Source organism: Falco rusticolus, chromosome 12 (assembly GCF_015220075.1).
Source record: "Falco rusticolus isolate bFalRus1 chromosome 12, bFalRus1.pri, whole genome shotgun sequence".
Classification (NCBI taxonomy): domain Eukaryota; kingdom Metazoa; phylum Chordata; class Aves; order Falconiformes; family Falconidae; genus Falco; species Falco rusticolus.
In genome coordinates this window covers 20,890,949-21,034,595 of record NC_051198.1, presented here as the reverse complement: position 1 = coordinate 21,034,595, position 143,647 = coordinate 20,890,949, and the positions used below count along the sequence as shown (strand labels likewise).

At 39.8% G+C, this 143,647-nt stretch overlaps 4 protein-coding genes across 13 annotated transcripts; 2 read left to right on the top strand and 2 right to left on the bottom strand.

Moving 5' to 3' along the window:
- The first annotated feature begins 4,906 nt into the window (after positions 1-4,906).
- UBR2 (ubiquitin protein ligase E3 component n-recognin 2) lies at positions 4,907-64,922 on the top strand. 2 transcript variants are annotated; one of them, XM_037405295.1, is made up of 47 exons: positions 4,907-5,037; positions 10,402-10,661; positions 13,637-13,715; positions 15,217-15,330; positions 18,116-18,243; positions 19,288-19,426; positions 21,097-21,159; positions 22,433-22,553; positions 25,137-25,244; positions 26,923-27,011; positions 27,868-27,966; positions 30,335-30,498; positions 30,589-30,688; positions 31,738-31,866; positions 32,654-32,837; positions 33,859-33,920; positions 34,723-34,833; positions 36,689-36,754; positions 38,134-38,256; positions 38,636-38,699; positions 38,997-39,121; positions 40,082-40,134; positions 40,392-40,494; positions 41,056-41,104; positions 41,463-41,617; positions 43,584-43,686; positions 44,452-44,561; positions 44,772-44,852; positions 45,619-45,800; positions 46,447-46,646; positions 47,504-47,597; positions 48,357-48,518; positions 48,883-48,980; positions 49,200-49,272; positions 50,143-50,291; positions 50,509-50,564; positions 50,989-51,085; positions 53,029-53,096; positions 53,581-53,716; positions 54,354-54,444; positions 54,996-55,126; positions 56,864-56,972; positions 58,942-58,998; positions 60,534-60,611; positions 60,908-61,078; positions 61,721-61,822; positions 62,602-64,922. In XM_037405295.1, the coding sequence occupies exons 1-47, from the start codon at positions 4,960-4,962 to the stop codon at positions 62,741-62,743; spliced, it is 5,256 nt and encodes a 1,751-aa protein (XP_037261192.1). In that variant the 5' UTR covers positions 4,907-4,959; the 3' UTR covers positions 62,744-64,922. The 2 variants fall into 2 exon arrangements, with proteins under 2 accessions (XP_037261192.1, XP_037261193.1); XM_037405296.1 differs by lacking the exon at positions 27,868-27,966 and adding an exon at positions 27,695-27,793.
- An 8,417-nt stretch (positions 64,923-73,339) lies between these two features.
- PRPH2 (peripherin 2) lies at positions 73,340-86,492 on the bottom strand. The gene is made up of 3 exons (XM_037405863.1): positions 85,405-86,492; positions 82,418-82,664; positions 73,340-76,214 (listed from the first exon to the last, which is right to left on the bottom strand). Exons 1-3 carry the CDS (start codon positions 85,983-85,985, stop codon positions 75,978-75,980), a joined length of 1,065 nt encoding a protein of 354 aa, XP_037261760.1. The 5' UTR covers positions 85,986-86,492; the 3' UTR covers positions 73,340-75,977.
- A 7,353-nt stretch (positions 86,493-93,845) lies between these two features.
- On the bottom strand, positions 93,846-97,083 carry TBCC (tubulin folding cofactor C). Its single transcript, XM_037405865.1, has one exon. It carries the CDS (start codon positions 97,003-97,005, stop codon positions 95,956-95,958), a length of 1,050 nt encoding a protein of 349 aa, XP_037261762.1. The 5' UTR covers positions 97,006-97,083; the 3' UTR covers positions 93,846-95,955.
- A 47-nt stretch (positions 97,084-97,130) lies between these two features.
- Positions 97,131-143,054, top strand: BICRAL (BRD4 interacting chromatin remodeling complex associated protein like). Of its 9 annotated transcripts, XM_037405861.1 has the most exons (14): positions 106,875-107,024; positions 122,491-122,539; positions 123,512-123,936; positions 125,401-125,449; positions 125,532-125,600; positions 127,456-127,556; positions 129,636-131,336; positions 133,094-133,193; positions 134,390-134,487; positions 136,290-136,351; positions 136,476-136,621; positions 136,776-136,870; positions 138,340-138,442; positions 139,247-143,054. In XM_037405861.1, exons 6-14 carry the CDS (start codon positions 127,500-127,502, stop codon positions 140,047-140,049), a joined length of 3,165 nt encoding a protein of 1,054 aa, XP_037261758.1. In that variant the 5' UTR covers positions 106,875-107,024; positions 122,491-122,539; positions 123,512-123,936; positions 125,401-125,449; positions 125,532-125,600; positions 127,456-127,499; the 3' UTR covers positions 140,050-143,054. The 9 variants fall into 9 exon arrangements, with proteins under 9 accessions (XP_037261753.1, XP_037261758.1, XP_037261752.1 ...); XM_037405862.1 differs by lacking the exon at positions 106,875-107,024 and having other exon boundaries at positions 123,652-123,936; XM_037405860.1 differs by lacking the exon at positions 106,875-107,024 and having other exon boundaries at positions 122,692-123,936.
- The last annotated feature ends 593 nt before the right edge of the window (positions 143,055-143,647 follow it).

Below are 143,647 nucleotides of genomic sequence, written 5' to 3'. Positions count from 1 at the left end.
CGTGACTGCGCTTTCTTAGTGCTGGGGTTTTAAAAGTCCGATGCTACAGCAACGTAGCATATACAATTACACTTCATATGGGTGGCTACCTGTCTGTATACCCTCCCTCCCATCACTTTGTTGGCCACATAAACACAAGTGGCAGAAGTCTCAAGAATAATTAAGTTTGTTCAAGCATGAAAAATAGGCAACCACATGAAAGAAAGGCCCGCTAAGGGGAAAGTTGCAACACAAGCCTGTATGTTCACCGGCATCAGTGAATAGGTGGGGGGTTAGCTACAGCAAAAATTTCAAGTTGCACCTTCCTAGGTGTCAAAGCTGACCACCCATGCGCCACGAACGTAGGGTTTCTTTGTACCAGCTCACAGACCTCTTTGTATTAACTGCTATGTCTACATATACACTAGTAGTGTTCTGAATTTACAGTGAAAACAAATGAGATCAGGCGCATTTTTGCATGTGTATTTTCTTTTCCTTTGCTCCCATGTTATTCCCCCCCCTCTACAACTCATTACTATTATCTTAGCCCCTGTTAAATCGCTTTTAGAGGTTGGCATTTTAACTTACCAGCTTGAGCTCTATGCTGTTGACATGTTACATTGCAGAAAGCAACAAAATTATCACAGAGTCAGTTTGCACTGTATTTTTTCTAAGACACTGCGTGATGAGGATAATTCATGTCGTCACCCTGACATGATCCACTAATGAAGATGCACACCCTCTTGCCCTGCCCTCTTTCTGGATGTTAAATGAGAACCCTTCCTCAGTCTTTTTTCTTCATTTCCACTGTGGAAGAAGCTTTCTAATTCTGCCCATCGGTTTGCTTAGCAATATTGCTGTTGCCTAATGCAATAAAAATCAGTTATGTAACTGCCTTTGCTAGACTTGCAGAGAGCATTCACCAGACACGAAGATGGCCACAGTATCTTTATGCTTTCCATCATGTCTCCTACGTTCACTGTTATCATGCAATATGCTCTGCTTTTAGTACCTTTTTTTAAGCATTTTTCTTGACATCATGTTTAGAGTATTATACACCTATAATCTAAGATCATGCAATGACAAAGCAGGGAAAAGAAATAAGGTTATTCTGATATATTGCTAAAAGGGCTGATATTAAAGCACTAGTGCCTCCAAGGAACAAAGAATCGCCTACAGTTTGTCAGATAGTATTTTTAATACTCTAATTCTGAACCTAATTCCTAAAATAACTTGTGTTTGCAGATTACCGTGTGCTCTTTTGTTCTGAATAATGTCTTGCTTAGTGAACTATGTCTTATCAATCCACCAAGTTCTGGGTGTCATTGTTCACCTCATTCACAATTAATCTTTTAATTAACATTATCACAGGCAAAATTCTATTTTGGTCAGCATAATTTGTCACTGGAATCGGCAGTACAGAAATAAAAGAATTACCATCTGAATTTATCTGAAGACAATGCAGGAGATGGTGACTACAAACCTACCTCATCTGGCACTGAAGAGGAAGGGAAGGAGACCATGTAAATGGTAATGGCTTTAAAAATTATATTTGCTATGTAAAAATAACTGCTTTGGTCATTCAGTATCTGCTAGGCAAACTGTTTTATCAAAATTACTGTTATTGAAAATATAAACCTGAATCTTACACTTTGACACATTCTTTGTTTGGTGGAAAAGGTTGCTGACTTAGGGGAGATTGAAGAAATACAAGCGCCTTTGCAAGGAGATAATCTTAGATATAGCTACATAATATCAACTTAATGCAGAAAAATGCCGATCATTTGCTTTAATAGCTAAACTTTGAAATTAAGTTACAACTACAGCATTGTTTTAGGGAGCAAACAAGGAAACAAATGCTTTTAAAATGTTTTTTAACAGTATCAGGAGATGAACCTTTCACAGAGAACAGAAAATTTCTGAATCCTTCTCACAAGACTTGCCTTTCATAATGATTGCCAGAAAACTCCATCAATGGGGAGAAAATTAAATAGCATTTTATTTTTCTGAGTCTATAAAGAAGACATCTCTCCCTGCAGCCTAGATACACAACAGTATTCTATTTATATTCAAATTAATACAGTGATATTAAATTGACTGCATTTAAGGTACAATGAACACGCCAGCAAACCAGCCACTTAAAATTTCCCTCCATCATCCCTTTACCTTATGACTTCATCCATTCCTAGTCACAAATGCAACATGCCCTGAAGATGATCACATTCAAGCAGTACTCAGCCAAGACAACAATAATTTCTGTAAGCAGGGCACTTCTTTGGAGCATGCTTTATTGGATGCCTTTTCTCTTTCAAAACAGCTGGGCTTCAGCTTGGCTGCCACTGGTGACTTCTGTTAGACTGGGATCGAGAGGCAGTGTTCTAGTGTGAAAGATCCTGTTTCATTAGTACCTTCTAAAACAGTTTTTAGAAAGGAACCATTATCTCCACTGCCACAATTAATATTTGCTCAATTATGCCTACTCATTTGCATTTTTAATGGATGAGACATTTATTAAAAATACCGGAACATAATCAAGTTAATTGACCCTCAGTCGAAGTGCCATTTAGGGTTTTTTTGTTTGGTTTTTTTGTTTGTTTGTTTTATTGACAGAGGCAAACAGTGCTTAAACAGATGGGTCAGGAGGCGAAAGAGATATAGATGATATCTGCGTCTTTCATGACAATAGTCTGTAGTATTCTGTGGGCTATCTTGTATTTTAAAAGCAAGGTGAGACCAGAAGCATATCAGCTAGAGCAGACAAATGCTATAAAGTTTTACTGTTAACACTGTTGAAACATTAAATTCTCCAGATTTCATTTCTCCAATTTCTATCTGATAATAGACCTGGGAAGAGTTAGGTTTTTTGGCAGAAGATAAAGGCAGTCTCCTCAACCTTAATTATTGTTCCTGAATTTGAATAATATCTTTGCTTATGAAGTTAATGGCACAGGCTAAAAGTTATGGAAAGTTCTACCCAAAGTTATAAAAAATGATACCCAGGAAGTTGTCATGCTCATATTGAAATAATGTCTTTGCAGCCAGATTTCTGTTTGGGTCACTCACCTTTCTAGGTAAAAAGAGATGCCTTTCACATTACTAAACCCCAGGATTTTTCTAACATTTTCTTTGTGCAGCCCAGAAGGAGAGACAATTAAATCATACAGCTTTCTTTCACCCTCTGCCTTGTTCCAAAGAAGCATCATGTTCTTTCTGCATTTCTTAGGCATCGACAGCACATGAATGAGAAACAGCAAGGGCTTTACTGATCTTCTAAGGAATATATAATTATTTTCTGTGTTCTAAGAACAATTACTCAAAAAGTGGCTAATGATATAAAAACAAATACAATAAAAATACATAGCCTGCATATTTTAAGGGTAAAAGCAGACAAAAGGAAGTTACCCTTATTCTTAGCCTATTAGGAGGTAAAATTAATATTCTAAAGGCCATCTTTTTCCCATTCTGTGATTCCCACATAGCGCTGGCTAAACCCAATTTTCTCAGCTCTTACAATCAGTCTTTCCAGACATGTATCTTCCCTTCATCTCAAAATTCCCCAGAACTCCCAAGCACAGCGTGTAAGTAAAGGCAATGATTTATAAACCCTTGAGGTTTCAGAAACAAGTGCTGATATAGTATGACGAACGTGTGAGCGTGCGCTACTGCCCCCTGATGCAAAGAACGTTAAATCTCTTTGAGAGTAGCCAGGCAATGGCGTGCGGCCCACCTTCTTATATTAACATATGGCCATAGATGTATTTGTTACTTCTTGGACAGATATAAGATAATGTATCTCCCTTCGATAATTCGGTATTTAAAATATTAGCTGAGGGGACAATGAGGAAGGAAGAAGAGAGAAATGAGACAAGAAAAGGCAAAGCCCAACTGTGCATACCTCCTGTGAGAATGTTTAAAAATTGTTAAGGAACATAAGATGTGAACTAGAAGTTGCTTTCAAGGCACAGTTGTTCTAAGTTAGTACTGCTTGGCGAAGGTAACATTTATGGCCATCTTCGGCTCGTGCTTCAGGCGATTACAACTCAGGTTTGTCTTTCCTGCCTGTTTATTCCCCTCCCATGCACCGCCTAGACTTGGGAGTGTAAATTGTCTGGAGCAGAGACTTCTTCCTCAGCAGGATTTGCTGGGGTAGGCTCCTGTAGGGTGGGTCCTTATCTCTGTGAAGACCGACAGAGGGTGCGAGGTGGAAATAATATTTAGTTCATGCATGATGCTTGAGTCCACACAGAAATTTCCAGCAGGCAAAGGAAGGTGTGGTACAAAGCCCAGCAGGCGCTTGGGCGGCCCAGCTGTCATTGCAACGGTGCAGTGCCAACGGGCAGAGCAGCCCCTGGGTACAACAGTGGCACAACAGGTTTTTGAGAAGACACTGTAAGAAACAGAGCCTGCATGAACTAAATGGAGCAGGGTTACTGAGGATCATCGTTTGCTGGCTTTGTTGGTGGTGAGGTTCTCCTGGAGCTGCAAACCTGGAGCTCTACTGGGATAGGCCAGGCTGAGCTGCTACTGTGCTACAGCTTGAGCGGCACACGGCCCCTGTGGGAAGTGGGGGTGGAGGGCGGCAGAGCAACAGCGTTTATACCCTCTCCCCTTTGTAACATTTGCCCTAAAGCTGTAGTTGCCCGATTCACGTCGTTCAGGTTTTTTTCCTTCCCACCCACGCCGGGTGCCGGGGCCCCCCGGGCGGTCCCGGAGCCCCCCCGCCCTCACGGGCCCGGCTTTAGCGGCGAGGCCGGAGATGCCCCGGTCCCGGGCATCCCCTCACGCCGAAGGAGGCGGGAAGGGCGAAGGACGGCGAGAGGGCGGCGGCGTGCAGACCACAACTCCCAGAGTGCCCTGCGAGCGGTGACGAGACGGGCGGGGGCGGGCCGGAAGTGGGTTCCCCGGGCTGAGCGGCCGGCCGGGCCCGGTTCCGGGCGTCCTTGCCTCGGCGGCGGCGGCGGCGCGGGGGGCGGAGAGAAGATGGCGGCGGACTTGGAGGCGGAGGTGCAGGCTATTGACAAGAGCCTGCTGGAGTGCTCCGCCGAGGAGATCGCCGTGGTGAGGCGACGGGCCCGGGGCGGAAGGGCGAGAAGAGCTCGGGGCGGGGACGGAGCGGGGGCTCGCGAGGCCGGCGGGCGGCACCGGCCTCCCCGGCCGGCGGCGGGGCCGGGAGGGCCGGGGGCCGTTCCTGGGCCCGGGACCAGGCTGCGGCCGGGGCGGGGGGGCGGGCAGGCTGTCCGTGAGGGGGTGTCGCCGCCCGGGCCGGCCGCAGGGGCACCCCTGGGCGGCAGCGGGCGCCGGTGCCCGGCCGTAGCCCGCTGTTGTCGCCGGCGTCGCTGTTGCGGTAGCCGAAATGGATGGCAGCGAGCAGCCGGCTTTTCCTGTTGTTCCGGCTGGCGCAGGTGGCTCCCCGCACGCCGCCGGGACGCGGTCACCGCCTGCCCGGGGCGGCCGCGCCTCCCCGCCGCTCGGGGGCTCGGCGGGGGCAGCGGGGCCGCGGCTCGGTGTGTTCGCTCCGTCCTCTGCTGCTTCCTCGCCTCCTCCAGAGAGCCGGGCTCGGTTCTCCGGCCTCGCCTGCTGCCTTTCGCATCTCCTCGTCCAGAGAAGACCCCCCATCCCCTCGCTGGTTTAGGTGGATGCTGGTTTAGGTGGATGCGTGACCCCAAATATGCTCGGTAGTGCTGAAGTTTCATTGCAGGGTTCTTCTGTTCTTCCCAGTATTTAAGATGCAGTTCTAGCAAAAGCTTGCACTAGTTAAGCCCAGGACTATTGGAATGGGACGTTTGTAGAGGAAACATTGGTAAAATCAATGTAATATTTGGAGCAATCTACTTTTGCTTATATACTTTTCCTGCTTTTATGAAGAGTAGTTTTAAGGGAACTGAAGTCTTGAGGGTAAAGTTTTCAGATAAATTTTTATTTCTGGCATAAATGCCACATCTCATAGACGCTTGTGCCTTTAAGGAACTGGATTTATACATTAAAATACTGAGACAGCACCTGGGACTGCTTGTGTGTGTATCTGTAGGGTAAGACCTGAAAGAGCTGGCTGTGTGTGTGTTGATGAGAATTATATTGTCTGCTTTCCAAAAGAAAATAAGACAATGTTGTAATTCACATAATTCTCAGATTGTGCTGGTGTATCTACAGTGCAGTCGAAGGTATGATTAGATGGGCAAATGTGCATAGTTAGCTATGTCATAGCTAGTTTAGCTCCAGGATTAGTCTTCCCTCCCCCTCAACAGCAAACCCAGTAATTCCACCAAACACTTCATAAAGTAGTCCAAACAGCCCAGACTACCTTGTCTGCCTGAGTAACAAATGTGGGGTTTTTTTGGGGTCACACTGTAGGTAGCCCCCAGGCAAACGTGCTCCAAGTGGAACACATTTAGGAATTCACTATAGGTACAACTTTAACTTTAGTCAGTTCTTTCTCATTTTTACAATTCTGAAATCTATCACTCAAATCTACAGTGCACTATCAGCTAAATGCTGCTGGCACTGCCTGATTGTATATGTAAACAACATACTTGGGTTTTAGCGGTTTTTTTCTCCTTCCTTTGCCTATAGCATTACTTTGTTGATAGCACAATATTAACAAAACAAGTGCCAGTCCAAAGATATAGTTACAGCAATTTATGCTTCAGTTTCTCATTGCAACAACTTAACGATAAACTGCCAAAGAACAGCGATCAAAAGAATAAATTATCTGTAACAGAACATGAGCCTACGTTGCTCAAATACAAGTATCTATTTGTGTAGCTAAGAAAAACATAAATTCTACCTTTTAGCTTTTGAAACAGTAAACTGTGTTCTTTTATGGCTTATTTGTATTATATATTTTGTTCTAGTATCTCTTAGATGTGGATTTGTTAGAAACCCTGATGGCCCGTTAGATATTTACTTACATAAAATGTTGTTTGATCAATTTTCTGTTGATGTTTTTGGTTTTGTTTTGTTGGGGTTTCTTTGGTTTTTTTCCCAGGGCAGTCAAAAATTGCTGCAGGAGAGTAAGTCTGAGGGAGGAGGAAGTGAAGAGGCATACACTTCCCTTTTTAATAAAAACCTCTCCTGGGAGAGCTAAACATTAGATTTTCTTACATATGACTTCAGGTTAGATGATAGACAAATACTAATTGAAGACCTGCCTAAATACAAAATGTTTTTTTTACAGAACAAATTCCAAAGTTTTGAGTAGTTTTGCTGGAGTTCAGTGCCTCCCAGGTAGTGATTTAGAAAGGCAGCACAACATATGTTTGCATATTTATATATATCTAGTAAAAATTTGACATGCGTAACAGTACTTAGTGCTTTTCTGATAGCTCTTGGAGTGACATCTGTTTCTGTGTCCTAGTAGGTTGTACTTCCTTCTGATACTCTTTTAGCCAGGATCTGATTTTCAAAACTATATGCACAGTTTTGTGTATAGAACTGGCTCTGCAAAGAGTTGTAGGTGTGATGATGTTCAGTGTTGCCACACCTAACTTTCAGGCAAGTACTCCCAGGATTTTGGGGATGGGAAAGCCATTTACTCGAGGAACAAGAATTTTCTCTGGTTAGGTATTTGTCTGAGCTTGTAGCATAGCTAATATGCACTGTGTATTTTCTAGATAGAAATTACTAATGTATTGCTGAATCAAAAGGCTGAAATTAAAGGTATTTTGCTGAGAAAAATGCAGGCATAGTAACTAATATATGCCCTAGAAAATAATCTAAAAATTCATTTACTAATTGGAAAGGAGAGGAAAAGATTAATGAACTAGAAAGAAAAACCAAATCAAATTCTTAGTAATGAAAACTTTACTTTTTTCATTTTTGTGTGGTACTTTTTGAGTCCTGGTGGGAATGGTGAGATTATCTATATGTTTCTTGATTGTTGGATAAGGCTTTTTGGCAACCTTTTCCCATGGACTTTCTTGGAAAAAATCTGGGCTTTGACTATCAAAGCTAGATAAATACAGAAAGATTGAGTGTATTGATTATGATTTTAAGAAGTCAAATTTAGCAAAAGAGAAGTGAAGAAAGCATATTATTTACAAAGAGCTGTACTGACAAATAAGGGTTATTTAATATGAAGTTCTGCTTTAGAAAACGTAGTCTAGAAAATGAAAATACTATGATGTATTTTTAAAAAGGGCAAAAATGCAGCAGTTCTTAAATGGTACAAATACTCTGCTGACTCTATGTCTGTATCCTGAAGAACTTACTACAACTGTGTTGCCTCAAACAAGTTCTTTAGAGTAAGTCATAAATAATTCAGAGTAAATCAAGCTTTAAGATTTGGTTACCAAACGCATTTATTTTGGTATAATTAATTCTTGGTTTTCATGTACAGTTTTAGGTTGATTCTAAATTCTTTGAAGTTGCCAGAGGGTATCTGGTTGTCATACTTAGAGTGAGAAACGGCATACTAAGGCTGTTTATGTAACGCAGGATTTAATCAGTGCATGCTTGCAGTACGCGCTTGCTCCTGTTTGTTTATTATAAAAACCTTGCAGCCTTAATTTACAGTTTAAATCTTTATAAAATTGTAATCCACAAGGCAGAAATAAAACAAATGTTGTCCTAGGGGATTATTTTTTTTACTTTGTGTATGTATACAAGGGGAAAAAAAGAAACCTAGAAAGAGCTGTGAGTTTTTCAGTGGCTTATAGCAGGTACAGTGGTTTGGCTTTTAAATGCTCTGTCAACATTGTTTTTTACAACTGATTAAGAGAATTGTGGTGGGTTGACCGTGGCTGGACACCAGGTGCCCACCAAAAGCTGCTTTATTGCTCCTCACCTTAGCTGGGCAGGGGAGAGAACATATATTCAAAGGCTCGTGGGTTGAGATGAGGACAGGGAGATCATGCAGTGATTACTGTCGCAGGCAAGACAAACATGACTTGGGGAAAATTGGTTTCATTTATTACCAATCAAATCAGTGTAGGATAATAAGAAATAAAACTGAATCTTAAAAACACCTTCCCCCCACCCCTCCCTCCTTTCCATGCCCAGGTTTACTCCTGAATTCTCTACGTCCCCTCCGGCGGTGCAGAGGGATGGAGAGCAGGGGCTGCAGTCAGTTCATCACACGCTGTCTCTGCTGCACCTTCCTCCTCAGGGGGAGGGTCCTCACACTCTGCCCCTGCTCCAGCCTGGGGTCCCTCCCCCAGGAGACAGTCCTCCATGAACTTCTCCTACATGGGTCCTTCCCAGGGGCCACGGTTCTTCACAAACTGCCCCACGTGGGTCCCTCCCGCGGGGTGCCGTCCTTCAGGAGCAGACCGCTCCAGCGTGGGTCCCTGCAGGGTCACAAGCCCTGCCAGCAACCCTGCTCCAGCCTGGGCTCCTCTCTCCATGGGGCCACGGGTCCTGCCAGGAGCCTGCTCCAGCGTGGGCTTCCCACGGGGTCGCAGCCTCCTTTGGGCACCCCCTGCCCTGGCGTGGGGTCCTCCCCGGCTGCAGGTGGGGATCTGCTCCCGCTGACCTCCATGGGCTGAGGGCACAGCCTGCCCCACCGTGGGCTCCACCGCGGGCTGCCGGGGCATCTCTGCGCCGGTGCCTGGAGCCCCTCCTGCCCCCCGTCCTGCACCGACCTGGGGGGCTGCAGAGCGGTTGCTCTTGCATATTCTCAGTCCTGGCTGCAGTTGCTCAGTTGTTTGGTTTTTTTTACTCCTTAAATACGTTATCCCAGAGGTGCTACCAGCCTTGGCCAGCTGTAGGTCTGTCGGAGCTGGCTGGCGTTGGCTTTATCAGACACAGGGGAAGCAACTTCTCACAGAAGCCACCCTTGTATCCCCCTGCTACCAAAGCCCTGGCATGCAAACTTTATACAAGAATTCATGGATCTAACACCACACTTGAAATAGCAATTCAGAGAAGTTATTTTGGTGGTGGGAGATCCCCCCCCCCCCCTTTCATAAGTAATTTGTTGAAATTAAATGAGAGGAGGACTGTTACCTAATGCTGTGTTTGCCATTCTTGTACTTTTTGTCTTTGCCTGTTCCTTGCCAACTCCAGTTTTTTGGTGCTGCTCTGTGTCCCCAGCTGGCAGCATCAGCCTGCACTCCAGAGAAATGCAATCAGCACAATCTAGGGCTTATCCTAAAAGTCACAGCTAATGTTGGGATATTTCACTTGTCATGCATCCTGGAGGAAATTTTTTAAAAATATGGTCTTTCAAATCTTGTGGTTTTGAAAAGCATTTTGTGTGTCAAAAGGATAAAATTTGCAAGCAGATTATCAAATTATTCCATTCTGAATGTCTTTCTTCTGAGATTGTCTAGATTTAGCACTTAGAAGGAAGCATGGCTTTCTAGTTTTGCAATACCATTTCAGATTTTTGATTTAGCAATAAAAAAATTCATCTTGATGGTTAGAACTATGTTTGGTATTTTTATTAATGATCAATTTGTGTTCTTATTCCTTTTAATTTAAAAGAAATGGCTGCAAGCAAATGACCTTCAGAAGGAAGTATACCAGCATCTGGCCTATTATGTACCAAAAATTTACTGCAGGGGTCCTAACCCTGCCCCACAGAGAGAAGACATGCTGGCACAACACGTTTTGCTGGGACCGATGGAATGGTATCTTTGTGGCGAAGATCCTGCATTTGGTTTTCCAAAGCTTGAGCAAGCGAACAAACCTTCCCATCTTTGTGGCCGTGTTTTTAAAGTGGGAGAGCCGACATATTCTTGCAGGTAGTTCAACTTTAGCATTGTGAAGTATTTATAATCTGAAGTCATGAACAGTTTTTGATAAGAATATTCTGGCCTAATGAAAAGTTAATACCCAAATGTATTTTTAAAGTAATCTTGCAGTATTTCATGACAGGTGGGGCCAGGGCAAAATTAACGTGCTATGGATTTGTAAATGAAAAAATATTAATTACTATAATGTAGAGTGTTTTCTGCACAAAAGAAAAGATAAAGAAAATGGGGGGTGAACTGTGTGATTTAAGGGCATTAATCAGAAGTAGGTGGTCAGATGTATGCATGTGTAACGCAGGTGTTTAATACCAGCTGTTATTCCTGTATATTAGACCTCTTCCCATGACCTGATAAACCAGTCTATTGAATGCTAAAACAGGCGTACCAGCTTCTTGTTCCTTCCCTACCTTTATCTCTAGATCTCTCTGAAAATACCTTTTTACCTGAAAGAGGACAGGAAATTACTAACCAATTACAAGTATTTAAAAAATCTGCAGTTTTAAGCTAGTGTGTTAGCTAGCTGTATACTCATCATGTTCTCGTTCCTGAACCATCTGTAGTTGAGTTTGTACTCTCTCTCACACAGATTCTTCTTGTTTTGTGTGGTTCCTACCACTCTCTTGGACACTTGAACACTTGGTGGGGTGATGGGGGGAGGGAACATCTGTCTTATTCTGAGGGTTTATTTTTCTGGTTTTCCATCTCCTTCATTTACAAGGAGAGGATGATTATAGAAGAATTTACTGTCTAGATCTCTCCTTTTCTGGAAAGATGGTACTTTATTGGCCTTACTGAAGTTCTGATTCAGGGCGGACTTGAGACACTTAACTCAGCAAGCTGCCTTTTCTGCATTTCTATTTCAACGATCAGTTAGAATAGGTAGTTTTGCAAATATTTTGAGACATGTTATTTGGAGGTGGATGGGATTAAACTGATGGGTACTTTAGATACTTTCAACCACTAAGAAAACTCCATTTCCTCTCAGGTGTTCTTAGGGTCTTCCTTCATACCTGTGAAAAAGTGGAGAGATCTGTGTAGGGAGACTGAAGAATATCAGAGGCTATAAAAAGGATTTCCGTGAAATCTGGTCCTAAAAAACCAAACCGCAGAACTAGTGTTTTAAGTCAAATCGCATTGTAGCCTAGAAGTAATGTGTTAATGATCAAATACTCTTCAAATGGACTAATGAAAACTGTGGGACTTCTGTTAGTTTGTACTGAATGCTTGATTTTTCAAGAGAAACAACCCAGTATCTAAAGTATATCCTTGCAAATACTGTCAGTTATGATGAAAACATAGAAAAATGCAATCCATTGGTGTAGGATTTAGAGAATGAATGTACTGTTCATACTCAGGGTCTTTCTTTCAGTAGAAAAAATTATTTGAACGCAGCAATATAATCATAATGTCATTAAGATTAGAAAGGATGCCTTGGTAGGCCATCTTGTCCAATCTTCAGCTCAAGTCAGGATCAGCAGTGAATACAAAATATTTTTTGCTGTTGCTGCTGTGAAGATGGAGTCTCTCATCTTTTGATTAGGTATTGAACGTAGCTATAAACCCATTAATATTTCCTGTTGTGTGTTAATAATTTTTTTTGACTTATAGCTGATAATGAAGAATAATGAGAGTTTAAATTAAACTTTTGTGGGATACAGAAAGTAATTGTTTTCTGAGTCCATGACATACATTAAAAGCAGTAGCTTTTCTGTCCAGTTGTGAAACTTAAAAGGTTTGCCTCTGGTTTAGGTATAAGCACTCTTACTTCTTGGCAGATGGTACTGGGTTTGTAAGTACATTGCCACACATTTAGAGCTCTGAAGAATCGATACCCAATATTGTAGAACTGATCTACCCAATCCTGTAGGCATATTGTTGCAACATGTGGTTTTGATTTTTTTAATAATTAAAATAAAAGAAATACCATGAACATAAATTATTCTGAAACAGAAGAGCTTTGTATAAGTTTGCTTTGCCATTTTCACCTTTAATGGCTCCTGTGGAGAAAACGAATGTGAAAATGGTACTTTATGCATAGTTAGGCATGATTGCCAGATTACCTTTCAGTGATCACCTGATTTAATTTATTTGCTGAAATGAAATTAAGAGAATTCTTGGTAATAATATTTCATAAGATTGCTGGTATTTTGTTTTGGACAAAGTTCTTTCTCTGAATTCTTGTTTTAATAATAACCATCATAAGGCATTCATTCTCTTGGTAGTTATTTTTACATTGCAAAACCTGGCTCCTTTAATCTGGAGGTGCCTTGAAGTCAGTTGCATTACACAAGTTCATGTGTTTTCAGTATTTCTCAGGGAGACACTTAATGTAAATCATAATCCTCTCATTCATTTGTTTAGCCCCTTTTGAGAGAAATATTACTTCTCTCTAATATAGCAGTGCTTGTAGACAGGACCTTATTACGGTCTCTTATCTCCTGGTTGACAACATTGTGATCTTGGACCTCTTCAGTGAGCTTGTAGGGCTAAACTTAGAAGCAGAGGTTTGATCTAATCTGTTGTGTGCTGTTTTTCTTCCCAGTGTTCAGTGAAAAAGATGTCTTCTCTGATTGCTTGAGACTGTAGATTGTTAATGCTGTACTTGAGAGAACTTGCTTGAGTTTATACCGTTTACCTGTCCGTACTGTGTTCTATAATTCATCTGTTTACTTGCTTATATACTTCTCTCATCTCTTGAAGGCAATGGCTATATTGCCCAAATATACATGCTACCCAGACAATATTTTAAAGCCTCCTCTGTTATAAAATTTTTTTTCTCCTTCATTTGTTTCCCTTTCCTTGGAAGCCATCCCTTTTGTCTTTCAGAAGAATGTATATATTAGTCATAAGGTTCATATTGGTGATATTTGAAAATTACCTGCTGTAAAATGTGTAATTAAAGGAAAAACTACTTGTTTAATGCTTCCCTTTTTCTTTTTCTGTGTGTGTTTTGTTGCTGTTTTCAGAGACTGTGCGGTTGACCCAACTTGCGTGTTATGCATGGAGTGCTTTCTTGGAAGCATTCATAGAGAGCACCGATACAGGGTTAGTAATACTGCTGGAATATAGGGTGTAGTCATTTATAATTTTGTATGTGTATGAAACTCCTTGTTTAACGTTTAAGAATGTATACATAATTTTAAAATGTTGGATGAACACAAGGTTTGAATTATGTCTGAAATAATCTCACAAGTACTTGAGTGTTTTGATCTGTGTACATTCTGAAACTTAACACTTCTGAAATATTAAGCAATTAAATTCTGTGCGCAAGAGTTAAGTTTACAAATGTATGTTATTTTTAGCATGTGCCCTTTAGTGAATTTTACAGCATTAGAGCTGCTTTTTTACTTGCTTTGACCTTGATGTTTGATTTCAAAAAATATTAAAATCCTTAATTAAGAAACCATTTTTATTTACAATTTGCTTCATTTAAACAGCTGAATTATCAAATTCTGTACAATAGCAGGATTTTTGCTTGTTTTTAAACATAAAGTTAAAACAGAAAATAAAACTGTAGATGCTGGTTTTTAGTAATATACTGTTATTAGTAGTACAGATTAGTTAAAAAATCCCTGCAAACAAAACCAAGGGGGCCTTGGTGTGTTTTTAAACTAAGAAGCTAAGTGAAAATTACCAGTGCAGCCTTTCTGTAAATCTGTGTTTGACAATACTGCACTGCTGTTAATGTAAATCCGATCACTGCATGGTTATAGTGACCACTAAGATTTTTTTTTTTGGGGGGGGGGGGGGGGGGGGGGGGCGGGGAACCCCAAACACAACAACTTGCCACAAGAAAGCCAACCCAATTTGCTGATATCATTATACTTGTATGTAGGTTTTAGTTGGCAAGCTTAGTGAATTAACAAGTCTAGGTGATGTCCAGAAGTGTAATTTTGTTGATACAGGTACTTCCTACAGTATGTACAGAATGGATCTATATGCCAAAAATAGGTGAAAGAATTCTATGGATCAGCTAATAGTTGTGGTTCAAAAAGAGTATCATTACACTTGACTAAATTGGTCTTAGCTGTAGAATAAATTTTATTAAAACAGTGTAAATATAACAGTTTTCCAATACTTTTCTCTGTGATTAGTAAGACTTACGTAAACAATTTAAGTGTTGCCTGTAAATTCCTTCTACTGTAAACAAGGTATCTTTTTCTCTCTGTGTAATAGTCCTATATGAAACAGTTTAGCTTTGTTCAGATTAGAAATGTGAGAATCTGAGATAGTACAGATGGCTTTGCAAGTAATAGATTCTGAAAAACTGAAAACCAGGAAAAACCCACAGCCTTCAGGTGGGGCAGAATGTGGGTGTTTGAAGGTTGGCGGTTTTTTTCCTTTTCTTTTGGCACATGCAGGCTGATGAAGTAGATGAGCTTTCAGCTGTCATGGAAGTGCAGACATGGTTTCACTGTGCTATTTTAACAGGGTACTGGTTAGAACATGCTTTTGTAGTTCAGCTATAACGACTTATTTCTGAATTTGCATGTATGTATATGAATATTCAGATGAACTGTTGGTTCATTTTTAAAAATAATTTCAGATGACAACATCAGGTGGAGGAGGTTTCTGTGACTGTGGTGATACAGAAGCTTGGAAGGAAGGTCCTTACTGTCAAAAGCATGAACTTAACACTTCAGAGACTGCAGAAGAAGAGGTAGTAACGATTGAGGCGGCATGTTTCAAAACACTGTTATCTGTGTGTGTGTGTATATATGTATAAATCATTCATATGAGGTTATTTTTGGTCTTGTATACCATGCATGGGAGATGGGAAGAAATTTAGTAGTAATATTTGAACCACACTATGTTAGACAAAGTTAACGTCGAACTTAAGGAGTTCTTTAGAATGACATTTTCCACTTGAAGGCTATATCTCCATTTGTATGCTCTCGGTCGCCTCTGCAGCTTTAGTTCTGTTTCTTTGTTTTTCTGTCTTACTCTGAAAGGTGAAGGGAGTCTGCCATGTGAAAAAAAAATCTGTATGTAATCATGTGCATGAAGAAGCCAAATTAAGCTGTCTGTGCAACATATGTTCCGATTCTTACCAAAGTAAAGTGCACAGATTTTTTAAATCAAAATAGCTTGCTGTTACAGGAAATCCATAATGGAGATGTAATAAGATAGAGGTCTATAAAATCTTGTTTGGTATGGAGAAAGTAAATAGAGAACATATCTTCACCATTTCTCATAGCATAACTACTTGGACATGCTAAATGCAAAGAGACATACTACTTATTACAGTATGAACTCAAGCTGTTGGACTAACTGTTACAAAGCACCATTGTTAAAAGTTTATATAGTTCAAAAGGAAATTTAACATGTTTGGAGGGGAAAAAATGATCAATGGCCATTTAAAATTGCAGGTACCATCTTTGGTGTGGGAAGTATTAGCGTCTTGAGTTGCTGGAGACCTAGAGGAGCATTCTCTTTTTCTTATACTCTTCCCTTAGTATTGTTACTTCATCTCGGGGGTGTGAGTGGCTAGTTGAGCTTCTGGTTTAACCCTTTGTGTATGTTCTTATGTAATTAATTTGTGTGAGATTTTTTTGAAGGGAAAACAGGCAAATTTTTGTAGTAATTTTGCTGATGTGATGGTTTAAGTGAAGCAACTGTAACTGTATTTGCAGTCGCAGTGGTCCTTCTCTCACTATTTCAGCCCTAAGGCTAGCACTTCTGCATGGACTCACCACTTGATCTACATGCCAGTTTACCTTAGCCAGCAACCTTAGAAAACTCTTGTTCTGAAATCTTGGGTGGACTGCTACTTCTGTGTCCAAAGATACTCACACAGTGAGTGTTACTGACAGAAACATTAGGGCTTTGTGTTTCTTCCCCGTGAGCGATGGGGATTGAGATCTATTGCGGTGTTGTGTTCAGGGTAGGCCAAGGACTGTTTGAGAATTATTGGAGTTTGTTTCCTGCCTTGCCCAGATGTGTGTCTGTGTTGAAGGTGCTGGGAACAGAGGCAGTGCTGCTGCTTAAGGTTTGCCTTTGCTTTTGGTGACTGATAGTTCTCCGTACCCTAGAAAAGTTTTAAATGAAGCCAAAAAAGAGAAATGGCAGTTAGTAACATTCCTGAAAAGTTTCCAAATATTCCCAAAGAATCTTGGGGAGAAGGTGGATAAACTTAGTACAGGTGAATTGCTGACTGTCAAGGGCCTTCTGCAGGTAACACAGACTTAAGTTCTGAAAAGTTTATTGTGGCGATTTTTATACAAATAAACTGCAGTGAAACACAGAATTTGGTATTGGGTAATCCTAAAACAGAGATTGGGCTACTGTTAGGTATTTTAATTGGCAAGCAATTACACATACTTCAAAATATCAAATGACAAGTTGAGTCAGTGACCCAAGGTATAGTATATGTCTAGGTGACTGGCAGGGCACGTAGTGTTCCCTTTCCAGCTTTGTAGAACAGGGATTCTGAACACCAAAAATGTGAAATAGTAGAAGAAGAATCCTTTCAGAGAAGAAGTTTTAATATTTTCTGTTAACAAACAAATCCCTTGAAACGGATTGGAAGGAAATGGCAGTGGTACCTGTACTACCTGATTGGGAGTTGGTGGTGGTTCTCATTTACTGCTCCAAAAAGTAGTCAGTTTGACTTTGCAGGCTGAGGCAGCACTCCTCTTTCTCCCCCTCTTCATCTCAGTTCCCCCACCTGCAGCAGCAGCCATTCTGCTCTGGCAGAGAGAGGAGGATGAGTTTATAGTGGCTGTTGCAGATGTCAAATGAAGGGTACCCTGGAGAGTGCGGAATGGGCACAAGTGGGTACGTGTTCCATATAAAAAAGGGCAACAGCTGTCTGAACAAGGCTGAGACATGGGCAGATCATCATGAAATACATAGTTACATTTAGGCATTTAATTATTTATATACCACAACAATTAAGAGACATGCATCATAAATCATGATCCCAGTGTCCTGGATGTTGTATAAGCTTGGATAGGTAAGACTGTCTCTAAATGTGTGCTACATATAAAACAAGGCAGTAGATGCATAGTTATTTGTATTCTGCAGTTTACTAATACTGGTAAGTGGAACAAAAGATGCAGTGATTTCCAATTATGTTTTTGAAGGCATCGCAGAAAAAACAGATTTTAATACACCTTAGGTTAAAAGCTCTTCAGAAGAACTATCTTTGAAGGTATGCAGAAGTGGGAACAATGAAAATGGAGAAGTGTGTGAAAATTTAAGTGGGTGACCAGAGGCAAGTTAACATTTAGATATTGAATGTGAGATTACTGCTTTGATGATTGTCAGTGAAGAACTGGGAAAACAGGATGATTATTGACTCTGTTACTTTTAAATGTAAAATCATTTAATGAAAGACATCATTAAAGATGCTTACATTGTCTTTGACAGAGAGGTGCAAATTTGACGATTTCTGCTTTGAATGTCATTTAATTTCTCAATTGCTATTTATATTTATTTTCCAGGATCCTCTTGTGCACTTACCAGAAGATATGGTGGCAAGAGCTTATAATATTTTTGCCATCACATTTAAATATGCAGTAGATATATTAACTTGGGAAAAGGAAAATGAATTGCCTGGCTTAGAAATGATGTAAGTATAGTGTTTGTCTTCTACCTTTTAAAGGCCTGCAGATAATTACAATAGAAAAAGCAAATTCTGATTTTAAGTATCTTTTCTGCCTTTCCTAAAACTGTCATGATTTTTTTCTAGACAATGGACTAAAACAATTTCAGTAGATTTGGTTTTCTCATATTTTTTACATTTTTGATTATACAGCCCACTTCTCTCCATAGCAATGATGAAACAATGTCCTTATTATACCTTAATTTTCTTAGTATTGAAAAGGAAGTATTAGTAAAATACAATACTGTGAAATAAGTGGCAGGTTAATTTCTTATGGTCAAAGTTACTGAAATTCTGATGGTAAAAGTATTTTGTACTTTTAGTGATCCACTTATTACAGATCAGACAGAATGTTCAGGTGTACTGCGGCATTGTAGTTATGGACTCATTTGTGACATCTTGTTAGTATCTTACTTTATGTTGTGTAAGTAAGAATGCTGTGTAAATAAATGATGGGAATCAAAAGATTGCACTGATTCTATGTAAGCGTAGTAAGTTGTGGGTTTGAGGATTGTGAAGTTCGAATTTTTTAAGAGACTGCCAAGTCTTTGTTGTCTGATGGACCTTTAAGCAATACTGGGGAAACAGATGTGGTGAAATTATGCCAAGACCGGTGAAATCTCAAAGAAGCTGTGAGGGAATGTATTGAGCACAGCTGCACTGGAAGGAAATGTGTTTTCCATAGTAGGAAACTATTAATTCATAATCAACGAATGTTCAAAAATAATATTTAGACTTAAGTATTGTCTTAAGATTTTGGACTTAAAAATAAAAAAGACTATTGTCTTTTGTCATTTTGGACTTAATTTTGCAGGAAAGATGCACATTCCTATAAAAGTTAGGGGTGGTCAGTCCTTCTCAAATAAGTTGCTGAGATATGTTCCATATAGCAAAGGAAGCCCAGGCTTGGATTCCCTGCTTGGTGGAAAACTTGGTGAAACTACAAGTTGACTTTTATTTTTTTTTTATTACATTACTTGGAATTATATAAATTCAATTCTTGCTTTGAAGTGAGAAGAATGACACTTACTACTGCATGTTGTTTAATGATGAAGTCCATACCTATGAACAAGTTATTTATACTCTTCAGAAGGCTGTCAACTGCACGCAGAAAGAAGCTATTGGTTTTGCAACAACAGTAGACAGAGATGTAAGTACATTAATTGCTAGAACTTTTAATTATAGTTACCCTAATGTTTACTATATATGACTATACTTACTGTAGTTTGTTTTCCCAAAGGCTGTGGGTAACGTGACTAAGCCCTGTGTGTCAGGCCACTCTAAAACTTCTTAACTCATTGGCCAATCCAAACCAGATCTAATATTGAATATATGTTTCAGTGTAACCATATTCCAGTAAGTCTTGTGAGTGTAGACAGCAGGGTGTCTCTCACTCCTCTGTCAAGGACAGGCAGCAGCTTTAGCTCGTCCTTTGTTGTGCACCAGGGAGCTGACGTTGAAGGAGCCCCTATATGTGCTCCAAGCGTGCAAAATGTTTCTCAAAGAAACACCAGTCAACACCATCAACAGCCAGTGAGGGATAAAATCCCTTATTGACTGCTTTTGTTTCAGTGCTTATGGAACTATTTGTGGATTTTTTTAAATTTAATATTTTTTTTCATAATTGTCAGATGATAATTGCAGGAAGAGGTAAAGCATTTCATACAGTGTTTAGAAAGAACAATGAGTTCAGAATCACTACATGCTGAATATAATTTTAACTAATATGTCAGTCCTGTAAGCACTGTCAGCTGTGCTTGTATTGTGGCTTGTGTGCATTTTTTTAAGAAAGGGACACTTTCTAGGGACAGCTTCATTTTGTTATTGGTTCTGTGAGGCTGTTAAGCAGGTGCTGTGAAAATGAGCTTCCTTTTATATGGTTTTGTTGTCTCATGTCTTTTGGGGGGGGAGGAAGTCTCTTCCAAAATGGCAATGAGAGTTTCATTTTGGGTTGTTAAAGTACTTCAGGAAGCTCAGTGGAAACGGAAATATAACCACTGTATATTACTTAACACTGACCTAGATTTTGAGTTTGTATTATCACTACTGTACTTCTGTGATATCAGTAACCAAAAGATTCCTGTCTGATTCCTGAAGATGTGCTGACTTGAGCACATGCTGCATATTGTATCATGTGCTTTGGAGATTTTCCCTTACTGTTGATCCCTGTCCTACTTATAAATACGTATGTTAATGCATATATACATATGCATGTGTGTATGTATGTAAAAGACATGAGAAGGTTATGCCTGAAACAATGATTTGGCATCACACCAGATCTAAAATCTCAGTAAGCTATTCTGTTGATAATACACTATAAATTGAATCAACTATCTATTTTAATTTATGTATTGACAGTGCAGAAAGACTGGAAATGTTTTGAAATAAACCAAGTGCTTTAGATGTATGTTTAGAAATCCAATTACCTTTTAATATCTACTTTTTGAAAAGCATAGACATGTCTGAAATATCTTAAATTCTACCAAAATCATCAATGCATTAGTACTGAAGGTAAGTTTTCAGTATTTTAAATAAAAGAAGTGTGATGGTTACATCTTCAAAACAGTATTATACACAGAAAACTTGATATGAGGTAACTGCTTATGTGATATAATTTTACTTTCTTTTAAAAAGTACAGGGTGCATTTTGGAAATGCAAGTATGTAACTATATACGGTACTTCAAAAAGGAAACTAACATGAAAGAGTGGTCAGTGTGCATCTGAAACTTTTACTGTATTGTTTATGCTAATGTAAAACACAGCATTTGAACTTCTTGTTTAGAAGTTGGTGGTAATGTTACTCCTTTATAAATTTGAAGGGACGTAGGTCTGTTCGATATGGAGACTTTCAGTACTGTGATCAAGCAAAATCAGTAATAGTGGTAAGTAATAGTGGTAAGTAATATCATCTACATACTTGCCTCATCTTGAGCAAAAAGAGGCTTTGCTGTGAAGTTTTGTGATACTGCTACCATAATGGCTGTTTATATTTTAATAATACACAGTGTTGGAGATACTATTTACAATATGCGCAGTAGACATTTCAAAATTTCAAAATTCACCTTTATGCTGGTTTTTTTTTTGGTTGGTTTTGTTTTTTGGGTTTTTTTTCCTACTATGGACAGCCTTGCACCATTTTCTAGAAAGGAGTTCCTAGGCTACTTTTCCTTTCAGAAAACAAAAGTTTGATCAGGAACTTCAAGTGTAATATTTTAGAATTGCATGTCACTTCAGATCAGTGAAGTTAAACTATCTTTAGTTTTTCTCCTACAGTATGAAGTTGTGTCTTTCATAGTCACAACTATGGAAATTGCTACTGATTGAATCCAAGTGTGAAACTACAAATACACTTTCATTTTTCACGTGTGTATTTAGATGTGTATATATATATTAATAATATCTATATATTTCAAGATTCTTCCATGTTAAGAACATGGAAATAATATTTTCTGGTTAATTTTTCTTAACTACTGCAGTGCAGTACTTAATCACATGAAATAAATAGTTCATGTATAATGCCGCTTCGACTGAAAAACAAATACTGCAAGTAGAGTTACCAGCCTTTAATTGTTTAAGGTATTTCGAAGACATTAACACACCTTTAAAGATAAAGTTGTGCAGTATTTCTAACTTGCCACCTATGCAGGCAAAGAAGAAACGGCTGTTACATGTAATGTCTATTAAGGTTTCCATCACCGAGATAAGGGGAAATGCTTTCTTGTTTTAACTCTGTGTGTTTAATTTGTATTTTTAAAAATAGTCGGTGGACAATCAGTTTCTTCCCTTGGTGGGCTGTGTGATTTCCATGTCATGTTGTGAAGAACAAATGTGCATAGCTGTCTTAGGTTTCACGTGGGACTGCTTATCGGTAAAATGCAGCAGATCAGTGTGTACGTTGATAAGAGGCCAAAAGTGGAAAATGAAGTGGCCTAAATATGTTGATACAGCGTAATAAGGTCCTTCAAATATTAATAGGGCAAACAAAGTTTAGACTTTCTTGGGTTTTTTCCTTCCTTAAGGAGGCGTTAGCAATTAGAATATGAATTAATATTATAAATTATTGAAAACAATCATAGGAATGCTGTGTTTCTGCACAGAAATATATGCAGTCCTCACTTAAATATACATTACTTCCTTTTTCCTTTTCTTTTTAAGAGAAATACCAGTCGTCAGACAAAGCCATTGAAAGTACAAGTTATGCATTCATCTATTGTTGCCCATCAGAGCTTTGGTCTGAAGCTCCTAACTTGGCTTGGCAGTGTTATTGGATATTCAGGTGGGCAAACTTGAACTCTTTGAGATAACTTGGGGAGCATTTGTGAGGCAAACTGAATTCCTGAAGCAATTTTGTCTACTTATTTCAGATATGTTATATATATATATATATATATAAGGGAAAGCTATAAATAACTTGTCAAACTTAATGCTATTTTCTCTTGCTGGAGTGCTGTTCTGAGTTCTGACTGCCATATGAAATCTTACTTCACAGTCTCGGATGCTGTTGTCTGTTTAGTTGCTGCTGAACAGAAGCTGAGAATCGCTGTCAAATGCTGTATGCCAATAAGCTATTTTTCAGTACCTAGTCCCTAGATGCAGTAAGCTGAAAATAACCTGATTAGATAAAACAAAATTATTCAGAAGTAATTTGATCAATGATGATGAAAGTGATTGCTTCAGATTTTTTGCTAAGTAGAACGGAGGAAATGCAAGGATCTGTGGAGGTTTTTGGGTAAGTATAGAAGCCAACGAAGCATTAATCAGACATTTAGAAAGAGGTTTCTTCAAAGGAGTCAAGATGAATGGTATCATATTCATGGGAAGGCTCAGTGTTTGAGTTCTTCCTTTGTCCTGATGAATCATAAGGTTGTGAAGATGTGGCACATGAGGGGAAATACAAGGAAAATGTGTCAAACTACTGATATGTAGAAGTGTAGGTACAGTCTCCAATGCACTTTGTGTTCTGTGTATCTGTAAATGTTAACAAGAATTACTAGCAAAGCACACTCGGCTATAGTATTGCATGTATGTTTTATATAGGTGCAAGATTTCTTCAGAGATTGTATGTTTTATTAGACTGATAGTTAAAAAAGTAGCCAAGATTTCAGGCACAGGATCTCTATATCATTTTGGTTTTTTTGAAAGATAAAAATTAACTTACACAAACATAAGACTACTTAAAGTTATGTAAATCAAACTTTTGAAAAGTTATGGTAGCAGTTTGTGCAACTATTTGCCAGTGTTGCTGGCAAATAATAGGTATTAATAGAAGGGAGAGTCATGACGATCTTTAATTTCTGAGATGAATTTTCCTTTCAGTGTAACCTGTAGGCAGGTGCTGTCTTTCTCATGTTCTTTAAGCTCATTTTTGTGCCATGTCATTTGTGCCAGGTGCCAAAGTCACTAATTTTCAGCACTAAGTTACCACTGCAAAAAAAACCCCACCTGAATATGTTAGTTCGTGTGTGTGTAGTGTTTCTGAAATTCTGCAGAGTTCATTTCATTAAATGTAGTGGCCTTTATGATTCAGAAGCGCAAAAATAATGTTTGACAGGAAGCAGTATGCGTACGTTTTGTCTGTGACCTACGTGCTTGGTTATTTGAAGTGCCTTACACAGCTTGGGTTGCAGTCTTGCAGTATACTCTGCAGTCTGGTTTTGTGAAATACGCTTCTGAAAAAGTTGGTTTCCCTTAGCTTTTTGACAAACACACCCAAACATCTAGATTCTGCTCAGTCTTTTATACAGCCTGTTACCGTTCATCTGTAATGTGGGCTGATGGAGTTACGCTGGTGGTTACACTTAAATGTCCCTGACCAAAGAGCAGTTGGCAGGTGGAGGGGTTTTCTGCTGTGCCGAAAAGTTAGGTTGGAGGATTGCTGTGAAATGAGTGTCAAACCTTTGTCAGTGAATAAAGGGAAAAACCTTACTATGGAACTTTATCACAAGCTTCACTACCACATCCATTTTAGCAAATGTAATTTCTTCAGCAATAAACACGTGTTTGTCATTATTTGAACAATGCAGTAGTTCCCCTTAATTTGTTACCCTTCATAACCCTGGTTGGAATGGAACTCTGCAAGGCAAAAAAACCCAACCCCAAACTGCTATAGGAGTTCAGACTGTATAGAACTGCACCGTGCAGTGCATGGTATGATACACCTGGCGCTAATCCACTGGCAGCTCTGCCTGGGAAGCTGAGATGGCTGAGTGGCATGCAGCAATAAGGGCTCGCGTGTCACTCATGTAGTTGTGTTAGTTAATATACGTTACCTGCAGTGCAGAGCTAGGTGGAACATGGTTAATATGAGCATTCCTGTGTTGTGTTCTGTTGCAGGTGCAGGCTTTTCTGCAAGCATATCATAACTTGCATGTTCATATAATAATTACTGCTTTCCATTAGAAAAAAAATATGTAGATAGGCTTTAATAGCAACAAAGAAGTGTAAACAAAAAACTCATCTATGAGTGTATGAGTCGTTTCATGTATGAATTATATTTTCCTTCTGATAGGACTCTAAACAGGAAAAATATAACGTGGAAAAATAGCCTGCTGTATAATTATTTCTTATATTAATAAGCCAGCAGCACTTTTAAGAAACACATTTTTGTTTGATAACCTTGAAACAAATCATTGTGTTTGGCAATTTTCACAAGGTTCCTAATGTTCCATAAGGTTAGCCTGAAGCTTGCAAGGTATAAAATATTTATGTTTCTGTCAGCAAAGTATGAGCAGTGTTACTCATTTGTCAAGGAAAAGAGGGCCCTATGGCTTCTACTGTGTCTTATGAAAATCCCAATATGTCAAAATAATGTACAAGGTTTTCTTAAGCTATAACTAACATATAATTTCTCTTCATTAAGATGGTCTTCGTCGAATATTGTGCCAGGTTGGTTTACAGGAGGGGCCAGATGGTGAAAATTCTTCTCTTGTGGATAAGCTGATGCTATATGATTCTAAACTGTGGAAAGGTGAGTTTTCTCAAACTTCTGGAAAATACTAAAGAATGCCATGCATAAAAGTTTTCCCTTTATTGTATTTGCTAATGTTTGATCATTTTTGCTGTGGTATATTATGGATAGAATTGCTTGATTTGTTATAGTCTGTCCCTTCGTGATGCACTCCAAATATATTGAAGACATATAAGGAAGATAGAAGGAGACCATTTGGAGATGGGTTTGGGTTTAGATCTCATTTTTCAAAGTAGTCTGAAACTAAGGCTGACTTGAATATGCAGATGGCAGTGATAGTTAAGGGAAATGGAGTAAACATTGATTTGGGGGTTGTCTGCTTTATAGGATGTCAGCATCTATAGCTTACCTACCAAAATGCCTCATTTTAAGGGATAAGGCAGAGGTTTTCTGCATGGACTTGTGTTTATGTTCATGATGTATTCTGAAGTGTTCGTTCTGAGAACATTCAGGAAAAATGACTGTTCTGTTATTTTAGAACCCTTAAATTTTTTAAAGCCTAATTGACATAATGGGATTGGCTAGAAAGTTGTCATTTTGAGGAAGTGGAGGTGGCTAATTTCTTTTCTGTTATGGATTTTATGTCTGATTTGGTACTGTGAAAGGGCATGTAAGGCCAGATGTAAGAAAGAGAAGCACAAAGAAAAGGCAGAGAATGATGCAATATATATATGTCCTTTCCTTATTTAAACATGAAGATAGTATTTTGAAGATTGCTACCCTCCTCCAGTATCTTTTGTTGTTTTTCAGTTCTGAGGTACCAGTATTCTAGCGAGTAGTTACATCTCTTTGTGGTCTGTTTTGGAACTTCTTGAAGCAGCAATAAAAGAAGTAAGATGGAAAGTGGATGTCGTATGGAGAAAATTATTCTTCTAGGTTATGTTTATCTAATGCCTTTATCTTGTGTGAATGAGTTCCTGGCACTCCAAATTTATTTTTTTTTTTCCTAACAATAAATTTTATCTAAAAGGTACTGCTTTGTGGACTGTTACATTTTTAATACAGGTTTTTTTGGGATAATGTCTTTCATATAAGCAAGGAGTAACTTTTAAATTTCTATTTCAACATTGGTATTTCTCTACTTTATTATCTGTTCCATAACTACTCTGCATTAATAGCATAATGGTGTTTGACTTAAAAATGACCTATGGAAAGAAATGGTACATACATGCATATGTTTCCAAGCTACATACTGTCAATTCTCATTCGTATTGATAATATTTTCTGGGATGCTGCTCAGACAGACTAGAAATTCAGAGAGCTAAACTGATTATTTTGCAGAGTTGCTTACAGCTAGTAAAATTTATTGCAGTTCCGGCTTCTCATAATAGTATGTTTTGGGTTTTTTTTCCCTCCCTGGGCCATCCAAATGCTATGTTTACCCTGAGGAGGAATAGAGTTCTGTTCTTGTTTGCCTGACTTGCCTTATATTTGAAGGTTTATGTTCTTATTCAACAGCTCTGTGTTATCTTATGCAGGAGTAATAAATAATGCCACTTGAAGAATTTTGTTTTATGTATTCTTCTTCATCCTTTGCTACCATCTGACAGACTTAAAGCAGCTTCTGTTCCGAGATGCACACTTAGCTCATTCTGTAAAAGTTTACTTTTGTAAATGTTTCCATAATATGTTGATAGAAAATAGTGACATGCAATATTTCATTCATTTTTCTTGACAGGAGCTAGAAATGTGTATCACCAGTTATTCATGAGCAGTCTACTTATGGATTTGAAATACAAGAAACTTTTTGCTATCCGCTTTGCAAGAGTAAGTGTCTTTCTTACAAAGAGCCATATAAATGCTTGAACTGTCTAGCGAGGAGAGTTTAGTTAGCATACAGTGCTTCAAATGAACTGTTATCCAGAATTTTTTTCCTTTTTTTTTTTTTTGGAAGCGAAAAGTTGAAATGAAATGCTGACTACCTTATTTCTGTCTTCAAAATATTAGTTATAATGGTATCTCATCTCCTGGGAAGAAAATGAGCTTTCCAGGCTCCCCAGAACTAAAACAGTTCACATGTTTTTGTCTTCACCGTCAACTGTGCAGGCTATCACTTCTTAAGAGCTTATTGCCTCTCATTATTGAGGTGTAAGCTGTGACAGCACTACTCAGAAATAGTGCTGAAATTCAGTTATGCTGATTAGTATTTCTGCAGTAACTAGTATTTGAAATGCTTTAAATCAGCAGTGCAAAATTCTGCTCACTCTGCTGAAGACAATTAATTTTTTGGAGTAGAAAATAAAGTATCAGCCTTTGTTGTGAGAATGAGAGTGAGTAGATCTCACGCGTGAGCAGATTAAATTGTCATGTGCTTTGTACAAAATATCTATATAATAATCTGTAAGAGCTACTCTTCCCTTTATCGTGGCATTAAAGTTTCCCAGAGCAGACATTTAAATTAAAAAATCAGGTCAGTGTGGATTAGAGGTGAATTTCCCCTTGTTGTTTAGAATTACCGGCAGTTGCAGAGAGATTATATGGAGGATGATCACGAACGGGCAGTATCGGTGGCTGCTCTGTCTGTCCAACTCTTCACTGTACCTACTCTGGTGAGTAGTGCCTGTCTTTCTTTTAAAAACTGATAGTTGGCACTCCTTGCCTTTTTTTGCCTCCTTCTTAATAGAACTATGAGCGATTGCAGAGTGATTTTATGAAAGATGACCACGACAGAGAGTTCTCAATTGCTGACCTCTCGATACAGATATTCACAGTGCCTTCTCTTGTAAGTACTGAAAGACCAAAAAAGGAAATCTTTATTTGTTAAAAGCCACTCAAGGTTCTTGAATCGAGACTGCAGATATCTTTAATGTTACTGTGGAAATGCAGGGCGCTGCTGCTGCACAGCAGTCAGGCTGTTTACATGCATTGCTGTGGGTTTAGGAGTTAAAGCATTCGCATTGTACAGTTTGAGTATGACTTCCCAGAGTAGGCTGGGTGTTTTTGGTTTTTCTTTTTATGTTTGTCTTTTACTTTTTTTAGAAAGATACTTAAATGTTTATTTAAACACACACACGTAACATTTAAATTCCTCATCATGCTGAGCCACAGTTTCTGTTTGTAGAAATCTACGTTATGGTTTGCATATCATCGTTTCAGGGCATACCGTTTTGGTACAGTTTTATAAATAATCCACTTCATGGTAATTTTCCAGTCAATACAAGTGCAAGAAAGAATTGTCTCATGATACTCCCTACTTCCTTTGGTGCTTCTGGACTTGGACAATGCCTTCTTTCAGGTTTCCAGTTAATTTTTGTTCCAGTGCTTCAGCCACTGTTACTTCTCCCAGCTCACTGACTCTGCTGGTCTTTCACCAGATTATCCTTGTTTGGGAAACTTCTTCTTTTCCTCCGGTCTCCAAATAAGTCTTGATTTGTCTAGGTCGTAATACAAGCAAAGACAAGTTTGGAGCTGTACTGGAAATAAAAGTCTGATGTTCACAGATAGAATTGTTTAAAAAATGAATGCTTCTGTATCCTTCCAAATTTAATCAGCCGAATTCAGCTCTAAAAATCCGTAGTAGCATGGTAGTCATGATACTGAGCAAAGGTGTTTTTCACTTTTGTAGTGGTGGATGTTATTCATGGGAATTCAATAGGACCTCAGGATTTTGTTTCCATGGTTCAGGGCAGTATTGTGTTACCTTTTTTAATTTTGAAACTGTCAATAAGAATGTTGCCAATATTTAGACTTACAGTTAGACTTAACCTATTACTGTTATTCAGATGGTTGTTTTATTATTTTTTCATTTGGCAAATGGAGTGGTGGAATAAGTGCATTAATACATGAATTTTTTTTAAGATGTAATTTCAGACATTTCCTTGGAGGAGAATAATTACAGTGTCCCTTTTGTGTGTTTTCTATTTCAAAACTGCAAAAAAAGTAAAGCAAATTGGTTTTGGCTGTTTTGTAGAAGGATGGAATAGACTGATAATGTGCAAGTAATTATAATAAGATCCTACCATATAAATTAAGAATTATTTTGTATATATTTAGAGCCATTCATTCTTTACTGAATGAGTAAGTGGAAGAATGTAAAACCACCCCACTGCCCCCCAGTAACATTTTCAAACTGATCTTAGTAATTTAAGAGTTTGAGCTCTCACGTAACTGAGGTTTTTTTTTGGTTTGAGGGAGGACTGATGGTTGTGTTCATGGTGATTTTTTGGGGGAAAATGTGAACTATTAGATAATATTTTTTTCCCCTTGCAGTAGCATTTTAGAAACTGTATTTTGCAATATTATTAGCAACTGTAGAACCCAGAAGCTGTAGTCAACAACCACAGTGGTGTTAAGGTAGAGCAGAGTGGCCAGTCTTCTTGAATCTACCAGTCACACAATAAAATCCTCATGAGGCCTGAGAACTGCAAGACTCATCCCATTTTCCTTTGAGAACCAACAGAATGGGGGAGTTCTGGAAGAGCTCACAAGTAGGACGTGGAAGTAACTTCTTAGTGCCCCCTACTCTGTTGTGGGGTTGTATTAGGTTATGTTGGGCATGGAAGATGATTTTCATCAGACTTTGCAATGCCTGTTGATTTTGTTTCCTATAACACATAGATGTATGTAGTAGCCTTTGAGGAGGATCATAAGTCTTTTCACGTAATTTCCATGTGGAAATTGCACTATACCTATCCTTAGTAGTTCAGCAGACGCTATGTTCACCACAGCGCTTGACAGTTTGTAAACAGAAAACAGAAGAGCTGCCGCTCCCCTGAAGGGCTTATACTTAAATTATATGAGAAGAGACAACACATACTTAAAGGGAGGTTCAAGTTAATTATAAGACACGTAATAACATATGTCTTGTGTCATAATTATATAGGTTAGCAGGAGCCTAACCATAGTCAAACTTCTGTACGGAAGGGATCTGAAGAAAGAGATCTGGGTTATGATAATTTCTGGCTAGATTGCTTTTTTTTTTTTTCTGTGAATGTTTGGAAGATTGGCTTTCAACATGTTCTTCTGTTTTAATTATTGATGTAACTATTTTGGATAAAAGTTCATGTATTTTATAAACTTCATGGTGCAGTGTGAAACTCTTGTTAGATGTGTCTGTTAATTACAGCAAATTTCAATGTACTTTGGCATAGGCTCGAATGCTAATAACAGAAGAAAATCTCATGACCACTATCATCAAAACTTTTATGGATCACTTAAGGCACCGTGACATCCAAGGCAGGTTTCAGTTTGAACGTTACACTGCTCTGCAGGCTTTCAAATTCAGGCGTGTTCAGAGCCTTATTTTGGATCTCAAGTAAGTATATTAACTATGTGCTGATTTGATCAACTGAGGAGGGAAAAAAAGAAAATAAAATTAACACCTGCATCTTTCTAATGTACCCAGGTATGTGTTGATAAGTAAGCCAACTGAATGGTCAGATGACTTGAGACACAAGTTCCTAGAGGGTTTTGATGCCTTCTTAGAATTACTCAAATGTATGCAGGTATGTAAATCTGTGAATTGCATAATTTTGCAAATTTAAAGCAGGAAGTTGGCTATCATGATACTAAAATGGAATAAATTTAATGTACTCTCCTTTTTATAACTTCAGTGCAGTATAACTTTTGGAGTTCTCTTGTTTTCCTGTAACAGAACTTCTCACCTAACTTTTCTTAAGTTTAGTTTGTTGTAGAGGGCAATAAAAAGGAACAGTGGTTCAAAAAGAAGACTATAATTTTGGGCATATTTTGCAATTGTAGCGACAGGCAAGACAATTAATTGAGTGAAATCTGGTCCGGCTTAACCAACTTTCCTTCATAGTGAGAACTCCAGTTACTCCTTAAGTGTCAGCCAAGTTGCTCCTTGTATTGAGGAATATATAGTTCCTGACATACAAATAGATGTCTTCACTGTGGTGTTTTTTTCCCCCCAGCCTTTTCATGTGCTATGTTACCTTAAGAGCAGTATTTTAAAAGCAGTGCAGCTTTTACAAGGGCAAATTGACTGTACAGTCAGTAAGGTATAAGTCAATCACTCCCATTTTTCAGTACTTCGGTAGTGTACCTTTCTCCAGTACTTAGCTTTCATTAGTCTGTTTATGATAACCTCTTGAATATATATTGTAATCCTCAGATCATGCTGGTTTTTTTTTTTCTTCTTACGCCAAGAGCTGCTTAGGTATTGTAGTACCCAGTCTTTAGTTAGTACTTAACTGCATTTAATAGCACATCCCTAGAAAATAACATTCAAAAAACAAGATGTATGTGTAAGATAATGTATATATGCAAATGTTGTTGTACTGCTTATACTACTAAAATCTCTGCAGGTGTTAATAATAAACAGAGCTCATGCTCATATCCAGAACCTTTCTTGTATCAGTATTCTTCTCTTCCAGTTCCTGTTTCATTTTGTTGTTGTTATTTTGATGTGTATAATTCCTTTTCAAGTAGTCCCAAGCTTCTTTTTTCTTGTTGAAGCAACAATATATTTATAAGAACAGGTAACCACTGTCTCACACTTACGCTAATGTTGTCAATGTATTTTTTGTTCTAGGGTATGGATCCAATAACTCGTCAAGTAGGACAACACATAGAAATGGAACCAGAATGGGAAGCAGCATTTACATTGCAGATGAAATTAACGCTTGTTATATCAATGATGCAGGACTGGTGTGCATTAGATGTAAGTTCCTTCTGAATTGTTTTTCCATGTGAATATATGAAGGGGGAAAAAAACCCAAGCATTAATATGTGTAACAACTGCACTAAACATGTAACTCCACCATAAGTGAAGATCATCTTCGCTGAGCAAGCACAAATCTTTTCTGTATGTAAATACATCTTTTGTGGCTGGAACTGACCAATTCATAAGAATGTGCTTAAGCCTTTTAAAAAATACTGCAGAGAGAGTTCTGTCACACATCTGGAAGTTATGATTGTCACAACACTGTCATATTATAATTTTCAGAGAAGAGGGAGGAGAGGAGCAGGCCCTTGATCTACCAAATGCTGCCTGATCATAAATCATGTTTCCGTTCTGTGAAGTGTTTCAAGTTTTAGGAGTCCAGAACTTCAGCATGATAAAATACGGCCGTAGAGCAAGTGATCCTAGAATATTTTATATTCAAGCTGGCTTTAATCTTTTGCTGTTAATTAATGTGCAGTTTTTACTGGCCTAATATGATTGTTGCTCAGAAAGTTTCCATAATATCGGTTACAAAACAAACAAACGAACACCTCCTCCAAAAAACCCAAATAGTGGGTATTTTTCTAATCATACATACTGGTATGAGTTTTGCAATCTGTGCTGCCCTTAATTCAGCTCTTTTTGTTGGATTCCTTATCTTAATTTTGCAGGACTGTTGATAAAGTTAGAAACGGCAAACCCGTCAGACTTTTTTACATTGGCTGTATTATTTTGCAGAGCTCTATTTTTTCATAATCTCTGTAAACTGTGATCTTTCCTTTAGGAAAAAGTGTTGATTGAAGCTTACAAGAAATGCCTGACTGTGTTGATGCAGTGTCATAGTGGTTTTACTGATGGAGAACAGCCTATTGTTCTCAGTATGTGTGGACATTCAGTTGAGACCATCAGATACTGTGTTTCTCAGGAAAAAGTTAGCATTCATCTCCCAGTTTCTCGTTTACTTGCAGGTATGAACTAACTTAAAATATTTCAGGAAATGATAAATGTTGTATAAACATGATTTATATTTGTGTGTACATAAGGAACCACACAATAGCCTGAATAGGATGCATTTTGGCTGTTTTTTTGCTATTCGATAGCCTTTAGGCAAAGTGTTCCCAAGCATTGGAGAAATTGTTACTGTTTCAGGCCTGGGGGAGATTGTTTCATCCCTCTGGATTTGTGACTGGGGGTGTGTTGGCAGTTACTGCTGCTTTTGCCACTTGAGTGACGCAAAAGAAATGCAACAAAATACGGACTGTAGTTGACTTTTGAAATATGTTTAGCTGTCAGATGGAATAGACTAATAAACATTCTGTTAGACAACAGATTTATCAAACAGATGTGTCACCAGAAAATTAAGCTATAACTTTTTCTTTATATTGTGCCTATCTTGTTTAACAGTTGTGTTGAAAAAAGGTTGATGAATTTCACTAATCAGAAAGTGATATGATAAATTCACAGGTAATGAAGTGAAAGAGAGAATTCTTAGGCAAAATACTATGCAGCTCACTTTCAAATAACTTTGAATGTTTGAATATTTAAGCAAAACCCTTGTAGCTTTAAAACTAAGCAAACTAGAAAACTCTTAAATATTTTGTAGGGGCCCCATGAGGTATTCAGGAGTTCCTGAGGGATTTCATAACTAAGGGCTGATAGCAAGGATGAGGTAGCTGTTGTCTGTAATTTGTCCTGATAGACTCTTGGCTGTCACTGAGGGGACATGACAGTCAAAAGTCAAAAATCTCACTTGCACAGCAAGTTTATACAGACACAAGGGGAAGACTTTAATTCTCCTAAAATGTATGCTTTATGATATGTCTCTTCAGGAAATAGCTGTGTAGCTCCAGGGTGATAGATCTGCGGACTGACTTGTAGCTGTATCCAGAAAATGGTCCAATAGTAAATTAAATAACCTTTTCTTGTCTTATTCAAATTACATAAAATATTGTGTGTAATATTATGTATGTGTTTCATGTATTTATATAGGCTTGCATGTTTTGCTGAGTAAAACTGAAGTGGCATATAAGTTTCCAGAGCTGCTACCCCTGGTACGTAATTAAATGTAGTTTATTCATTAGATATAATTAATGCTGAACGTGAAATTGGTCATGTAAGTGTAGGATATTATGTAATAAAACAAAGGACCTTTTTGCTATGAATTCTGTTCAGAGAGACTCTCTTTAGTAGAAAAAAATTACCTCTTGAAAGATTAATACCTAGATATTCATGACCGGAGCATAAGTGATCGGTATTGCTCTCTTAAATAACAAGACTCAGGTTTAAGGCTGGTATTTTGTTCTTCATGCATTATCTTCTTTTTGTAGTAGAAACTGTTTTCAGGAACTCCTGGCAGGATCTGATTCCTTGTCCTTGGCTTGGCCTAGGTTCTAATTTTCTTCCCCAGCTATTTCTTGCTTCCTGCATGTTCTTATTGATACACTGTTTCCTTAAGGGGAAGTTTAAAAGAATAAGATAAAAAAGGAGAAAACATAACTGGGACAAGAAATCTCAGTGTCTTTTCAAAGAAGTACGTAACCTTTAAATGAAAGAAACCAAATGACAGTGCTATTAAATTGGTAGTGTTGATGTTCTAAAATACAAAATGTACTGTTTTTAAGAATAAAGTAAAGCCCTTGTGGACTGCTGCTGTGGAGCAAAGACAGAACGTGAGGTTGGTTAACAACAATTGGATAAGTTGTGAATAGGCTCATCAAACTTCTGTAATATGTGTGTTGGATTTGCTTTGTTTTCTAATGCCAAAATATTTTAATGATCATAACTATAATCCTCCATTTCAGTCCTGTTTTATTTTCTCTTTATATATCAAAATACCTCATTTTCTTAATGCAGAGTGAACTTAGCCCACCTATGTTAATAGAACATCCTCTACGATGCCTAGTCCTGTGTGCCCAAGTACATGCAGGGATGTGGAGAAGAAATGGGTTCTCTCTTGTTAATCAGGTAAGTGCATAGTAGCTGTAGAATCACTGTTTTCTGATAACTCCCCCAAGATGATTTTGGATCTCAGAACCTCCCCTTTCTGTAGTTTACAAACGTCACTTACATAAATGTTATGGAAGGCAATGTGAGGGAGGCTTATATCAGCACTCACATCGTTTGAAATTTGGGCTTTTGCACTGGTCTTTGATTTCTTAGTCAGAAGTTGCTTTTTTGTTTCAGGGCTGCTGCAGTGCTCAGTGAACTTGGTGCTCTGTGCACAAAGAAGTTTCAGTATAATACAGTTAATGACTCCTGGCCTTTTTGCTGTGGACTGTCCAATAGCCAGCAGCATGAAGTGCAGAATTAGATCTGTGCATCTTCGGTAGTGCATTCATAACCTTCACATAAAAGTGTCTCAAATATAAAAATATGCACTATTAAATATTATTACCATTTATGTTTATAAATTAGTTGAAATCCAAAGACCACACAGAAGCATTAGAAGCAGCATAGAACAGAGTGTTTCTTGGCTTTTATCTTTCATATTTCTTTCATACTCTGGAGACTAGGTCCATCCATCTCTAAACTTACATTCTCTGTGTTTGTATGAATTAGGTCTTGGGTATTTCAAGCATTAAAAACTATAAAATGGGTACTGTAGTGTCAGTGCCACCCACCACGGTGATAGTCTAAAGTAATTTTCTCAGCAAGACATAATTATAACAGAAATAGGATTTAGTTCTGTGAGGTGTTAACTTGATTTATGTGCAAGAAAATTCTTTCCCTCCCACAAGACCCCATCTTCACTAGATAATTGCAATGCATGTGTACTAGGAGGCTGAATTAAGCTGCCTAAACATATTACATTTTTCTTGCCTCTTAACCTAAAGGATCTTAATAAAGTGATGTCCTTTATTGCCATTATTAAAGGAAAAGGAGCTCTAGCTATGCACAATTATAGCAGTGTCCATAGTTTTTGGTGGAGAAATAAGTCTCTGTTAACTTCAAGATGCCGAAAACCAAGGAAAATTAAGAGCCTAGTTCAGTTTAGGTAATATGGCTCCCACAGCCTGGAAGTCCTTTCTCTTTCCTTTGGTGTTGGAGAGCTTATTTTCAGTCAGCTCCTTTTGGATACTTTCCCAGAAGACAGGAATGGGCATCTATATCTGTGAGGAAGAGAGGGAAGGCATGCCTAGCTCTCTTCCAGGTAATCCTGGTGAGAAGTGGTGTGTTTCTAAAGGAAAGTTTAGCACGCTGAAGATAGTTCCCAGTCCCAGGTAGAAACTTTACAGTCCTTTTTATTTTTGCTTAGTTGTGGTAGAATCAACCTTGCCCACATTTCAGTGCCATGCAGTGATTGCATTGTTGCTGCTGCATGGTGTGGTCCTGTGGAGCTCACTCCCAGGATGGTTTGGGTTAAGTATGATTCCGTCACAATATTAATGTTTTGCTGAAACTGGCAATTCCTGAAAGGTCCTATCTCAAATGTTTTAAGAGCAATTCGAGGAGCAAAGAAAGAACATTTCTCCAACTGCAAGGGCTTTCTCTTTTGTGAATTTCAAGTAAACAGTAGATATGTTGCAGTATATAACAGATATATAGTGGTAAACAAATAGATATATTAAAACGTAGCCCAAGATTTTTCCTTCTAAGAGTTCGCAATCTAGATGTTAGACCGATACAATCCGGCCAGCAATTGTGCTTGTTTTGTGGTATGTAAAAATGCTTTTTGCATACAAATGTATAATTTTTTTCAAAGCTCAGATACATTTTTTGTTTGGTAATACTATATAACAAAATTTATTTTTCCAGAATGAAAAGCAATTTAGGTTAAATATTATGTTTGTTAATTATTGTGGTTTGTTTTTTGTTTCAGATTTACTACTATCATAATGTGAAGTGCAGGAGGGAGATGTTTGACAAGGACATAGTAATGCTTCAGGTAACCACTTGTAGCAGTTTGCATTCTTATCGAGCATTTTCAGGATACGTGTGCATTTGGTTTTTAGCTCCATCAGAAACTTCTGATGACAAGGAAAAAAGTCAATTTTTGTGGAAGGACTTATATTTTTTTATTGCATCTGTGTCTTTATGGGGTCATTTATAAAGGAAATACCTTTGTTGTAATCCTTGTTTTTTAAATATACTGTAGGAAGTGCAGAATTTTCAGTGTAACATGTATGTAATGCTAAATCTTCAAGAATGTAACATTTTAATTACTGAGTCGTGCTGTTCTGGCAGCTGTGTGAGTCTGCAGGTCTTCAGTAATGTACTGTATGTATGTGTTGCTTCTTCTCCCTCCCTTCAAAGTTTGTGTCTAAAACGCTGGATAGAAAATGGAACCCCATTGGAAAAATAGTAGTTTATGGGTTTGGGTTTTTTTTTCTTCAGAAGAAATTTTACAAATCTGGCAGTCTACTTAGTTTTGACACAGAGAGGTCTGATGCATTACTTATCTGTTGAGGGTGATGAATGCTAAAATTTGCAGCTTCAGGTGCATAGTTCATGTAGACAGCAAAATCCTTTTTCAGGAAGTCACTCAAATCTTACCTAGAGTTAGCAATGCTCAATGTGATGCATATGTCCTGAGTTACTTCTGCTTTCAGATGTGTTTCTCTGAGGCTTGATCTGCCCCTAGTTTTTAACAATCACCTGCAGCTGCCCATTCGGCTAGATATCATTCAGTTTTGTTGAAAATTATTCTGTTTTAAAGATGGTCCCATTAGCTGTAAACTGAGAACAAATATTTGTAATGGGCTAGCTTATACACTTTCTTTAATAATCAGAAAAATCTTTGGCCAGTAGTTTTCAGAAATGGAAGTAAATGTTTGCGGCTACATTGAAACATTAGTATTCTTTCTAGGAAGGTTTGGGAAGTCTTGCTAAAGTCTTCAGCTGTTGTGTTGAGAATTGGAATTTGTTTCTAAAATCTTTGTGCTATATACGAAGTGGTATTATACCTTCTAAAAGTTGAGCCAGTGGGAACAGGATTGTAGAGAAAAATGAACCAACCAGAAGTCTTTCACTGAATTATATTTAGAGTATTTGAGACAGAAGGAATAACCCTGAATATTCTACACTTAAAAGGGTGTCAGAAATTATTGATAAAGCATTGGATCTTGCTTGTCAAACATGCAGTCACTTGTGCTATTGGAGTCCTAAGAGGTTAAACTTAAGTAACTACATCTTCATGCCCAGAATAGAGAGAGGAATGAATTTCATAAGGAATGTACTGTGAACATTGTATATAAATATATAAATATTTTATAATAATCCCCAATCTATTTTCGGTTTATAATGCTTTTTTTTTTTCTTTAATAGACAGGTGTGTCTATGATGGATCCAAATCACTTCTTAATGATAATGCTGAGTCGCTTTGAACTGTATCAGATATTTAGTACTCCAGACTATGGCAAAAGATTTAGCACAGAAAATACTAACAAGGTATTTATTGTACTACTGCAATAAAAAATCTGCAGTTTTGTTTGTGAAAGTGTATCAGATACTGTTGTACTGAGACACTGCAATTTCTTGATTAAAAAACCAAAACCTATCCTGTTTTAATTTTGTTTGATCAGTTTGAAATATGCATAAATATTTTTACCTGTCAAACTGGTAAATGTCACCGATGCATAATTTTTGCATTGTTTAAGAAGTTTAAGGCAACTGTGATTGCATGTCAGCATAGCTTAATTTGGGAGTGCTAAGGGTTGAAAACAGGCAATGATCTGAAGTGCTGAAAAAAATATTTTCAGCATATGGAATAATTCGTCTGCCCTTAATTGAAAAATGTAAATTTGTTTCTTTGTTTATTTTAATTCAGGATGTTGTTCAACAAAATAACACTCTTATAGAAGAGATGCTATACCTCATTATAATGATTGTTGGTAAGTTCAGAATACATTTAATTTTCAAAATTTAGTCTCTTGAATGGTCTGGAATAAGCATTCTTCATTGTCATCCCAAATGCAGTTGTACTTTGGACTTCATGTAGTTCTGACTCCTTTCCTAGGAGAAAAGCCATGAAACTAGCACTAGATTAATGTAATGAATTTTTGAACACTGGTAGGTGAACACGAGATACCACAGAAGACATTTATTTCCCATACTTTTCCTTGAAGTTTCAAAAGAAGATAGATAAATACTAAAAATCCTAAAAAAAAAAAAATATTTTATTTTTACAGGGGAAAGGTTCAGTCCTGGAATAGGACAAGTAAATGCAACAGATGAAATCAAACGAGAGATCATCCATCAGCTGAGCATCAGGCCAATGGCTCACAGTGAATTGGTAAAGGCATTACCTGAAGATGTAAGTAACGTGGGGTGGAAGAAACTAACTTTATAAGGGTGACTGCTGAAAAATTTTCTTACAGAAGTTTATGCTGCTTAATGTGGAATGGGAGCAGCACGATTATCCTAAGAGCAAGGTTAGCTTGAATACAGATGAATAGTTGTCATGGAGAAGGTAAGAAAGAGCTATAGAAGAAAAAACAGCATATGAAAGAGGCAGGATTCTGAGAGCTTCTTCATCTCTTTTCTCTTTTTAATATGTATCTTATCAGGCCATCTGGCCAGCAGTCTCTGCAGTCTGCTTGTAAACCCTGAATAGATGTATGGAAGTGGGTTGTGAGAGCTATCCAGAAATATAAGCTGTTATATTTTAAAGCCTAACAATAATTGAAATGGCATGGAATCAGGCACAGTATAATGATTTGTGTAACATAAATGCTTAATTTGCATGGACAGAAGCATTAATCTGAATGCTGGTATGAGCAGTTTAGTAGGATAGCAAAGCGCTGCTTTTTTTTTTCTTTTTTTTTAGAATATTTTTAAAGTAATCTTTTAAACATGATTTCCAAAGACAGTCAAAATTGAAAAGCTAATCTACTATAGTTGTAGTACTTCTAATGATAAATTCTGAAATCATGGAGTGGTATGGATTGGGAGGGACCTTAAAGATCACCTGGTTCCAACCCCATGCCATGGGCAGGGACAAATTCCACATTTTCACTGTTCTAAATACTTCAAACTTGAACAATTTGAAAATCCAAATTTTGGGGTGGCATCATGATTTTGTAAAAATATTTTTTGCAGAGGTGGTAGTCCTGAATGTATCTTTATGTTCCATTCTTTAGCGTTCTCTTGAGTGCCAGTATAATGACTTTGTACTACATTTGTTTCACATGCGTATCTAGTGTTGTATGATACTTGAATGTGTTTATTCGAAGAACTACAGTAACACAGTGTCTTGCCTTTTTACTCAATGTAGGAAAACAGAGAGACGGGAATGGAAAGTGTGATTGAAGAAGTGGCATGCTTCAAGTATGTTTCCCTTTATTCTAATATTTCAGCTTTAAAAATGGAAAATCTGTATTAGTGAAAATGAGAGAATAAAGGGGGCTGCATCATGGTGTGTTCCCATGGCTTTATTCATGTGCATCATTCTTAATACTGTCACTTATTTGATTTCTAGAATACCCATTGAATAGTTTTTTAGCTGTTCTAGTTAACCATTTATGCTTGGAATTTAATAAGCAATAAACATAAGTTTTGGGGGTTTTGCTTGTTTTTTTTGGTAGGAAACCTGGATTAACAGGCAGAGGGCTCTATGAATTGAAACCAGAGTGCACCAGGAACTTCAATCTGTATTTCTATCACTTTTCCAGGGCAGAGCAGTCAAAGGTAACTAGGAATTTAACTTCCTGGGGTTTGTTTTGTGTCTTTCTTCCAAAGTTTAATTTTGTGAAGAAGTATTATCAGCTGGTTAAGAGTTAACTTCTAAAGTCAACATATTTGAGAATGTTAACAAAATTCAGCCAAGATTTTGCAGTGACTTCTGTGCCACCAGATCCCATGTCCTATACAGAGCTGTTGAAATCAGTGGGCCTTGAAGAGCTTGTCTGCGTGTTCCCTTACATCTTATTTGACTGAAAATATTCAAACAATCTGTATTTTTGCTTACCTTTATGGAAATTGCCACTTTAGCTCAGACTTGTCTTACAGTTTTATGTTAGAAAAAGAATCCAAGGTGGCTCAAGATGAAAGATTAATTTTGAAGATGCATGCCCTACTTTACAAGTAGAATGTAAGACAAACTGAAAAGGCATGGAAGCTTTCTTGTTTTATTGAAGGCTGGGAAGAAGGGAAAAGAACAGTAACAATATAACAAAGCATCAGTGCTTTTTTATTGGGTTTATGTTTGTACAGCTTTTGGGTAACATTGGCCTCATTCTTCTATTTCAGGCAGAGGAAGCACAAAGAAAGCTGAAAAGACAGAACAGAGAAGATACAGGTATTTTTCTTTGAGAGAAGATGGGAAGCACCTATCAAACTGTGTATTGCCCTGACAGACTAATATCCTCTTTTGGGGCTAGCCAGAAATTGGTTGAAAATGTAGCAGTTTCCCTTACGTTTCCCTGGTTATAGGTAGGAATCTGATCTATTGTGGAACCAGCCTTCTGAACAGCTTATTCCTTTGGCTTTCCTGTTACATGCCAGCCATGTTGAATGTTGCAGCCTGTTACCTGTGATACTGCTCGCCAAGCAGCTGTGTACTGTCTTGGGTTAAGCTGTTTGAAAGTTGGCCATTTTATATGGGTGTTGCAAATTTTAGAGATGCTGAAATGTCAAACACATAATTTCCCTTTCAGCACTTCCACCGCCAGTTCTTCCTCCTTTCTGCCCACTTTTTGCAAGTCTGGTTAATATTTTGCAATCTGACGTCATGCTGTGCATTATGGGAACTATACTGCAGTGGGCAGTAGAACACAATGGCTATGCCTGGTCAGAGTCCATGCTGCAAAGGGTATGTCTCCTTATTTAAAATTATGCTTATGTTAAAGGAAAGAATATGTATTTTAGCATTTTAATGTGGTTTTATAGATTCGGGTTGTGTACTTGGTATCTAACGTATCCAGAATACTCTGAATAAGAAATAAATGGTGTTTTCTGTTAGACAAGGTTACGGAAACCCCTGTCTCCAATGCAATATATTTTTAAAAATCAGTGGAGGACAGAAGTGAATTTCTAATGGGATGCACACAAGAGGGAAGAATTCTGCTTGAATTGGTGGAAATAGTTTGTGTTTATTGTGGTAGAGAACCAGTTTATCTGAGTTGTTGCATGTTCAGATAAAGCATGTCAGCTTTTTTCTTGACATTGCTTACTTTCAGTTTAGACTAAGTTACTAGAAAAAATCATAAAATACAGAAAATAATTTTCTAACTTGAAAATGTATCTGTTCTGGGAAACTCAACTGAGCTGTTTGTTCCTCACTGTTTATAATGATTGTTAGAAACCTGGAGGGTTACTGTAGATTTTGTTCTCAATGAAGGTAACTTTTTGGAGTCTGCAGAAGTACGTGGTGAACTGCTGTCAAAGGGCTGCTCATACTGGTCAGGGTTGTTGGTTTAGTGTCCAAATCCAAACTTTTCGAAAATATTGATAGATTTTTAAATAACATTTTGCAGTGAAACACCAGCTTTGAAACTGAGTATTAATTTTTTTGACATTCAGTCTTACTGTTTATTACTTTTTATAGCTAAGTTTAACATTAGCAATTCTGTATAACACAAAGTTGAAAACGGAACAGTGTATCAGTATTACATATCGCCGCAAAAATTGAAGAATGTAGTTACATTTAGGTAATGTGAGAGTACTAGGCTTTGGAATAACTGGTTGAATAGAGTAAGATTTTATTTTTATTTTTCTGAAACTGAACTAAAACATGCTCAGCCAGCTGAGTGCCTTTTGTGTTGTTCTCAAACATGTGCGAGTCATTAGGAATCTATCACTTGCTCAGAAGCTCATGGCATTTTGTATTCACTGGTGCCATGCAATTGGACTGCATCTTTCCCCAGTCAACCACTCTTGTCTTGGAAGTGCCACACAAAAGTTGATACGAGACATCTGGAAGAGGTGGCCCATACCTGATGAGACCTTGTTAGATAGATATGGTAGTGTGAGGAAAAATTGACTGTTACTTATTAAAACAATTTTTAAAAGCTTCCAAGACTCAGATCAGGTTTCACCACTATTGTAGATACTTACGCTGTTGCATTCCAGTTGTGCTACAGATTTTCTGGCGATTATCTTTTCTCCTTACACAGGTTTCAGTGTTGATTCCAGGCATTCACTAATGCTTTTTGTCTAGAGCATCCTGCCAATTTGTATGAGGTGGCAAAGTGGTTGATTCAGCTTGACAGAGGTCACCACTAAGATTTAAGCATTTCAGATTTAAAATGCCATTCAGACTATTTCAGTGCCAAATAGGGTAATTTCAATTTTTAACTTCAAGGAGATTACATCTTTTTACTGACCTAAAAGCTAACACTGTTTTAAAATATGTTGCTAGAGTTTAGAGTAAGTTTAGTTTAATAATGTTAACTTTTTTTCCATTAAATTTTGTATGTAAAAAAGGATTTAAAGTGTGCATCATGCTTCTGTCCAGAGACTTGCGATATCAACGTGCATTTGCTAGGGAGAAAGCTAAGAAGCACAAACTTCTCGCTCACTAGAAAGGACAGCAAACAGAAAGATATAAGTGATATAATGTGTTTTTTATCTGGCAAAGTTTCAAGCATTTGTAAACAAACACTGTTACTCCTTTGTAATCCATCTTTGGAATTATGCATGTAGAAATAACTTCACATATATTCTTATTTTATAATTTTACTATATGACTTGCTTGTCTCTTAGTGATTTACCCAAACTGTATAAAGAAGTATATGAAGTATTTAAGGAAAGAACTAAAATTTATAACTTTTACCTAGGTTTTGCATTTGCTTGGAATGGCACTACAAGAAGAAAAACAACATCTAGAGAATCTCAGTGAGGAGAACGTTGTAACATTTACCTTCACTCAGAAAATATCAAGTATGCCTTTCTTTTCAAATGTATAGCAAATTTTAAGCAACTGAAAATGCCAGTATTTCATATTTTATTATTTTGAAACAGTCTTTACTGGAAGGTTGTATTTGTTTATCCATCAAAATTTTACCAAGTTGATTGTACTTACAAGCTTTACATATGTGTAGATTCTATGATAGTAACAATACTAAAGGCCTTTTCCAGAGGAGAAATCCAAAAGTTGAGTAATTCCTGGTAAATCTGATTCTTAGTATCTTTTAAGTAGTGTCTCAACAAAGAGTGCTGGTGATGATCACGATACATGATCAGATGCTATAGTTGCAAAATCCATAGTTGTGTTCTTAAAGGGACTTCCAATCTTGACTTTCCTTTGTATCCTCTGACTAGTGCCTCTAGTTTTGCTGAGACACGGAAGGTATGATTCTTCCGTGTCAAATAGGTTGGAAATAAAATACTGGAAGTTCTACATGGCAGCTCCCAAGATGAAAACAGCCAGGGAGCACATACAGTGCTTTTGTCTTGTAAGAAAATATAGTCAACGAGCAAGACTTTTAAGAATATTTCCTCTGACTTCCCAGGGTTTAGAGTGTACTCATGAAAATGTTTGCTGAGGAGGGAAAGTTGCATATTGTGCCTATTTGGTGAAGGAATTTTTCAGCTGCTGAACATATAAAAGTCTTATTTCTTGATTTGTGTTGGTTTTAATGTTAGTGAATGATTAGTTTGCCAGGTAACAGTATAGTCAATTGTCTACATAAATTTTTTTCTCAGGACCAGGAGAGGCACCCAATAATTCCCCTAGTATACTAGCTATGCTAGAAACACTGCAAAATGCACCTCATCTGGAAGTACACAAAGACATGATCAGATGGATATTGAAGGTAAATCTATTTAATGTAATTGTTGAAAATCATGGAATATTTTTTTTTAAACTTTAGTTATATTGTGATGATTTCCCATGTTGATTTGTGTTACCTACTTTTTTTCCCTCTTCTAGAATCCAACACTGAGTTATCTGTCCAGCATTATAGTGTACATAGTAATATTCACATGTCGCAAACAAATTAAGTGTTGGGTTTTTTTTCTTACAGACTTTTAATACTATTAAGAAACTCAGAGAAAGCTCTTCTACAAGTCCTGTGGCCGAGACAGAAGGAAATATTATGGAGGAGGTAAAAGCAAGCTGTAACAGTTAGCTGATCTGGAACAGGTCTGGGTTGTGACAAACAAAGGACTATATTTTTAATTGCAGCTTTAAATCAAAGATGGGAAACATCGGTGATTTCTGAAATGCTGTCTCACAGCTTATAGGTCATACCTATTTGTTTGAAAGACCTACTGGGAGAGTCCGTGGACTGTTTTTCTTTGCTTTGTATATTGTAGTCTCCAAATCTTTTGCAAGTTGACTCCTTAGAATGGTTCATAGTATTGATCACAGCATTTAATGATTCTGCTCTTCCCGTAATTTCAGACTCCATGGAAACTTGTTAAACAAATGGTATCTATGTATTTTGACCATGCAGGTCATTCCAGATAGGCTCTGCCAGTCTTCTTAGCTTGACATGACGTTCTAGGTACCACACAAAGACCTTGGAGCACTGGTACATTAAGGAACATGGGTAGTACAGAGGAAGAGCAGCACTAGAGATGAGACCTGTCAATCACCTTTTTTTCTTATGAATGCTCAAAGGGAAGAGAAATACAAAATACAATTAAAGGTTGAGTGGGAGAGGTACCTTTCTGGTTCTGCAGTTCTACCTGGCATTGAACAGGAGCTAAAGAGGGCACAAAAATAGCTTTTTGGTAGACTTTGCTTTTTTCTTTTTATGAGATTTTCCTTGTTTGGAGGTTAGTATCAGTTACAGATAACACTTGCTAAAATAAATTGTCTGTTGCAACAAGATTTTGATAATGACTGAGTGAACAATACAATTTCAGAGTTCACGTGATAAAGACAAAGCTGAAAGGAAGCGAAAAGCTGAGATTGCCAGATTGCGCAGGGAAAAGATCATGGCCCAGATGTCTGAGATGCAACGGCACTTCATTAACGAAAACAAAGAACTCTTTCAGCAAACTTTGGAGGAGCTAGATACTTCAACCTCCAGAGTACATGAAAATAGGTAAAGGAATCTCATTCAATTTTTTCCTTTAACTTTTACATGAGACTGTCCTATTGATACTGCTTAAAAAAGCACTTTTTTTAGTCTTGATGGAAAACTATTTGTAAGTTTTTGAGACCAAAAAAGCAGCAGTAATGGAATTCTTTCCTCCCCCTTTCTGACAAGATGGTGGGATAAATATTGATTCCTCCCTCATCGTGTTCAACATAAACAAAAAAATTATTTGCCTGTTTAAAATCATCCAGTAAATTTTTAATAACAATGAAGAGACTATGCTATTAAATGTAGTGAATTGGAACTAGTTGATTATACGTCTGTTCAGGATCTCCAAGAAAATCTGCTTGTAGGTGGAAATACGAATTGAAGCATGCTAATGATTTTGGGGAGGAAGTAGATGATGATGGAGAGTTGCAGATGTAGTTTCTGTGTTAAACTGGAGTGGGCAATACTACTGTGAGGTATGATTTTTTTCAGGAAAATACTGTCTATTTCTGGGGACACAGGGATTGTATGAATGCCAAAACTGGTTGTTGTCGAGAAAGCAATTATAATAAAGCTAGAAAGCTCATTAATCACATTTAAATCATAATCTGATTTGTAATGTTTTTCAAATAATTTGCTCACCAGTATTCTTTGAATATTCTAGCCCTGTAATTTCAGACGCAAAACTCACAGCCTTGGGACCAGAGCAAACTAGAGTAGCTGAACACAGACAGGTTGTTATGTGTATATTGTGTCAGGAGGAACAAGAAGTTAAAGTGGACAGCAGAGCTATGGTCTTGGCAGCATTTATTCAGCGATCAACTGTGTTGTCTAAAAATAGAAACAAAATTACTCCAGACCCTGGTAAGTAGTGTTCATAGTTGTCTTTAATATTAAATGAATGTTGGGAGTCACTGTAACAACTGCATGCTTTCTTTTGAAATGGTGTCACCCTCTTACGTTAATTGTATAATTGTGAATGACTTCATTGTAATCAGTGGTGAAACTCCCATACTTCTAGTGAGATAGAAATGTGTGTTCTAAATAGTGTAAAATCACTGCAAGGCATTATTTAAATGTTCTGCCAGCCATTTATGACAAATTATTTGTAACTATTAAAAAACCCTTAGCAGAGGTGTTTGTTCTTAAACTACACTCGTAACATTATAGAGAGAGGAGGTGTTGATGTAGGGCTGTAAAAGCACGAGATACACGTTTCTTTCCTCTCAGGTACATAATCTGAAATGCCTCTTAATGATAATAAAAAAAATGCTGAGATTTAGGTAGTTTTGTTAAACACATCACGGTGACCTGTAGCACTGTTACAAAGGTTTATCTTGATTCTATATATGTAAACACATAGAAAATTTCTGCACTGAATCATTTTGCACTCTCGCTCTGAAGGTTAATGCTCTTAGAGTCATTGTTTAATGGTACTGAACCTACTCCTGCGGGTAGTTCTTGGGGACTTTTGCCAGGGCCCAGTACCTCTGAAAGCTTGATTTGAAGTCTCAGTATGGTACACATGCTCAAAACAAAATTGCATGATATTTGTAAACGATCTGAACAGTTTAAGTTGTGGATTAGCAGTATACTTCATTAAATGAGTTATGCTTCTGTGATAAAGTTTAATAATTATGCAAATGCAGTAACATTGACGTGCAGTTAATTCTTTTGATAAATGTTTATTTGAAGGCTGTTTTGTTTTACTTTAAATACAGAAAAGTATGACCCGTTGTTCATGCACCCAGATCTGTCATGCGGAACACACACTGGTAGCTGTGGACATATTATGCATGCTCATTGTTGGCAAAGGTAAAAACCCATATTTAAGTTTTTAGTCCAAATAGCATGTCATGCCATCAGTTTGCTTAATTGCACTAATTTTAATGACCAAATTACTACTGTGTAGTAAACTTAAATTTTGTATGTGGTCTTTGATATCGCTGCTCACTGAAGATGTGTTATTCATCTTCTTGTGTAGCTCATGTACAGTCCCGTGTGGTTGCTGTTAACTCCTAGAAATGTCCTTAGATGCCTGTTTTCAGACCATTTTTGGGTCATCGTTGGGTGTGTGCTAAACCATCTCAGAGGCTTCTGGAATAGCAGTTACGTTTAGTAAAGCAGCGAATTCGGTTCCTTTTCATATAGGATTTGGAGATCAGCCACCAGGTTTTCCAGTTGCTGCTGTGTTGTGGCCTGTAATGGAATATGCACATGGATAACGCTTACGGCACCTCCCTTAACATTTTATGTGAAACTAAAGAATATTTTTTTTAATCCTTTAACTTCCTCTATACCTCTTTTCCTAAATGGAAGTTGCTACAGCTCAGACTTAACCACGTTTTTAATAGCTCAGTCAACTTCAGCACTTTGGGGGATTTTGGCTGCCAAAAACTGGGGATAGCCTGCAGTTAGTAATACTTTCAATCAGAGGGTAGAGCTTTTTCCTTCAGATCATTCTCTGATGTATATCCGGGAAAAGGCAAAATGGTGTTTTCAGGAGAACTGATGAATTTGTATGTTAAACAGTGCTTTAATAATTTGCTGCTAATATCTTGCTCTTTCCTAAAGGTATTTTGATGCTGTCCAAGCAAAAGAGCAGCGAAGACAACAAAGATTACGAGTACACACAAGTTACGATGTAGAAAATGGTGAATTCCTTTGCCCACTTTGTGAATGCTTAAGCAACACCGTTATTCCTCTGCTTCCTCCACCGAGAGTTTTGTTTAACAGGTCTGTTTGCTTTGTAAATGTTCTCAGTAAATGTAAAAACCAAAATCCCCAACAAACCACACCCCAAAAACCCCTTTCAAAATGTTTATTATCTTCTTTTTTGATAATCTCAAATGGATTGCCCATCTGCATATTTTCATTTGTGGACCTTCCTTGGTTATTGTATAGTACGAAATTTAGAGTGTGAAAGGGCAGTAAAGTGTAGGACCTGCAGGAAAAGAACTGAACATAGAGGAATATATGGACAGCAGAGAAAGAGCATATTGAGAAATGGAAGTACATGGAATGCCAATGAAATACGAATTCTGTATATAGTTTGTTTGTAACTAATGTATGTATTTTGTTTACATATATTTTTGGACAGGTTAGACTTTTCAGGACAACCAAACTTAACTCAGTGGATCAAAACAATATCCCAGCAAATAAAAGCGCTGTATTTACTTCGAGATGAAGACTGTGCAAGTAAGTCTGAAGAAATGTGTAAATTTGTATGTGAAAATGTTATAATATTAATAGAAAAGACCAACTGTTTTGGTTCTGCCACAGTGGAGTTGAGAGATGGTGGCAAAAGCGGTGAGAACAGCTTGGAATTTCAGTTTCTGGTGATGCGTTCCTGCACCTTTTTATAATACAAAAATTATGTATTGGTGAATAATCAGTGTTCTGTTCTTGTTTGTACAGACAATTCTGGTAATTTGGAAAAAATGGATCAGCTGCAATTACCGGAAGGATTTAGACCAGATTTCAAACCGAAGTATGTATTTACATCTTCATAAATCATTAAAAATTCATCAATAAATAATAACGTGAAAATAGAATGTGACTTCTGTGCTATAAGGTCGCAACAATTAAGACAAATACATAAATTTTCCTTTAATTAGAAAAGTTGATCCTATTTTTATGGTACCATTGAAGTCCAACCCACAAGTAGTAAATAATGCAGTAGAATTTCAGAGGTGGATGTGGTAAGTGGATGTGCAGAGTTGTATAAATTGTATAAAATTTTATAATTGTAAAATTGTATAAAGTTGTATAAATGTGCTGCAGTTGTATAAATTTTGACATCAGGATTAAGCTTTGTTTCCCTATTACTTGTAACTGTGTGAAGGGTTCATCATTGTAACTCAGCACTACAAGTAAAACATGAAGAAAGGCTATGAAATAGAGAGTATGCTGATGTGTAATTTCAGCTATTACAGCGGGCTTATATTTGAGTCTATCCTTTCTCCATTGAGGAGAAAGTAATAAAATTCATTACATGGTACAGACATTTGTCTGCCAGCTGCACACAAGAATGCAAGACGCCTGTCCCAGCTGATGACAGGTTTTTTCTGTCAGTCACACACATTTCTTTTAATTTAGCCTTAACTATATTATCTTTGAAGACTGGATATTCTTAACACTAAGAAATGTGATTGGTTCCTGTCAACTACTCAAAAAATAATTGGGAGTGTATCTGTCACAGAAAAGAGGTTACAGAATACCAGATTCAAAGAAAGATTCTGAAGTTCTCAAATTTTAAGAAACCAGGTGTTCAGCTGTTGGGGTGAATGCTCATCATTAAAAGTAGTATGCTGCCAGTGGAGAAAATAATGAATTAGTGATACTGTTTTCTTTGTTTCAGGAACCCTTATTCTGAGAGCATAAAAGAAATGTTGACAACTTTTGGTACAGCTACGTACAAAGTAGGATTGAAGGTTCATCCAAATGAAGAAGATCCACGTGTACCTATAATGTGCTGGGGAAGCTGTGCTTACACGATACAGACTATAGGTACTAATGTGTTCATTTTCATGGAGTCATAGAATTGTTTAGGTTGGAGAAGCCCTTTTAAGGTTAACTGTTAACTTAGCACTGCCAAGTCCACAACTAAACTGTGTCCCTCAGTGGCACATCTACACGTCTTTGCGCATTTGTATGTGCATTTCAGAATTCAGTTAAATTCACAGCATTGAAATATTTTGGGGGGTTTGTTTTTTTTTTTTTCCAGAACGAATTTTAGCTGATGAAGATAAACCGTTATTTGGTCATTTACCTTGTCGACAGGTAAGGATGAAGTAGCAGTTTCTCTCTGAATCAATGGAAAAAGAGGGAATTATGCTTTAATGCAGAATATCTAAATACTAAGTTATGATTATCTGATAGTTTTATTTGTTGGATCCCACAGTTTAGTCAATTAGTATCTAATTATTAACCTATTGAAAAATCAAATCTAGCAAAACTATTACTTTTTTTTTTCCTATAAATGCATATTTTAGTAAGGCCAGGGTTTCTTATGGTAACAGTCAAGAATACCAAAGGTAACTCCTATATTTGCATAAACATAAACATCTGTCATAATGTAGACACTCAAACTGCTCCCATAAACTACAGCTGAGGAGCCTAAAAAGAATGCTGTAAGTCAAAAGACCTTTTCATATTGAGGAATTTTGTTAACTGTGGCAGTGTCTCTTTTTCTTTGTTTTTAAAGGATGACTGCCTTACATCATTAACAAGATTTGCAGCAGCTCACTGGACAGTTTCATCTCTTTCAGCAGTACAGGGTCACTTTTGTACTCTCTTAGCATGTAAGTCACCACCTTATGCTGTTTTTTTTCAAAGATACAGATACAGAAAAATGCTTACAGGAAGATAGTTAGTCTTGATTACGAGAGTATTGTTTTATGTACTGGTTTTAAGTAATAGACCAAGAGCCTGTATTTTCCCATCTGTACCTATACGTATTTTGTCATAACTGTGGGGAAAAAAAGGTGTTTCTTTTGATCTGCAGTTCTAAGATACATTTCAAGAGAACCACGCATATTTTGCTCCAGAGGAGTTCTGTTGACTCTTCCCAGCATTTATATTACTGCTTTGAGAAAGATACCTAGAGCAAAGGAGAAGGAAGCATGGTCCTTCACAGAAGAAAAATGATAGGCTGGAACCTCAAAAAGGAGGAAATGTAACAATATAGTTTTGAAAGGAAATAGGGTCTTTGCAGAGGACTGTAATATATCTTCAAACTTCCCTGTCTTTGAAAACTAGGATTTGTGGTAAGACAGGACTTACTATGTAATGTCATGTATTAGTTGAGAATTTTAATGAGATCAGCCAAAATGTTCCAAGTGTAAAACATTTGTAGATATAGGTGAGAAGTCTGAAGTTCAGCGTAATACAGTAATTATCCATGAGAGGACTATTTTGAAAGGATACTATAAAATGGAATAATTTTAAATTTAGTCAGTAGAGACAGGAAACTCTCAAAGTGAATTAATATACTGAAATTACTGGTAAATCGATACTGCCTACTTCAGCAAACAGTTGGGAGCTTTATGGGGAGGAACTTGGTTGGCAGTTTGTAGCAGTAATGATTGAGCCATTCTCTGTGTGAAGCAGAAAAGCAAATGTTGCTAGCTTGTTTGACTGGAAGTTTGTAGTATATGGTGTTATGCATGGTTTGGGTTTTCTTGAAAACTTGAGTCCGTGTTTCTTTCACACTTTTGGGTTGTGTTCTGTGGCTATACGGTTACAAAAGTAAAAGCAGTTGAAATATGAGTGCTGGTGAAATGTTTGCTAATAGAAATAGCTTCAAAATGTCACAGATCTTCAGCTGTTAATTTTTGGCCAGCAAGGCAGTCTTCAGCTGAAGTATTTTTAAATTGTTATGATGAGGCTATTTTTTACTGTAGTAGTGTTTTTAAACTTGGCAGCTTAAGTGCTTGTAGCTACATTGTAAAATTATTCTTACAGCTGCAGTTGAAACTTTTATGGTAAATCAGATTTTACTGCTTGGAGTAAAGAAGTTTGCAACTGTTCATTGATTGTTATTTTAAATGTTATTAAATTTTCAAGACACTTTGTTTGCTTTAGATGGAGGTACTTGAAATTTATTAAGTGTGAACTTCTGTTGTCAGCTGGAGTGCGTTGGTTAATACTTTGTGGTTACTGTGAATATGAACACTTCAGAGATGGAGAGACCAATACTTAGTTTTTTTAGAGATCAAAAAAAATGGATTCAAGACTCTTCAGCAATGTATTTTTGAGTTTGTAAGGCAGATGACTTACATGAGGCAAATTTAGTGAACCTTCTGAAGTTAACCTCTGCAATTTGTTTTCCTCTGAACAGTTGTGCAACAGTCAACAATTAGTGTTTCTGTTTAGTCACTAGTGTTTGAGCTTTTTCTGGGTCAGAGCTTGAGATACTGTCTCATTTCATCTCCCCCTGGAAACCTAAGCAATGAAAGTCAGTCACTGTCAGGGTAGTGAATGGCAGCACTTACTCTGTTAGTGTTACTTTGAGCTTGTTTCATTTCAAAACAGTATAGTCAAGTAGGCAAGCGTCTTTTCCAATAATGTTGAACAACTGTTGAATTCACACCTTTCTGGCCAAAACAGGTACATTTGTATTTTAAGTACTTTTAAGCATATAAACCAAGGAGATGGCTCTCATTTTGTAACTGAAGTACATTTAAAATCTTTTCATATATAAATGTTCAACTAATAAATTTATTTTTCTCTCTGAAATACTCAGCACTGGTGCCTAATGAAAAAAATGGAAATCTTCCTTGCATACTTGATATTGACATGTTTCATTTATTGGTAAGTATTCCATAATATGTATTAATAATGTTTTGATCCAGTAGGCACTGTGTAAAAAACTTAATTGGAAAGTGTCTCTTTACTCTGGGTAAGGAGCCTTTCAGAATGTTTGGGTTTTTATTATTTTTTCACTACCTAATACAACTTAAAAGACTCTTTTTGTTTCAAGTGTCCTTATCTATAAATAGTTAAAATGAGGTGGAATGTATATTCTTTGGATGTTAAAAAACCCAAACTAAAACCAACCCCTCCCCAGCAAACCACAGACAAGAAATGGAAAAAATAAACCTCACCCAAACAAACAGACCCCCAAACCACCCTGATAGTTAATCATTGATCCCTTAAATAATGGCTGGCTAATTAACCTCAGAATTAGCCTTATAAGGTATGCTGCCTTAAAAGGGTATAGTTGCAGCATGAGCATAGAAAATGGAAAGATTCAAAAAGAAAGGGAATATACCAACTTTCTTATTTTCTTTTACAGGTAAGCTTGGTGCTTTCTTTCCCTGCCATACATTGTCAGGATTTTTCAGGGATTAGTCTCGGCACTGGAGATCTTCACCTGTTTCATCTTGTCACAATGGCACACATAATACAGATTTTACTTACCTCACCAACAGGTAATGCCACTTTCTTTCAACTTTTATTGAAGTAATTCCTCAAATCTGTACATGGAAAACACCAAGGTGCTATTGGTAAATGTATGCAGTTTACAGTTGTAAAATAAAATCATTGGTGCTTTCTCTTTCAGCCCGTAGAGAATACTGATAAATTGTGCTCATGAATATTCAGGTTTTAGCTTTTATTGCTTAAACACTAGAGGGTTTTTGGAGCACAGCTAGCCGTGAATCCTAGCTTTCCAGCTAATAGAGCAGTGCCTGGAAGTGTTTATTGCAGAGACTTGGCTTGGGCATTGTATGATGTGTAAGCTGCAGTTATTGAGGTTAGGAATCAACGTGTCTCTTGGCCAGAGGAACTGGATAAGGTGTAGTGTGCCAAAAGCGAAGAATTCTAAGCAAGTATTTTAAGAAAGCCAACCAATTGAACGAGTAAACCAGCACCTCACTGGAATTGACAATAGCATAAATTTACCATGTAAGATATGCAGCAGAAAACTTCTTCCCAGTATGTCATATTGTAGTACAGTGGAATGTTTCACTTAGTTTTGGCCTTTTTCTCAAAACTTAAAAAAATACATTCTTGCTGTATAAACATGTATATATGAAGTAACTTGCTTATTATTTCTTTTTTCTTCAGAAGAGAATGGCATGGATCAAGAAAACAGTAACAGTGAAGAGGAAGCAGCTGTGCTTACACTGTATAAATATCTTTGCCAGTGTACAGGAAGGTAAAAGTGCAATCTTTTGATAAAATTGCAGAGTATTTTCTCCCTTCTGGACTCAACATTAACTACTGACAGAGTTCTATATACTAATGCTATCAAAGATGAGACTTCTAACTTGGGAACCCTTGTGTCTTGTTTCTTATCCGCTAGATATCTTTATCCACTTGTCTACTAGATTCAATTTTTGAGTAACTATTCCTGTAAATTCCTTTGTGCTCATAAAGGTACCTGCTCAGGAAGATTATGCTCTGGGACTTTTTTTTTTTCATTAGTTTGTAGATATGTAGAATCTGCAATTGGCAGTGTCCGAGTACAGAAAACTTGTTAGGATCTGAAATTTCTGTGCAAAATTTTCCTTTGTTTACTGTCACCGTCCCAGTTGGTTACATTTTTATGAGTCTATTTTTTTGTTTTTCTTGGAGTTAACTTTGAAATAAACACTTTGCATAACACTAGTTTCAACTGAAGTCATAATATAATACAAAATATGACTGAAGACCTACTAAATATAGTTCTGAAACTGAAATTTTGTTTTATTGTTGTGTTCTCTTAAGTGCCTTGAAAGAAATTACCTCAGGCTGGCACCTGTGGAGGAATCTAAAAGCTGGAATCATGCCTTTCCTGCGATGTTCTGCTTTGTTTTTCCATTACTTAAATGGAGTCCCAGCACCCTCAGAAATTCAAGGTACTGGCTGCTTTGTGTTAAGTCAGCTTTTCAAGATACAAATATTTATGGACAAAATAAATCACATTTAAATATCTCCTTTGAAGAAGCTGATGCAATGAATGTGGGCTTGTTACCAGTGCAGAACCATATCTCCATAATGAAAATTTTGGGAAAAAATAATTTCACTTTTAGTAACGTGTTTTTAATATAGAGTCAAATGCCATTCTAGATTGTTTAAAACAGAAATTGATGCTCTTCTGTTAAAAAGTGAAATTTTGATTATTTCAAATCTCCTATTGATTACTGTTTTCACGTGAGACCTGCTTTTGCTCGCACTGATCTCATTCAAATCAGCATCTGCTGGGAATTAGTATCTCTCATAACTATAAATACACTGTGCTACGTTACACCCCAGTAATGGATGTCAGTAACATTTTTCTGTCCTCCTCTTATGGGATATGTAGGGATAGAACGTAAATCTGAAGATGTTGATAGTAAGTAGGTCCACACTGCTTCAGGACTCCCATGTTTAAAACGAAGTCTGATACTTGGTGCCGAGATGATATGAGAACAGTGGTTGTCTCTTGTCATGGGTGTCTTCATGGTTTGGTACTTGTAGAATGTTTCCTTGACAAATAGTGTTTAAAATGTAGATTTTTCTTTTTTCCCCCTCCCCCCCGCCTTCCATTTAACAGTCACAATACTTAAGCGTTTGGGCCAAAAGAAAAGAAACCCTTTTCCTGAACTTTGATTTTCTATAGTGAGGTTTTCCAAGTTCACGGTCTGGACCAGTAGTGACCACTTGAGTTCTTTGTTTCCAATACTCTAAAGATGAGCTACAAATGTGTACTTCCAGACAGTAGGTCCATGGGTCTTTATAGAGTCAGTTGTAGGAAAGGGGAAGAGGAAGGCTTTACTTCACCTTCTTTTACAATCCTCAAGTTCCAGGTGCATACATGGCCCTGCAGGTCCCTGCCACCGATGGATGTCCTGACAGTGGCCATGGTACTGGGTGTTCAGCTTTCCCTTCCCATTCCCTCACCACCCACTGATCCCACAACGGGCCTGTATTGCTCTTCTCTGGTGTTTTACTGGGGATTGTGAAACAGCATTCCCTTGGTCATGAGAAGGAAGTGAGCACAGGTTTTATTGTAATGCTCTTCACTCTTTATTCAGGAGCAAAAGAGGCCGTGCCATGGAAGAGGTACTGGTACTCTTTGTCCTGAAAGCTGGGAGAGCAGAGGCCCACGGAGTCAAACCAATAGACTAGTATAAATATGGTAATCTGGTGGTTGTGTCCTACATATTTTAGTAGAGTTTAAAATTGCAGGTATTTGCAATTTTTGTATTTCTGAGGCTGTGGTACGCTGCCTGTCGCTGACCACCTGTCTGGGGTTTTGGCACAGATTCCGAGGAGCACAAAGCAGCCATTTAATGGATGACATTAAAACAATCACATACCAATTTGTAAAGGCCATTGAACTCTCTGTTATGGTTCTTACACGACTAGGCTTGAACTGTGCTTGGGGGGACGTTTGAGGAAAGTTGCTTTTCATTACTGGCAGCTTTTCAACATAGCTGCCTGCTGCCTTTACTAGCACTTTCATACTTTGTACCAAATCTTCGGTGTGAGGGAATACAGTTAAAAAATAGAAGGGATAGCTTTTTATATTTAGAGCTAAATTTCATTTATTGTAGATAATATCATTTTAAAACATCTAATTATGAGAATTGCACTTTTTTTTTTTCCAACAGTAAGTGGAACAAACCAGTTTGAACATTTATGTAGCTATCTTTCCTTGCCAAACAACCTCACTTGCCTTTTTCAAGAAAATAGTGAGATTCTGAACACATTAATAGAAAGGTAAGTTGTTGTGGTTTTATGCTTCGTTTAAATATGGAATCATAGAGTGGTTTGAGTTGGAAGGGACTTTAAAGACCATCTAGTTCCAACCCCCCTGCCATGGGCAGGGACACTTTCCACTAGCCAGGTTGCTCAGAGCCCCGTCCAACCTGGCCCTGAACATTTCCAGGGATGGGGCATCCACAATTTCTCTGGACAACCTGTTACATTGCTTTACCACTCTCACAGTTCAATATCTAATCTAAATCTACTCTCTTTAAGTTTAAAGCCATCCCCCCTTGTCCTGTCGTGACATGCCCTTGTACAAAGTCCCTCTCCAGCTTTCCTGCAGGCCCCTTTAGGCACTGTCAGACTGCTGTAAGGTCTCCTCAGAGCCCTCTCTTCTCCAGGCTGAACAACCTCAACTCTCTCAGCCTGTCTTCAGAGAAGAGGTGCTCCAGCCCTCTGGTCATCTTTGTTGCCCCACTCTGGACTTGCTCTCTAACAGGTCTATGTCTTTATGTTGGGGGCTCCAGAGCTGAACACAGTATATTCCAGGTGGAGTCTTATGAGAGCAGAGTAGAGGGGGAGAATCGCATCCCTCAACCTGCTGGCCACGCTTCTTTTGATGCAGCTCACAAGCTGCACAGGCCCACCTCTCATGCCTGTCAAGGTCCCTCTCTGGATGGCATCCCTTCCCTTCAGCGTGTCGACCACACCACACAGCTTGGTGTCACTGGCAAACTTGCTGAGGGTGTGCTCAGTCCCACTGCCCATGTCGCTGACAAAGGTGTTGAACAGCACCGATCCCAGTATGGACCCCTGAGGATTGCCACTCATCAGCAGTCTCCACTTGGGCATCGAGCTGTTGACTGCAACTCTTTGACTATCCAGCCAATTCCTTATCCACTGTCTCCAGTTTAGAGACAAGGATGTTGTACGGGGCAGTGTCAGAAGCTTTGCACAAGTCCAGGTAGATGATGTCCGTTGCTCTTTCCTCACCTGTCACTGCTGTAACCCTGTCGTGGAAGGCCGCCAGATTTGTCAGACATGACTTGCCCTTAGTGAAGCCGTGCTGGCTGTCACCAATCACCTCCTTATTTTCCACGTGCTTTAGCATAGTTTCCAGGAGGGTCTACTTCATGATCTTGCCAGGCACAGAGGTGAGGCTGACTGGCCTGTGGTTTCCTGGGTCGTCTTTATATCCCTTTTCAAAAATGGGGGTTATGTTTCCCCTTTTCTAGTCGGTGCGTACTTCACTGAACTGCCACAGTTTCTCACATATGATTGATAGCGGCTTAGCCACTTCTTTCAGGGCCCATGGACGCATCTTATCAGGGCCCATGGACCTGTGCACCTTCAAGTGCCATAGATGGTCTCAGACCTGATCTTCTCCTATAGCACGTGGTTCTTTCTTCTCCCAGTCTCTGCCTTTGCCTTCTGTAACTTAGACGGTATGGCTGGAGCACTTGCCCATGAAGACTAAGGCAAAAAAGTCACTGAGTACCTCAGCCTTCTTCATGTCCCGGGTAGCCAGTCTCCCATTTCCTTCTGGAGAGAGCCCATGTTTTCCCCAGTGTTCCTTTTATTGCTGTAGAAGCTTTTCTTGTTGCCCTTGACGTCCCTGGCCAGATTTAATTCTATCAGGGCTTTAGCTTTCCTAACCTGATCCCTGGCTGCTTGGACAGTTTCTCTGTATTCCTCCCAGGCTACCTGGTCTTGCTTCCACCCTCTGTAGGCTTCCTTTTTGTGTATAAATGGAATAAAGAATCCTGCACCTAGATAGTAATACAAGTATTCTCCCAGGAGTGCATATATGGAAGTGAATCATAGACTTTTAAAAGCATTTGTGAAAGAAGTGTTTTGGAAGAAATCATTGTGGTTGTAGAGATTATTGAATAGATGTACTGTGGATTTTTTACTTATTTGCTTTTGAAAACTATCATCCATTGATGTTAAAAGCCTATTTTTTTTTTCTTCTTTCTTGTAGCTGGTGCAGTAACAATGAAGTGAAAAGATACCTGGAAGGCAAGAGAAATGCTATCAGGTAAACATGGAGAAATTTTAAGCAGAGAAAGGAGAGACACTTTAATGTTGTAGTTTTCTCCAAATACTTCTTCTAAAGGATGTTTATAATACCATAGTTTCAGTTCTGCTTTATTGAATGACAAAGATATTAGGGAACAAGCAAAGAGACCTTGGGAATTTTGTAAGAGAAGAGAAATACTGCTTAAATTGGTAGAGTTTTGAAGGCAAAGTTAAATAGTATAGTTTTATTTAGGCTGATCTGCAGAAATCAGAGGCCATAACATTTCTTCTCATGTTTCCTATAGTAGATTTGTACCTTCTGATTCAAAAGATACGCTGTTGCTAGAAGACATATATAATCTGTGTTTAAAAATGCCAGGCATTGAAGAGCTTTTTAAATTATCTTTTTAAAGAATCCAAATTCTTCAGTGAAAACAACACTCAAGTCAGTTGCTAAAAAGAAAATTTGTTTTTCATACATTTCTACTATACTAAGCAATTATTTTTAATTCAAAATGCATTTAATATGTAGTGGGCGTGGAAAAGTATTTGGGGTGTTTTTCTTTATGAAGGGTGGGTAAAAATAGTAGTTATGAATTATCCAGATAATTATAAATTAATACAAGGTTCAAAGTGCTGTTGTTAAAAACATCTCTGCATTTTAATCTCTCATGCTGAATACATAAAGTCAATCTTTCAGTGTTGTGCAGACAACAAGGCTAAGTGACAAAAATAAGAATTTGTCACTTCATCTGTTAAACAGGGTATTAACAGAATTTCATATACAGAAAGAATATTCTGATTGCATAGTTGATTTCCTGTTATATGTGATTGTTGGGTTTTTTCTATGTGTTCCTTCTGCTGATTCTTAACTGCTCTTCCCAAGATTATGTCTATTTTGACAGTGATTTTTTTTCTCTCAGTATTTTATTATACATTGCCTCTGTTACAAACTTAATATTTGCATTTCACAGTCTTAATTTGTATTATTCCTAGAGTTGAAGATTATTAAACTGTAGTGTATGTATAGCATCTGCCAAAAAAATTAATTTTTAACTGTTATTTCTAAAGATAAAAGTATTTGCTATCGAATAGGTCCTTTTCATTGCATGAGTATTTCATCCTCTTCAGGATACAAGTTCTTTGAACCTGAGAGTCAGAATATTTTCTATTAATTATTAGTGACAAAAGGAAAACACAAAGCAAACTGATAAGGTAGCAGAACAAATATCCAGTTAAATCTGAAATAACCTCATCATGAGATTTTGCTAAAAGCATGCATATGACATGAATTTTTCTGACTTTCTGCCTGTGCATTTTCTCAAATCCATAAAAATATGATTAAGAAACCTGGAGGCGGTATAGTTGAGAGGTGTGGGTTCCTTTTTCATGTGCTATCATTTTACTCTATGAATCACAGAGAAGAGGAAAACTTTTAAAAATTTAATTATTCACAGATGCTGTTTAGATGAGTAAGGAAAACATGAATGAGTTTGAAATAACTGTGTATTATTCGTTGGAATATGAGTGTCTAATTTGATTGCTTTATTCTAGCTATGCAAGAGAATCCAACAAATTAATAGACCTTCCGGACGACTACAGCTGCCTCATTAACCAAGCATCCAATTTCTCGTAAGTTGTATGCAGTTACAGTGAGGACCACTAAAGTAGTCTCTTTTTGATGACCTGGGAAACCTGTAACCTGAAAGCCTTTGGGAGTTGTTTATAGAATCATGAAGTTAATGGCACATAATTGACAGTTGTCTCTTCCAGCAAAGCTGCTGTGTATTTCAGTGAAATAGAAATTGCAAGGATCTGTATAACTGTTAACTGTATAAATGTTCCAAAGTAGTTCTGAATCTTTTTACCATCTAGAGTTGATACATACAATGGATTTATTTTTTTTTCCCCCCTCTGCCTAACAAAAGGTGTCCAAAATCAGGTGGTGATAAAAGCAGAGCCCCAACATTGTGCCTTGTGTGTGGGACCATGCTATGTTCTCAGAGCTACTGTTGTCAAACTGAATTAGAAGGAGAAGATGTTGGAGCCTGTACTGCACATACGTACACTTGTGGTTCGGGAGTGGGCATATTCCTTAGGTAAGGAACTGAACACCTGTACTTCTATCGCTAGATTAGGTGGTGTGTGTAGACATGAAATGAATGGTTATAGCAGTGAGCTTGCAGGGGTGGTTTGTTAGTAACAGGATTGCCTAGAAACTAGAGTATTCCTCTTCCTTTGGTATAAGGTTCAGAGGTTGTTTCTTTGAAGACAAAGTGTCATAGGGAATCTGAGTTTTAATTTGTTTTCTCTGTGCATTTATTTCCACTCAAATACTACAAAACAATAAAGGTAAATATCTTGACTTTGCTGCTGCTGCTGAAAACATGAGAATTCATTTTAGTAGTCTTCCTGCGTACAAGGAAAGGTTAGAATAATGTCCATTTTTCACTTTGGCAAGGATTAGTGAGAAGTGAAATTGTTTTATTTTCTTACCATGCTTGTGTGTAGTATTTTACACAGACTGCAGATAATATGACATGAAACTACATTGTTTTTAACTGCTACGAAGAAGTTATAACAGGAAGAGAATAAGATCTTCAGTTAAAAAAAAAGTCCTTTAAAAATCTGTACATGCAATTTATACAAAATGAAAGTAGGTGAGAGTTGGAAAAGCTGTGTCTATGAAACTATTCACCTAAAAAATAAAAACCTAAAATCTTCCTTGTGTTTCTCTCTAGAGTACGAGAATGTCAGGTGCTATTTTTAGCTGGGAAAACAAAGGGCTGCTTTTATCCTCCTCCTTATCTTGATGACTATGGAGAGACAGACCAGGGACTCAGGTAAATATTTAAAAATACATCTTTTAAAGACAGGAATTTGAAAACTGTCTGGTTTGTAAAATATGCTTTCTACATTATCTTTTTATTTTAATTATATAGGGAATGTTATATTTTGACATTGGTGCTGCGTCTTAATACCTTCAGACATTTTAATACTAATATGGGGGTTTACGTTAAAAATATTTAATGGAAGATCTTTCCCACGTTACAAACATTTGTCTTGAGGTGTAAAAACTTGAATTTTTTTAACATCTGAGAAGTTGCTTAGAAACTGAAGCTGAAAATTTTATTTGTATATAGTACATTTTTTTTGTATGTGTGTTAATTTAATACCAAGTGGAAATACTATGAGAGTATTTGTTTTAATATCAGTTCTTTGTGTTAACTCCTACCTCTGCTTCCCGTGAGAATAATTTGGGAACTTCATATTGTTAATGCTTGCTACTTCTGAAACTGGTCAAAACCATAGAATATGAACTTGTTCAGCATGGAAAGATTGCTGGAAACCTGCGTTCATACTTCGGTGGGGTGTCCATAAGATTCCCAAAGGCTGGAGGGAACCATTGAGCAGTAATAAGGGTGGGGAACCATGCAAGGTAGCACTCCGGTTTACTAATGCAAATTTCTGTTGATTGGTTCTGATAAGGGAATGAAGTTAAAGGGCTATCTAAATATATTACTATTTTGAAGGGTTATCTAATACTTAATATGTCATGCCTTAGTGTTTGTGTTTAGTTGCAGTGTTTTATCATTCCTGATAAGTATTATCTCCTTTTCAGACGTGGGAATCCCTTACATCTGTGCAAAGAACGATTTAAAAAGATTCAAAAACTCTGGCAGCAGCACAGTATCACGGAGGAAATTGGACATGCACAAGAAGCGAATCAAACACTAGTTGGCATTGATTGGCAGCATTTATAGTGGTTATCTGCTGAAGACTGGAACTTTATTAAGGTTTTTGTAACTCAGTAAGCTTTTCAAAAGAGGGATTAGGAAAAAAGCCTGAGGGGGGAAAAAACCCCACAAACCTAGTCCTGTTATTTAATCTTTGTTTTACAATGTATTTCATAAAGATACCAAGTTAACATTAATCAAGTAAACTTCTTTCTATGTAAGCAAGTTTGATTAGTCATATAATTTGCACTGTGCTTCCTTCACAGAAAAGTCTTGGGTTATAAACCTGGGCAAATGAACTTGAGTTTCTGATAAAAAAAAAAAAAAGAATGACTCTTTTTGGAAGTCTGACTATGATTTTTCTTATAAACTGCAAGAGAAAAAGACTGCTGAAACAGAAACTAGATAGAGCACAATTACGGATTGTGTTTTGCCCCTTGCTAGTAATCTGAGCCGTTTTATTTATTATTCTGCATTTTAATACTTAAGCTGTGTGTACATGCAATGGAATGAAGTAAGGAAGCAAATAATGTAGCAAATGGGTGTTTCTGTCTGCATCAGTGGATAATTCACTCTTTCACTTGGTGTTACCTAAAACAAGTTTGTCATTTGTACTCTTGCAGCTTTCTTGCTTCCGGTTGTTTTTTAACTAAAAAAAACCTAACACTAGCTTTACAAGTAAAATAATTTAATTTAAAGCTTTTTCCAGAGCATTGCACTTGTTTAGAATTACGTAGTTTGTAATTTGAATTTAGCTGGGAAACCCTTTCACTTTCACTTATGTGATTGGTTATTGGTATTCAAGGGTTGACATTGTGTCTTTAGAAGATATTTTAAGACAACAACAATATGTAAAATGTCACAAAAGCTAATTCTGTGTTAATTTGCAGAAGCGCAGAGGATGTTTTCTTCATTTTTGTTAACAGTCAACTTTTAAGGTGCAAATCCTATCTCCTTTTTGTTGCAGACAAAATGAATGGTTTCCTCTGGCTTTGAAGGGCCACAATCACACTGCCCACATTTTTGCATTAATTTTTAATTTTTTTTTCTGTTGTCCCATCAAGTATATTTACTTTTTGGCTTGATTTAAAGCTCTGTAAAGATGTTTGCATATAGTATATTTTATAAATATATTCTATAACTGCGCAGATTTGCACTTGATATGAGGGTGCCTGAAGGCAGTGAGTTTTCTAGTTGTATGTACTTAGACCGCCAAGGTGTCTCTAAAAAGTGACATTATGCTTACTGATTTAAAATAAAATCAATTACCTTTATCTCTTCTATCTTCTGACAAATTAGTAAAATCTTTAATTTATGTAGTTCTGTTTCCTTAATAATCTGTGGTTCTTTTGATTAAGTCTTGCTTTCTGACTACGTCTTCAGCCCAGATGAGCAATCCTTTTACTGTCTGCTGTGTCTTCAGTTACACTTGGTCTGACTGAATTGTTTCTATTTTTACAGATTTAATGCTTCAGATAAATTTTGTATATTCATGGTGTACAGGACAATTTTTCAAACATTCAGTAACAGTATTGAGTGAAGATGTGAAGTATGAAATAAAGAAACTTGGCCAATGCTGATTTCCTTTTCTTAAAAGCAGTACAGGCTACTCATGTCTGAATTACCTGTTGTAGATTGAATCATTTATAATCTTGCTGTCACTTTTTACAGAGAGACATGCAGAAGTTGCAGGAAAAAATGACATTAATGTTTCATCTCTGCCTTCCCCTACTTAGCTGGTTGATACATCAACAGTTTTCTGTGCATGGTACTTAGAAATGACACTTTTTTTGGTGACATTACTGTTCCTTTGCAGTCTTGCTTCTTAAGCTGTGTGCCATGGTTTCAAATAATGTGTAACTGCATTGAAAAACTCCTTTCCTGTAAGCATAATATTAAAAAGGTAATTGATGATACTGACAGATTTCTCTGTGCAAAGCAAAATATTGACAGCAAGAAGGATTTTTTTTTTTTCTTCCCTCTGGGGTGATTCTCAGAGACTGTGAGGTTGAATAGGTTGGTAATGTTATAACCACAAATAATTGCAAAGTACACAGTTTATCATTTTTTGCAATTTAGTCATTCTTTATTGAAGACTTCTATTTTCTGATTTGTTTTGCATGTATTTATATTAATGTAGAAATATTTATAACATTGTTTCAGTATCAGGGAAATACTATCTGTAATAAATTGGCTATAACTTTAATATTTATGGATTATGTGTGCAATCTAGAATGCGTTATATGTATGAGAAGAGAAAAAAACCCCATCAACAAAAAAAACATAAAATCCCCAAACCTGAAACCGTCATAACGGAATACAAAGGTTGAAAGTATCAGGTAAATGCTTTTGGTGTTGACATTCAAGAAGCACTTTTTAAACATTCTTAGAATTTTGCTGATCTTGTTCCTTCAAGTGTGTCACCTTGTTAATCACAAACTAACAGAAATACCTGGATGTGCAACATCTGCAGTTTCCCAGCTACAACTGTAAGATGATTATATTATTAGTGTCATTTGCTTCAGTCAGCTAAACCTTTCTTGACCTATACCAATCTTCTTGTTAAAGGATTGTAAATTTTATAAAGGGCTGAGGGCTGAGGTTCACATCAGTAATGTTTTTTACTCTGTTCTACTTCAGGATAACACTTTGTACTCCCCCCCAGTCTGCCATAAGAGGTTCTTTCTTACTGTGATGGATGAAGTACATAACAGAGATAAACAGCTGATGCCTTCTGACTTGTGCCAAGAGCCAGTGCTCCCCACAGCTCTCTACTTCATCTGAAATGTTATTGGGGATTTGTTGGCTGAGATAAAGCCCTTGTGGATTCTCAAGCTATTTGCATCTTCAGCGCTCCCCCAATTCCGTACAGCTTCCTTCTATGCCCCTCCAACTAATCTGCATGCTGATGACTGAGCAACTAAAATTTGGGCCTCATTTCCCACTCTAGCACTGGGAACAACCTGAAGTGAAGTGTTCAATATATTCCTGCACTATATGGTTAACTTCTTTTATTGGGACAGCAGACATTGCACGTGCAGCCGCACAGACCCTATTCTGTTGTTTTACATTTGACATGAAGCCATGCCAGCTCCCATGCTCCAGCCCTGGCACCTCATTTTAGGTGCATTTTATTTTATGCTATGTGACTTGGTGTTTTGTTTTAGAAGCTCCATAACTGTGATAATTTTCTTTATGACCACAACGTGTAGAGAAGCTGGATGCTTGACTTACTGTGCCAGTACCTTCAAGCACAAAATCCCAGCTGTTTTCCTTTCTGGAAGATTAAATTGCACAAAGGAAGTAGGGTCCCATTATGATCAACCAAGTATGCAATCAGCCTCCCTTCTGCCCTGGAATTTCCTTTTCTAAGAGATTTCTCTTTTCTAGGAATTGCCTTTGGCAAGTAGTAGTGGCTCTGTATTTCCATTCCACTGTTGAGGTTATGGATTATATAAGGGCAAATATGGCTGTTAATCAGTTTTGGCTTGAATATGAGCCCCTGCGGAATGCCACTTGTAACTGGTTTCCAACTGTGTGTTGCTGCCCTTTGAGCCTGAAAATGCAGCCAGATTGCTGTCCACCTTGCAGTCTGCCTAGTCTGCACCTCCCCAGATTGATTACAAGGGTGTTGTCTGAAATCATATTTAAAGATTTTCTAAAGACATCTAGTGTACAGAGAAAGTGCTTTTACAGCCAGCAATTTTAATTTGCTAAGAAGTGAAAGAGGAACAGAGGCCTTTAAACTAACCCAACGTTTAAATGATTTTGTATATGGCCAGGATCGGGAGGCTCCCTCTGATCGTAGTAAGAAATACTGCGTTGATCTTTGTGGGTCTCTGATCATATTTTCATATTGCAGTCTGCTCTGCTTTTGGTGAGCCAGGACTGTTACCTGGCTAATCCTGCATCTTAGTGGGAGTGGGATGGTGCTTTTTACATCTTAACTGGCATTAAAGGAAGACTGACTTAGGGAGGAATCCCAACTCTCTACTGTTAGCTGTTCAGTTCCTCAGCTCCTTATGGTGAGTGTCCCAGCGTCCTGCTTGACCCTGCATGGGGAGAAGGTTGGAGATCATGGGAACAATGTAATTCCATTACTATCAAGGCTTGCCTTCTGCCCGAATGCTTCTAGGTGCTCCAGGAGCGGCGACAGCCAGAGCGCCTGCCAGCCACACCTGGGTGTCCATAGCTAGCAAGTCACCATCTGACTGTCCCCTTTCCCTGGGTGACTGGTTCGGGTTGTGTGGTACTGCTGCAACAGATCTGGGACAGGCACACAGAACGGATGCTTGCCAGTGATGGGAAGTCTTACAGACAAGTTGTATCTAGGGAAATGTCTCTCCTTACCATGATTGATTTTTTTTTTTTTTTTTTTTATTTCATGGGGTTTGAATGTTTAGAAGAATGGGAAGGAGGAGAGTTGGCTTCTCCTTTTGGGCTACGTTCAAGTCAAGGTGGGAAGAGTCCCACAGTAAGAACATTGCAAACAGGTATTGCTTAGGCAGAAATTCTCCATCGTTTAGTGCCTGATGGAAGGGGTGGCGGTGTGGATAGCCCACCTTAATCTCCAGTTGCTGATAACTTCTAGTTAACAGAAGGCAGCTTCACCCTGTTGGAGTGTCATTTGTTGGTTTGGGGAACCAGCAGTGACTGATGGAGGGGCATTGCTATCGGCCTGGGATAACGTAAGTCGGGCTGCCTGCTTGGCTGCTGGGGCTGCAGCGTGAGCCCAGGCCGCGGCAGCTCCGGAGCGTGGAGGCAGAGCCCGGGAGGAGCTGGAGCCTCCTGCTGCCAGCCGGCAGGGCCCATGCAGTCTGGGGGTTTGCTGACGGGGAAGTTTGAGCCGCTGGGTAAGGGACAGTGACAAACAGCACGTCAGGGGGGCAGCTGGGTTTCCCAGGCTTGGCTGAAGCTCACGGGCAGTCAGCGCGTGCCCCCGGGCCAGGCTCTGGGAGTTCGTTCATGGCAAGCCCTCCAAGGCCTGACTGAGAGCCCCGCCGAGCTGTGCTCTTCAGGCTGTTGGACAGCTTTTTACAGTAAGGGAGAAGGGGTTTATCATTGACTATGTTATTGTGAGGCTAACAATGGTCAGGAGAAAGAGTGATTCCTGGTTCTGTTCTGGGAGAGTCGGCTGAGTGTGTGGTGGCTGACTCAGGTGTGACTTACATGCAGCAGTACTGAGCTAGTTCTGTCAATGATATTATTTTTACCTTACATTAATCAATACATACTTTGTTAAACATCTTACAGGCTGATAATACAGCAACATGAGCTGCAGTGAAATAGTTCAGAGCTTTGCAAAGCAGGGCCCTGTGAATATGGACCTTCCGAACACGTAGGGAGTGTCTCCATGCTGCTCAGTACACCTTGCCACCAGCCAACCCCGAGAAGCGGCTGTGTGTTTATGGTGACAGGTGGAAGCTCTGTGCTAAAACATCCTCTTGCTTCAGCTTGAGACCCTACGGAACGGCATGATTTTATCTTGTTTAACTTTTCAAGTTCAGTGTATCTACCCACACGCTTACACCCACAGGAGCCAAGTTGCGTGTGTCCGGATGGTCTGGTCAGAGCTACTGCTATGAAGGACAGGAGCAACGGCTGCCGAGTCCGCCCTGTGTACCACTTGGGTGGTGATGGCAGGCTGGCTTTTGGAAAGGTCTCTTGCACCTATTGGGGTTCAGCAGTAACTGTGGTGGTTTGCCTCAGTATCCTACTTGGCCTGTCTAAATCTTGAGGCTGCCTGTTGTCTTGCCTTGTTTTGGGGTGCCTTGGCTAGTGTGCAACAATGTGAGGAGGAACAGCATGCACAACATGCTATACCCTCATACCCTCCCTCTTGTTACCAAAGTGCAGGTCTGCTTCTGAGAAGTCCACAGTACTGTGGCCATTTGGAGCTCAGGCTTCCTGGGCTGGGTGCAAACAGCACGAGTCTCAGCATCTACTCACTTTATTCCATCAGTGACATCTCTGTTCATCTACACATGCTGCTCTTCAAAGGCTTGCTCAATTGTCTCTTCTGCTGTTTCATACACGTACATTTCTATTTATATTCATTCGTAGCAGTTCTAACATTTCTTCCACACATCTTTGTACCAAGTATAAAAACTGCTTTGCATGTTCTTACCTTGAGGCTGTTGCGTATTCATACTTTTTCCTCTTCCTCTGCCACTTTTCCCCCTCCCCCAGCTTGCAAGCATTAGATGCCCAAATCTTACATCTTTGTGTCTTGATGGAGAGATTTGTCAGATGGAGGAAGAAAGAAGAGGGAGGCTATGAGGAGTTCTGCAGTGCATCAGGTGTAGGAGCTAAGAAATGGCAAGTACTGATCATCTCCATGACAGCAATGATTAAATGTTACTTTTTCATCAGCTTGTAAATATGTATTTTCACAGTCTCTTCCAGACGGTGTGAGCTCGTAGGTGGTAAGTTTTCCAGCTTGTCCTTTGTGTAGGATCCTGCAAGGAAAGCCAGAGGGGCTAGTGAGCCCCAGGCAGGGTGGGACCACTCAGCTCAGGTTAGTGATGGCATCTGTGCAGACCACTGAGGGATGTTTCAGTGACTTACAAAACCAAGGTGTTGATTTGAAATCAGTCACATATTTGAGGGATAATGTGTGAAACATTTCTGTACTTACAGTACTCTAAAGAAGGAGGATGCTAAAGTGTGTTAATAAATCGGAGAAAAGGTTATATAAAAATAAGGCAAGGAGATCAGCAATATGTTCACTGACGTAATTCACTGGTGTCCTCTAACCAGAGATGCCTGCAATAGGTAATGTTTGCTTCCCATAAAGACAGCTCCAAGGAGCCTGCATTTTCTTGCAATGACTCTATCAGAGTCTGTTGGAAAAATGTGCAGTTTGGCACCAAATACACTAGAAGAAGAAAAAAAATCTGCAGTAATTTTTAGGCATCCTTTTAATGCTGTTGAAATAGTCAGGCGTCTCGTCTGTGTGTTAGAAATCTTTCCATGTCAAGCTTTGGTAATTCATGAGGTGCTCTAGTAGCTGCAATGTCAGAACATTGCGTGAACCCTGAAACCAAGTACTTTGTGTTATATTTTCTTTTTCTGTGTATTACTTCACAGTGTAGGCTTCAAGCTCCCCTCTGTCTCTACTGTCAGCTTGAACAGGATGGAGCTTGAAAATAAGGAATTTTGAGTGTTTGTTGTTTTGTTTTTTTTTTTAAAGGAGACTTAAATGTGTGATAGCAATGTGTGTGGAACTTCAAGCATGCAGAAGCATGCGGTGTTCAGCTTGGAGGCTAGGGTGTGACTACTGTTAATACCGGCATATGTGAGATATTGAAATAAAACTTTTCAGTGTGGGTAGCATTTCAAATGTTTGGGCAGATGTGGAATAAAAGTTAAGCAGGTGTTGAAAGGTGTCACGTCTGTCTAAGATGGCAAACCCAAGAATCAACACAGTTGCTTCATTGCTCTGGAGCGTGACAGATGCCAAGGGTGGGAAGCCCGGCTGCAGGCATGGCGAGCAAGGCGCGCGTGGCTTCCCAGGGCTGCAGGGGCAGTGACTGTAGTGAAAGGAGGATGGGGTTGTTTCCTGCTCTCAGAGCTTCAAGATCCACTTCTTAAGTCTTCCCCAGTGGCAGAGACCTAGTTGTGTGAAATACCTGAGGAGGGTACGTGGCGCTGGGAATGCGTACCTGCATGAGCAGCACTCCTGGTGGAGCTCCAGCTTGCAAAGAGGGAGGGGACAGAAAGTCATTTATCCCACTGGAGTCAGGGACATGCTGCAGTCATCGTGATTTGAAATCTAGACATACCAATAAGAGTCTCTTCCTGAACAGAATGCTTCCTGAAATCAATTTAATCCATTTTTAACATGACCTAATCTCAAGAATAATCTGAAGTACTCTAAAATAATAATAATTAAAAAAAACCAAGCAGACAAGTATAGAATAAATTTACATTTTAGGTCCTAATTACATTTAAAATTCAAGGGTGCAAATAAGAAACACTGACGTAATTTACTTAAAATATGCCTACGGCAGCATTAAAAATCAATCTTACTTCTGCTGTTGATTAATTTATGTAATTAATGAAAGATTCATTCATATGAACTTGTGAATTCACCTTGTCCTTGTTTGCATTTTCCACCTGTGTTGTTTAACCTTAGTCTGTTACTTGTATCAGAGGAAACGTGTGCGCAAATGGAAAAATTTGCACCCATCTGGAAAAGCATTTCCCTGAGGCAGAGCTGTGCTGCATTCTGAGCAGGCTGCTTGGGCAGCTGGGGAGGTAAAAGCAATTCCTGCAAGGAAAGCTTTGCATTTGGGGACCTCGTGTCTGCGAACGGGAGGCAGCGAGCAACCTCCTGCCAGTTTGGGTACGCTGGTGCCGCTGCCTGGCTGGAGAGCGGGCTCCCTGTGTCTCCAGCCGGGAGGGATGCACAGCTGGGAGGGTTGCACAGCTGGGAGGGATGGCAGCTCTTTGATGCTGCTAAGTTTTGTATTGTATATTTCAAAGTGTCCTCTACAGGGTAGGTTTTTTCCAAGAATTAACCTTCATTTTCACACTCTTAACAAGACTGTCAGTCCGGGGAATAGTGTGCCTCAGACTTGCTGCTTTGGTCTCCTCCTCTCATCGCCCGTCCAGCTGCAGTCGTGCCCGTGTCTCCCCATTTCTGATCAGTGATGCTTGACCCTGTTCTGCCTGTGCGTGTGATGTAGGGTGTGCGAGCTGGGTGGCCTGGCTGCAGACCTGTCCTTTCGTCCTTGTTCTGCTGAGGTTGAGTGGTACCTCTGATTCCCGCACCGCCCTTTGCTCTGGGAAAACTGGTTTGGAGAACAACACTATGGAAATGAGCCTCGTAAAGAACTGAAGAGCTGACTCATGTTCATGGACTGTTCTTTCTAGTAGAAAGAGGTTAATCAGGCAAGACTTGTTCTGCGTGTATGGCTCCGGAAGGGGCTGGTGGATGGGGGGTGGGAGCCCTGCTCAGCCCATCCTCTGGCACTGCGCTGAGGGGGTGACTGCAGAGCAGGGGGGGGACGCTCCCTGGGCAGGGGTGCTGCAGTGGTGTGCCCACATGGAGAGCCCACAAACCTGAGCTCCAGGCCAGGGTTTCCTCCAGCTCTCCTACCTCACAATTGTGCTTTGGATCAAAATTCAGGTCAGCAAACGCAGATGCTTTGAGAGAAGTGTTTTACTGCTACAGTGTTTCAGTCAGTCACTGAACGCTGTAGGGCTGATATTATAATAATAATTAAAAAAGTTTCATGTATGCATTACTTTGGATTTGAGACAGGTGCGTTGCTGTTACCAGAAATAAATTTGCCTAAGCCTTCATCTCCCCACAGGGGGCTGTTATCACATGGTTCCATTCTATTTTTCTGGCCTTATCTCTTAATTAACTAATCTCTAATAATGCTCTTTATTTTTTTTTTTTAAATAAGCATTTGGATCCGTCCCCATTTTACACTGATTATGGTAAAAGCAGTGTTTGGCTTTTTTTTACAAAACAAACAAGTCCGGTGGAAACAAGTAACTGTTTTGCCGGGATCCCTTTTTCTTTACATCAGTGTTGAAAATCTTCCCTGACCGTTAGCTGGCAAGCGCGCAATGCCTGCGAGCCCGATATAGCATTCCCATGCTCTTTGCTAAGCTGCACACATGCATTTGTCTGGTATTACAGAATGTCCGAGCTCATGTAACACATGGAGGCTAATCTTATCAATTGTATTAAGGCTACTTGGGAATTAATAGCTTTAAGGAAGCTGTTTATATTTCCTCCTTTAAAACACTTTAGTGAATGCTCTGTGCCCCTTCAAATAAATGTCACCAGTAAAATAACGCACTTTTTGTCATTTCTTTTAAAACAGAAATGATATTTCTTAAAAGTTGAAACTTCGAGGCCTTGGGCTGGCTCTCAGATCTGGGTACCGGGATTTAAGCCGGTAATCCGTATGGAGGTACCTAAAAAGAAGTGGCCTGGTTTGTATGAATTAAGCTCACATCCTTCTGAAGTTTATTAGTTTGAAAATGAGGGCACAGCTCTGGAAGTTGTTGGATTGCTGCAGGCAGATTTGACTACATGAGCTTTAGTCTTCAATTTAAAGCAACAACAATGCTTTCTTTTGGATGTCTGTTGCAAGTCAGATTTAAATGGGGGGAAAAAGAGGTTATAAACCCAGTTTAGCTGATTTTCAAGGGCCCTGAGGATGTTGGTGGTTTCACTTGTTGAGCATGCCTAGAAGTCAAGGCCTGTGAAGATGCTTTAATTCCTATGTACTACAAGAGGATACCACTAAAATGGCCCAGCAAAGTTTGTTTGTAGTAAGAGGCAAATGATGAAGGGGTCTGTGTGCACATCCTGAGCTTAGCTGGGCACATGAGAAGAGGAAAGTTTGCTTTCTTTCAGAGCTTTATATAAGGGGTGGGGAGAGGCTTCCCACCTATAGGATCACATAGAATGGGTCCAAAAAATGAATTCAGAAGCAAAAAGTCAGCAGTAACGCAAATTAAAGAAATCTGTATTAAATTGTATATATTTAAACATTTTCTTTAAAGAGATTCTTTACTTGCAATACAATTTTTAATACCTAAATTTACATTTGCAGGCAGCAGAGATATCTTTATCTAGAACAGCATTTGCAACGTCACAAGAAAGTGTATGTAAGATTGGATGAATGATATATTACATGTAATATTTTACAAAGCAGTCATATTACAATCTTGTGGTAATCATAAGATGTCATAAAGATCTTCATTAACCAGGAGGCTTTATTTTATACGGCATTAGCACATACACTATTTGTTCTTATTTGTACAAACCCCTGATTCCAAAACTATTCTTCATAAACCTGTCTCAGATGGTCTCTCTACCTGCTAAATACCATGAGACTCTTGCTCTGGGAACTGGTTTCTCCAGTGTGGCATTGAAAGAATAATTTGACGATTCGTTATGTTGCTTTAGCAATAGACTGGGGAAAAAAAAAATAAAAAAAATAAAAAGGGAGACCACAAATAATTGGAAAATCCTGTCTAAATCATTGGCCTAAACCAGATTTCTAGGGCAGCAATGAATCTAGGTCTCTGAAAAGTCTGATGTCTATTCAAGTAACCGGTATAGCTCACAGCACATGGAAGCCTCACAAGGAAAAACTGTAATTAATCCTTGTAGTGCAGCTCCTACCCATATGTGACTCCTCCAAAAAGCTCTTCTCTGATATATGTGGCCACATCGTGCGCCATCCACAATCCTGTTCTTCTGTAATGGACCAGCTGAGAGGAACAGCTGGTTGTAGTGATGTCCTCCTGAGAAGGAAGGAGTTGGTCTGGTTTGTACAGTTCTGCCATGCAGAGTGGCCCTCAGCAAAGCAGTAAATGATAGGCTGTGGTGAGTAGCAAGTTGGCTTTTACGTTAGTGCCCTTGTTCTAGTCCATCTTACACACAAAAGAAGAGAGCTGACTTTTTAGTTCAGTGTTGTAACTAAATCCATAATGGTAACTGAAGTTAAAAGCTTTGACCAGCTTTGAAAAAGTGAAAGGATGCCATGAATACCTGTCAAAATCAAACCTTGTGTGCAGATGGCCCAAGACAGCCTGGCCACGGAGGTGTAGACTATGGCTTGATGTACGGACATGTCCCTCCCTGATCTGCTGTGAACTGGCCTGTCCAGCCTAGAAGGAGTTTGAACAAAAGCCAGAGGAGCTGAGTGCTGCTGGGGCAAGTGCACAAGTTAAGAATGAAAACTAACAGGCTGTGCAATGAGTAGGCAGCTGCAAACATGGCTGCGTTTGAAGAGCCACCACCAGCCAGGTGGGAAGGACCCTCTGAGAAAGCTCTCCCGGGCACGCCGCAGAGAAGCAGAGGTTTTGCACAGCCGGGGTAGAAATAAGTGTGGTGCCGGGCTTGTAGCCGAGGGACTGGGATGTCTGCAATCGTTTGTGCAGGAGGTTGGGGCTTGCTCTCTTGGGTTTCTTTCCCTTTAGCTGAAATTACCTGGCATCTAAACTCAAGATGACACTCTGTGCCCTTACTAGAGGCCGCACACCAGAGCAAACTACTTCCATGTCTTATTCCAACTTTGTATATGAGAATAGGGTCCTCCAGCTACGATAGTATGTTTGGACAGATGGCAGCATATGCAAAGTGTGCCTTCAACGTAAAAGATAGAATGATGGGTGCCCTATCACTGATAAAGAAAAATGAAACTTGTAAAATTTTGCACACTGGGTACTGATGTAAATTTACTTTTCCCTGGCCTCAAAGTCTGAGGTTTGATGTATTTGTGGATGAATGGTACCCATTTACTAGGACCCTGAATAACAGTTGAAGTGTTATTTCTAGGAAGACTTTTTTTGTTTAGTTTTGTTTGGGTTTGGGTTTTTTTTCCTTGTCTTGCAAATAGTTGGGCTTGAATATTCTGGGGCAAATTATGAGATTACATACTTTTAAAAATGTCAAGAATAACTGGAACTGGCACATGCCCATAGCATTGATTCCACTCACTAAAAGAGGAATCTTCTAAGCTTCTGCTTGTTTAAATACAAGGTGAAGCATAAGTCTACAGCACACTCATTCAAGATACACAGACTGAAAAAAACCCTGAGAAACAAACCCCATAAATTTACCTTAATGTTGTTTTCGTGATACTTGTGCTGTTTCATTAAATTACAATTTTTGCTTAGTACGTAAATTCTCAGCATAAGTTTGCATTTTGTTCTATGTACACCTTAAGAATACAGCAGAAAATACCATTGCTTAGCACATTAACAAAAATCACAGTATATGAGAGGTTTGTCAAAATACCAGTATACTAAGTTATAAACAATTCTGGAAATCCTGCTTTCTTTGACTTCTAACACGTTATTCCCCAGAAAACCAATCTGTCTTTAAAATTTGAAGTACATAAAGTATGCTGATAAAACAACATGAGCAAAAGATGCTAACTTTTCAAATTCCACTTTCAATTTCAAAATAAGATGGAATGGATCACCTTGTGATGCCAGCAATTTATTTTTTGTGTTAAAACTAACTGTCCCTGTTAAGGGAACATGTGAATATTGCAAGTCCTAGTGAGGTCATTTCCCCAAGAAGATACGGATATGGTGTACTCACATTGTGGTAAAGGTATTATCCCAAGGTGCACTATATATGCCCATATACAAAAAAAAAGTATGCGTAGAAATGTGTATTCTGATGGTTGATACATAGCTTTTAAAATGTAGTTATTCACAATTCTCAGTTTTTTTGATTCCTCTCTGATAAAAAGTCAATCTTACATCAATTAGAAGCTCAACTGACTGTTGTGATGGCTGGTGTCTTCCCACCTTCCCCTCCTTCAGCCCCTTCAGCATCTGCTTCCACCTGATTGAACTTTCCAATCTTTTTCAAACTCTCTAGCGCAGACTTCAAAGTGTCCTTCAGGCTGTTCTCCAGGATCCACCCTTCGCTTTCACATTCAGGGTCTTCAGGATTTGCAATGCTTTCCAGAGAGGTCTGTAGGAGACGCAAGCCAACCATCACGGATATCTGCGCCGTGCAATGGAAAAGATAGAGCGTGTCAGGCAAACCTTTACACCCTTGCCCACACCTTCACCGTCCTCCGCTATGAGCAGCCTGGGCTGGCTGTGTGGACAAAATGCTAAAGGCACCACACAGGTACAGCTTAAGGGCTGCAGGAACCCTCCACATGAGAGGAGATGCTGGGCAGCCTTCCCCCTTGAGCTGGGGCCCAGAGGGCTGAAGGGGAGCTGGCAGCAGGAAAATGTCCCTTTGCAACTAGGAAAGGAGACGGTGGAGGTCTGAAATCAGTGAACACCACGTACCCCCTCACGGGGTGGCACCTCCTGGGAGATGCTGATGAAACCTCTGCTCCTGTGCACTACGTGTCCGTAAAGCTGTTTGTGTGCGCAACAATATCCACTTTGGTTTAACTCTAAATATTTCTAATTCATGTTGACTTCAATATGTGTGGCGAGTATATTAATCTGATCCAAGAGATATTAATGAATCAGCAACTGTGCAGAACACAGCAGCATTAGGGTTTGAGCCATCAGCTTGTCTACTTTGAATTCTGGTTTTGTTTTTATATAGGTATGTGCAAATAAGGAAAGCAAGGGAGCAGGTGATCTGCATCTCTCACTGGCTCTATCTAGAACAAAACAAATTTCTATTTCTGATAAAATATTCACCAGTCCCAGCAGCCCTGACTGAGACTTCTTCAACTCTGTTATGCTAGTGTAACACCCCTGACACTAGCGACACCCCAAACCTGCCTCCAGAGAGAAAGTTTTTCACCAGTGCTCTGCCTTCTAGCACCGTGCAGAACAGTCTGACTTGCACTGTTGTGGTGCTTATGAAGAGAAGTGATTGATCCGTGAAGTGGAGAAGGAAAGAAAAGGCAGGACCCAGAAGAGCCAGCTTGATGAGGTGGTGGAGCAGGTGGTTGGGATGGGGCAGCAGCAAGACTAGTTTAGTCTTTCGTGTGCTAGGTAAAGCTAGGGTTGAGACCACTCGTTGTTGTCTAAGTCCTCATAGGATTTGTTCTGTAAGGGAAATATGATGCCTCTGTTATCCTATCCAAATTCCCAAGGAAATGATTAGCTCTGGTCCTCCCAAACACTAATGGCTGAAGAGGCCAGCATCCCTCTGTGTTGCTTACCTGTTGGCACAGCTGAGGCCCCCGGGGAGCTGCCCTGGACCTGCAAGGTGCTGCTCTCTCTGGAGGCTTTTGAATTAAAGATGGAGGAAGCTTGCAAACTGTCATGCAGGATTACAGCAGCAGGTAGCTGGGCAGATTTGAAGTTGGGATTCAGCCACACAGCATGCCCAAAAGCAAAATTCACATCTGGATTTTTGGGCTCATGGGGCTGCTCAAGCATGTGCTTCTGTGGACCATTCGTTAGCCTATCTACCCTGGTCATCCTGCTTGTGTATGGTCAGTGTCTACAAACTCTTGGAAGACTAAAGCTACCACTGGTTGCTCTCAAAATTTTCAGATGTTCATGTTTCTCTGCCTTCACTCAAGATTAGAAAGGGAAAAACACTGGTCAAACAAACAAGCTTCATCAAATACATCCATATCCAAAGGCAAATTTTCATCCTGTTTAACATAGGAATGCATGACTTGCCACACCTTGGCCCTCAAAGAAGTTTCTAATGGTCGTGAATCTAGAAATGGTCTCCTTTTGTTGTGGATCTACCCAGTATGATGATGACTTAAATCAGTTGAAACACTATTCAACAAAAGCCACAAGAAGTGACAAATCGCATCACACTAGTCTTGGGATTTAAAGCCTTTGACATCTTCCCTTCAATCTGAGTCCCAGTTTTGCTGCCATCAGTCATGGGACTCATATCATTCATATTAAGGCTGCTGCAAGTAAAGATTAATGGGACTGGATGTAAAAGATGCCTCCGCATTGCTCTCTACTTGTGCCACCTCACCACGTGTCAGCAGGAGCTGGTTTTGGTGGCCAAGTTCCACTATTTGACAGCAGAATTAGCTGAGGCTTCCTAGGTGGCTCTAAGCCACTGAATATGGTCATGCTTTAAAAAAGGAAGGTGTTTCTGCAGAAGGGAGCAGCTGAACTGCCCTCAGATGAGGTTCCATGACATTTTCTCTCAGTGTAAGACTTCATTTTCTTAAAAATCTTGCTTAGAAAGATTTTGGGTCCCTGGGTTGAAATTTTCTAAAAGCAGTGCAAAACATTTGGCTCTCATCACCTCCGCTGGCCCAAGCCTGCCTTCTCTGCTGGATGAGAGTCCAGGAAGCTGGAGACAACTGTCTGGTCATTTAGTCTGTCTCCTACATGGTAGCACAGAGCCTCAGACCGTTGGCTTTGCCGAAGTCCCGCACCAGGGAAGTTACAGCACCAGGCACCAGCATGTGCTGGGGGGAGCTGGCTGAAAGCACCTTGGCAGTAAAGTGCCCTGGGGGCCTGGTGGACACCAAGCTGAACATGAGCCAGCAACGTGCCCTGGTGGCAAAGCTGGGGAAGGGTATCCTGGGCTGCATTAGGCAACGTATTGCCAGCGAGCCGAGGGAGGTGATCCTTCCCCTCTGCTCAGCGCTGGTGAGGCCGCAGCTGGAGTGCTGCATCCACTGCTGGGCTCCCCAGTTCAAGAGTGATGTGGGCATGCTGGAGGGAGCCCAACAAAGGGCCACTGAGATGGTGAAGGGACTGGAGCACCTCTGCTGTGTGAAGAGGTTGAGAGAGCTGGGAACACTCAGCCTTGAGAAGAGACGGCTTTGGAGGAGATCTCATTGATGTGTACAAGTATCTGAAGGGAGCGTGTGAAGAAGATGGAGCCAGGCTCTTCTAAGTGGTGCCCAGCGGCAGGACAAGAGGCCATGGGCACACACTGAAATGCAGGATCTTCTGAATGTCAGGAAACACTTTTTCACTGTGAGGGTGACTGAGCGCTGGCCCAGGCTGCTTAGAGAAATGTTGGAGTCTCCTTCCTTGGAGATATTCAAAAGCCACCTGGACATGGTCCTGGGCACCCAGCTCCAGGTGGCCCTGCTTGAGCAGGGGGGTTGGATGGGATAACCTCCACAGGTCCCTCCCAAACTCATCCAGTCTGTGACTCTGAGTTGCAGACCTGTGTTTAATCACAACCCAGCAGAGCAGGCCTGGGCATCAGGGTCCCAAAGCCAGCCCGGTGTCTCTGAGCGATGCTTTCCCCTGGCCAAGAGACAAACCATCATGACACTCCTGTCCTTTTACAGCAGCTTTACAGCGGCAGGAAGAACAAGGCCACGGTGTTCCTCCAGGGCTAGGCATGGACAGGCTGGGCTGGTGCATCCCCCTGCACCACAGCACGCTCAGCCCCTCGGTCTGTGCCAGCAGAGCCAACTGTCCTTCTGGGGGGTCCCTGCTGCCTGGGGGTTGGTTTTGGAGATTATAGGGAGTTCACCCCTGGTATTCAATGCAGCGGAGAGTTCACTCTCCAGTGCGTGAGGTGCAATGCACCTCCCGCTCGTGTCTCATCGCTCTCCTGGGTTCCCACCTCCTGGAGCTCAGTGCTGGGCTCCCTGTGGCACCACATGTGAGGTGAATCTCAGGGTCTCTGCTGTTGCAGTAGCTGTGACCTGTCGAGAGCCATGTGTTTGTACAGGTGAAGGACCTGGAGGATCTGAGGAAATGGCTACTGCCCTCCCTTCATTTTGAAATTCTCTCTCCAGGGCATCCTTGAACCCCTCGTTTCCTCTTTGCTGGCTGAGGCAGGTCGAGAAGACAGCCAGGCTTCCTCCGCTTGACCTTCTGTGATGAAGCCCATCTGTTTGTCAGGGTTTAGCCTGAGGCGGCTTAGCTAGAGCAGGGTGTGATCTTTTTTTGTCCCCCTCATGACCAGTTGTCACTCATGGGAAGCCTACAGCTTTTGCTAGTAAAAGCAGCATGTGGTTAATAATGTAATTACCAAAAAATACGACACACGACATTTTTTTCCAATAGAAGTTCTGATACTTCAAAATAGGTTCATTCTCCCTTGCACCTAATATAGAAACATTAAACGTAAATGGTCTTCCCTGAGGTCCCTACACCTGTTTGGCATGTTATGGTTTTCCACAGCTCGAAGTAACAGCTGTGATTAGTGTCTCCCTCCGTGCTCTGTCCCCCTTCCCACACCTCAGGACCACCAACCCGGCTGGAAGAGTCCTCTGCCGGCCCCCAGCAGGGCTTTGCTGGGGAGATGCTGTGTCCGTACCGCTTGGCTTGAGTTCAAAGCGGCTCCAGCTGCAAAGCAAACCAGGATGCTCCTCTGCTTTGGCACTTTTCTGTAACTTCTCAGCAAGCCAAAGGGAAAATGAGAAGCGCAGGGCCAGCACGTTAACCGCCTGCTGGGTTGCACCCCGGTCAGACCGGCACCTTACCTCGGCCAGGAGTCGGGACCTCTGCCGCACTCCTACACAGTGTAAAATTGTTTCCTACCTGACTGGAATTCAAAGAAAGTGGTTGTATTTCAAGGGGGACTAAATGAATGTCTGCCTCCTGCTTTGCTTCCTCCCTTCAAAGTTTGCCTTAAAAGTGGAGGGAGACCCACATCTAGACCCTTTAGGGTAGAATATCAGGCAAGTCATAAATATTCAGGAGGGCCAATTAATATAACCTCGGATTGTGATATTTCTTTAAAGCTTTGCCCTGAGAGTCCTCTGATTGCTGGAGAAAAAATCTCACCTTCTATTTGGAAAAAGATGAAGAAAAACAGAGAATATTGTATTTCTCATTATGCCACAGGTTGAAAAAAAAATACCCGGGTGTACTTTGAAGAGTTAGACATAAAATACTGTATTTTTATCGCTACTGTTAATGTTAATGTCTTTAATCTCCTACAAGTCAGAATGTTACAGGTTCCTAGTCATGATTTCTCACTGCTGGCATTAGTATTTCTGTGCCTTTTTCCCCCTGAGTTTTTGAAGTTCCTTCTGATTTTCATATACAGCAGAAATTCCCCTCTCTTCAAGAACTCTTCATTTGAATCTGAGCTGAGGCACGAGCTTCTCTTTCTTTTCTTACCAGCAGAACAGCACTCCAAGGAGGCAGTACATTTCTCTGCCGTGTGGAGCAGTTATTTTAAAAATAACACAACATGAAGTAACTTTATGATATGTTTTCCAGTTCACAGATTATTTGGGTAGGTGTTTATTTCCTAAAAAGCATCTTCATTCCTGGAAGGGTGTAGGCCAGTGCTTCTATCAAAATACGATGCATCTTTTTTTTTTTTTTGATTTGCGTTCATATAAATTTTTAAACACCCAGCTGAACCATTTAAAACAGGCAATGCCATTTGCAGCTGCCTTTTGAAGGGTTCAAAAGGGTCTGCTCCCTCCATGTCACGCAGTGAGCTGCACCCTCCCCACTCCCCACCTGGTCCTGCCCTACCTCCACATCCAGCACCTCACGCGCCAGCCCTCGTGCCGCTGCCAGCTCACGCTCCCTGCGTATTAGCATTGATTAAACACCCTGGCCAGAAAACTGGCCATCTCCCAGGGGCAGAAGGATGCATTTTCCTCACATTGGATGAACAGTATTTTAGCAGCAAAGCTGCACTTTGGGTTATGGTGCCCACAAACATCTGCACTGGGCAGTGTTGGCACCTGTTTGCATATGGACTATGGTTTCAGGAAGCAGAGTAAAATAAAATTAATCCACCTGCTTCACCTAAACCGCTTCTTGTGACCAAAAACATTGGTGGAGCTGATGAAGGACCTTAAACCAAATGCTGCCCTGAAGCTGGACACTGCACACAGCTCTAGGTCTTATTTTCATCAGCACATAAACTGCTTAATTGCACTTTCTGTCCCACGAATTACTGCCATCTCTTTCCGATGCACTGCTTTGTGTACTTTTCATTCCCCACTAATGGTGACACATGTGAAATTAATGCATCTGGACAACTGAGCCCTTGCACGCTCCACCCTGCATTTGGCAGAAAATGAGTCCTGTTTCCCCTCCCTCCCGTGGGATGCTCCAGGCTCTGGCCCCTTGCTCTGAAGGGGCAGTCCATAATTTAACAGCCCCCCCCATGCTTCCCAGCTGTGTCTCCAGCCTGGGACCTTTTAGGCTTTACGCAGATGTTCACTGTTAGATGTTTTCTCTGCCAAAGAACCATGGTGGATGATTTATTTTAAATAGATCTGATCTTTAACTTAAAAGTCCATGCTGAAAAACACTCTGCTCGTCCAGAGCTGGCGCTTCAGCAAAGCGGGGCTGGGGGGAGAGAGTTACCTCAAAAAGCCAGACGAGGATGACGACGGCGCCCATGGAGCTCATCATGCTGCTGTAGTAGTGCAGGAGGGCTTCCCGGCAGCCCCGGCGCCAGAGGTTGAGCTCCTCTGTTTGGTAGTCGTAGCTGTAGTGAGCCGAGTTGTTGGTGACGTGGTACTGGATGCAGGGTCTCGGGGAGCTGGGGTTGCAGCAGCTGAAAGGGACACCATCTACCAGGTACCGTCCGTCCACGTTGCTTTTTATCCGACTATGGGCAAGGGCAGAAGGAAGCATGAATACACACACATATGCACACATACATAAAGATATACCGGAGCAAACTTGCTCGAGAAAGGAAAGCAAAGGCAACACAGATTTTCCACCGTGCCTCCTGGCCATGCCGTTTCTCTGCATCCTCTGTTCATATAGCAGTGTTTGTCCCAGGTGTTTTCCTCTCTGAAATCGTTTTCTATGTCAAGGCTACACCAAATCTATAATTAACTCTTCATGATGGAAATGCACCCTCCAGATCACTTCTTAAAAAAAAACTTATTTTTTTGAGAAAAGTAAATGGCAGGGAGAAATTTCCGGAGGGGCAGTCAGAAAAAAGTGATCACAGCACAGTTAGGGTGGAAGGGAGATGCTGGAGGTGACCTGAGCTTGGAAAAGGACCCGCAACAGCCTTAGGACCCACCATATTCAGCCAGACCATGGATCTGGCAAACCTAATAGGTTCTGTTGGATGATAATAGCTCCAGGAAGGGGTTGTGCATTTACTCCTGGCTTGGGAAGATAGCCAGCATTTAAAACGTGAAATGTGCTTCAGCAACAGGATGCTGAAAAATCTCTGAAGTCGTTGCAGGAGCTCCCCAGCTGTTGTTCATTTAAGACTGTGGTTGCTCTCCATAAACAGCCATTTAGTCTGGTGCCTTATGAGATACTTAGATGAGAGATACTTGGAAGGCAAATAGTTCCACTGAGACTGTAAAAGACTATGATAAGAGGACTGCAACTCTAACAAATGCCATTTTGCTTAGAAAATGACAGAATGGAGAGCCCCAGTGACCCAGAAAGGTGAAAAAAACATCTGAGAGTCACTTGTAGCTTTCTATACGGATATCTTACAGCTGTGTCATAGAGAGAGAGAGGTGATTGTGACAGCCTGGTGAAGCAAAATTCCACTTTGCAGTCATGACCTAAATATACCTAAATGCCAAATGCAGTTGAGGTTTTATTTCCAGGTGCAAAGTGTGCTCTGAGTTGGGTCTAATTCCCAGTGATGTGTAAATGCTCCACCAGCTTCAGAGAGATTGTATCAGGCCTTCGTTCTACAAATAATATAAGAATCACATTGCTGGGGATAGACTCCCACCTTCCCTGGAATTAAGAACTTTGTTATTGACTTCAAAGGGGCCGGAACATCGCGCCAGGAAGGTGAGCAGACATTGTGCACCACAGCGTAGTTCAAACCTTGAATTGACTCATTAACATCCATTTGTGGATTTTTAATGGCCTATTTCCTGCCTGAGTAGTACAAAGAAATTGCCCTGAGTCTCAGTCCCAAACAAGACATCAGTTATTAAGGGCAATATAACCTTGTTTTGCCTCTGTGCTTTGCCCTTCCACTGCTGGTGGATTAAGTTACAGCTCTCAAATCTCCATATAATGCTGGCAAGGTGTTTTCAAGTAGTTATTTATACCCATGGGCATACCTTCGCAATGCAAATACTCCCTTATTAAATAGTGATGTATTTGTTATAACCCCACAGTGCAATAGGTTAAGCCTGCAACAGTTTTCACTATAAAGTCCTAGTTCAGAATTGCAAAAACAATCAGACCACCCAGCAAGTCAAAACAATATGCAGAGAGACACACACATGAAGTAACTCTTACACAGTCAGGCAGGGATCCCAAGAGATACACAAAGCTTTTTACAAAATTACTTCAGACATTTTTAACATAGGCAGTATATTTAGAAGGCAGATTGCTTCCAGTTTGCAAGACCCTTTGTGCAACCACAGAGCATGAACGCTAATGAATGATGTTCCCAAAGAACTCTGAATAACGATCTCTTCCCCTCGTACTTATTTTTTTTTAAAGTTGTGGGTATTTGTGCTCAACATTCAGTTTTTAATTTCAGAAGTTCTTTTGTTCTCGTTGTTTATTTCTTACTTGTGCTTACGGCACCTAACCTGATTTTGAGATTACTGCCTCTTTAGGCACTGACATCAGAGCCATTAAGATATTTCTGGTCAACAATCTGTCCTGGTTTGTACAGAGGAAACTAGTGCTGTTTTCTCATGAGGTTTAAAAAAAAATTAGGCACAAGTATATATATTGCACATGTTTTTACACAATGAAGAACTTAAAATGCCTTTGGCTACCGGGGACACTGTGCAAAGCCAGGAACATCAACGGGTGTTGATGCTCAGTAGTGTCACAGTGCTGAAGGAATCCATGGAGTGAATATAAAAATCAAACTCTAAATCTTAAGGATTTAAAACACAAGTTATTGGTAAAGTGTTACTGTTCCTATTTGTTTCCATGAGACTGATTAATTGCCAATACCTAATTGGAGTTTTGAAAGTGGCATTGACAGTATATATCCAGGGAAGTCTTGTTTTAGGAACTTGGTAAGTCCACATTGAAATGTGCTTTAGGATTAGTGAAGTTCTGATACTTTCCTGTAGTTTTGGGAGTAGGTATGTGTGGCTCAACAAAATGGGTTTACAAAGAGGTAAAAGAGTAAAAAATACTACTTTAAATCTGTTCACGCTGCACTGAGTAAAAGTGAGAATTGTATATGCTTTGTATTTTAGGCTCTGGATAACATTAGAGGAATTTGTCAGGGGAGGAAGCCATCTAGCTGATCGTTTGGAGTCCTTATTAAGCAAGAGCAGAACAAAACCCCCTTGTATACAAAACCCCCTCTGGCCAGTGCCTCTTGGGATGTACATTTCTTTAGTATGAACGGTACTATGCACTACAAACCCCACTACGGCACTTACTCTTTCACTTCTTTGGAGCTGAAGTCCAGATATCTGTTGCTGATCCACTGAATTTCAAACCAATCTTTGTAGCCGTTGTTCCCACAGCATTTGAACTCAATTTGGAGCATGTCAATGGTCTTCTTCATGAAGCATCTTCCAGGGGTGTCTGTGTCCCGGTAGAACTTCATGCCATTCTTGAGCCCCTGGGCCAGCGTGCTGTCCAGAGAGCCCCGCATGAGAAAGCAAACCAGAGCAATGAAGAAAACAAGTATGTTAAAGAAGAAACATAGTGCCAGGTAGGGTTTCAGCAAAGGCTTCCACCTGGCAAATTTAGCGGGATCCAGAGAATCATAACAAATTTTGCCAGCAAAACCATTGTAGCCGCAGGATAATATACCCATCAATATCAAAGAATTGGGCACAAAGTGGCTTTCAGAATTGTCCATCACTTCACTTCGCTTCCGGAGTTCAATTTTGAGGAACAATCCCATGCTAAAAACAACGATTCCAGCAAACACTGAAAACCAGTTCATGAGCCATAGTCCCTGTGCTAGTTTTACCCGTTTCTTCTGATTGAATTTGACTTTCATCAGTGCCATCTTTGCAATGTGAGATGTTGGAAGATTTCACAGCCTGGACCCCTCTTCTCGGTGTGAGCAACTGGAGGAAGAACCATTCAGGCGTTGGAGGAGACCCTGAACGGCACGGCGGGAAGCAAGCCACTGCACAGTCCTTCCATCTTGAGCTCCCCCAGTCAGGATTTGAGCAAGTAAAATATTTAAGGATCCCAATTAACAATTTCACATTAGTGAGAATAATGGGCAATTAGCACCTACAACTATTTCTGGTAGTTCCTTCCAAGCAAAGGAGAAACAGTCTCAAGGTTTCAAATGATTTGATCTGGATCTGCAAGACGTCATTCTAATACCTTTAATCATTTGATCCAATCTGGAGAAATGTCTGTCAACAGATGAGTAGAAATAATCCCTCATGTTACCATTTAGTAGATTTGTGCTTTCTTATGGTAGGCTGCTGGGCAAAATATGAAAATCCAGAGATATAAAAAGACCTTTGCTGCCAGAAGAGTATGGATCCTTTGGGGAAACAGGAAAAATATACATCGCCTGCGTGATCCTGACCTATTCATATCTACAGCCAAAACCATCTTTCTAGTCCTTACCCTTCTGTGTTGACATGAGGTGACATCCCGTGGCTTATGTGTTCTGGAAGCAGATAAGCGTGTAGTTTACAGTGACCTAAAAAACCTAAGCTTGGCATTTTCTATTAACTTCCAGGGCTCGTACTGTCTCCGGGCCTTGGCAGGAGGGAAAAAGAAAGGAAAAGTTCAGAGAAACTCAATAAATAAAGCCTGGGGTGAAATTTAGAGGTGCTTTTACAAAAAGCGAGCTGACATGAGCAGCTTATGGGCTAATCGCTGGGCTAGGGAGGAGAGCAGGGCTGGCGGGGCTGCCTGGGTGTCCCGGGAGCTTACACCAGGGAGGAATCCCACCGAGCAGCTGGGGAGGGACCCTCGGCCATTGTCACTAGCAGTGTAAGGGAAGCACCCCGGGGTCCCCGGGGTCTGGCTGAGTGACCTGCAGCCTGGTCCCGCTTCCACACTGTAGTAGGCAGAAAAGGAGGGATGCAACCCTCCTCTTCAACGGCGGCCTTCCTCCTTCTGCCGCACAGCCGTTCAGGGAGCACAGATCCTGGGCTTTTGCTATTTCCAGTGCTTTAGGAGTTTTCCTCACCTGGAAATATCACTTCCTGCCACCCCCACCCCCCTTGCCCTGCAGAGGTTCAGAGCTATTGGGAAAGTCCTTTTTCCACTCACCACCTGCCACAGCAACACAAAATTAACCTCAGGCAACCTCCAGCGATGCAAAAGTGACTGCAGGTGTGTGATGGCGTGGGTGCTAACGCCACAGGTGAGAAAGGAGCAGCCCCAGGAGAGGGACCGGGAGGCTCTGCCCAGACCCAAACCAACCTGACCCGCTGCCGCCCAAGCGCCCTGGGGGCATCCTCTAGTGGCTGCCAGCAGCATGGCTGCCTGCCCCGAGCCAAGGGTGAAGGGACCTGCCCAGGAGGAAGGCAAGTGTGAATTTTTTTAATTTTTTTTTTTAATGCACTGAAAAATAGCATTTTGGTAGTCTCCTGCGATGTGGTACCATGGATGCTGCTCAGTTACCATTTGAGATCCTGGAATGCTGGAGGTCCCTTCAGTAAGGACAAAGGCTATCAAGCTGCTACTTTTTCCTGTGCTAATAGAAGGTTCTTGTGACGGACCGTTTTTGGCCCATCCATGTGCTATCATGGTGACCTGCACAGCACCTGGTAACTGGGATTTTCTCAAAGCAGGCCTGGTTGCTCACACTGCTGCCGCCCTTGCAGGTGAAGGGCGAACACGTAAGAGGAAAGGAGGAGGGCAATTATCCACCAGGGGCTTTTCTCTCTGCTTGCTGTGAAGCTGATGAAAAGCAGCGTTTCTTGGGAGAGCCTGTTAAATATTTTTGTGCCATAAACCATAGCGCTGAAGTAACATCTCTCCTGGCTTCTCCACAAAATATCCCATAACCATGCAGCACGTGTTACTACATTTCACTGACTCCTCCAGGGCTCAGCAAGGAAACATGAGATTGCAAGGGGTATTTATCTGACAGCCTGAAGTTAATTCTAGAGAAACTAACTTGAAACTATTTCCTTTCTTGCCAGTGATGACAGAGTGAAACTCTAGTTAAAGTGAAAGAGAATTTTTTATCAGGTCTGTGGATTATGAGGATATACAGTGAGGTATGTTCTGCAGTGCAATTAATAGGACAAAAAATAGTAAACCTGCCCACAGCAGAAGTAAGCCTGGTGCTGGCTCTCAGTATGGGAGTGTTCGTGTTCAGGAGCACAGATGATAGACAGTTTGAATACCTGCTACCTTAATAATTTAACATTCAGAGATCCATGATAAATGCAGCAAAACCATGTCATCGTATACACTAGGGCATTTCTTGTTAATTTAGGCATAAAAATAGTGAAACAGAACATGCAGCATATGCTTCAGGGCTCCTTGATCCCTCCAAATTGACTTTTTCTTAAACAAAGGTAACAGGAGGGGTCCTAATAAATCACTCCTAAACAGTTAGTGTTTTCCGGGAGACAATCCGTGATTCACCTGATGCTCAGAGAGGGACACTCAGGTACTAATTAGACCTTTAGGACTTCAGGTGGTACCTTTAAAGCCATCACAGAGAGCAATCAACACGATCAAAACAACCCAGATTTGGAAATCTGCTGTTTAATTAAGTAGTTTCTGTAGTTCAATACCAGCTGGGGACCCACCTATTGAGTTAACTCACCGTGCTTGGAAGCTTTAAAGGGGATTGGTGACAGTAAATCAGTGACACATGCTATACTTTGATGCTTCCTGCAAACAATGAAGGTAATGTTTTTAAAAGTGGGGAGTTAATGCTTCCAGCTTATCCCAGACACTGGCAAGCCCAGTGCAAGCTTCAGCACAAACTGGTCAGCTGAGGGCTGTCTCAAGCTAGGGCAAGCTAAGAGGAGGGTTATGGGGGGATATCAAGAAGTGTTTTGGGGTGCAGACAGTACAAAAAAGAAAACTGGTTTTGCCTGGCATCTGCTTTTCTTACAAATCTTTACCTTGGCTGGGATTTGCCTTTACTTGGGCAAACTTACTACCACTTTCTATCTCAAGTAGAAAATATTGAACTGATCCATAGCAGATAAAAGCTAATTGCTGCAAGAACGTTTCAATTAATGGTCTCCTCAAAGGCTGCCTATTAAACTCAAATGTATAATTCATATGGCATTTTGGAGGAAAAAATGGTAGAATAAAAATTTTAAATTATTATTGATCTCACTATGAATGTATTCAGATTCAAAATACTGTTTAAAAATTGTAATTTCTATGGACAACAATACAATATTGATGTCTTTGCAAAAAGCTATGCTTGCTAATCTAAATATAAGCCACAAATTTACCAGTTAATAAGAAGGAGGAAAAAATGTTTTTAATGCAGACAATACAGTCTGGTATTTGCTATATGGTCTTCTGCTCAGTCCTGGACTAACAATGCTCTTTCTGTCTTCAGGAATACGAGATATAAAAGGCAAATTCTCTTTGTATAGGTATATCCTATGTGCCTAAACTATGGAAGTGCTCTTAATTGGTAAAAAGATTAGTTTCCTGGCCCAGTCTTTCTTTTACACTGCTATGTGATATGAAACAAGTGGCTTACATGGGTTCTTTCTTCTTTTCTTTCCTTAGAAGTGGGGTTAGATTTCACTGCAAGAATGAAGATGGCTGGTTTTACCTACGATAGGAAGTGACTTTGTAGAGATAGGTTTGTTGATGCACTGTAGCTTATGGTTTTGATGCACTTGTAGCTGTGTGGTGTGTATTGGGCCACTCCTGAGGAGCAATGTGGTAAAAAGGTGGTACCACACTGTGTGATTAACGGGGAGAAAAGTCCGATTTATTACTTCCTTCCCCTCCCCTCGTATGTACACAAGTAACTTGGTAGGCTGCTATTTTTGTGGTGTGTGAGGTGACTGCAGGTCCTGAGGCTGGAAACAGGGGCAAGTTGCTAAATTCACTGCTGGGGCTGTTGCACACCCTGGGAAGGGTGATGGGACCCGCTGGACCCTGTGGCTTCTAAACGACGCTGGCTGGGGGACACTGCAGGGTTTTGCACTGGGTAGTTCCCAGCATTTTAGCCACCCTTATCCACAGTGTGGGTAAAGTGTTCAGAAAACACAGGAGGGTTTTGACCCCCCAAGATGCTCATTATGAGTATTTATTTGTATTACTGCAATGCCTAGGGTGTAGTTCTTCACTGCTGAAAGAATAAAGAGTTATAAATAAATGTTTGTCCTTGCAGAAACGGGAAAGAAATATGTTGGGAATTGAAAGAAGATTAGGAAAGGCTCCCAACAGTCATTACTGCTGGAAAACATCTCAGCACAACAGATGGATCCTCAAGTCAGATAAATCAGGTCACGATGTGAATGGAAATGCTGAAATTCTACAAATTGCACAGATTATTTTTGTCTTGCTGTTCGTATCTTTCCTTGTGTGTCATGAAATTGGCTTTTTAGTACAGTACAGGCTATGAGCGCTCTCATGCAGATCCGATGGCTGTAACAACAGCAAAGCTGCGTAGAAAAAAGGTCTCAGTCACAAGAGGTGGGGAGAGTCTGGTGGGAAGTAGGAGGTAAGAGGGCAGAGCTGAGCAGCAAATGGGTGATGCATAAAGGAGGTAAAGAAATGTACTCGTCTGCATAGAGTTCTCAAATCCAACAAGTCTGCCCTCAGATACCACTCTTATGTGCTGGGAGAAATCCACTTGAGAAGAAGTAGGATGTGTTTGAACTGAGGTGGGGGGGAGGAGGATTGTATTTATTCACAAAAACGCCTTCAGCTAAAGAATTTCTAAGTATTTTGTAACACTGAAGCAATTCCAGGTAAAGCCACTGAGATTTGACCCTTGTCTACATACAGCTATTGCTTAAGTAGGAAGAAAGTATTGAAAAGGAAAAAAACCAAACAACTTAATTAAAAAAAAATATCGAAGCCCTCAAAAATATTATGCATAAAAAGTGTGTAAGAAATTCTTATGCATGTATTTCTTACCTGTTTTTTCACACAACAGTTTTGCTAGAGCCCACACCAGAATCTATTTAAATGAAAGCGCGCTGGAGAAAGAGAGAATGCAAACAACTCCATTTTTGTCCCTGGTATTCAGAGAAGCAGGTGCTGGGAAATGCCTGGACTCCAGCGGGAACTGAGTGGGTCAGTCCTGCTTGGGATGGACCTCCGGGTGAGATGGTGGCCTCGCTGGAGGCAGCAGCAAAGGTCTCAGATGCTTCTCTGGAGGCAAGCTTTGGTATGCGCTACGTCTCACAGCCTCAACACTGGCTTTAAAGAATTCTGTAAGGCTGTCAGCTGGAGGAGGGCTGTCCAACCAGGCTGTCTTTCAAAAATGTTTAAAATGAATTTGCTCTCCAGAGTCCCTGTGGAAAATAGTTCCACACCTCAAAGCCCTGCACTGTTTTTATAAACTTTCAGCCAGTTAGCTCTCTATTCAGGGCCAGTTTGCACCTAGTTCATGGTGCTGATGTTTCTGTTATCCTCCTGTCTTCACAACCATGTCCCTGGCAGGCATTTATTTTTCAGCCCCTTCTGATGCCTAGCATAATTAATTTTTTTAGACTATGTGGGTTTTTTTAAAGAAGCTCCTTGTTTATTCTGGTGGCAATGAGATGCAAACCAGAGCTAGAGTTTTTGAGGAGACTTTGTTTGCTTGAGCCTTGCATTGTGCAGGCTACGTGAATCCAGCCACCAGATTGCATTGACAACCACTATGGCTGGAGGCAAAGCGGTGCCGCTGCTGCTTTTAGCTGGCCTGGGGAATTACTGTCCCTGAACACGCTCCTTCAGTGGGCTCCTTTGAACAGTTTTCTCCCATGCATCATGTTTTTAGTCCTCCATCTTGCTACTAGGCAAGGCAGCTTGAAACCAGCTGGTTTTCACAGCAGTTCCGGCTGCTTCTTCCCTCCCTGTAGCACGGCTGTGAGCCTGATGTTACCCGCTGCCGCCTCAGCCACAAAACCTGCTCAGCACAGGCTGGCCCAAACAAAGCACCTCCTCCACTGCGGGTCTCTGGGGAAGGGGATATTTGCAAGCCCTACCTAGCGGGTTAGCCACAAAGCAGTCCTGGCTCCTGGCCTAGAAGAGGCTGCCTGGCATTTTCTTCATGTCAGCAGGGCTTGTCATTCCGAGGGAAGAAGTCAAGCATGGGCCGTGCTCCTTTCTCCACGCTGCTATCGGCAGAGGCTGGGACCGGGCTGGCATTGCATGTCTCCTTGACTCAGGAGAACGGAGAAAGCCTGGCACATCTCCTCAAGCCAGCTGCTTCGTGAACTCTGCCCAGCCCTCCCCATGAGTATTTCTTAGTCGCAAGCTTCAGAAGGGGAATTCAGGAGCCCGGCCACTTACCGCTTGGCAACTCAGGGCTTGTCGTGACACAGCCCTTCGTGTCTTTGAAGGTTTGCTTCAGTGTGATGTATGAGATGCTCCATCAAGTTCCCTAGAGACAAGACAGCACAAACTTCCACACTTGTTGAAACCAGACACTCTCAGTAAAACTGTTTCATTGCTTCCATACTTAATCTTTTTGACCCTTTGAACAAACAAGGCGCTACCTGCAGACAGGAAGCAGTTTTTCTGATGCCTTGTCAGTTGAGGCAAAAAGAAAAGAAACATGATGAAGCTACAAATACTGTGGACTAGACTTTTAGTCTTGGTGTTTAGCATTTACTTTGTAAGTAGTTCCAATGAAATAATCTAGACAATTCTATAGTCTAGACCTGCCAAAATATCCCCAACATCTTATTTCCAAACATTAGTTTGAGTATGTGTCAACATAGGTTTTTTCCATCTAAGAAATACTAAAAAATTAGTGCAAGAAATAGCTGTGAAGTTTTAAATACAGGTTATATACATCTAACTTAAAACAGCTATTTATATATATATACGTATATACTTCTTATCATGGTTTTAAATACTTCTGTAAAAAACTTAATGAGTATGTAATTCTCAATACATCTGAATTATCACTTTTCACTAGATTTGCCTGGAAAATGGATTCTCAAATGAGTAACTATTCTTTTGCAATATTGGCCAATAGTCTCTCACTCAGACGGCACGCAGAATGCTGGGCTGCCTGCACTGGTGCTGCCAGCAGATAATGTTCTGGGATACACAAATGAGTCTGCTAGTGCTTATACTAATTGTGACTTCCATATTTCTACTAAAAAATCATACTATAGTGTTGTTAAAGTAACTAATTAGATAGAAATGCTTAAGTGTTTCTTTCTTCCAGACCTGAAAAAGTTGCAATTTCTGTACTGATAGAACCTATGAATATACTAGCAAACCTTTTCCAGTAACTTGTGTTCACATTCTACATTACAATGAATGGAACATGCTTCTGTTCCAAAACAGTTTTGAATTTCTCCTATTATGAATATATATTAGGAAATGAACATTCAAAAAAGGTGCACGGAAACAGCAGCAGCTCTGTGTGTGTATAGATACAAAGGTATGTATTTAGAACTATAAATAACATCCAAATATTTACCTGACCAAACTCTTCCAGACTTGCTGTTCTCAGACTGAATTTTCTTGTTTCACATCATGCTTGAGCCCAAGATTCAATTACTTGTTTTGTATTACAAAGGTAATGATAAATCTTTAAGGGAAAGTAATTGTCTGGAACTTCTTTAGCAGCCTCCTCTGAAGTCATGTTCCTAACCTATCATTTTGGTTTGACAAAAGTTAAGTACTTGGAGGAAAGAAAACATTAGGGACTGGGGTATCAATAACTGATCTCTGAAAAATGTCACTAAGGAAGCATTTTCAGACTGAAATTGAAGTTTAAATGTCCTTGTTTTGATTAACACTGTTTATTCAAGCAATGCTGCGTGCTATGGACCAACAGCTAATACAGGAACGCACTTACATGCCAGTTTGAAGTGCATCAAGAAGTGCACATCTGTGAGACACAACAGCCTAGTGGTAGTCTCTCCATTTCTAGATTTGCCGATGTCCATCAACATACTTAGAAAATGACAATGTTTATAGCTTTTGGCTAGCAGAACAAAGGCATTTCTGTAGTTCTTACAGGCTGAACCATCTGCAGTCCCAGGACTAGGGGATGCTAAAGGGATTGATTCATCATTACCAGGATACGTGGAGAAGAAAGATTAACTGCAAAATCAAGTTCTGTACTAAGATGGATGTGTTAAAATTAAGATACGCGAGAGCCTCATCTGATCGCATCCCTTTAACAATAGGTATTAAAAATTATGTATGTTAAAGCAAGACTAAGGGTCTTTTCTTTAAATAATTTTATGATGCTGTCAAGGCAAAGAAGAAACAATTCAAAACAAATATATGAAATGCAAAATCCAATTCAGTCAAAAAGTATACATTAACAGAAGTAAACAAAACTGAAAGTTGTGAAGAACATACAAAAATTCCCTTTTCCCCCTCCCCTTTTAAATTAAACATGCTGAAAACAACTTGGATAAAAGGTTTCTCTGGTCAAAACCAGTCAAGACTCAAGTGAAATCTCAAGTACTTCTCGTGGCAATGATGCAGTTATTGACAGTTTAGCTAGTATGCATTTTCTGTTAGAGGCACATATATGATGGTAGGGCCATATAAATATTTTGTAGTTTTAAAATAGAACTCTAAGCTGATTCTTAGGCAAGATAAACCATGCTTTCTTACAAAATATTACAAGCTAAGGAATGGTTTTGGAAGCTTAGAACTACTATGTATACTTGATGTACAGATAGCGGTTGCTTCACCACCACTAACAGGCCATTGTAAAACTACTATTCTGTAAGGCTGCTACTTTTTTTTTCTTTTTCATTTAGCAGGACTGAAGAAATAGGGCTTAACTCACTGTGCACTTTATGCACGACAACATGCAATTTCAGAACTGGAATACAGCACCTCATCTTCCCATTTTACTGACTCCCTCTGTCAACACCGCACTTACGCAGCAGCAGGGTGCTGTAAATAAAGATCATAGAACCACAAAGTCTGTTGTTTGGTAGACAGATAAAATAGCTAGTAGGATGTAACAGAACATCTCTCCCCTGAAGTTTCAGACTGCAGTAGAGCAGTCACATTCTGTAATACTTTGAGCGCTTACTGTACACCTTCAGAAGTATACACAAAGCACTTATTTTATCCATCTCAAGTTAAAAGTGTTTACAGGAGCATCCTTTCACATCTTTTCAGATTGTGAAGGTTTAGTATTTATACAGCCTTTATAGATTTGTTAACTTCAATCAAATATATTAGGAGAGCACTAAATGTTCATTAGGAGACTCCTTTTCCTTCAGACTTCTCACTTGAAATAAAGACAACTTACAAATTTTACCCATATGAACAGAACCCAGCTCACAATTTTATCATAGCCTAGGATTCACCTCAGTCTGCTGAACTGTTCAGTTTACAAACTCCTTTAAACTAACTTTTTGTCCCCATTACCTCATGAGTCCTCTTCTCCCATGCTCCCCATAAGATATAGCGCACTGCTGTCTGCAACTAGAGAACTACAAAAAAATGAGAAGTTTGGTATTTGATCTTTCCATGCCATCTTAGCTTGTACTACTGGCAGGTAATTTCAGGTTCTGCCCAGATGACAGAAAGCAGCAAACCAGTTCTAATAGAGGCTCACTGTCGTTTGCGTATCGGTGCCCCTTCCCCCACCTTGATCTGAAAAACTCAGCAACGAGGTACTGTAGTAATTGGCAAATTCCACAGTGATACATAAAGATTATAGCAGCAACTTGTGTAAGAACAGTAAACTATTATTTGACTGGTATTCTTCAATTAAAAAAATCCAGTCATACACTGTAATTCACAATTTAAATATCGAATAGAATCATTTAATGGCATACTGGGGATGAAGTCCCACAGTTTATGAATCAATACGTTTACACCAGGATTTCTCGCTCTGCGCCGAGCTGCCTCTGCAGTCAGTCCCAGCAACTGACTCTTTCCTGCTCGGGGATCAGGCTCCAGTTGGGCGAAGGCTTGTCAGTTGCCAGCCAGTCAAAGTCATCCACCAGGTTCCAGTTGTTTCTGTTTCTGTCCAGCCCAGAAGACTCGAAATCTCTCTCGATACCAGGGTAGCTCCACGCGTAGGGGGCGAAGAAGACTTTAGTGCAGTCCTCGATTATGGCGCGGCTGGTCACCTGCACGTAGAAGCGGCTGTCGCGGGTGCGATGGGTGCGGAGCTGCTGGCAGGCCAGCACCAGGACACACTCGCTGCAGCCGTCCACCAGCACGGAGGTGGAAACGGGCCCGCAGAGCACGGTGCAGTCCCGGCAGTCCCGCACCCGCAGCGTGTTGGCGTTGCCGCGGAGCCGCACCCGGCAGCCGCGCAGCTCGGACAGCACCACGTCGCGCTGCAGCAGCTCGGTGGGGCCGAGCTCCAGCTCCTGGCCCTGGGCGCCGCTGAACCCGCACAGCGGCGGCCCGCTCGGCTCCCCTTCGGCGGTCCCGGGGCGGGGGGGCGGCGCGGCGGCGGCAGGCCAGGCGGGCTCGGCGGGGCGCGGCTCGCTGCCCGGAGCTGCTTCTTTCTTCAGGGCCCGGAAAGCGAATTTCTTCTTGGGCTGTAGCTGCTGGCGCCGGGCCGCCAGGTCCCCCTGCAGCCGCGCCACGGCCTCCTGCCCTTGCCGCACCTCGTAGGGCGCCAGGAACCGCACGCTCTCGGTCAGCAGCTTCTGCAGCCCTTGCAGGCGGGCGGCCGCCTCCTCCAGCGGCCCCGCCGCCAGCAGCGCCTCCACGGCCTCCCGCTCCCGGGCGAAGGCTGCGACGAAGAACTCGCTCCGCTCCTCCTTCACCACCTGCGCCTCCTTCTTCTGCCGCTGCCGCTCCACGCCCTGCTGCCGCTCCGCTTCCCGCCGCTGCAGCCGCTCCGGCAGCACCGCGACGGCGGCCACCTCGGGCTGCAGGGGAGCCACGAAGGCGGCCGGCGCCCGCAGCTGCTCGCCGGGCACCGCCGCCTCTCCCGCTGCCTCCATCTTGCCTCCTCGCTTCCCCTCCGGTCACTAAGCGGCCCGCTGATTGGCTGCCAGCAGCCCCGGTTGCGTCGCCGCCGCCGATTGGCGGGCTGGGGGGCTGCAGCGGGAGGGGAGGAAAGGAGGGCCGGAGGGAGGGGTCTCCTGTGGTTTTAAAGGGGCCGGCGCCTCTCCGCGGGATGGGGTGAGTGCTGGCGGCAGGTGCCGCGCGCCGCGTTAGCCCGCTTCCCAAATTAGCAGCCGCCCTGTAAATAACCCCCCGCCCTCCCCGCCGTGCGCGTCCGCGCGTAAGTCCCTGCTCCTTCTTCCCCCAGGCCGCGCCGGCAGTTGGGCCGTTGGTCCTGAGGGCGGCCCCGGCACCTCGCGGCCCGTCCTACAGGCGGCGGAGCCAGAGCCGGGCCGGGGGCGCCGTCTCCCCGCCGCGGGGCTTGGGGCAGGGCGGCTCCGCGGCGGGGCCCGGGCGGGGCGGGCGGCTACCTCAGGCGGGCTGCGGGTGGCGGTTCTCCGCCCGCCGTTAAAAATACGGGCGGGCCGCGCGGGCCCTGCCTCAGCCGGGCGTGTCTGCCGTGGGCGCCGGCTGCCCGCCCCGTGGCCCGGCGTGGTGCCCGCTGCCCCCGGGCCGGGTGGGCGCGGGGCTGCGGCCGCCTGCGGGGCCGGTGCCTTCGGCAGGCTCTGTAAGCGCGGGGCTCCCGTGAGCCTGCCCTGCCGCTGTCCTCTTCCGCGGTGGTGAAAAGGGCTGTCGGTACCCGCGGGCAGCTGCGGAGGTGCTGCCAGGCGGGCTGGGTTGAGATGACGGGTTGATTTATTGTTTCCTTCCAGAAGAGGGTTCAGTTCTTGAGGGAAGAGGCGACAGCAGTGCCAGACGGTGGCTGTGCCCGGGAGAGGTCTGTGTGGGGAATCCGCAGAGGCCCATGTGGAAGCATGACAAGGAAGGCTTGCTTTACATGTTTTAAGTTTTTTTTAATTTGAGATGTGTTCTAAGTAAATCTACAGCAGGAACTAGAAATGAAGTACACTTGGCTACAGAGCAGAAAAGTGACTGCTCTTCTGATGTATTTTTTTGTGAAGAGCTTTTCTATTCCATGGAACATTAATTTTTGCAAAGGAAGTTAACACAAAGCACTCCTTTTAGAAACACAGGAAAATAAATTTAAATTCCTGTCCAGTTCTAAGAATACCATTTCCCTTCCCTCGGCATTTCAGTTACCTATAATAAGTTAACACAGGACCTAAAACTATCCATTGAAACCAAAAGGTGGTAAACCCAAAGTAGACATTCTGAATTTACCGTTCTCTATTTGGTGATAGCGTGAGTATTCTGTGTAATGTTCCTGTCTGAAAGCATGGATTGTTACACTACTTCAGGTGAGCCTTTGAAAGTAGCCATTGTTTTCTGTTTCCTGGGAAATACGGTTTAATTTCTGTGTTAAGACATAACATCGTTCGAGGGTAGGAAGTACCTGAACCTTATATATAATCATGCCAGCCCAATTAGGATGACAGAAGAAAGGCAGTGAAATGCCTTTAATCCTTGTAACACATAAAAGACTTGCACTAAACCACATAATATTCTCTCCTTATAGCTGTTACAATATAAAATTGGGGGATTTCAAGGGATTGTTGTACAACAGTAGTATGCCAGAGTAGGTTAGGTGCAGGGCAGCAGGATGGATGGGTAACGTTACGCTCTATCTGCAATGTTAATGTATCCAGAATTTTGCTTCTACAACATCAGATTTTGAGTCTTAAAAATTAAAACCTCTTACCTTGTAGAAAGGGAGAATGCTTCATCGTGAAAAAGGAGCAATACCTTGAAATAGTCTTGCTTGATTTCTTTTTCCCTACCAATGTGTTTAAATGAGGCATTTAGTAAGTCTTAGGCAATTTTGCTAATAAATAGCCAAGTCCACTCCTGCAGTAATTGCAGTAATGGTACGTTAGGCAGGAATATGATGCAATTATTTCACTGTAAGAAATAAATAAATCCTTATTTCCTTCTTGTTTCATAGAAAGATTCATTTTATATAGCATGCTTTTTTGCCTTACGCTCCCACTATGAGTGTAGGTAATACAGATAGTAACAGTGAGTGCTTATCCCATGCATGAGAATATTGACAGAAACAGGCTTTTGCTGCTTTGCAGTATGCACAAATGTTATCAAAATATGGCTTTGGTATTGTTATACAGATGTGACCTGGCAGATGTACTGCAGTGGGTAAAACAACTTTATGTATGAAAAGATTACAAAAAAATACTAGTGTGCACAGCTCAAAATATATGTTAAATATTTTATGCTGCAGTATAATGGTAACTTTTTATTGCGTTTGGGCACTTAGAAAGCTAGGTGTTCTAAATTGTTTTTTCTAGAGGTGGTTGGAGGTTTAAGTTAGAAGCAAAGTAACCCCAGATACAAGAAGCTGAAGTGTATGACCATAATGAAAAACTAAAAAGGGAGAAGTAAAATTCTTCCAACTCTCTCATTTTGATGTTCCAAAATTGCTTTCCACACTTACAATCTGAGGTTTTGGTATAATTGATACTGGTGTGTGTATATATATATATATATTGTGATAATACAAAGACTGACAATTTTCTTCCTGAATTTGCTGGCAGCAACTTCTGTGTTTCAAAGCTGCCTAGTGTGCTCCATTATAAGCCATACAGAATGGAAGACTTAAAATATCCCAAGCAGTAACCACCTGGATAAAATGTAAGCCTTCTAGCTCAGGCTTGGACTCATTTTGGTAAGCTGCAACAAGTAGTTTAGCTGTTTGAGGATATTCGATAGAAGTAAGGTATATAGTTCTGCCCGTGCTATAATTTTTTTCTGTTCCCCGTCCCCCCTGGCCCAGACGTGCTTTAGTTCCTCTCTGGGTTTAAAGCAGATAGCAGTCATTTCAGTAAGACCTTTTGCTGGTTGCTTGGACTGTGCAGTGTCATTTGTTTTATGTGAAGTCGCAGGTTGCACTTGCTTACTTGGATCTAGTGCTGTGAAACTCCGAAACATAAGCTCTGTTTATTGCTTTTGAATGCTATCTACCTAAAACATTTTGTACTGACTTAAACTAGCTCAACAGCATTAACTCAGCTTTTTGAGGTGAGATGTATTGCATAATTCAGGTGAAGCTTCAAGATCCTGTCTCATTCCATCATTATTTTAATAAGAGTGGGCAGTAGAAGTGAGATCCACAGAAGCAACTGGCTGTCTGGCCTCGCAGTAGTGGATTGTTAAACCCGAGGTTCCTGGGCTTGTGGAAGTCAAGAACCTCATAGTTGTGGTGTGATCTCAAAATGTAGATTTGCACTCTCTAAAGCAAAGGAAGGAAGTAAATACAGTTATTCCTTATTGTTGGTACATATTCCCAACACTGACATTTTGTATTCCAAAGCGTGTAATGTATGTACATTGGACCGTTGCACACAAAAATGCTATTTTGTCTTTTAGGTGTGTCTTCAAGAAAAGCAGCAATCCATGTCTCTTGTGTGGAGCTCTTATCTGATAGATGTGATCTCTGCCAGTTAGACTGAGTTTCTCCAGGAGAGATTAGCAAATGAATGTAATTACTTCTGGCTACAAAGTAGGTACTTCAGTGGCTTGCACAAGCATTGTATTCTACAGCTGGCTTTAGTAAGCGCTCTTTGAACTCCTCTGGCACGGTGATCAGGCAGTACAGATGCAAGCTGTATTACAGTTCATTTAAGGTACTGTAGACTGTACATTTTTCACGGTGGAATGGGGTTTCAGTAAAACTGACTGTCAAGTCACTATCTCTGTTCTTTTCTTGGGAAAAAAGTAAATTCCTTTAAGTTTGGCATACTGATTGTTTTTAAAAAAGCTTTTTGGACTAAAATGTTGTGCTTTATCTATTTGGCCATATGGAAAGGCAAGACAATGTAAAATATGTGTGTTTTTTAATTACTAATTAGAGAGTTAGAGCTAAAACTATAAAACTTACTTGGTGCATCTTAATTGCTCTGAGTAATGCAAAAGCTTTGAAATGCAATCCTTGGGAATGCTTAAGTTACTAATTATATTCCAACCAGTCAAGGTTCACTTGTTTTGAAACCAGTGTGAGCTGGTCCTTTCCGAGGACCTGGTATTTCCAGTGACAAAGATGGAGAAACAAATTTATTTCTATGAAAATGAGTTACTCTCCAAAACCAAGGACAGACTTCAAAGCATAACATTTTATGACAAGAGGCGCTTCAAGATTAATAAAGCAAGGCCCACATATACCACACACAAAAGCTCAAGAGTGGAAGTGCACTTAGGTTTAGCTCAGGTCTAGCTGCTAACTGGTATTTAGAATCCTAACTTGCTAATTGACATTAAGTTAAATTCCAAAGACCAGTATGTAAGCTACAGATGCTGTCTTATGGACTCTCCCTTTGAGGTACTTATTCTATTAGTTCTAGAATTCCTAAGAGATTTTTTCAGTGCCTTTAGACTTCAGGTGCTTTTACCAATTTTAAGGCATTTCAGGAAACCATGTTTGGTTATTGGACTAGCCAGTTCAATGGATCACCTAGGTTCAACAGTATATCAAAGTTTTCAGTTTTGGAATTGTGAATCTTAATTGCAAACATATTAAATTTATTTTTCTGAATAATTTAAATATAATTAACTCGAAGTCATTGTATCCAAGTTTACTGATTCTCTGTTAGCTCTCCTGTATTATATTCATTAGTTAACAAACCATATTCTCTTTGCCTTTTACTCATCTTACGAAAAAATCTGTCAGCAATCATTTTGAAGGAGGACTGCCTCTTGTTATTATTAGCATTTGTTCTTTAGTCTAAATCCGAGAGAATAAATTCCATTCAAATTGATACACTTTCTAGCGATAATACTAAGATTTATTTTACAGCAGTCTTTATTCATATCCAGATCTTAACCAGCTGGTTTCTAGTAGGGTCCCAGGAATACCCAAGTAAAACCATTCTTTCTCAAAAGCTGTGACTTGCTGCTTTATTCAAAATGTCTCTTCTGTTCCTCCATTTTGTCTTGTCCAAGTATGGCTTAGTACGTTTGTGTTTCTTTTCTGAACATGAATGCTTTTGGTTGCAGTGGAACGCTTACCATTCCACTGTGTTTCTATTATCCCTGTAACACCTTGTTTCATGTTTCAGGCCTCCATTTTTTGCTTAGGTTCCTTCTATTAGTATTTATTTGATTTTTTTTTTAAAATACTTCACAGAACCCCAGCTGCATTTGGAACGGTCCTTTTGTTAGTTTCGTTGCCTGGCTACTGTTTTTAATTGCTACTTCTTTTAAAAAAAAAAAAACAAAAACTTTTGTCCATCTACTCATTAACATACTCCTGTATTTCTGTATCCTCACTTAGCTGATTTTTTCCCCCCATTCATCTATGCTAACCACATTAACTGTGCATATTATAGAAGCTTCTCCCAATTTCTGCCATATTTTTTTGTTTAATTTTCTTATATACATTTTGGCATTGTTAGTTGTTGAAGATGATTTTTCCAGATACCATAGTAAAGTTCTGTCTCCAGAGGTGTGTTTTTCCAATACATTTCAGTGGCTTAGTATCTTAATATTACTCTAAATTGGAAATGAGAGCTATTAATCTTTCAAACTTAATTCTCCTTTTTAAGGTACTCTAAGCTGAAGAATATGAGAGACTATTTAAACAACCTAGAGCATGATACCGTTTATCTTGGTCTGTTCCAGTAATAATTTTGCATTGTCTTTTGTTTCAATGGGAGGACCAGTCACCACATTTTCTCTGGTTTTACTTGATTGTTCTCCATGGACCAGATCCACATCTCAGAAAACCACAGTTCTCCAAAATCTGTTCTTCGGATTCATCACAGAACAGCCCTGTTGGCCTTCACACCATGTCCACTCATAGAAACCTGTCTGCCTTCTAGTATTGGTGTAAATCTCTTGTTCTGAGGTTCGCTCTTCATTACCTCCTCTTACTACCAACGTCCTAAACAATCACTCCTTAAGGTACATATTGGTTAGATAGTCCTATGTTTGGTATGATGATTGATACTGGAGTGATACAGCTTCCTAAATTACATCATGCAGTTATGACCCTGCTTCTGTAAGTACTGTTTTGTGTAAGTCAGTCATGGTATCAAGCTGAAATTTGTAACTTTTAGGAGATTTTTACAGGTGATTTATCAAAGTATTGGTGGCAACTATTCAAAATTTGCAGTTGATATGGATATTGAACTGAATTTTTAATGTGGTATGTTGCATTTATATTCCAAGTTAAAGACCTTGTCTCCTGTCATGCCACTGTATTTGAGTGCCGTACTTTTCGAGTGTTGTGACCTCTCCATCTTTCTAGTGCTTGTACCTTTTAATGTTGACCTGTTTGTTTCTGTGCCTTCAAGCTTAAGAGTTATTTATTCTTATCTAAATTAGTAATTAAGAAAGCAGTATGTAGTTGGATAAATGGTGTGCCTGGTGATAAGCTGACACAAGAAACATGTTAAGGGATGGAGAGAGAAAGAAGCATGGGAGGGAGAAGTACCATCAATAGAGCTGCAGCACTCTGTCTGAGGGAGCAAGGCTGCAGTGGAGTAAATGGTGTTCTTTTCCATCCAATATACCTCAGAATGCAGCGAGTTGAGGTTACAAAACTACTTTTCACTCAAGAATATTGGGATGTCTGTGGCGTTAATCCCTTTAATGCAAATAGCTTAGTCCCTAAATTCTTTCTTATGAATCTGCTGCTGCTTGATCTTCTTTTGGGGTACTAATTTATAATTAATTGCACAAGAATTAGAATGCTTGCGAGGCAGACCTGGAAAACTGGGCTGAGTAATAATAAAGTTACTTGATCTAGGAGAAACATGGAGACAGAATGAATGGGGAGGGTGTTTTGTACCCCCTTATTTTCATCGTCTCAATATCTAAGCCTAGTTTTCACTTCTCCGCAATCTGACATTTCAGGGCTACGTGTCTTAGCTCACTCCAAATGTCATTTGGTGTCTCTGAACACCTATGAGAGTGGTAGTTGTTAAATAGCATGGTCACAGTTTGACAGCTGATGTCAAAATATAGCCAAGTAGTATGTTGTGTGATGGGTGCGCATGATGTTCCCAGTAGCTATTCTTAAGAATTATTATGCCAACGTCTGTCTTCTCAAGATTTCTGCTATTCCTTTTTGACACTGGTCTTGCCTTGCCTTTCATGCTTATTTCCCCTTACTCCTTCTGAAGCTGCTACAGGAAAATCAATGAGAAAATGAATGAATGTGATTGAGGAAGCTAAGGAGAGACAGCAACCGAATGTGCATTGTATTTAATTTGGAGAATAGGACTGGTTGAGGGGAACAGCTGTCGGCAGGTGACCTTGGGGTAGAATTTTGACATATTAGGGTCTTTTGTGTTAATGCAGTAAGGCAGTGAGAAGAGGGGCAACCTCCTGGGGCAATGACATTCAGTTCAGAAACACCATGTGATCCTCTTAAAAAAGCACGAGTACCTTACGGCAAAAAGCAGTATTTCTTTACAAACATGGTCTGGAAAATTCTGTAATACACCAGAAAGTGATAACACTACAGCTGAAGACTGCCTTCAAACTTCTTACTATTGAAGGTAACATTAAGCGTGTACTTCAATCTGACCTATAAAGTCACATCCAACCCTTGATTATTTAAGTAACCGTTTTTACCTGAGCCAGTTTTGTTTCTTAACAGATACAGTTAATATAGAAACATACACAGATTTACTTTTGCAGCGGGTACAGTGTGTTCTGGTTTGGGTTTGTCCACTCAGTGACAATGTAAAGGGTTTTCATTGTTAAACTCATTGACTTGTTTAGATCTGGAGAAATCCAGTTGCTTCAGGGCGCTTCATTGTATAGATGTTAGCTCTCCTTTCCTTTTTGTTCTGTCCCTGCTTAGCAAGGTTATCTCCAGTGCTGCTGAGAAACATCCTTCAGGGAAAGTAAGCGTAAATTATGGTACATTCATGGACAATTTACATAGGCTTCCTTGTGTTTCTTATGATAAGGCAGACTATTCTAAATCATTTGTCCTCTTTCCTCCTATTCCTTCTTTGTATTGCCTGCTTCCTATTTGTGGTTTCTGTAGGACTGGGAGAATAATAACGTACTGATCAGATGTTCTGCCTCGCAACCTCTGCAGCACAGTTCCTTCCTGTTAACCAAATCAGAAGAACGCTCATGGTGCCCCTCCAGCTCACAAGTTATTACTTGAGCAATGTTCTCTGAAGCCAGTGATGCCATGTAGGCTTCCATGCTTCAGTTCAGGGCAGAGTCTGGCCCCTTGAAGCATTTGCTGAAGTTAGGGACCTTGCATTTGACCTTGTTGGTTTTTCTAATGCTAGTGTCAGGAGTATAGGCTATAATAGCAATTAGGGCCCTGAGCTCTTTGACACATCCATATGGTTGGTTGTTCAGGTCCGTACTGTACTTACAAAAAGTGAAGTTAATATATTGGCTGATGTGCTAGGCAGCACCATGCTTGTGTTCCATATGCCTGGACTGCATAAAGGATCTGTAGGACTCATGCTAAGGCCTGTTTGCCAGGGCCCAGCATTGCCATTTAGGGAGTGATTTGAAACTTCACCTAAATTTTCTGCTGTGGGCATGCATATAAACGGGAATTGTGGGCGAGTCTTGGCTTTGGCGAAGGTTTGGAATCAGGCTTAACCTTTGTTTCCCATATTATAATATGAATCGGTTGATCACTTAAAAAATAACATAACCAGATTCTAATTGAAAACAATGCTGACTTTTTTTTAAAATACAAAAAATCTGGCCAGCTTCTTTGAGAAGGTCCACTCAGTACACTGGCCATAACAGTTTTCATGTAATTGTATTTAAACTCTAAAAACTTTGTGTTTTTTCGAGCTGTGAAGCTAATAAAGAATGCGCTACTAATTCCTTGTCTCTAAGGAATTTTAACAAAGTTATGTTTTCTTAGGAAAAAATAGAAAAGGCTGCTGTGTGCAAGTCCTTGGGAATTACGATTACTGGCAGAAAAAGGGTCTGAAAGAGATTTCTTGTTTTAAAAGCAGTACCATTCATATTTCTACATGCTAAGAATCAAGCTCTGATTTCAATCAAAATGGTTTTGTTTTAAATAAACTAGGCTTCTGTGAATCACCTGAATAAAGATTTTTAAAATTAATTTTGAATGAAGAAAGTGAGTATTGTTAGTTTTGTATAACCAAAAAGCTTTGAACAGAATTATTATATTAATGCTTTTAGCCAAAATGAATTGTAGAAGTGTCAGTGAGCTCTCGGTGCTACATGCTTTGACTTCAAATTAGCGTTTTTAGGTTACCCAAAACTTTGTATAAGCAGCTGAAATTCACGGCATGTGTTTTGACCAACGGTCGTAAGAAAAATAATGCATCTAAAAATACTGCAACCTGTAAGAGGATCTTGTCTTTTTCAAGGTGACCTTTTTCTGGGGAGCCCCCGCCCACCCCAAGTGTGTAAGTGGTTTGCAACTTCAGTGTCAAGACCAGCCAAGCTGTTAAAATGAACGTTCTTCGTGGGAAAAAAACTTTATTTTTTTTTACCTTTCTGTCACCCAAAACACACCCCAACTTTTAACCGAAAGTAAACGGCTCAGGCACTTACAGATATCCTGACCTGCAGCTTTCTCACAAAAAAAAAAAAAAAAAAAAAAAAGGCAGTTAAACTTTTTAAAGGGACTGACTGTAAAAAAGGCGAAGCGGGGATCGCGCCGGAGCTGGGGACTCATCATGCCAGGGCGGCGGTGCGTGTGGCCGGCGCCGGGCTGCGGCACTGTGTCCCGGCGGAGCGCCCGGCCGGGCCCCGGGTGCCGTGCCGCGCCGCGCCGCGCCGTGCCGTGCGGGGCCGTGCCGTGCCGCGCCGCGCCGTGCCGCGCTCTCCTCTCTCGCTCTCTTTCTCTTTCCCCCTCTCTCGCTCGCTCGCTCTCCCCCCTCCCTCCCTCGCTCTCTCGCTCTCCCTCTCTCTCTCTTACACTGCCAGCCCCTGATGTGATGGCGAAGAAACCCCGTTGACAAGGCACTGCTTTTTCATGACGGTGAGTTTCCCTTTGAGTGTATTATAATTTTGTGATAAAAATTTCAAGGAAAAAAAAAACACACAACCTCCTTCCTCCCTTCCTTCGGGGAGGGAAAAGAGAGGGGGGAAATCTATCTCCAGACAGACAGAAAAGAAAGAGGAGCAAATTAACAACCAGGAGTTGCCAAAACCAGGATATTAGGTTTCAGCCCAGAGAGCTATTGGCTCTGGGGCTATGTATATAAATATATATCTAGAGAGAGAGCGAGCGAGCGAGAGGGGAGACGAGGAGGAAGAAGAGGGATATTTTGTGGGTGGCTGTTGTTTGGGCAGATGTGGATTCACATGGAAATGAACTATATTATTTTTTTTTCCGCGAGGCTGGTGGTGGTGGCTGCTGAGGGCACTTAAAAAAAAAAAAAAAAGTTGTTTCTTAAAATAAAGGCGGGGGGTGGTGGTGGTGGTGGTGGTGGGGGTGTAGAAGGGAGAGATAAGGTTTCAGGTCCAGGCTGATAGCTGCAGAGAGGGGAGAGGTTTGGGGTGGGTTTTTTTTTCTTGCTGATGCCATGCAAATTTAGGAGAGGAGGGAAGAAAAATCTCTTTTAATGACTCATTGATTGAGCCGGTTTAAAATTAGTTGTTGTTGTTGTCTTTTTTTTTTTTTTTTTTTTATTTTCCGCCCCCTTGATGGCCATCAAGAGAGGGATGGAAAGAGGAGAGGAGGGAGAGCGAGTGTGTGTGTGTATGTGTGAGTGTGAGAGAGAGAGTGAGAGGGAGAGAGGGGGATAGAGAGAGTGTGTGAGGGAGAAAGAAAAATAATCTTTTCAAATCTCCTCCCTCTTTTTTTTCCCCCCTCGTTTCTTTGCTTTTCTCTAAAGCTCTGTAGTCTGTGAAACACTCTTTCTTCCTCCTCGTCGGGAAAATGGAGACACTTCGTCTCTCTCCTGGCTGTGGAGCTGGGAAGAATTTTTCTTCTCTTTTTTCCTTTTTCACTCCTGGCTTGATTTTTTCCTTCCCCCCGTCCACTCGCCACCACCCTAACCTTGTAATTTCTTTGAGTTTGTGTCTCAGATTTGTGCCTTCTGGGGATTTATTTTTCACTCATTTCCTCGTTTTCGGTGTCGCCACTAGATTTGATTTGATTTGTTTGGTTCTTTATTTGCAATTTCCTCCGAATTGCTCCGTGTCTCCTGCTTTTAACCAAGGAATGGAAACGGTGCTGCTTTTTGTGGGTGTGCGAAATGCTCGGGCGGTAGGTTTGGGCTAATGCGCTTTTTTCTCCTTTTCGGGACTAAGTTTGCCGCTGTGGGAGGTTTTTTTGGGGTTTTTTTTGTCGTGTCCCCCCCCCCCCCCCCCTTTTTTTTTTCCTTTTGGAGAGAATATTCAACTGTAACTCTTCTTTTTAAAACGTAACAATAAACCGTCTCTTTCTGGAGTAACCCGTTTCGCTTTGCTGTGGAGTGGATGTGAATCTGATCCTTTGTGCTGATGGGATTATTTTCTTTAAAAGAAGCAATGTTTTATAAATAGTTTTTACTTGTGGCTTGAAATAGTAGTCGGTTGTGGAGGGGATGCCGTGAAATCCTCACAATTCACATTTATTGGCTTATGGGGGGGGCTTCAGTACTTAAGTTACAATTTGCTTTTGTTAATAATTGCAAAATTCACTTACAGCTTGTGGCAGATAGCAGACGTAGTGATGTTAAAATTAAACGCCGTACAGAGGGCACCTTTAATGTTTATTTAGAACTGTTACTAAAATAATCAGAGGGGGAAGGGAAGCGATGTGGAGGCCTTGGCTCTTGCCCGCTCTCTCGCCCTGGGGCCCGGCAGGCCGGGGCGCAGCAGGAGCCGCGGGAGAGGGAAGGGGTCCCGCGGAGGCCGCCCGGCCGTGCCCCGAGCTCGGCAGCCGGCGTTTGCGGTGCGGCGCTCGGTGCGAGTGGGCGAGAGCGGGGAAGATGGCGCTGTCTGGCTTCCTGCCAGCGTTTGTTGCGCAGTTTCGCTCTGACTCTCCTCCCCCACGGGCGCCATTTTAAGGTCCTTTCTGTTGTCGCCGCGCCGTGTGGGGCGTTGCCGTCGCGCCACGCTCGGGCCATTTCTCTTTCTGTCTCGGAAGCGTTACGCGGGGCTGGAGAGCCTCTCCCCGACATACCCGAAGCTGCTTGCTCCCCTCCCCGCCCCTTCTCTTTCTTTCTTTAAGAAATATCTGTAAGGGGTTTCTTCTGTGTGCGCTATGGGGAACGGGGGTGAAGGATTTGTTGGCGTGTGTGCGGGGAGCAGAGGGCGGATTGCTTTGGGCATGGGCGCTCTCGGGAGCGGCCCCGTCAGCCGCTCGCTCTGAGCTGCTGCCCCCGTCGCCTGGCTGCCCCCATCGCCTGGCTGCTCAGGGCCATCATCCTGTGAGGGGCTGAACTGGCTTGGTTCAGAGAGGCCTGGGCTCCCAGCTTGAGGCCTGTCAACATCACTTCAGAGCTTGTTTTCGTGTTTCTGAAATAACGTGTTTCTTGACATGAGATGCATTCGTGGTGTAGGAAGAAACAGTACGTGAAAGAGTGGCCTCTTCTGTTGAAGAGATGACCCAAAAGTACACCATGTCATTAAAAAAGAACACCCCCACCCCAAAATGTTCTGGTGTAGCACATAAGGTAATCTTCATTGAAGAGCCTTTAACACCTTCAAAAATGCTTGTAAAAAGACAAGGACAAGTAACTTTTTGGTGGGTGGGTAGTTAACTAATTTCGTTTCTGTTACTCTCTTGGTAATTATTTTTGAGCGGGTGGACTAGCATCTTTCCAGGTTTTTACCGGTCCAAATTATTCAAATTTGACAGCTCCACTTTAATACGCTTTTTCAGCTTTTGTTTTGATGCTGGTTTTAGGGAGAGTGTTGAAATGGTCTCCTGTTTTTTGATCAAAACTTCCTTTTGTTTGCTTGTGGTGTTCCTACGTTTCTGTGTAATCTGATCAGTGCTCATGAGGCTTGAGTTGAATACCAACATCTGTATTCAGGGACAGCAAGCATGCAGCCAGACCAAGCCATGCTGCGCACGCTAAGGGCTGTGGAATCCTTGTTTAGTTCTTCATTTTATGTTTTTTGACAGATCAGAGGAGAGCCTCTTGCTCATTCCTGGAGGAAGTGGGAGATGTTTTTAAAATTTGGGATTGCTTTTGAGGCTGTTTAAATTCTTTGCCTGTTGGTGTTGAAGGGTTTTAAATGACATTTTAAACTATGCAGTTTTATTGCTTGGAGTATACTAAAAATATGTCTGTATAGAAACTCTTTTCTAAAGACTTTAATGGGGACAACTTCGTTAATGTTTTAGCTTTTTAAAAAATGCACCTCCTAAAACTTCAGTTCAAAAATCTATGGAGTATGGAGTACAGTATTTGTTCACATTTCAGAAATCTTACTAGTACATGAAATTCAGATTTTCTCGAAGTGATTATTTTGCAATTTAGTCCTGGGATTAAGATAGCAAATTTTTTTTTTACTGTGTAGTGTATTTCTGTACAATAAAACTTTCCTAATGTCTGGCAGATTGTGTGGCTTTTTTCATTAATTTGTGAAGATAATGAAGAAATGACAAAAATGGGATAAAAATGACCAGTTTATATTCTCTCGGGGCATAATACTTGCCAAATTACTACGTGTCTTCTGACCTGGTTGCATTAAAGCAAAATGTATTCTCATCTTGAGTTGACATCTTCGGTGGCTAGTAGTGAAATAGACTACATCTGTTCTTTGTAGATTTATTTCTTTGGCTGTGTCTGAGCTGAAGAGATTCTTCTTTTTGTCATTGTTGCAAGTAGTACTTTGTAGTTTGCATAGCTTGTTTACATCGATGGAGGAGTGCAGCTCACCAAGTCGATACACTAGTCTGGTTGCACTTCCATTGGTGCACCTTGGCTTATTCACTAGTGTGTGGTACTCCTGCATTTTAAGTTTCTTACTTTGTTCATACGTTGAGCACTTGCCCTGTATATTATACCTGTATTCTTGATAGTACTTTCAGTATATGTGTAGCCTTAGGTGAGGTCAGTGCTACATAGCTGTGCCCTTGACAGAGATGGTTCTACTGTAGCTAAATACTTACATTGCCTTATAGATATGCAGTTTTCCTGCCCCCACCAAGTGTCCTTTTCCAGTAGAGTTTATCTATTTAGCTTAATTGTTTAATTAACTGATCATAAACCCCCGAAGTCCTGCTAGTATAAGCTGCATTTCCAGTTTCTTCCAAGGACCCTGTCTGTATCTGTGAAGTTTTGCAACAGAGGTAGGTTGGTAGTCTAGAGCTGGAGCTTTGCAGGTGGGGATGTGTTGGTATGCTACTTGGGTATTCATTGTACTCTAGCTGTATTTTCAGAGTTTTGCTGGTGTACTTCCACATCAGTTCCAGGAAAGTTCTATCTGCATAACTGCCGTTACATGGTATAATGTGGCTGTAATGGTCAATGATCATGCCTTTTTATGCTGCATTAGGCTTGTGATAAGTCTAATGGCTGGCGCTTTTTAGCGTAGATGTAGCAGTGAGGGTGTGAAAGTGTGTCATCCCTGTCTAAGCAATAGATACAGTCCAGGCATAAGAGCCTCTCTGATAACGTAGTTCATTCTGTTCAGAGAGGTGGCATAATTTCTTGTAGTAGTTCTGCTGGAATAAGCTGCATCTGTGCTTGAAAGGTTGTTTTTTGTTTTTTATGGTGACATACCTGGTCCAGCAGAGACATGGGGTTTGTCAACAAAAGCAAGCATGTTTTGCTTTCTTATAGTACAAGAAAAGCAGCAAGATTAATAAACTGTTCTAACAGTCATTGTGACCTGCAGCTGTTCTAGTTTGAAAGCTGGAATAAACAGTATGGGTAAAGCCCTTGTTGTACCATCGTAAATCCATTAACACCAGCCTGAATTGATGTTTTTTTTCCCAAGACTATCATGTAGTTAAATGAAGATACGTATCTTTATTTTCAAATGTTTGTTTGCCCCTGCTTTCATTGTTGAAAAAACACAACTACTGTGTTTGTATTATTCTTGCTTTATTTGAGAATTGCTGAGGTTTTAGACAAAATTAAGATAGCTAGCACAAATAGACTATCAAGTTCTTGTATTGCTTTAATTTACTTTCTTGCACTAGTTTTGAAATTCTCTAGAGCTATATCCAATGTTACTTTGAGTAAGGGAGTGCTTATGAAAAGGAAAAGAAAGCAAATGGGCAAATCGCTGTCAAAACTTAATACAATAGCCTTTCTTTCACTGAAAGTATTAAGAAAGGGTGGTGAAGAGAGGGGAGTCAGGGGAGAAAGTTGTAACTTCATTGCAGGAGACTGATCATTTTTGTAATGGCTGATCTTAGTCTTGTCTCAGGTGGAGCCTGTAGTAGTTTCACTGTGAACTTGATCTGAGTGTAGAATTTCAGGATCTTGTGTTGAAGTTTGAGTTTATTGACATGTGTCAACTACAGAAGGTATTTTGGCCCCACTGAAATACCTGGCAAAATATCCATTGGCTTCAACAAGGACAAGATTGGCGGTGTGGAGGATTTTCAGCCTGGTTTTGGGGGCATTGATATGGACCACACTGCTGAGTTAGTTACACATCTGTCAGTTCATCATACTCTTAATTTCAGTTGATATCTGAAACATAGTAACTGAAAGGAGTATAAATGTCCATTCAGCTTTAATTATTGGCAGTTGTTAGCTGATACTAACTTGTGTGAACCATGCCTGTGGCAAGGTAAACAGTTTTGGGTTTGGTGTTTGTTTTTTTAAACATAGTGTGGACTAGAGTGGCAGTGAAAATGTATTAATTGGGCATGGTTTATTAATTGAGAAATTATCAGTTCATAAGGAAGTTACATTATGGGATTGCATAAGGGTTTTTTTCGAATCTTTGGAAATTATATGCACAGAATGAGAAGTATGATACATGGGTATTCCCTAGTATAAAGTGAAAACATCTGAAGAACTGACTCCGTGTTTCTTGAAGTATCGTGTTGCATAAATAACGTATGCTTAGTAGCCTGTGTTACTGCATACAGTAGTTTCTAGAAATACTTGAAGAGTGTCTAACTTTCTTTGGGCAGTGAACATTTCTTTCTGAAGGAACTGTTGAGATTGACTGCTTCTTTTCCTCTTTTGGTATGAAACCAGGACCTTTCAAAATGTTTTATGACTATTGAGATTCCTGAAGAGCTGTGTATGTGCTGGAGCAGCTTAGAAGACAGAGCCCAAAATAGGCTGTAGCATAGTGATGAGGATGGTGTTTGCTGGGGAAACGGGCTAAGTGTGTTCAACCTGGGGAGTCCCGTTGGGGTAGGTAAGCACCCTGACCTCTGGGCTGCGAGTTACACTGGATTTTCTCTGTGTGGTTTAAAAAAAAAATAAATTTCTGGTTGAAAGTCTTGCCAAATTTTTGGTGTTGCCAAGAGCAGCTCTGGGTGCAGTATGGAAAAATGGTACTGAATAAATTAGAAATTTGATGCTGAACATGTGTGGCTGAGGGAAACCAGATTTTAGACAGCTGCACAGAGGATTTACACATGTACTCGGTGTGCTTGCCTGCAGCTGGATTAACCTTCACTATCATACATACTGTTGAGTATTGAACTGTACATTTCCATATTTTTTTTCTTAATAGAATATCACCATAGTTTTGGGAAGCTTGATAAGTTGCCACATTTGCCAAACTTAAGAATTATTTTTTTTTTTGTAGTATACTAAAAGGAAATTTATGAGTTGGATAAACAACCTATTGTAGGTTGCCTGTACTTTAGTGTATGGTTTTTATTTGTTCTTCTGTATAAGGAGCTGGTACTTCACAATTGCGCAGAGACCCTGCCTGTCCTCTTAGGTGTTTGTCTCCTGCCAGACTTTAGAAACCATGAAGATGCATAATGTTGTGCTTAGTAATTCATGAGGTAGCACTTTGTGTTTCTTTTCTTGTTGCAATTTATCTGACTCCTGAACAGTTCCCATTTTTTGGAGCAGTATTCCTAGAGAGGTGTTGAATCATTCTTTGAATATTTAAAGTTAGAAACAACTTCTTGCACTGTGTTGCATAAATGTTGTGTTTGAAATACTGATGATTAAATTCAGTTCCACAGCTCATTTCAAACATTGTAAGTTCATCTTACTATCATTATTATTATTACTATTATGAGTAGTAAGTACTACTCAAGTTTAGAATGTTGGAATGAAAACACATTTTCATATATATAGAAAGTCCACACTTGCATATTGCACTGTCATACTAGGTTAGAATCCCTAATTCCTTTGTTAGCTCTTCTTGAGAGCACAATTCCTGGTAGATTTTTCAACAGTATAGTAGTTACTTTTTGTTGATTACTGTGGAAGAGAAAATTTTTGAAAGGAATAATGAGATACTTTAGAATATAAGCACAGCATGGTTTACAAGTGAGCAGTTAAATGTACAAAGTCCATTTTTAAAAATAATTTTTCTTCCTTAGTCCTGTTGTCCTGAAATGACAAATTTTTGACAATTATGCCTTCGGTATTTTTGCCCAAGTAAAATTGAGAGTGAGATTTTAGTTTTCAATCAAGTTTGTCGATATTTACCTCTTTTCCATTGAATACTGTGTCATTATTCTGATGCATATTGTTTTTTTACAGTAGTAAGAGGGGAGAAGTGGAAATAGTTTTCAATATTTGCTTTTTTTATTCCATCTATGTAAAAATCAGTTTCTTGAAAATAAAGGGCTTGATGTGGTGAGCGGCTCATAGGATGATTGTAAAACATGTGCGTGGCTAGTTACGAGAACCTGAAATTGTCCAGTTTGAAAGGTAATAGATTGTTCAAAAGTAGCATGGACTTGAAATTTAAGAACAAAATACATGGTAATAATGTTTTGAGTTTATACTCCTTTCTTCCACTCCCGTGTTGCAGAGAATGCAAATTAGGTCTGGTTGTTCCTGTGTACGTTAAGTTTCTTTCAGTGAATCCAAGGCTGGCTGACTGTTAGGAACCTGAGAGAGAACTGGCAGTGTAAGGAGGGCAGTAGTTACAGCACCTTAGCAACCTGAAGTGCATGCTGCTGAAATGATACTTATTGCTGAATATGTGGTAAAACATCCTCCCCCCACCCCCTGCCACAGTTCAGAAGCACACTGAGTTAAAATACTAGCACTGTGAAAATTAGTGGCAGTTGTGGGGGAAATTTGTGTGAGGGAAGGACTTCACTGGGCATTTTGCCTCTGCAGTCGGTGTGGAATCACATAATGCTGCTGTGATCCTTTGATGTAATTTAACAAGGGAGGGATGTTTGCATCTGGTTAATAGTGCTATCTTACATCTCACATATTCAAAAACAATGTAAGGCATAAAAATACCATAAATCTGATGTAGCACACGGTTCGCTACAGTACCTTTTTCTACATTGACTATTAGAGTAATTTTGATCTTTTCAATTTTTGTTGTTCTGATGATTGTTGTTATGGTGACAATGTATTTCTTCAGGTATTCCATAGTGAAGTTACTGTTAATGTTGGGATTGTAGATCTGGAAAATGGTGTAGTGCAGCAGAACAGTACAGATTTGATGGCTTGTATCCGTTATAAAGCCTGATGGAGATGTCGTGAAGAGTTCCTGCTGTCTGGATGTGTACGAAGTCTCGCTGAACTTGTGGGGATTAGTGGGCATATCTCCTAACTCAAACACTAGTTGCTTCAGGTGCTACATATGTTACTGTATGCAAGTTTCATTATCGCCCACTATAAAGCTGTTAACTACAGCAGTCATTTCCTTGCTTTAAAGCATTGATTTCCAAAGGTCAGTGTTCACTCTCAGAAGGCATGGGCCAGCATGCTGCCAGTCAGGAATTGATACTGTGTAGTCGCATGGAAGTGATGAGTCTGTAAGATTTTTACAACAGTTTTGCAGGTAAATTTATTTACTTGTGGTTTACTAAGTTCTGGTGTTGATCATATTACACTTTTGGGGATTACTGCTCTAAATGTTGCTTTTCTAAACTAACTACTGTTTTTGGCTTTTTACAAACTGTGAAAATAATATTTTACTGCTTGGTATCTGAAGTTGTGTGTTAAGGTTGTATGAAATTATAAATGACTTTGAGAAGGGAAATAATTCTTTGAGACAAGCTTGAATATAATTTGAGCAGATTTAAAATTCAGTATTTACAGTGGTTTTGAATACTTAGATTTTTTCAGTTCTAAAAATCAGGTACAGTATATGAGGCATGTATGAATAGTTGGGCTGTTTCTGGACAAATACAGTTTTAATGACTCTTCAGGCTGTAGACCCTGCATGTGTTGCATGCCACCGTGGATTGTGTAGCATGGTGATGAAAAATTGAGTCTGTTAAGGAGCACTGGAGTTAATCTGGCCCTGCCTCCTGCTGTAAGCAGAACTAGCTTCAAAGCTGGGACAGGTTGGTCAGGGCCGTTTGAGTTTTGGAAATTTCCAAAGAGGGTGATTACACCTGCTTGCTTGAGTGTTCTTGTTTGTGAGCTTCTTTTTTCCTTACGTCTGGTTGGATTTCTCTGTGTTGCATGTGTTGGCTGTTGCCTCGTGTCTTGCTGCGCACTGATGAGAAGAGGCTGGCTCTGCTCATCTTAGTATCTGTTTTAGCTAGTGGAAGGCTACAGGTGGCACCTCAGTTAGCCTTCTGTTGTCCAGGCTGAAGTAATGTAGTTCCCTCAGACTTCCTTAGTGTCACTTGCCTGCAGGATTTTATTGGCACTCTGCTGGGTTCTAGCAAGTTTTTCTGTATTTCTTTTAAGAGGGGAGAGGTATGTGTGGCAAAAGTGGACACAGCATTCCAAATGGGAGCTCACAAGTACTGAGTAGAGGGGAATAATTGCTTCTGTCGACCTGCTGCCTGCACTGCAGCTAATGTGAGAGTGGTGGCTGTAATAACTCTACACGTGTGGCTACAGGCTGACAGTTGCTTTAAGCTGGCTGAAGCACTGCTGCCTTCCCCAGTACTTAACTCCCCAGCTTGCCCATTCCTATTCCCTCTCTTGTGCTGCCACTAGCAGTCTCGTGGCAAGCCAGAACCAAATCCAGAAGCTAATTGAAGTTGAAACAGATCAATGTATTTTGTCGATGAATTTTCTGATCCAGGTGGCTGTTAACAGCCTTGAGCAGACTCGGGGAAAGTGGATGAGAGGGGTGCAGGACTGCTCTCTCCTTCGTTTGTTTGCCTTTGCTCTGTAGTAGGTGAGAGTGTTGTTGAAAGTGAGGCAGAGATGTTAAGGCCAAGTACTAACAGTCCCCCAGAGGACTGACCTGCATAGCTGGGATATCCTTGTCAGTTTTATTACTTTAACCTTTTCTTATATTCTGTTTGGTAGGATGTGATAAAGGGCACTCTGGTTATTTCCCAAAAGGGACAGACAGTGCTGCTTCCTCAAGTACATGTGACCCAAGTTGAAGTGTATGCTAGGTTCGCCAGTGCAGCAGCAGGGTTATGAAATAAGGCAGCAGAGGCTTTGCTAATAATAAGTTAGAGGGAGTATCTGTGCTGGGTTGTTACTAATTAGTAAGGATTGCCCTTTGTAAAGTAGTTGAATGTAGCAGCAGGGCTGAGTTTGGCCTACTTAGGATAAACAGCCTTTTTTTGTAGGATTTTTTTTATTTTTTAAGCAAAGACACTGTAGAACAGTGTTGATAGTAACTAGGTATTTCTTAGGCTACATTGTAACAGTGCTCCAGCAAGTTGTGTGACTCTTTCCTATGTGTGTGTTCCCCCAACTGCCTCTGGCCTGGGCTCTTGTCAGGGGACTGGGTGCACTGGGGGGCCCCGATGGCCCAGACAAGCCTCACCCGGAGCCTGCACCCACAGCCCTTGCCTATGGGCTGAAACCCGTGTCAACTGATCCAAATACAGAAGTGAGTCAAACTTTTAAGAGCCTAAACCAGTGGTCTCCAAATGTTCTTAATTGCACACCCCTATCAGTAAAAGTTTTTTGAGCATGAACCCCCAAGGTATGTATATTTGTGTATGTGCTAATGAAGTTCCAGTGTTTTCTGTCTGCACCCCAGTGGATTGTCTTGCATGCCACCCCTCTTTGGAGAACGCTGGTCTAGGCTATTCTAATGCTCTTAATTCCACTCATTGTGTTGAGTTCTGTTTTCAAACTGTCTTGGCTTAATACAGTTTATGCCCATTTCACACGGCAGTCATTGATTTGCCCCCCTATATGTTAACGAACAGCGAGATGGACAGAATTTATAACTTGTGTATAGAAAACCTGAAAAGGTGGTCAGCAAGAAAAGCAGCACCATTTGTGCTGTAGAAAATGTATTAGGAAAATTTCACAGGATAGGCTTGCTTTTTATTAACACACTTTTAAATGATCATCTGTGTCAAGGTCATGTGTTGATAATGTTTCCCTCTTTTCTAAAGAGGCTGAATGACTAGTTGTTTTTGGGTGTGCAAGGACTCTGTCGGATTGTGCACCACCTCTGTTGCTGTCATGAAGTTAACAGGACACGAATCCTCAATGAAAACTGCATCAGTTAAAAAGATGTAAACCTGCAGTGTCCTAGTTTCTGCTGGGATAGAGTTAATTTTCTTCCTAGTAGCTGGTATGGTGATGAATTATGGATGAGAATATGCATGAGAATAATATTGGTAACACACTGATGTTTTAGTTGTTGCTGAGCAGTGCTTACACTAAGTCAAGGACTTTTCAGCTTCTCATACTGACCTGCCAGTGAGGAGGCTGGGGGTGCACAATAAGCTGGTAGGGGACACAGCCACGGCTGACCCAAATTGGCCAGAGGGGTATTCCATACCCTATGATGTAATGCTGAACAATAAAACTGGAGGGGAGTTGGCTGGGGGGGTGGTATCCCACTGCTTGGGGACTGGCTGGGTGTTGTTCAGCAGGTAGTGAGCAGTTGCATTGTGCATCACTTGTTTTGTATATTCTTTTATCAATATTATTATTTTCCTTCTTTTTCTGTCCTCTTGAACAGAACCTCTTAATCTCAGCCCATGAGTTTTACCTTTTTTTCTGATGCTCTTCCCCATCCCACAGCATGGGGGAGGTGAGCGAACAGCTGTGTGGTGTTTAGCTGCCTGCCAGGTTAAACCACAACATGCAGTTACACGGTTATGTAGATCTTGGGTATGTGTGGTGAAATAGGAGCAGAATTTAATCTAAATAGGTAGGTTTGTGTGTTGGCTGTGACCTTGATTTTCTTTCACAGACCACATACCCCTATGTGTGCCATGTAACTTGTGTGTTGGTCCTGTGGTATTTCACAAAAGCGTTGCTATGCAGCATTATGTTAGTGTCATGTTACTTGGGCATCATTTGTGGGGATGTTGAGGTGGTAGCAATCTGTCTGTGTGTTATTTGCAGTTGTCAAGGTGTGAAAGCATGTAGCCCCTTAGGCTGCAAATGCTGATCAGAACAACTGAATGTAGCAAGAGCTCTGTGTATGATAGGTGTGTTCTTGGCTGTGTGACGGTTCATTGTTCAGTTGTATAAAAACTTGGCAATGGTTTTATACAGATTAGCTCTTTGGTAAACCAGCATTAAAAAAAGGTGACATAATATTTCTTTTCCATGTGTATATAAAATTCTACTAGTAATGTCATTGTCAAAGCTTGTTAGAAGGATGCACTTCTGGAGGGGACTGGTTGTGATTCTTTGTGTTTATAAAAATGTAGCTGTTTTCTTTAGGTTTTATTGTCTGTCATAAACTGGCAGAAGTTTATGGTGTATTGGGTAATTTTTCTTGTATCATGTTTGTGAAATGAGGAAAAAGAACAGATTATATTTTCTAATAAGGCCAACTGCATGTTCAGCTAAAGGGCTGAGTGGTGAAGAATATGTAGTACCATTAAGATTTTCTGTCATTGGTGTTCTCATGCAATTTATTTTCCTTCTGATTGTTATATTCAGGTTTTCAAGAATTTAGTGAAATTATCAGATTTGTCTAATACCCACAGGAGTACTGATTGAACAAAGTTCTATGTGGTCATTTTTGATAATATTGAACTCTTATAGTAGTATAATCACAGAGAGTATTTGATTTGGTAAAGCAAATACAATTTATTTTATTTAAATAATGATGTCAGTATTGCTGTAGACACATGGGATGGTGTTTTCACAAGCAGGCATGTAGTGTCAAAACAGAGTTCGTGTTGACTTATGGTAGAGCTGATTTTTACTTCTGGTTAGTTAGCAGTCTTTGAAACCTGGCTCTTGAGAGATGGATATGGTGTTTTTTAGCTGTTAGAGGAAATAGCACCTTCCCCTAAGTAGTACTAACAATACAGTTAAAGCAGAATGCTAATCACCGAATGCTAATTGCTTATTAATTTGTTCTTACTAATGAACATTTACATATAAATTCCATGATGTCATAAAATGTCATTTTACTTGCATAGCATTAAATTGCAAGATCAGTGCTCAGGCTGGTGGCTGTATGCAAGAGTGAGCAGGTGTATTACTGAATTACAGGAGAAATTACTAAGATGCATAATCACCTCATGAGTGCTGATTTTGTTGACTTTTGAAGTAGTTCTTGGTAGCTGTGCTTTATTTTCCAGTTGTCTCAGAAAGGTGATGCTGAGGGATCCTTATAGTGATGCATGTTCCGGTTCTGCTTCACCCTTACTAAGCTAAAGCACAGGAAATTGAGGAAAAAATCTGAATGAGGCTATGCAGTATGGAGGGCAGACTGCCATCTGCTAGTCTAAAGTATAAACAGTTTCGGAATTAGTGAGGTATAGAAAAAATCCAGGAAAGAATCACAGGATTGCTGAGGTACGAAGGTAGGTCTGAAGATCACCTCATTCAGTGTCCAGCTTACAGCAGGCTCTGCCAGAGCAGACTGCTCAGGGCTGTGGTCCAGCAGGGTTCTGGTTATCTCCAAGGATGGAGACTCCATAACCTTGCTGGAAAACCTGTGCTGGTATTTAACTACCATTTTAACTACTATTTTTTTTTTGTTTGTTTGTTTTTTAATTTCTTATGCTTAAATAGATTGTTGTTGTTTTGATTTGTGCCCCTTGCCTCTTGTTCATTCAGTGGGTATCAGTGAGAAGGATTTGGTTCAGTCTTCTTTACACCTTTCCGCCAGGTATTTATACACATGGGTAAGATAACCCCGTAGCCTTCTGTTCCACAGGCGGAACGGTCCTGGTGCTCTCAGTTTCTTGTGTAACAGATGCTCCAGTCCCTTCCATTGTCTTAAACATTATGAAGATCTGTATGAGGGAGAGCCTGAAGAACAATTCACATGGATCTGATCAAGGAGAGTAAGTTTCTGTTTGGTGAGAAGTAAGAGAGAGAGCAAAATCTGTATTAATAGATTTGGTTAGTATGATAGCAGATTTTTAAGAGAAGTTGAGAAAAAAACAGGCATGGAATGCACAGTGATCAATTTGATGTGATTAGAAGATGTGTGAAGGTGAGACTGGATAACTGATTGGAAGCCAGGGTACCGAGAGGTTTAGGAAATGCTGGCATCCGTTGATGACTGAACTGGTGGATTATATAGGACCTTTACAGAGGGAATAAGGGAGGATAAAGTCCTGAGAGTTACTGATAGGGAAAAGGGAGAAGGTACAATCTTAGATGACATTCTGAGAGTTATGGTGAACAGACCCAGAATATGCAAACAGAAACTTTGAAGGAACAGCAATCAGGCGAAAAAGTGATGAAATGTTTGGTACGGGCAGCACCCAACTGAGTAGGCAGTGTGTAAGGCTTGGTGGTTGTGATACTGTGAGGCTGAAAGTGTTCTGTACTCAATGAATGGATGCTTACATTGTGTGATTAAGGTAAATTAATTCCTCACTTGCTGTTAAAAGGGTTGTCAGTGGTCTGTACTATTAATCACAGGTTTGTTTAAATACACTTCTGAGTATTGTTGAGGAAAAAAAGGAAGTAGCCATATTGTCACTAGCAATAGCTAAGGAAGTTCTGCTAGAAAATAGTGTTCTTTTGAATGTTTTGGCTTTGTCATGTCTTGGCTGTGGTTTTAGCCTATAATAGCACTGTCATGATATTGACCTAGATTTGTTTACCTTTTTGGCTGGTCGGTATTATAGCCAGTAATTGTAAAAGTAGGTTCTGTAGTGGTTGGTTAATCCCATGCTGGGCTTAGCTGGGAGTAAATTCCTACAGAAACATTTTAATTGGAGTCTTGAGATTGTATTCAGTGTTGATTTATTTTTTTTTTAAAGTCACAGAAGTTCTGTTTAATCAGTTTGGTTAATCATTTGTCTTTCTCCAATTTAAAATTCTAAAAAAACCCCTAAATGGTAGAACTTTGCATGGGCTTTTGTACATCATTACATGTGACTGAATTTCATTTTGAGATAAATCAGTGGATCTCTGTAGAAGGTGCAGGTTTAAGAACTTTGCCAATAGTAGACACTGTCAGCTTCATAAATCAAATAAAAATATTGAGATATTCTAAATTGGTCTTATTGTTGAAGGCAGTCTTTTGTCTGACACATCAAATATCCATCCTCTCCCTCTTTGTTCTAGTTGTCATGGATGATGATGATGATGAATCCTGTCTCCTTGACCTTATTGGGTAAGTTTTCCTTAAGCAATTCTTTCAGAAAAGTTGGAAAAAATAGTTTTGCAAAATCATCTTCTTGAAGGTGATTCTGTCTCAGTATTGTCTCAAGACTAGGTGACTTGCAAATGAAATGAGTAGCTATGCTTCACTTTCTCCCCGAGGAGATGTGTGTATCACACAGCCTTCAGCCCCAGTGTATACCAGCTGACAGTCCACTTGCTGGCCTTCTCCTCCAGAGAGGTGAAGGAATAAAGTGTGCATGGAGGTTGGATTCCCTTCTCAGCTAGTGGCAATATCAGGTCGGTGTTGAAGCACGTTACTAGGGATTTTGTTACAAACTTTGCTGCAAAGAACTATTTTTTTTTAACTAAAAAATAAAGATCTCAATTTTTTGAGTAGTGGAACTAAATGGTTTATTAACACTATGCTTGTATTTTACAGGGAAAAGTAAAATTATAAATAATTTCTACTAATGACATGCATTTGCATGGAAATGTTAGAAAAATAGGATTGCTACCCGGTGCTGTTAAGTATTCACAACAAACAAGAATTTATCAGCATTTGGCTCAAAGATACTTGATTTTAATAAAATTGGGGATTTTAGATGGTCCTGTTTGGTTTGTTTTTTCTTTTCATCATTTCTGTAACAGATTTATTTGGAGGTTTATAGTTCTACATGGGAATCTCAAAAAATAATGTTGGTAGCTGGAGCATGAGCAAGATTTTTGTGGATTGTGTATATGAGAAATTACCTTCCTTTGGCCAACATTCATGTCAGTATTGAAGGAGAGTTAATACAGTATAACGCATTTAAAACTTTAAAAGAGCATCGAACATTTAATGTACAATACTTTATTCAAACTCTGCCAGAAGTTAGTATGACATCAGTCTTGTAGCAGCTGCTAAAAGTTCACTTCTGCTTCATACAAGATTTTTTTACTGTCTTAAATACATCGGCCATTTACCTTTCTCATGCATGCAAAGCTTCCAGTGAAACCAATGGGAGCTTTACCTTCAGAAAAACCAAAATACCACCACAGTGGCTGCTGTAATTTGGGGGGTTACTCTGTGGATGCTGTAGCAAAAGCATTGCCGGTAATGGCAGACAGTTACATTCTGTGAAGTATACTGTGCAAGATTACTGATTGGAGCTGTATGAAAACACATCCTCCTTGGAACATAAAGATGATAATTGACTGCATGGGACAATTAAATGCTCTGTGGTGAGCATGAATCAGGAGGATCCTGCTACAAGTTCACAGGTGGTCCAGGAAATGAAGTGCTCTCTATACAGATGAGTGTTTGTGTGAAAAAATACAGTGTTCTTCCTGCTGCTGGCAGCAATTACTGTCTTAAGCATCTAGAAGAATAGAAACCAGCATTTTTTACCCATCTTATCTTTGATTTTGGTAAGTGCCTTCTAAAATTCCTTCCTTACTAAAGACAATATTTAAGGTGATGAAGTGTTCTTCATTTTCAGTTGCATTTTTTAATGATTTAAAGTCAGTGAGTGTAACTAGTATTAAGCGGCCTGGTTATTTTATTGATAAGACTCATAAGCTTGATAGAGCCCTATATGAGATAATGAGTCCTATTCTCCTTAATTATTGAAATTTAGTGTAATCTACTATTTGAAAATATATGTAACCACTTCTATGTTGTAAGCGTAATAGTGCCATGAGGTCCCTGCCAGGTAGCAAAATGTCTTTTGTAAACACATGAATAAGCTTGTTTTTGAAATAAAAGAGAGAGAAATCAGAGGTGTATTTGTGCTTTTAGAAGAGTATTTGTAAACTGGAAAGATCTTTAACTTGTTCCCTCTTTATTTTCTAGGATGATCAAGAGAGAAGGAGAAATGTTTTGAATTAATATTTTTTACGTGAGAATTTGCTTCTCAGAATGTTGTATTATTACTTATTAATCAATAAAGATATTTTAAAATAAAAAAAACTCCATGTCATTTTACTCCTCATGTTAATGGACATGTTGGGAAATGCTGTATAATTGTTGTATTAAAATAATCCCATGTAACACAACCTTTTAATGTTTTTTACTTGGTTTGTATGTGCAGTTACATTAATGTATTTTTTTGTCTGAATTTCCCATGATCATTCAACCAGACCATATTTTTAATCTGAGTTTTATTCAGTGATAGTGCTAAGTTAATGAAATACATTGAAATTGTATTTCATACTATTTAATCAATTATATCTATGGTTGATTTCACTTGGAAAAGGTGCTGCTCTTTTCTCCAAGTGAAGGGACTGTTACTCTGGCAAGCATAAATTTCTGCTGACTTACATTAAGGGTGGCAGAAAACATGTTAAAGATTCAGGTTTGTCACTAGGGTATTTTTGTCAATGTTAAACGTGGCAGAAAACATGTTAAAGATTCAGGCTTGTAAATAACCCTGTTGATTTAGGCACTAGCTAAACAGACACTGTAGTTCATCTCTGGAGAAGCAATGATACCTGTTTTAGCTCTCATGTTATTTGGTGCTAGTATTTTCCTTTGGTTTTGTACTATGTGCTGTCATAATATCCTGTGTGTTTTAAGACAGTATGAGTAATACTGTTATAAAGGGAAGTAAGGTAGACTGCAACTAAAGTTTTGTATTGAACATAGTTTATTGCTTGAAATGCCTTGGTACAATGACAGCAAATACCATCAACATCTGAAGATTGTGCTGATACAGATACACAGATCCTCAGATGGTATTAACTTTCAGCTTTGCATTGGAGTCAGTGAAAGAAATGTGCTTTTATTATAAACCTGATTTATATGAATGCAGTATATGGCTTAGTTAAATTAGTTTCATTAGCAGAAAGAGCTTCCTAAAAGTGGTAACTTTTTTTCTTTTCCCCTCCCTTAAGGGACCCACAGGCACTGAATTATTTTCTACATGGACCTAGTAGTAAATCTGTAAGTAGCATTCCTGTGTATTAGACATATATAACCTTCATTGAGTGTGTTATTTCTAAACATTATTTTTGTCTTTTACCAGAGCAATGAAGACTTGACTAATGCAGAATATTCTGTAGCCAACTCAAATTCAATTTTCGCTAACTCCAATGTAAGTGGTCGGGAGATAAATTATATTTGTATTGAGATTGCATGGTTCTGTTATGGCTTTACATGGCTTTTATAAAAGGTTTTGACCTTTTTCATATGCACATTCTGAATGCTGACATAGAACCACCTCATGCTGTTAATATTTTAAGTGTTTCAGCGGGGAATTGATCGAAAGATACTGCGCTGTTGGGCCATGTTTTGTAAATATGTAAACCAGCTTGCTGAGCAGTGAAAATGTTCTCCGGTGTAACTCTCTTGTAAACTGGACTTGTAATCTTAGTGATGGTAGATGTATAGTTGAGCTCAAATGTAGACCTTAAAAGTTGGTCATTCATGCATTTCCTGTGTATGTTAGGATGGTTTTGTTTCATATTTCTAAGTAGAATCTGAGCTAGCATTTTTTTTAAATTAATAAATGGGGTTTTTTTTGTTCTTTAGACTGAATAGCTAGCTTGGGATGTTTCCATCCTGTAACATCAGTGTTAGGGAAGTCACTTCAAATTCATTAGGTGTTGCAAGTTGTCTTCGGTATTATTTTTTCACCAGGAGTGTACTGCAGCCCAGGACCAAGTTTTACCCAATGAGGTTGTGGAATCCCCATGCTTGGAGATAAAGCCAATGTTGATCTACTTTAATACTGTAGTAGTCCTACTTTGAGTAGGAGGTTGGGCTAGATGACTTCCGGAGATCCCTTCTGACCCACATTTCTTTAATTTCTTTGGTGTGTTTTTTTTTAAAAAAGAGTTCAGTTATTAGAATACATAGGGTAGGGTTTCCTTGGTAATTCCTCTTTCTGTTGTACTGTTGTCTTGAGTCTGTCCCATGTTCCTAACAGATATGTGGGTATACTTGTAGGTGATCTTAAATAATTGGCATAAATAAATCCTGAAAACTGTTTATCTGTGTGTAGAGAACTAGTGACTTTTCTGTAGCTACAGTAGTGTGATGTGAAGTATTTGCCCCATCCTTCATTTTGATATCCTTACTAAATATTACAGGAGAAACATTGAGTGACAGTTCTTTCTCCAGATAAGCTGGTTGAGGTAATGGTGGGGGAGTGGGGTACCAACAGTAATGGGTATGCCCAGTTTTCAGCTAATCAGGAGCAGTGGTTTCAACTTGGTACCAGTTAGCCATTATCGGACAGCAGCTTCCTGTATGCAATATGGCAGGTGGGTTTTGTAGACTTAATTCTAAGGAAAATGAGGTTATAGGGGAAAAAGGTGACATATGACATGCATTTGTCAAAGCCTAGACTTCCTAGTTGTTTGTAAAGGTTTTTCTGTTACGCATGAGTAGGTGGAAAGACATCAGGAGTGTATTTCTGGCATATTTTCAGAAAGTGAGTATTTGGAGTGATTTTGAGGAGTAGGAGATTCTGGGCAATGTGGGATTCTTGCGTAGTAGTTGGAAGAAACAAAAATATTTGGTGAAAGCCAAAAGAGCTTTCTGGTATGTGAGGTTGGGGGTTAGGTAATCTAGAAGGCAGATGGTCAGAGGAGCAGGGATTTCTAGTGTGTGTTCCTAGGATGGCTTACTGTATTTACATTCTCCAGCACTTGTTCCTCTCGTGTTCTGTTTTCATCCTTTGTATTTTCATCATGAATACCAATGCCATTTTCTTTTCCTCCCTCCCTTGCATGAGAGCCCTGTGCTGACCTAAGTGAAGAATGACTTGATTGCAAATACAGATTCTTATAGTGTGTTGTGAAGGAGCAAGGAGTATCTAAAATACAAATAGATGTTTTTTCAGTCCCTGCTTATAATGTAAGATACGTGAAAAGTTAAAGGCTTCTGAGTTTGTTGTCATTGAAGTTTTTGCAGATACTGAAAGTTCTGTCTTTGTATGTATTCAGAATTGCTACCATGAAGTAGGATTGACTGTCTTGATGCCCGTCTCATGCCTTTCAGTGGCAGAGTTGACAAATTCAGTGTCAAGGGTTCAGTGCCTCAGCTGGTAAGCATGCTCAGCCAACACCTAACCACAAACAAGATTAAGTTCCTGCTGACTGAAGGATGAGAAAGCAGTGTCCACTCTGCCCCCCTGTGCCCTGCCCCCTCCTCCCCACCCCCCACCCTGAGCTGAATGATTGCATAACACCTCTACTGATGGCAGGTTGGTTTCCTTGGGCAGTTGTCAGTCTCTCTTAAAACCCGCATGAGAGGGTTCCTTAGCCATTGTCCTATTCTGTGGGTTGTACTCAGTGACTGCTTCCACCTTCCTATTATAGTAGGGTAGAACAGCTTAAAAGAGCAGAATATTCATGCATGGAGCCAGCAAGAATAAGACTCTTGAAAACTCAAGAATAAGCAGATTCATGAAGCTGCAGAGTCACTGAGTTCTGGTTGAAAGTAGCATGGTGTACTGCATGGCCGTTCTGAATCTGGGAAGCAGTGATTCAGATGTTAAGTTGGAAGGTCCCAGGTTCCGTGCCCGTAAAATTGGTTTTGGATGTTAAACAGTTCTGGAAGGAGGGAGTGAAACTTGGGGTTCTTCATTCCAGTGGGAGAGTTTCAAACTGTTAATCTTGATTGCATGTAATATTATTTATTACTACTGTTGCTGTTGTTAGTAGTAGTAATAGTTATATTGTTAGTACTAACTGGAATAGCATTAATTGGAACCCTCTTAAGTTACACAGTCATGAAATATTTCAGATTGGTCATTGTCACGGAGGCAGGTTACAGGTGCAATAGGAAATTCTCCACAAGAGCCTCTACAGTTGTGAGTTCTAGTGATGCCCTAGTTAGTGACTCCTTTTTGCTCTGCCTGATGGTAGCTAGGTACAGTTGAGAACCCAATTTGTAATTTTACGTGTTCATAAGATGCAGACATCGAGACAGTTTCATAAAATATACAGGCTGATTTGGAAAGAGATTGGGGTAAAATTCTGAATAAATATGCTTGGGGAACTGAAGTTAGGGTGGGGACGTTATTGCATATGATAATTACGGCTTGCAGCATCTTCACACTGGTTATATGAGGTGAAAACAAGTGTCTGTGACCTTCAAGGAGTGAAGACTTGGAGTATGAATGGTCTGATAATTTCACACTCATGTTTTGCATTATCTTGACCTAAAAAGAAAGTGCATGTTGTTTTTGAATAGTTGAGATACGATTTTGCAATTTAGAAGGGTGTACTCTGTCTAACTTAAAACTATTGCAAGTAGTAGTATGCATTTACATTCATCATTCCACCTGTAGAATCCTGATAGTTGTGTTCTCTAGAGTTTTTGGACATAATGTTGTTTTAGGAAAATCTTACTAGCCGTAGGCCAGAGTAAAGTAGGTTCTGATATTCCTTATCACAGTATTTGTGGATATGAATTTGAAGGATTTTTTTTCATTCAAGGTGCCACTTAATATTTGTTGTAGTTTCAATGTTTATAGTTCTCTCTAATCTTTTTACTAGCATAAAGCACAGTCTGTAGCATTGTTTTTCATACTACTTTGGTTCTACAATTTTTCTAAACAAAGAGCTAGTGTAATTCCTTTACTTCATTAAATACTTGCTAGTTTGCATTGTGTGACTATTGAAATATCGGTAGGGTTTTGGAGATGGATCTAGAGGAAGTCAGCGAAAGAGCATTGTGAAAGGCGCTTTCTCCTGCCTTTTCCGGGCTACTACTGTTGCTGCTGAAACCTTGCCCCAAACTGAGTTACAATGGAGGTCTTCTCATTCCTCCTTTCTTTTATCCCTTTGTCCATACAGTGCTCAGCTTGAGGAAGGGAAAATGGTACTTTGTCACATCCTCTTGAAACAGTGCAGCTGCAGAGCTGAGTGCTGTGGAACTGGAAGACTTGAGAAGTGAGAGTGGTGTCTCCAGCAGTCTGTTATGTGGGCATGAGTGGGGTGCCAATGACACACATGTTTATGCTGGCCCACTGTATGGGATGAATGCCACCTTACATACAGACTATGCGAAGAATATAATTCTGTAAAGAATGTTTGCTTGCATGAAAAAGAGCTTAATGGGGAAACAAAGTAGAGCTTGGGCTTTCTGAAAATGATGTATTTCTTGGTTTGCATTTCAGAGCACTGATCCGAAGTCGTCTATAAAAGGTGTAAGCGGTCAGCTTGGAGAGGGGCCTAGTGATGGACTGCAGCTGTCCAGTAGCCTTCAGTTTCTTGAAGATGAACTTGTATCTTCTCCTTTACCTGATCTTACTGAGGATCAGCCTTTTGATATTCTTCAGAAGTCCTTGCAGGAGGCCAATATTACTGAACAGACTTTGGCAGAAGAGGCATATTTGGATGCCAGTGTAGGTTCTAGCCAACAGTTTGCACAAGCTCAGCTTCATCCTTCTTCATCAGCATCCTTTACTCAGGCTTCTAATGTTTCTAATTACTCAGGTCAGACGTTGCAGCCTATAGGAGTTACTCAAGTGGTACAGCAACCTGTTGGAGCATCTTTTGCAAGCAATACAGTCGGTGTGCAACACGGCTTTATGCAACATGTCGGAATTAGTGTTCCCAGCCAGCATTTGTCTAATAGCAGCCAGATTAGTGGTTCTGGGCAGATACAGCTAATTGGTTCATTTAGTAATCAACCTTCCATGATGACCATTAATAACCTTGATGGATCTCAGATAATACTGAAAGGCAATGGTCAGCAAACACCTGCAAACATGAGTAGTGGCCTCTTGGTTCATAGACAAACTCCAAATGGTAACTCACTGTTTGGTAACTCAAATTCAAGTCCAGTAGCACAACCTGTAACCGTTCCATTTAACAGCACAAATTTTCAGACGTCATTGCCTGTCCATAATATCATCATTCAAAGGGGTTTGGCCCCAAACTCTAACAAAGTTCCCATTAATATCCAACCAAAGCCTATCCAGATGGGTCAGCAGACTGCTTACAATGTGAATAACTTGGGAATACAGCAGCATCACGTGCAGCAAGGGATTCAGTTTGGGTCTGCAAACTCACCTCAGAGTTCAGTAGTTGGTCCTCATATGTCTGTTAATATCGTTAATCAACAAAATGCAAGAAAGTCAGTTACACCTCAGACAGTTAGCAATGCTGGAGGTAGTATTGTTATCCATTCTCCTATGGGACAGCCTCATACACCTCAAAACCAGTTTCTTATACCTACAAGTTTGTCTGTTAATTCTAATTCAGTTCATCATGTCCAGGCCATAAATGGACAACTTCTTCAGACTCAGCCTTCCCAGCTGGTTCCCAGCCAAGTGTCTGCTGAGCATGTAATGCTCAACAGGAACTCTACAAACATGCTAAGAGCCAACCAGTCATATTCGGGACAGATGCTGAATAATCAGAACACAGCTGTTCAGCTTGTCTCCGGCCAGACATTCACAGCTCCTGGAAACCAAGTTATAGTAAATCATGGAACTTCACAAATTGTTGGTGGACAGGTGCCACTGCAGCAGGCATCACCAACGGTGTTGCATTTGTCACCCAGTCAAGCTAGTGTTTCTCAAGGTAGATCGAGTTTTACTACGATGTCACCTGGGCAGTCTACAGTCTCAAATATGTCAGCTTCTAATCGATTTGCTGTTGCAAGTTCTTCTGGTTCAGTACATCCTAGCTTGGGACCATCGGTTCAGTCTGTTGCATCAGGAGGAAACTTCACTGGAGATCAGCTTACACAGAACAGAACTCAAGTTCCTGTCAGTGCATCGCATCGTCTTCCAGCATCCTCTTCCAAATCCGCCAGCACCTTCAGTCACACGTCAATTGGAGTAACACAACAACAGTTCGCCTTTGGTCAGGTATGAAAGCTGCTTGAGAATGTAGCCAAAGAAATGCTTCTAAGTTGTGCTGAAATCTGGTTAACAAAGTATTAAAGTTGATGTTAATACAGAGAGCAATAATTTTGCTAATTTATATTTTTCAAATACTGTGGAACTGCTGAAAATTACTGTAACCCGGAGATGTCATTTCACTCGATATTTTCTATCCTGTCACTGAGTGCAAATGAAGGAGTCTGTCACTTCCATTAATTCCGAAGGTTTTGTTGGTGATGTATAGAAATGTCTTCAGAAGTGCTTAGCACTGATCTGTTTCTGCTCCTATTTATATGAATGGACATTGTAAGATTATAAATAAGCTCTCCTGAAAATCTTACCATAGAGCTAGTTTTAAAGGCTGGGGTACATTCTTAGCCACTTTCAAGTCTTCTGACCTCACTAAAAACTGTGCCTGTATTTTCAAAGTTTGACCTATTCAAATAAGGGGTGAAAAAGTTTCTTGGGTTTCTCTGTTATTTGCTGTACTGGCATTTTGCCCACTAGTTCTGTGAGTCTGGAACAGTTAGCAGTTTTCAAATTTGAAGCAAAGACAAGACGAGATGTTCTTAGAATCCTTAAAAGGAAATACCTTTTAAAGTAGTTGTAAAAGCATAGCATTCAAAAATATTTTCTTTGAGAAGAGGTCTACTTTCTAAATTTGCTTCTAAGGTGAGAATGGGTTTTTGTTTTGTTTTGGTTTGGGTTTTTTTGTTTTGTCCAATTGGTGCAGCTGCAATATATGTGCAACTGTAGTTTGTTTTTGTAAGTGAGCTTCCAGGCTCTGCCAATACTTAATTCAGTGACTTCTCACAGAATTAGCAACAAGCTTTTTTTCCACTTCTTTCTTTTTTTTTTTTTTTCCCTTCCCCCCCCCCCCCCCCAGTCATATAAAATACTGATAACATCCGTCTCAAAATGCATTTGCACTAATTATGTTAGACCTTTCTCTTTTCCCAAAGGTGTGATGGATTTTTTTTAACCAAGACCAAAATGGGCAATGAAAATGTGCCTTAGAAAATAATGTCACTTTAGGAAATAAGGGCAAACATGTTGCAGAACAACGTATTTAGTCTTTGCCAGAACTACTAGCACAGGTTGTAACATTTTGTTTGCAGTTGAGTAATTTGAGGCCTGCTTGACTTTCTCTTCTTGCGTCTACATCTATTTGTAGGCTATGTGCTGGGTCAGTGACTTTCAGCAGTTACAAAAGCATAATATTTCTTACAGCTGTAAAAGATCATTTTAGTTTTGTGCTGAAATTTCAGAGCTGAAAATGGGAACTACAGAGAACAAATTCTACTGTTTAACAAAACCTTTTTGATTTGTTTGTACTTGCATTTTAAATATTGTACTGTATTGTAAACCATGTATCATTCAGTTGCTAAACACTGGATGGTTTGTTCCACTGTGTATTTTTTTTGTTGTGGAAACAGCTTATTTAGTCATCTTGCAGTTTTGAGACGCAAAAGCTGAGCTTTGAGGGCCACTTGTAGTGGTAAATCATGGGGTTTCTAGAATGTAACTGTAAATTTCTGCTAATTTCTGATTTACTTTATAAAATTACTGAACTTAGGAGGAATTGAGATGTCTGAAATTTCACCACTTACAAGTTTGAGTTTGAAGAAGTATGTGTAGAGCTGAATTTTACTTGCCTTTTTTCCTTTTACCTCTGTTTATTAAAGCTTTCAGTAAATGTTTGATTGTGGGTTTTAATTTTTTTTTTAATGTATGTTGCACAGAAAAAAGCTATGAACCAGACATCACCAGTTTCTGCATCGAAGACACAGGATAATTTGCGACAGCCTCAACTAACAAGTCTTCTGAGCAACACACTATCAGGTCAACTAAGGTCTTTTTAAAATCATTTTCTTAATTTTCTCCATCAACAGAAATTGGTGGTTCTTTGATGTGTGAGACTTGCATTGATGGCTCATGCTGATAGGGTCCTAAAGGTTATCAAAATTTTATCTTCAGAAGAACGCTAAATTTTTCGGTACTGAATGTGTGCTTTTATATTTCCCAACCACGGCATTTAGTAGAGTGAAAAGTTGAATCTCCACTTTTTCCATTCTATAAAATGCAAAATTGTACCTTTTTTGTGGTTTTTTTTTTTTTTTTTACTTTTTGTCCAGCTTAGGAAAACAGAAATAAGCAATTTTCAAAATACAAGCATGCTAAAAATTCTATGAAAATTTTAGACCTTCTCTTCTGATAGTTGCTTCAGATACAGAGGAAAGAAGAATAGCGATTACAAGGTTATATGCAGGCTGTTATTGTTCAATTTGTTTTGGAATGTGTCACATTCACTTAAAAGAGTTAATGCATTGTTCGTGGCAAAATACTTAGCTTTTCAAGCAGCACCATGCTACTAAAAGGACAAAATCAATATATTCGAAGCAAACAAAATGCAGTAACCTTCATGTTCTCTTTATTCAGAAAGGTTACTTATGTACAAGATCCCATAATCTATTTGTTGGGGTGTTTTTCCCATGTGTACAGTTATGTGCAGGCTGTCCAGGCAGTTCTCTACAATAGACACAGTATGGTTGTTTGTTTTTTTTTTAAAAATAAATTCTCATTTGTGTTGGTTGTAATGTAGCGTGGCTGATAAGATGCTGTTTGAATTCCTGAGCATAGCAATTGAAGGAAGTCTGCCTATTCAGAAAATCTAAAAAAACGTGTTTATAATGCCTGTGTCTACATACTTTCAGGAGCTCTAGATTTTTTTTTAATTTATTTTCTTGAGGGGAGGGTTAGTATTGGAAATTGAAAATGTATGATTTTCAGTAAATTCTTGGGACGCTATACTTAATGGTACTTGAATTTCTTCTTATATTGCAGTACTGTAGTAGATGATGATCTATATCTGAGGATTTTTGTAGCTTGCAGCACAAAATATCAGTCCTGTTTCATTTTTGAGCCAGTTTCTCCACAGGGTAGTTGCACTAATGCTTTTAAGCGTATGAGACATATAGGTACATGAAATTATTCTGTTCTTGCCTAGGATGACAGTTGTCTTAACATATTTTTTATAGGGCAGGACTGTGGAGGAAAAATCATACAGCAATCTCTAGGGACAGCACAGCCACAAGAAAAAGTAATAGGATCATCATCAGTTCAACAGAGTATACAGGTAGAGAATACTTTTATTTTTATGTTTTCCTTTCCCTTAAAGCTTTAGTGGTTTGGGATGTTTCACCTCCATATTGATAATCTAGGAGTCCTTGCAGTTTTTTTCAGAGTGTATGAAGTCACTCAAGCTTGTCAAATCTACCTTGACATAATAAACATTGAGTCTTCTGCAAATTGATATTCTGAATGCTGCTTTGAGATTTAATATTCAGTAAGTGGTGTCTGACTGTACTGTTCCTTGAAGATAATTTCATATGACATAGCAATTCTTCATTGAGTTGGATGTGATAGACCTACTCTTACCATTACTTCTTACAAACTCAGCTATTCTCTAGCTGATTGGAGGGCATGGTTTGTGAGAAGTAGCAGAAAAATTCCATCTGGTCTTTGTTTTATTCTTTACTACATTGTCATCTTTTTTTGTTTTTTTGTTTTGTTTTGTTTTTTAAACCACCAGAAGTGTGCAACTATGTACAAAAATTTGACGCTATGTCCGGGGTTTGGGGCTGGAAGGGGAGACCAGCTTTTTTGGAGGAGGAATACCAGAACTTCTGGAGGGAGGAAACAATTGTTAACATTCATGGACCAAGTAGCTGAGGGCGAGAAGCGAGGTTTTGGTATAGGCTTGAAAGTGTGAGCTTTTTTGTGGATGGAACTAAACTACAAAATCATGGAAGAAAACAAGGGAGGATCAGCTTTAGAATTTTTGCTCCTTGCTGTAAATGTATTTATCAATGTAGTGTGATGTGAATGTTTTTCTCTGCCTTACTGATGTACAAGCACAGCAGAAGATGCAGTAGTACTCAGTTATGAGTTAAGCCTGGTTTTGAAATTGTTGGCTAGATGTTCATTCTCCTGTTGGTGAATGCTTTTTATGCTCTGAAGCCAGAGGCTTTTTGGCCAGCAAGTACCATTATAATATGCCTGCTTTATGTTGCTTCTACTTTGCTAAGGATGATGCTCTGTACCACATGTTTTTTTGTTCATTCTAACCGTTTTGTAGTTCAAAAGAGCTTTAATGCAGTCTTTTTTAAAAACCATAAGTAACTTTTACTCTGTGACTGGTTTCATTAGTGTGACTAGCTGACTAAAAAAATCCCCAAAACTTCATATTAAACAAAGACTCTGATCCAGAATGGCTTCTTTGGGAGAATACTTGGATTGCAGTAATGCCTCTTAAACAGTAGGGACATGAACGTTTACCACCTCAGAGAACCTCACATCTTAAGACAGTGTTCATGTGAAAAACCTCGGCTTCATAAGTGTCTAAGGAAAGGAGATGATGATGTAGATCTACCTGATGTATGCATCTATAGCATTGACACTGAAACAGAATTCCTAGAACCACTTTCACCCCACACCCAGCCACCATGGCTTTTGAGAATTTCAGTATGCAACCTTAGCCTTCTTTCCTGACAGATACTCTTAATCCATCAAAATCAGGCATGATGACATCAGCTGAGAAATGCAGAGACAGTTCTTGAGAGCGGATTTATTTGGAAAAGTTTTTAGTTGTGCGTTTTCTTCTATTTACCTGCTAAATTTGATAACCAACCTTTTTCCTAATGAAGCGTGTATATGCACTATAGTGGAATTTGCCTGCAAACATTTCAGACCTTTGGTCTGGGTAAGAGAAGTGACTTCCCGAAGTGCCCTGTGAAAACAGGAGATAGTTGAAAGTGTTTATACTTACGTGGTCACGCTTAGTATTGGTGATATACTTAATTTGCAGAAACAAATGCTGAAACTTAGACTTTGCAGGGGAGGGGATATATTGTAATTTGTCTTTTATTTTGAACTTAGGTGGATGGTCATTTAGTTGGACAGAAAAGGCCTGCTGCTAAACAGTTAACTAAAGGAGCTTTGTAAGTCATTCTTCTTTTGTAATTTTTCTGCAGATGTTTCCTCTAACCTTAATCTCTTTTTAGTTTTTTCAATTTATAAAGTTATGTTAAGAGTATATGTTTATATCTTTAATTTTTCTTGTAGTATTCTACAGCAGTTACAGAAGGATCAGGTGCATGCTGTGACACCAGATAAAAGTCAGTTCAGATCATTAAATGATGCAGTTCAGAGACTCCTTTCATACCACGTGTGCCAGGGATCACTGCCAACAGAAGAAGACTTAAGAAAAGGTACTTTTCTTTTTAAGAATTGGAAATAAGATTCTAATCAATGTATTGAGAGATTTTTTTTTAATATAAGTTAGAGCAATAAGAAAGGGAATATTTTTAAGTTTGTGCAGGTTACTGAAGAACAGTGTTTGAAAGTATGTTCTTGTCCTTCCAGTGGACAGTGAGTTTGAAACTGTAGCTACACAGCTTCTGAAGAGGACACAGGCTATGCTGAACAAATACAGATGTTTGCTTATAGAAGATGCAATGGTAAGGTGTATAACCCATGTACATTTTATGTTTATGGGATGTGATTCAGTTTGTTAAAAAGAAAAATAAAAAAAAGATATCTGCAGGAAGGTGAGAGTTGGGATTACACTTCATTTTGTTGAGGGTTTTAGAGATACATACATACATATATGTATATATGTATGTATCTCCAGTGTACTTGTTATACCACCAGCAATCTTAGCGGCCAGCCTGCATTTTTATCAGTGAAATGGGCTGAGTTTGTATTTCCCATTCTGCCTAAAGTACGGATGCTGTTACATTTGAGTTCCATAGGTGCTGAAGACACATGAACTTCTGCTCTCTGCTTATACTTGCTCTTGCACTGAACAGGCTGTGGGAGTCAGATGATTTCTGTATATTTCTGTGGGTGATAGAGCCTGAAAGAATGTTGAAAATTTCCATTCAGAGGCCTCCAGCCATATTATAATTGGACCCAAACCATATTACAATTTAGGAAATCATTACTTCTCCTTAGAAGCTAGGTAAAGCTTCACATTTTCATCAGAAGTGCTTCTGATTTAAGTGATTTCACAACCCCAGGCATGAGGTAAAAAGAAAACTGACAGAGCTACTTAAGAATATATTTTACAGGGGTCAGGAAATGTCATTGTAGCTTTAAACATATTAGTTTTCAAGTCTGGAAAAGTTTTGAATTTAAGTATAATAGACATTTAAATCACTCTGCGTTATCAACAGGAATATGTAACGTAAGTGTTAAAATTAATATGGCTTTGGAATCTAGCAGTCCCATTAAAAAAGACACTAACCATCAAATATTTGCAAGTAACTGCAGGTACAGAGGGGGAATGGAGGTTAAAACCTATTCTCTTAGCATCTGGTATGTTGTATGATAAATCCTATTCAGCCATTTTTAAGAGCTTAGTTTACATAGTGTTCAGGTTCGGAACTAGTTGCCTGTGTTGTGACTTAGTAGCCAGTGAACTTTTTTCTGTGATGAATGTATCCATCTGGGTTGAAGGCATCATCCAGAAAATGCCAATTGGCACCAGCTACTTAGAAGGACGAGAGAGAAGTGCAGGGAAGTAACAAGACAACAGGGTGGTCCCATTGGAAGGTTTTTATTGCTTTTCTCTCTAAAAGAGAAAGATGCCATATGGTGTAAAAAAAATGTGGTGTGCAGTGGTAAACATACTCAGTCCTGAAAAGGTACAGTTCTTACAGTTGGAATAGTAAATCTTTGTTTGAAAATCTTTAACAAGTAAAATGTACCATAAAATGTGAATAATACTTTGTGGTGGAGTTATAGTAGTGGTTGGGGTCCCAGTCAAGGGCATTTAAGATGCTGTGGAATTGGGAACAATCTCTGCAAATACCTACTGAAAGTAATTTCTTTTTCTCTGAAGAGTAACTAAGCTGTAGATACTTTGATTTGGTACCAGCCTGTGCGTGACTACAGAGATGATTGGTTTTGTTACCTTTTCCTGCAGCGGATAAATCCCTCTGCAGAAATGGTTATGATCGATAGGATGTTTAACCAGGAAGAAAGGGCATCTCTGACCCGGGATAAGCGTCTTGCACTTGTGGATCCTGGTAGGTAATTGCTAACTTCTGAATCTTACAAAGGCAGCATAAGTGTGGTTTGTTTAAAAACAGTTGTGGCCACAGTGAGGCACTGATTGCTAGGGATTCCAGTAATCGAAATACTGAATAAGCAGTTGCAAGTTCAAATTCAACATTCTAGAGACACTGTAAGGTTGAAGGTAGTTATTTGGGAAAAGAGTATATTTGGCCTGTTTGGCAGAGAAATACTTCGGAGTTTCTTTTGACAATAGTCATGACTCCTGCATGGCCTCCCTCGGTTCTAGTAGGGAACAGTATGTGAGGTTGCTGGCAGTCAGAAGAACACTGCTGTGTAAAGCCTGAGCAGTCTTGTTCATCTTAATGAAGTGTTGTTTTTGGAGTGTCATGGTGACTTAAATGGCAGCATTTTTAACCAGACTGTCGTTGAATGTAGCAACTAGAAACACATTATTTGTGTAAGGTAACAGTTGCTATTTGTTAAAATGTTCTGCATATTCTGCATATTTTAAAAGATACTCTGAGGATTTATTGAAGAAAGTGTTAGTCTTCCAGATACCATATTTGCATATTTAGAATGCTGGGAAGTGCCTTGAATCTGGTTTTACAGTGCACATACGTGCGTAGTATGCTGATTAACTTGGTGATAATCTACACTGGATGCAGCAGAATACTTAAGTATGTGTACGTCTCTTAAAGACACAAATCTGTAGACTGTAGATGTTACTTGAATTTTAATACTCCGAAACTACATTGGAGTATGTGTTACTTTGATGTATAGGTAATTTAAGTATAATGTTGCAACTTAATTTTCAGATGGTTATCAGGCCGATTTTTGTTGTTCTGCCAAACAATTTGATAAAACAGCTGAAGAAGCACAGTCCAGCAAAAGTGACCATCAGTCTAGCAAAACATTACCTTCTCGAAATCAGACTACCAAAACCCAAGCCAGAGACCGGCCAAAATCCAGCTCAGCAGAGTCCACAAATCACAGTAAACTTCCTCTAGTGCCTAACAACGTTCTGACACTGCAAGAAGGAATAGCTTCTACTAAAAAATCAGAGAGCCTCACTAAAGCTTTAAAGTTTGAGAAAGCTAATTGTTCTTCTGAGAGCCAATGCGTGGCCCTTTCTGAAGAAAAGGTGGCTGGGAAAGATCTTGCCAAGTCCACTGAGAATTCTTCGAGTTCTGAAGACTTGTCAAAAACTGTGTCAAGAGGCAGTCATGGAACACACAATAAAACATCAAGGAACACAGTTCAGTCTTTCTCAAAGGTAACGTGTAATAATTCCCTCCAAGACAAAACTCTGAGGAGCTCTCCAAAGAATGAGGTTTTACATCCTGATAACAGGAAAGGCTCTGGTGAACCCCAGCAAGACTTACTGCTCAGTAAGAGTTTAGAAACTACATTTAAAAACATCTTGGAACTTAAAAAAGTGGGGAGACAGCCACAAAATGAGGCAACAAGTAGCAGCTCAGTTGAATTAGAATTTCCTAATTTTTCACCTATTGCTTCACAGGAAAACTTCCCGGAAAAATTTATTCCAGACCACAGTGAAGGTGTTGTAGAAACTGACTCTATTTTAGAAGCAGCTGTAAATAGTATCTTAGAGTGTTAATAGTTACAGTACCATGGACAAGTTATGTTTCTCTTAGCAGAAGCAAATGTGAATGACACCACAAGTACAGCCTGACATGCATTTAAGGTTAATCTTTCTAAACTAGATTCTGTTCTGTGTTTGAGAGCAATACTCATTGTGGTTACAGTGAGATATCCAAGTAAAGTTAATCCTTGTTAGAATGCAGTCTGTTAGGGCCTTACTATTTCAAGTATTATTATGATAGTGCTTTTGATAATTGTGCAGTACTGCAACGTAACAAGGTTGCACGTCATTAGGCCCTATGTAATACGGTAATATACTGACAATCACAGTCATTTGAAAGGATATATTTATTAAGAAGATGTTTTTAAAAAGTGATGAAAGCAACAATTCTCCCCTACCCTTCCACAAATCATCAAATTTTTGGTTTTTTTTTCTGGAAAACCCACTGTACCTCTATTCAGAAGTGATAATCTGCTTTGTTAATGAATCTGTGTTCTAGGATTCTTAAGTTGGAAGGATATCATCAGTGTGTTTACAAGGCTTCATAATTTAAACTTAAAGTGCTTTTCTATTGCTATCTGAGCAGAAACTAGTACTTGATGATATATTTGTAGTGGGTAACTTTAGTCTGTGGGATGATATTATATGATCTTAGTCACAGTGGCATGATATGAAGTAATAAATGCTTGACTAAGGGAGGTAGAATGGAAGCCAGTAAATGGCAAAGTGTACAGGATGAGGCCATGATAGAGCCATGAATTTATATATATAACACATATATATGTTAACTCTTGAGGAAAAGATTTTGCATTTTATAATTGGATGTAGTCAGCCTTGACTCTTTCTGAAGTGGTATAAATGTTGTTTTTTATTTGTTGTTTGGGTTTGTTTTTTTTTTTAGACCAAGTGTCAAAAGCACTTTTATTTGAAAACTGTTATGATATTTGTAGCTTATATTTTAAGAGGACATTAGCCTTACTCTTGATTAAATTTAAAGGCCAGTGTTTATTTTTGATTTTTTTGCTTTTTGCTGTCAGAGAATGTTAAATCATCCACTGTAGCAGTCATAATTATCAAGATATGTACAGACCAAAGTTGATCAGCAATCCCATTGTTTTAACATATCGAAAAGTATGTAATTATTAATTCATATTATAGAGCCAAGTGAAACCATTGCATGGTTTGCATTTGGCTTGCTGTCATGTTGTTAAGATAGAATCTTATTATTTTATTTATTTATTTTAAACTATGACATCTTTTTTTTTTGTTTTGTTTTGCTGCCCATGCTGCTTTTTCCTCGTTTACTTTGGTCATGAGTGCTTTTGTGCACGTAAGTGCACTGACATTTGTCATGTGCGTGTAGTACATATGTCTGCTCAGGAGGATATAGCTTTTGTGGTTTCGAAGGTATGCTCATGTTCTCCCCCAGATCTTCTCCACAATTTCTTAGAAGAATTACCAGCCATTTTCAACTGGCTGATTACAATTTTCGTGATGTAGAGGCTCATTGTGACAAGCTGTGGTTGTCAAGTCAGATTGCCAGGAAGGAAAACAAAAGGATTTGGTGTCACTTAATTTAGTCCATCTGAATAGTACAAAAGAAAGCAGAATTAGATGCTGTCCCAGTAGAAGATTACAGTGCAACTCGGTATTGAGCTACAGTCCACTGTCTGACCACTAAAGGAAACCAAATCTAGAAAGCAATGTGAGAAAGAAGAACTTACTTAAAATTCATTTCCCCTTCAACATGAACAGAAATACTGGTTATGTGTGTTACTAATTGCCATTTAAAAAGATGTGCCAATTTCAAAGTACATGTTTGTAAAAAACCAACATTCCCAAGTGTTGTATAAAATATTCAAGGTAATAATAAGTATTGCCAGTTTTAAATTTCTAGTTAGGTGTCCATAGAATAGACTCTCAGGAGGTTAGTTGTTTTCTTATTGGCAAAACTGACAACATAGTCTTCACCTATTGCCTTTTTAGATCTAATATTATGTTCATGGCTGTGTATCCCGATGCATACTTTATTTTACTGTTTTGGAAATTTAACCATTCTAAACTATCTAGGAAGGAAAACAGTGAGTTACACAGCTGTATGTTAACTAGTTAATTTTTTCTTTCATAGGGAAAAAAAGTAAAGTTGCACATTCATTGATCCACTTGCTTTTTGTACCACCTCAAAATGGGTATGGGGTTTCCAGCCTCTCTGCAGCAAATACATAATTGAAGTATCAGACTATGTGTCTTCTATTGGATCTCATTTTGGGATGGGGGACAATGGCATATAAAAAATGCCAAATTACAAAAAGTAATCATGGTTGATTTGGTCAGACACATTTCTCTGAAATACTTATGAGAGGAACCCATTGAACAATCCTAGCAAGATTAATCTTGGATTGTTAATGTTCTGTTGTTCACTCCTTTGAATTCAATTCTAAAGGAATTCTGGTACGTGGTGAAGCTGTAAATGAAAGAATTGTATTTTTGTGGTGCTTAAAAAAAAGTATGATATAGGCTCAAGTCCAGCAAAGTACTGTGAATGTGCATGACTTTAAACATGTTCTCATTATTTTGCTGGATCAGCATTGTGATTTCAATGTTATTTAATACTGCCTAATATTAAAACAAATTTTAAACTGGCAATTAAGAAAACTATGTTCATTTTGAAGATTTTAGTATAATTTATCTGTTAGATTAGGGAGGCCTTACAGACTGACTTCACTTAAAGAGGATGTGTCACTTATTGTCAGTGTGGTATGGACTTTATTTGCTTAAATACCTTCATTTGTAAAGTATGTCTCACTTGAAATTGCTTTGTATACATTTTGTAAAAATATTTATAAAATGTTTTGTAAAAAAAAAGTATAACAAATTGCAGTTTATTTTGTTATGTTGGATAAATACTGTTAAAAGACACAAGTCAGTAAATATATTGTTAATCCATGGATAGGAAATGTTTAGTTGGAGATTACAAATTGAAACAACCATTGCAATACAGCCAAAGATTTGGGAAAAAATGTCTATCTGTGATTGTCTTGATTTAACCAAGTTGAGTATTTACATTTCCAAGAGAATTGTTCTCAGTTTTAAGTAATACGGTTGCAAAATATTCTTACTCCTGTGCTTTTTATATGGCAGCTCTGTTATCAAATATTTAATAGGCCAACTTCCTGTACTCTTTATGAATCTTTCTGAATGTACGCTATTAGGATTTGGTTCCTGTGGCATTATAACTACGTACGGAAATGTTGATCTCCAGGTGACAAGAATGCCACCGGCCCTGCTCTGTTGCCATTAGAAATCTTGCGATGGTGAGGTCGCTGAGACGTGCTCTCCTTCAGCGTGTTTTCACAAGGCAGAGGCACCATCATCCTGATACCTTGGGGGGGTAGAAGAGAGGGGGTTTTTTAGTCAGCTGGCCACCTCATCTGTGCTACAAGTTTCAGAGTTGTGCCAGTTGTATTGCATTATAGATACCTGTGTGTGCAGTATTCCCCTTTCCTTCCTTTTGGCTGTGAGAAGGTATTACAATTGCTGGGATACGATGCTTCTTCCTACTTTCAGAGGAGTGATGAACCTTTTCTTACTGTGATTTCATTTTTCAGAAAGT

Excerpts from the sequence above, each read along its gene's own strand:
- PRPH2 (XM_037405863.1), bottom strand. The coding sequence starts at position 85,985 with ATGGCACTGATGAAAGTCAAATTCAATCAGAAGAAACGGGTAAAACTA. Across the intron at positions 82,665-85,404 it reads AGCTCCAAAGAAGTGAAAGA|TCGGATAAAAAGCAACGTGG; the intron begins GTAAGTGCCGTA and ends CCTTGCCCATAG. Across the intron at positions 76,215-82,417 it reads TCCTCGTCTGGCTTTTTGAG|ATATCCGTGATGGTTGGCTT; the intron begins GTAACTCTCTCC and ends TGCACGGCGCAG.
- BICRAL (XM_037405853.1), top strand. Across the intron at positions 125,601-129,635 it reads CAATTTTCGCTAACTCCAAT|AGCACTGATCCGAAGTCGTC; the intron begins GTAAGTGGTCGG and ends TTTGCATTTCAG. Across the intron at positions 133,194-134,389 it reads TCTGAGCAACACACTATCAG|GGCAGGACTGTGGAGGAAAA; the intron begins GTCAACTAAGGT and ends TATTTTTTATAG.
- TBCC (XM_037405865.1), bottom strand. The coding sequence starts at position 97,005 with ATGGAGGCAGCGGGAGAGGCGGCGGTGCCCGGCGAGCAGCTGCGGGCG.
- UBR2 (XM_037405295.1), top strand. The coding sequence starts at position 4,960 with ATGGCGGCGGACTTGGAGGCGGAGGTGCAGGCTATTGACAAGAGCCTG. Across the intron at positions 32,838-33,858 it reads AGTTTCTCGTTTACTTGCAG|GCTTGCATGTTTTGCTGAGT; the intron begins GTATGAACTAAC and ends GTATTTATATAG. Across the intron at positions 47,598-48,356 it reads CATGCTCATTGTTGGCAAAG|GTATTTTGATGCTGTCCAAG; the intron begins GTAAAAACCCAT and ends TCTTTCCTAAAG.